Source organism: Protopterus annectens, chromosome 16.part0, assembly GCF_019279795.1.
Source record: "Protopterus annectens isolate FY-2018-M chromosome 16.part0, PAN1.0, whole genome shotgun sequence".
In the NCBI taxonomy this organism is placed as follows: Eukaryota; Metazoa; Chordata; order Ceratodontiformes; family Protopteridae; genus Protopterus; species Protopterus annectens.
Genome location: NC_056750.1, coordinates 121502443 through 121646621, shown reverse-complemented (window position 1 = coordinate 121646621; position 144179 = coordinate 121502443).

The window sequence follows — 144179 nt, the reverse complement described above, 5'->3', positions numbered from 1 at the left end:
GATGCATTTGGTGGAAACACTCTTGGACTTGATTCTTACTAACAATTACTTGGTCTTCAACAACAAATATTACCTTCAAACAACAGGCATTGCCATGGGCTCCCCCTGTGGTTGTACCTTTGCCAACAGTGTATTGGCACAATGGGAGAAACAATGCCTATTTGCAAACCAACATTATCTGGTGAATGTCTCTTGGTACACTAGGTACCAAGATGATGTTTTTCTTGTGGAATGGGCCGGGTGATCTTATCCCTGATTTCATAGACAGTATTTCCCGGTCAACGGACTTTTTGGAATTCACTTTTTCTAGTAATGACAGGGAAATAACCTTTTTAGATGTTAAACTTTTAAAGGATTTTATCCTTAACTGAGTGATTTCCACTATTTTTAGAAAACCTACTTTTTCCAACACATATTTACACTTCACTAGTTCTCACCCCACACACCAAAAGAAGAGCGTTGTCAAGGGACAGTTCGTTAGGGCAGCCAGGATGGTTTTTGAACATGAGGATTTTATAAGAGAATGCGAGAACATCTCTGGCATGTTCCTATTGAGGGGTTATCCCACTTCATTTATTGATAAGATTCAGCAAGAAGTAATCATTAAAAGGGAGTCTGGTCATTTCAAACCAATACTAAGAGAGGGCACAACAGTCACTATGATTAAGGAGAATGACAATGGAAATGCCTTCGGGAACATTTCGTTTTTGTTCACTTTTAGCATTGACTGGAAGGCCATCAAAAACATTTTCAATAAAAATTGGAAAGTTTTGATGGAGGACCAAGAACTTATCAAATGCCTAGGGGAAAGGCCTAGATTCACATACAGAAGAGGGCAAAACTTAAAAGATCTGTTGGAAAGAGTAAACTACAAGATAAATAAATCAACTAAGGGTATGAAAAAATGTGGTTGTTGCCCTTATTGTAGATTTATTTCAGTTGGGTCAAGGGTTAGCCTGGCAGGGACAGAATATAAAATCAATGGCAGCTTTAATTGTAATTCGAAAGGAGTGGTCTATGTGGCAACATGTAGACATTGTCCTGCTTTTTACATCGGAAAAACCGATAGGGCTTTTAAGAAAAGAATTTATGAACATGTCCATGCCATTAGTATCAATGACATGAACAATGCTTTGGCTAAACATGTTATTTCACATCCCGACCACTCCTTTTTGTTTTCAGTTATTCAGCAAATACAGCCATCCCTGAGAGGAGGGCCCTGGCAATTGCAACTTGAGGAGCAGGAGGTATTTTGGCAAATTAGGACTCTATCATACATATTCCCCGGACTTAATGAGGTAGTTTCCATCAAATGCATCTTGAAATTAAAGGCTCTGATGAGATAGAATGGAGTTGGGTTCATTTGTTGTTAAGGGAAGTTTGATTTAAGACGATGTGTCACCCTATTTTTCTTGAAACAGTTATTGAAAATAGGTCTCCATACAAATATTCCTTCATTTAGGTCAAAATAGTGTTTTTAAAAAACTTCTCACCCCCTTTTTTTTCATTCTCTGCCTTTTTTTCATTCTCTGCCTTTTGCCTTTTCTCTTTCCCCTCCGTATTTTTTCACATCAAAGAGGTCTTCAGAAGATGGGTAAAAGAGTTTTATTTGTAAATATATATTTAAATTCCCTAAAGAGGCTCCGCAAGGGCTACCTTTAATATATTTACACAAACATACAAAGAACATGGCTCATTGCACAATGGGCTTACAATATAATATAATTTATTAGATTTTAGTTATTTTCATAATTCTTACAAGTTTACCTGTTCACACATGGTGATGTTTCAAACATGGCATTATAAAGGGTTTTTATCTTCACTATCTGTGGGCTTAAATAAGCATGAGTGTCTTATTTAAACAAATTAATTTAAAAAGACCACAATGAGAAATAATGTTTTTAAGGTTGTCTTTTACGGTCGTTTTTCATGGTCATTATTATTTACTTAGTTATTTACACATTATTAATGCATTTATACGTATTTTTATAACTGTTTATGCAACAAGAATGGCTCAGCTAATATGGCAGGCCAGTTAATAATTTATTATTGTTTTAACAATTTGGCTAAATTGATTTTCTAATTGATTGGGATGGGTATATAAGAATGTGTGGTGTTTCATTTTAAAATTGTGATCTGATGAAGGTGGGGAGATTGCACTCTACCGAAAGCGCTTATCTTTAATAAACATTTTCGTGGTTTTACTGGAGTTGCAGAATTTGTGTTCCAGGTGTCCAGTTCTACTGGCTCGCTATTGCCACTTTTCACTTTCTTCTAAAACATAGCTGGTGTTATTTTGCACTGGATCACACACAACAATACCCTTGTTGTCATATGGTTGTCACCACACAGAAGTTCTTCTAAAACATTATTGATATAATTCTGCATAAGATCATATACACAATACCCTTATTATGATATGGTTGTGATCACACAGAAATCCGTCTAAAACATAACTGGTATCATTCTGCACAAGATTACATACAATACACTTGTTGTCATATGGTTTTATTTGTACAGAATTTCTTGTACAAAATTGGTATCATTTGGCACAAGATCACATACAACAGTATCCTTGCTAGTGTATGGTTATGACCATACAGAAGTTCTTATAAAAACAATTGGTATATTTGTGCACTTGATTGCCTGAACCAAAAAGAGCAGCCCTAGAGGACACATCTGCAGCATCATAACTACATTTGAGGGAATGATGAACAATTTGAGAGGACATTCCTAGCAAGGAAAGAGCAGACATTTTACCCTCAGGGTCTGGAAAATCAGAAATAAGCTGACAGGTTTGAGAAAGAACAGCCAATACATACCTAGATATAGGGGTCTGATAATTAAAAGCCCTAAAAGCTAGGGTAACAAAAGTGTAAACCTTTTTACCCAACTTTTCCATAGTTCTGCTGTCCTTGTCAGAAGGCAATAATTTGGATGAAGGAGCAATTCAGACAGCTTATCAGAGGCTACAGAGACCACATCACATTATTTATACATAAAGAAACAATCCTCAGGCACCCAATAAAACCTATCAGGCTTCTTGGGAGCAGGGGGCAGAGAATCAGGTGCATTAGAGGCATTGGAAAAAGTATCCAGCAAAGCAGCCAGAATAAGAGGAATAGCCACAGGTTTAGGGGATTCCAGCTGCAGCAAATCATAGTACCTCTTATGGAAATCAGAGACGTGAGCACAATCCTATTTAAAAAATTCTGTCATCCTAGAGACTGTGTCCTACAAAGGAAATTTCCTCAAAAGAACATCAGGACTATTAGATTCTTCCTCCTCCTCTGACTCATAGTGCAAAGGAGAAGGAATTAGAATAAGTCAAGGATTCATCATCAGAATCTGACTCCTCCACAGAAGAAACCTGTTCTCTAGGTCTTTTAAGGGGAGTAGAGAACCAAGGAGGAGCCCTTGAAATATTGTTGCCATTTTGACAAAACAAACCTGAATTGAAAAAGGAATGATTTAAAGAAGTGAAGTATTGTACAGATTTCAAAGACAGCTATTGACACTACAATATAAGTAGGATTGTATACATGCAAGGAAAAAAGTGAAATGCTTTACACTTTTAGTTAAAATAGCTTATTGTTAACTTTTTGCTTTATTAGAAAATTTAAAGAACTAGGAAATTATTTCTAATTTGTCTTTATAATGTTTACTAAAGTGATGTTAGTCACTGACTTGTTTAATGGATTGTGAGTCATGTGGAAGACGGACTACTGAATGTTATTTCTGTTTACCTATGTTTGCTGAATTTTTTTATTAGTACTGATTTAAAACAAAGGAAAGAAAGGGAAGAGAAATCTCTGTTTTTGTTCAAAGGAGGAGAGGCTTAAGAGTATTCTAACTCTCTAATATGCTCTAAACACTATTTGATTAATACTTACCTAAGGTAAGTCTTGATTACCATATGGGTACCTACACATTCATTCTAGACTTGATGTGATTACTCATTCTGGAAGCAGAAGGTGCCCTATGCAGGGTAGGAATTGTCAGGGTGACCATAGTTTATTCTTAGACTCTGTTTTGTAAATATATAAATATGTAAATGCACTGCACACTAGAATGTAGGGCGACTTGACTCAGAGTCAGGATACCACTCATAAGTCTTGTTTTTTCATAAGTGTAAGTTGAAGTTGGTGAGCTGAAGAGTGGGAAAGTAAAGGAAGACAGTACACCTACAGTAAATTCATATTTCATTGGTAATCACTCATTGTCTTCTACAGAGTCCTTTTAGTCAAATTATTTTAGTAATAACCTATTTGTTGTTGGCTTATTTAGTGTATGCTACTCTGTTGCATTTAATTTATCCGAAATTACATATCTGACATGTTTGGGATCTCTTAAGGGTAACTAAATATTGGATGTTTTCTAAGTCAACATAATAATTGTTTACCCTACTAACATGCCATCCTGATATATAAAATATGGTATGCATGCATTTGGTCGGCCGGTGGATGGTTGACCGTAAAATGTTCGAACGCATGTCTGTGAATTTGCATAAATGCCAACACAAAGTAAGCAAACTGCATAATACCCCCCCTTTTGACCCATGGTAGCGCTTGTGTAGGTGGTAGAGTTGTCGGGAATGTCGAATTCAGAATTTTTTACGACATTCTGACCATTCAACACCTAGACATTTGACATTTCAGTTTGGAAAAAATTACATTCGGCATTTGGTCATGCGACCAAATGCATGTATTCCTAAAATACTATAGAATAATAACCGAATAATATAGAATTTCATATCTCTTTTAAGAAAATTCTCCATACAATAATTTAACATATGGAGCTCAGTTGATATTGTTGGTTAAAGGTATGAGTGATAATCTAATAGCTCTATCTTTATCTGTTGGATTAGGAATGACTTTCATTCCATGTTTAATGGGAAATAAATATTTACTTGTATTTGATACTTTATAATTAATGTTTTATAGAAGCACTTTTTTAAAGCCTGACCAGAATTTTATCCTACTTATATTTAAAGAAGAAAGAACATTAAATTACACTCCCAAGTTTACACACATACAAATAACATTCAATGTTATCAGAGAATATGGTATAACTTCTATAATCAAAATAAAAAAAGAAGCAAAATGTTTCTTCCAACAATAACTTGAAATGGATTTAATATTAATTTCATTAAATACTAATGGCTTAAATAAAGCAAATAAAAGATCGAACTTACTAAAATATTTAAATCTAAATAATGCACAAGTAGCATTTCTCCAGGAAACACATTTTAAGACTAATGATAGCTTTATTTTGAACCCTAAGAACTATACAGTCTTAGCTCAATCCTCCTGTAGAACAAAGACAAAAGGAGTATCAATTCTCTGGAAGAAAAACATAATCACTCCAAAGGTTATTTATAAATATGAAGACAAAGAATGTCTACTAGCATTTGTTATAATTAAATTTAATAACAGAATATGGACCTTAGCTAATTTATATTGGTTCCCAGGAATTGGAGCAGGAATGGTTAAAAAACACCTAGATTTTATTTCCAACAATTATAAAGGAAATCTTATACTGGGAGGAGACTTTAAAGCTTCTGAAACCACCAAGAAGTCTTTTTGCATAGCAACTATTATAAAATCCTTAAAAAGATGGATTGATTCATTTAATTTAATATACACTTTTAAAGTAAAAGATGATAAATCCTTATTATTTTCCCATAAAGACCATAGATTTGGAACACAAACCAGAATAGACAAATTATTCATAGTTCAAGATTTCCAAACAAAAATCCTCAACTTCTCAATAGTTCCATGCCCCTTTTCAGATCATGACTCTCTGATAATGAAGCTCCAAATAGAGTTTAAACCTTTAATCCTCTCAACTAGAATTCCATCATATAGCACGAAAATTAAAGAATTCAGAACTACAATTATTTCTTGAAATTAATAATACAGCAGAAATCAGTAGAGTCATGGTTTGAGACTCTTTTAAAAGTGTATTTATTTGGTAAGACCCTTAGCTGGTACAAAAACAAAGCTAGAGAGTGGGAATCTGAATCATTAGACTTGCAAACCAGACTATTGACAGCAAAATCTAAAAAAAACAGAATTGTCCAGAAGTCAAAAAAGAAATAGAGGGATTAAATAAAAAATATAATGAAATTCTAACACACAAAACTTGTCTAGCCTTGGAAAAATTAAAAATAAACTTATTAGCCACCTCCCCCAGATATCTACATAACTCATCTACAAAAATTAAAATCCAATCTAAAGCAAATAACATTAGTAGTATATATCATGAAAAGAAAGGGGAAAAAATATCAGATATAGGAGACACCCTTGAAGCATTTTGGTTCCATTATATGGAACTCTTCAAAAAAGAAGATTTAGATACCAACCAAATAAATTTAGATACAAACCTTATCAATATAAAAAACATCCAGAAAACTTAAAACTAAACCTACAAAAACCTACATCCTACAAAGAAATTGTTGACAAGATAAAAGAAAGTAAATCTAGCTACTTTATGAATATAATATTCTGTATGATTATTGTTATTCTCCTTAAAGGTCTGCATCCAAAATCCCAGTATCTCCTTGTTTATTGAGCTTCCTCCCATTTTATCATTATTCCTTTCCACTTTCAATTATAGTTTTTTGCTTGTGCTATGTATAGGAGTCATAAATGTGCTGCTCTGAAATACCCCTTCAAATCGGGTACTTCCAAACTGCCATTTCCCATTGCAAGAATCAGCTTATTCCACTTGACTTTTGCCACCTTCCCCTCCCAGAGAAAGTCCTTCAGCTCTTTATTAATTGCTAGTCACAACTTCTCCTCAGATTGATAATGATATGCCTGACCGGTGTATAAAACTAAAGTGACTAAAAACAGTTAAACTGTTTGTACCTTACTATCCATATCCACATAAAAGAGCTTCCATTTTCTCAGTTTTTGTATTATCTTTTGTTTAGTCTCTTCCCACATATCCTTAGCTATCACACTGGAATAATTTTAATCCATACACCTAAATACTTTATTTTATCATGTTCCCATAAATATGGATATTGCTGAAACAATTTGTGTGTGGGTACATAATTTACTGCTATTGCTGTTTTATCTTCATTACTTTTGGATCCCAACAAGGTCTGAAACTGTCTCAAAATGTTCCACAGCACTGTGATGTCCCCTTCTGGTGTTGTCAGGTATGAAATAATATCATCTGCAAATACAGCCAGCTTTTCTTGACTATCATACCAATTATATATTTGAATTTCTGAGTCCCTTATTTTCATTGCCAATTGTTCTAAATATAATGCAAATTAAAAAGGGGAAAGAAGACACCCCTGCCTGCTTCCTCTGCTCAAGCAGAAATTATCAGAGAGGACCCTACCCACTTTAATTTTCACCTCCAATCCCTATATATCTTCCTAATCAACCTTGTAATTTTATCAGGAAATGCAAATGCTTCCATTGCCCTGCTCATAAAGTCCCCGCTTACTCTGTCAAATGCTTTCTCTTCATCAAGACCCACTAACAACTGTGGTATTTTCTTATATTCTGCTTCCCTCTGGATCATCAATGTTCTGTTAATGTTGCCAAATGCTTGCATCTCCTCCACAAAACCACATTGATGCATATCTATCAATTTTGTAATTGCCTTTGCCAATCTTTTAGCCATTATAGCCATAAACACTTTATAATCATGGTTTAGTATTGAAATGAAGCTGTATCTGATGGATTTTTACCATGTTTAAGTATTACAGCTGCCACTGCTGTCTTCTAGGATGTTGATACTTCTCCTCTTAAAATACTGTTAAACAAAACCTTCCGGATCTTTATCAGTTTTTCCCTCCTAGCTTCCATACTTCCACAGGAATACCATCTATTCCTTGGGACTTTCCTGTAGATTAGTTATGCATTACTGTTTTCATCTCCTCTCCTCCTATCCTGTTAGTAATTGAGCCTCATCTACCTTTAACCTTGGCAAATTTAATTCTTCCATAAACATTTCCATTTGTATCTTTTCTTGATTTCCATATTTCTCTGCTTTATACAGGCTTTCATAGAATTTCTGAAATATTTCTAATACTGCTACAGGATCTCTTATTACCTTTGTTGTTACAGGCTCCCTAAGCTTGCTGACAGCTCTTTCTACTTTCTGTTGCCTGAGCCATTGTGCTAAAAGTTTTTGTGCTCTATAGTTATTCACAAAAAAAAATCTTTCTAAACTTGTGCATGTTAACAAGATAATTGCTTATTTTCTGTTAGCACTCTGCAGTTGTTCCTCTTCTTGTTCTGTAAGATTCCACCTATTCTGCAATAGTTTAAAATTTGTCAGTCCCTCTACTTCAACTTTACTGGTCTCTACAGCTAATTACATCTGCTAAAAGCCTCTACTGACCATATAACTTTTGTAAGAAATACAATGCTCTACGAGATCCTTAATTTGTTAGTGAGAATTTATTCAAGTATCTGCTCCTTCAATCACCAGTTTTCTGCAACTGTTGTTACCATGCATTTTTCTAATTCTCATGTAATAATTTTATATGTTTTCTTAAATTTTGTATTTTATAATTTTTATAATTTTGCATATTATAATGTAATTTTATAATACTGTACTGTCTTGGAGCTTTTCTCCCCAGGACTCCATTGAAAATGGGCTCCTCATTGCCCAATGGACCATTCTAGCAAGCAAACTGCAAATAAATAAATAAAATACAAGTTCACCCTATTTTTAAACTCCATCTTGATTTTATCCCACGCCTTAGTTATATTTTCAGAAGAAATTTCTATCTTCTCTAATGGCTCCTGAATAATTTCGACTACGCATACCTTAAATTCCTCTCTTTTCAACAGATTGTTGGGAAAACACCAGTGTCTCATTTTTATTTCATTACCTTGTGTTTTTGTTTTAGTTATTATTGGTGCATGATCTGAAATTGTTATTGAGTGCATATCAAGACCTTCAATTTAATGCACATGTTCATGTGAAATGTAAATTCTGTCTAGCCTAGCCCAGTTTTGGGTCTATATCATGGCAAGGACATTAATCGAATAGCTTCAATATCGAAAATGCCATTGATCGAGGTGTGTATTGTTAGATCGCAGTACAGTGAAGATCTGAAAATTTGCCCTTTCCTCACTGTAGTGCGATCCCGGAGTTGGTATATATAATTAGTGGATGACTTCAATGAACTTCATTTTCCGTTTTTAAGCTGTTCAATTAACATCCTTTTTGATGCCATGATATAACCCCCAGTTTTTGTATCTTGGGGAATAATACGTAAATTCACTCCAAACTTCTATTACTAAAGCCATATCTTCCATGCCAAATATTTTCATAAATTTCTTCAAAAATCTAACTTCCTTTGTTCTACTTTGCCTTCTGGGCCCCCCAGTAAATCAAATTCCAGTCCCCATCTATAAATAATATTCCTTACTGAAAACTGATTATTTCTCCCAGAATTTTCTTAAGCTCCATTATTGCAGTCTTCGGTGAAATATAAATACATGTCATTGTAATCCTCCTCCCTTGCCAGTAGTCCCTTAATACTACAAATCCACCAGTATTATCTTTTTTTTTTATCCTCGGCTATCACTATTGGAGCTCCCCCTGCAATTAATATAAGTACTCCTCTTTTCCCTTTTCCCAGGTATTCCACTGAATGACCACTCTGAAAACCTTTCTCTATAAAATTTCCACATTCAGTCCTTTCCAAGTGTGTCTCCTGTAGCACAACTATTTGCATTCTACATTTTTATATAGTTCACTACTCTTTCTTTTTTATATACCTGTGAGAGCATTAACATTTAAAGACATTACAGAAATGCATTTATTTGTTAGAAAAAAGCCTCATAATATTCAATATTCTTTTTCATTTACTTGCTTTCTCTTAAAACTTGTTACTCGAGCAAGCTACAGGCCTTAATCCAGTCATCTCCCCCATGCAAGCATGAGACAAAGCACGCTAATTTTTCTTTTGTCATGCTCTTTAACCAGGTATTTCTTTTTTTCTCTTTTTTTTCTTTCTTTTTTTCATTGCAGTGCTTAAATTTCTTAAAACTGAACAAGGAAAGAGAGATGAAACAAGCAGCAGCACCTGTTTACAATAGCATCCTCATCACACTTAGAAATAACTGAGAAAACTTTAATTGATAGCTTGAAGGAAAGCCATACACCTTAAAAATAATACTATTAAGAAAAAAAATGCTTTTCTTACGGTTAATGTTCTTCCTTCTGCCTGGTGTACAATGAGTATCATTCTCTGCAAACACTCTGCTGTCTCTCACTTTTAGTATGTTGTCCTTCTGCCACTGTTTTGTCAGAGTCAACTCCTTCTGCTGATAGGATTGCATCTTTACTATTAAAGGTCTAGGTTGCTTTCTCAAAACCAGGCTTTGAACTTATACAAAATGTGCCCTTTCAACTAACAACTCCTGCTGTGGAATAGTAGTCCAGTTGCTTATCTGTGAGTAATAAAATTAACACAGTCTGTTCCTTCCAACTTCTCTGGTACAGCTGAAAATCTCATTTTTTCTATATGCTCTGTCCTTTAATTCTTTTATTTTTTTGAAATATCTCTTCTTGAGCAGTCTCATATTCAATCTTTTTTTCATTTCAACCTCTGATTTTTGCAGTCTTATTACCTCATCTGAATATCTGTTTAAAGCTTCTTCCATTTTCCCACCATTTTGTTGTTTGATTTGATATAGTGTTTTGTTTATTTTAACCAGGTATGTGTGTAATGGTCTTATATCTTCCTCTAGGTTACTGGAAGTAATGTCTGGAAGTTTCATTGCTTTTTGTTGAACAGTTGCAGAATTTTTTCCCAGTCAGTATTTTTTCCTCATCTTTTGTAGCTAATTTTCTTTCAGGTCCTCTGTATTTCTTTTTTTCCTGGCATCCAGGCAGTGCACTTACTAGCCAGTTACTGAAATGTGTCAATAAACACAAAAGTCTACTGGCTTTCTTTGATGAGTTTCTGTTATCACACTGGGAGAGCTAGAATTAAGCTGTTACTTAATGTGAAGCCATCTTAAAAGTCCATTCACTCTTCATCTTGTGCAAAGTGACATTGACACAGTAGTCCTTTACATTTGTTTTTAAAACAAAATCTATGTACATTACTTACCATAACAATGTATCTGGATGAGCAGGTCTGTCTTCGGTAACAGCAGGACTAATGTCATTAGGTGTTAGATAGTTCAACTTCTAAAATTTTTCCAGCTACTAAACATCTCTTCCCCCAGATTTCTAGCATATTGTGCAAAGTAAATAATGCATAAACTAGTACTCTAGACTTGGCAAACAAGATGGCTACTAAGATGGACCAGCATAGTATACTGAGAATTGTCAGTTTAAGTTCCAAATGAAAGCTAATATTAGCCTTTCACTTCTGTGATTTCAAAAGTGCTTAAACAGAGGATTTACTGCATGTGTGTGTGTGTGTGTGTGTGTGTGTGTGTGTGTGTGTGTGTGTGTGTGTGTGTGTGTGTGTGTGTGTGTGTGTCTATGTGTATGTAACTTGACTTTGATCACCATACTGGTGGTTTCCAGGCTGAAAAAATAAGGCTCTTAATAGAAACCTCAACACCAATCTGTCTAGTCGCTCTTGTTGATCCACTGTGGCATTGACACCATCACAGTGTGCTGAATGTCTTGGGGCCAAAGCCAAATGAGAACTAATATTATCTTTCACTTTTATGATTTAAACAGTGCATACATAGTGAATTTTATGTGTGTGTGTGTGTGCGTGTGTGTGTGTGTGTGTGTGTGTGTGTGTGTGTGTGTGTGTGTGTGTGTGTGTGTGTGTGTGTGTGGAGAATGTGACTTTGATCACCAGCTTGGGTTTTTATAGCTGAAAGAATGAAGCTTTTATGGGAAAGCTAACACATATATATCCAGAGGCTCTTGTTGGTTTAGTGATAGTGATACAAGCAGGATATGATGGAGGCCTTGAGTTCATGTCCCATTTAAGAGACCATAGTATCATTTCACTTTCATGATTAGGAAATGGGGGATAAGGGTGAAATAACTTTTTTTTGTCAGTATAAAATATAAATATAAATCCCAAGGAGGAGTATAACACTTAAGCCTTAATATAAATCTGAAACAGCAACAATGTACACTTGAATAACTAAGGCCTATTCAACTCATTACATCTGAGTGATGCCTCCAGGTGCATCTGCAGTTAACTCATACTGACATCTCTAGGTGTCAAATATTGTATGTTCATATTTACCTCAATTACTCCAAAACAATTCCATCTATATGTTTTTAAAAGATTTAATATTAAAGCTTACACACTGGCCTGAAAAAATTACATTGATTCTTACTTGCTTGCTTGCTGGAGCTTACTTGCTGTGGGATGGATTTGAAGTGTTCTTAAGACACTCAGTCTTGCTGGCTGGATTCTGCTAAAATTCAAAGTCTGGTTATATTTGCATTCACAGTCTGTTGCATACAGAAACTTGCAGAATATACACTGATGAGAGAATATACTTTGCAGCATCAACTTTAGAGAGCAGTAACAAATAACTTTTTATAATAAACCAAACGGAACCACGTTGCAGCTTAAAAGTACTGTTCCAACTTTACTTCTCATATAGTACAGATGATGTGAGAGATATAACATTTACCTTAGGACAAATGAGTCCCTACCATACCTCTAACATAACTGGATTTATACAGCTCTTTATATACAGTTTTAGTCCTTGGTATTCTATTTTGGAGAATTGCTTATCCTGTAGAAACAATACTAAGCTTCCCTGTTTAACAATGTCTTGTAAGAGACCAGCTTTTCTGACAGTGTGAATATCCTGTAACAGTGTCCTGATGTCCATGTAGAAAAACATATTTTTGAGGAAACAGTGTCATAAAAATATCCTGTTGTTTTACGAAACATATTGTGTCCATCCTGTTATTTTAGGAAACATATTGTGTCCATTTTTTATATGCAGAAAAACATGTCAGTGTTCTTTAAAAGCAGATTTTGCATTTTTGCTCTTGCATACATCCTGTTTTTAAGTCTGTAAAGGAAAAATGTCCATTCTTTAAAAGCAGATTTTGTATTTTTGTTCCTGCATACATCCTGTTTTTTAGTCTGTAAGGGAAAAATGTCCATTCAGCAGGTTCCTTATTTTCCAAGCCATGGTCATTTAGTATGACTGCTGATCACATATTACTAAACTCTGTTTCTGCATTTAAGCAAGCTTTTTCTTTCAGCATATTTACAACATAATTAATTTCAGACATATTCATAAAATCTAACAATTCCCTCTGTTTTTAAACATACTCAAAACATTTTATATAGAAAACACATTAAGAAACAAACCTTTAGTTTGATACAACAAATCAAAATGCAATTTTACATAGTTAATACAATGATATTAAAGTATTACTACCAAAACTGAATGTATTTAACAACTTTTTCTTTTGCAGACCATTTTGTGAAAATATTTTATGAGTTATGAGCTGTGTCTGCTTTAGTTTAACTTGATCAGTTTATTATTTTGCAATCATAGAATTTCATTTATGACTTAGAACTGTTTCATTAACTCTTTGCAACTGTTGAATTAACTATAAGAGATAATAACTATGTGCTACTGCAAGCATTTATACACTGCTGAAAACACACAATTTCAATGTCATTTTAACCATAACATTGTGGTTATGTCTTTGAACTGCCCATTAACATCTTGGTAAAGTACTGAACTGGGCTTAGATAATAAATATTTGAAAGCAATTATTTTACTGGGGTAAAACCAGTGATATTACAACATGTCAAATTACTTTTGAACTTATTACAATATATCCTGATCAGTATGTATTTACACAGACTATTTGCTATTTATGCATTTCAATCTAGTAGGTATCCTGGACCCATTGTTTTCTTTAAATATGTTTTTTTACACATATTCATTACTAGACATTAATTTTATTTGTACTGAATTTTTCTGCATTTGTACATACAAAGACTATCATTTGTACTGAAATTTTCTACATTTGCACATACAAATACTGTAAAGTACATTTAGTCTAATCTTACAAATTTAATAACATTAAAATTAAGCAAAATCTTGGAAAATGTTTATGTCTCTTTAGAAATATCTAGTGGAATTGATACCAAATTCATATGTCCTGTTATTTTAAACTACATACTCAACAATTATTAAAAATATTCATGCTTTTTATACCAACATTGTTTTGCCAAAAACATAATAAAAATAGTGACCATTCTTGCTATTAGAAACATTTATGCATTTTGCATATCCTTATTCTCTCTTGTATAGCTTTAATAAAGCAATTTTAAATCATCTCTTGTTTTTTAAACCATCTCTTGTATAGCTTTACAGTTTTACAGGTTGTAAATACAATTTAATTCTAAACAATACAATAATAACCATTATGATAGCTGTTAACAACTTGTAAAATATCTTATCCTGTCAGGTTTAATCCAGTTTACCAGTATTTCTAATATACTAATACCTGTTTTCCCCCCATAAAAGAGTACTGTCAAGAAGGAATGAGATATTTTTTCCTGTAGCTTTATTTTAGACCCTTGTTGTTTATTTTTTCTGTAGCTTTATTTCAGACCCTTGTTGTTTATTTTTTATGAAGCTTTATTTCAGACCCTTGTTGTTTATTTTTTCTGTAGCTTTATTTCAGACCCTTGTTGTTTATTTTTTCTGTAGCTTTATTTCAGACCCTTGTTGTTTATTTTTCCTGTAGCTTTATTTCAGACCCTTGTGCAGTACTGCTTATACAGTCAGTGTAAAACTGAGAAAGTACCCCTCCCCCTTATACAGTCAGTGTAAAACTGAGAAAGTACCCCTTCCCCTGTAGTACTTCAGCACTGTTTACCTGCCCTATGCTGTGGGAATAGAATGTATGTCAGCCCAACACTTTGGTTATACATTTATTTTATTAGGTTACTAAATAAAGCTTTTACTGTATATTACCTCTAGTAGGTATTTACACCCTCCTGCACAATTGATTTGAACTGTATATATACTATAGCCCATTTGCTGGCTGTACTTGATGCAACTGAGTTTTTTTTTGCCCTTTTAACATTTACTTGCAAACAGATTATCAGTGACATCTATGCACAATTGTGGCATTTTATGACAATTACTAAATAGTGTTGCTTGTAAACATTTTAACAAGTATGTTTTAATAATAATGATGCTTTAGAAAAACTCAAGCTACTTGCCTGGCAATCAGTCTTGTTGTTTATCTTATCTTTCCAGCATTTCCTGTAACTATTCATTCAGTCTAGGAAGGTCAGAGCTCACATTTCATACTCTGTAAACTATAGTTAATTCTTTTAGCATTTTTCCTTTAATGTGATTGTGATTTGCATAACTATGCATTTATACTACATTACAATTAGCTTACATGGATTTCAGTATTTTTTATTTATTTATCTATTTAACTATTTAACTGTCCTGCCATTAATTTTACAAAAACTGTTTGAATAATACCATCTGTGATTTTCTTTTTAAAATTCAGAACTTTAACTGTTTGGTGTTACTATATAATTATAAACAAATTGTAAAAAACAAAATAGATATTAGTTTAACCAACACATTTATATTTATATTATTTATATTTGCTGTTGTTTGTCTGTTATTCTTGTGTATTGTAACAGATGTACTCTAGATGAAAAGAACACACATGCGTGTCTGTCTTGTATATGTATATCTTTATACAAGCATGTCATGTCTTGCAACTTTAAATTTTTACTCATCTATTTTTATTTAATTTTATACACTAGAACAGTTTTGTTTACCTTTTGACTATGCTAATGAATGGCATTCATATGCTTTACTTTACCGTAGTACTGATAGATGTCTTGCTTTAACTGAATGAAAGTAAAACATTTAAGAATAATTTGTCCAGGCATCAGATCCTACCATCCTACCATGTATGTTTAACCATTTTCAAAACATAAACATATTATAAAATATATTTCTTTTGCACAGATTAGCTGTGTATGCATGAAGTTCCCAGTCTCTGTCAGTTCAGCTAATTTATTTCTTTTATCCTGCAACTGCTGTTGAATTTCCAGTAATGTTGCATGTTCTTTCTGACATTCTTTAGTAAGCTGTTCTGCTGAATTTGAAACTCCTATGCACTTTTGAAAAGATGTATGTATAACTTGTCTAAGCTTCCTGAACTCATTGTGTCTGTCTTTTAGAAGTTTACTACATTCCTTTGTAACAAAATGTACTAGGGGTTCTATCAGTAACTGATTTGACTCACATGTGGTGACAGGACATAACTGTTCAACATCAGAATGTAATGGAAACACTGTACCCTTAGTTAATTCTTTATGATGAACAGATCTGTCTTTACAGTCTATTTTTTTAGCAATATGATGCAATGTTATTTTATGGCATAATACACAAAATGCAGTTTTTGTTGAAGCACACACTAAACATTTGTCATTTTTCACATGGTTTTCTTTGAGATACCAGTCAAATATTGTAATACATTTGCATAATGCCTTACTATCAACCTGCCCTAATAAGGTTTTACATTTACTAATGTGCTGTGTATACCAACATAGCAATTTACTAAAGTTTGGTTTACTCCTGCATGAATTATAAATAATATCCATACTGTCTAATATACAAACTGTCTATGAATAAATTATCTTAAGAATATACAAACTGTTAACATCATCCACACTAAATATGTGACACAGAAAAAAGTCTTACCAGTTAGCAAGAAAACAGGTGATCAAGCTGTTATTGCAGATGGCTAGAAATTTTTCAGAGTCACTTGAGAAGCTGGTGAAGCACAACAGGCAGCGGACTACTGTCCTAGTGGACATTCACCTTTTCTTGAAGAATTTATGGCACTGCGAATTTCTTGAACTAGTCTCACTCCGGATTGTAGACGTCTAAAAAACTTTACTACTGCAAGCTGCATAAACTGGAATACTTCTGTTTAGGATTTACACATACGTACAAATATTAGTTACTGCAATTTGACTGAAGTGACCCTCTGCAGGGCTTACCATCACTCCTCCTGTGTTTGAATGCAGATTGTAGGTTCAAATGCAGGCTAGCTTGCCATTGAAAAAATTACATGGAGCTGCTTACTGCTTGGTGTGATGGATTTGAAGTGTTCTTAAGACACTCAGTCTTGCTGGCTGGATTCTGCTAAAATTCAAAGTCTGGTTATATTTGCATTCACAGTCTGTTGCATACAGAAACTTGCAGAATATACACTGATGAGAGAATATACTTTGCAGCATCAACTTTAGAGAGCAGTAACAAATAACTTTTATAATAAACCAAACGGAACCACGTTGCAGCTTAAAAGTACTGTTCCAACTTTACTTCTCATATAGTACAGATGATGTGAGAGATATAACATTTACCTTAGGACAAATGAGTCCCTACCATACCTCTAACATAACTGGATTTATACAGCTCTTTATATACAGTTTTAGTCCTTGGTATTCTATTTTGGAGAATTGCTTATCCTGTAGAAACAATACTAAGCTTCCTTGTTTAACAATGTCTTGTAAGAGACCAGCTTTTCTGACAGTGTGAATATCCTGTAACAGTGTCCTGATGTCCATGTAGAAAAACATATTTTTGAGGAAACACAGTGTCATAAACATATCCTGTTGTTTTAGGAAACATATTGTGTCCATCCTGTTATTTTAGGAAACATATTGTGTCCATTTTTTATATGCAGAAAAACATGTCAGTGTTCTTTAAAAGCAGATTTTGCATTTTTGCTCTTGCATACATCCTGTTTTTAAGTCTGTAAGGGAAAAATGTCCATTCTTTAAAAGCAGATTTTGTATTTTTGCTCTTGCATACATCCTGTTTTTTAACTCTGTAAGGGAAAAATGTCCATTCAGCAGGTTCCTTATTTTCCAAGCCATGGTCATTTAGTATGACTGCTGATCACATATTACTAAACTTTGTTTCTGCATTTAAGCAAGCTTTTTCTTTCAGCATATTTACAACATAATTAATTTCAGACTTATATTCATAAAATATAACAATTCCCTCTGTTTTTAAACATACTCAAAACATTTTATATAGAAAACACATTAAGGAACAAACCTTTAGTTTGATACAACAAATCAAAATACAATTTTACATAGTTAATACAATGATATTAAAGTATTACTACCAAAACTGAATGTATTTAACAACTTTTTCTTTTGCAGACCATTTTGTGAAAATATTTTATCAGTTATGAGCTGTGTCTGCTTTAGTATAACTTGATCAGTTTATTCTTTTGCAATCATAGAATTTCATTTATGACTTAGAACTGTTTCATTAACTCTTTGCAACTGTTGAATTAACTATAAGAGATAATAACTCAACTACATTAAAACTTTACCTCTGTCTAGTGCAGGTAAATATATATTAACTGCTGTTTTTATGACATTAATTTATATAGATATAATTTTCACATTTTTCTAAATATCTCAGCAACCAAGTAATACAGACAGAACTCCTTAGCCTCAGATTAACTCTCGCAGGTAGATGAATAAATGCTGCTGACAGTGTGTGCAAGTTGAGTGGCTGTTGAGATATTGTAAGTTGCTTAAAAAATATTACAAATGTAACAGTTATTCCCATGGATTCAGGAACAGACCATGCAAGAACAGCTTATTTTTGCACAGACTGTTCCCACGTAAGAAATAGAGCTGCTGCACATCCTACATATTAATGAGGGCATGCCACTCTATTCTTATACCTACATGACTATGGCTGAGTACAGGGGGCATTTAGAAGTTCTGCATGGAGACGTCTACATGCCCCCTGCACTCAGAAAGTGTCATACAGCACTTTCTGACATGGAAGCATGTCAGAAGAAGAGGCTACATAATAGTAGAGCCTTGCTCTGATATTATGCAGTAATTCAGTGTCAGTGAACACTGAAATGTAAACCGGAATATTTCAGTGTCTGCAGACACTGAAAAAAAAAATAAATAAAATTTACATATGCAAACAAGCCAGCTGCCTGCAACTCAACCACTGCCCCGAATGTCTGTACCCTTGCTCTACATGCATAGAAGCAGTAGGGCAAGAGCAAAAGAATAAAATATGAGAAATATTTTTTTTTCATAAAAAAAGAAAATTTAAGTGAAGTGCAGCTGGTTTGTGTGGCGCTCTGCAATGCATAGCCTGGCTAAATCCCTAATGACAGTCAAGTACTTACTTGACTGAAAGCATTCCATAGCTGCCGTAGTGTAGTGGTAGAGCTCTGGTTTAACAGGTAATGCATGCAGCATTCAAATCCCTCCTCTGTTCATCTTTTTTAATGTGTGGAAGCCTTTGTAAATAAATTTTAATGAATGGGAATGATAGATGTCAATCATATGCCTTAGGGCTGGGGATATGTGAGATATAAATGTAAAATGTTTTTTTTATTGTAAAAAAGTATATTTAAGCAATGTTTAGCTACTGCAAGCCCTGCTCATCTGGTTTAAGGATTTCTATGTGGATTTGCATAGAGCTAAGCATAGCTTAGCATTTTAAAAAGAGCCAATAATGAAAAAGTGCAGGAAAATGGCCTTATTTAAACTGCACAGGTGGGAATACAGCCATAACCATTTGGGAATCATCCCAGCAGGAGCATAATTTCTGGTGTCGGTGAGGGTGTGTGCTTCTGGGCGCAACTCTAGGGCATCCTGGAGTCCAGGGTCATAGTCAGGCTCCTTGTTAAAGCTCATGATGGTAGACTGCTGCAGGGTCAGTACCATGGCTCCCAGTACAAAGCAGAGGCCTGGAACCATCTAGAATGTGACCTTACAAGTGCCACTGGCATTCCCTGGACTGGTGAGCAGGTGTGTCACCATTTTGATGACCTAAAGCATAGGAGGGGTGAACTCTTGGCCCAGTGGATTGACGAGGCCAGAGTGCAGGAGGTCCCAGTTGTTTGTATGTATACTGTCTACGTATCTCTAACTAATTCTTTAAAAATTGTAACTGTGACTGTGTAGGTGTGCTTAATGTGTCTTCTCTCCCCATACAGCTGCTGCTGAGTTTTCACAGAATGTGGAGGCACATGCACAGCAATTGGCTCACCTGCGCCATGAGTTTGGTGAGTAGAGAATTATTCCTATCAGCAGCAATAAATCAGAAATAGTAATGGCAGTACTGTCTGTATATATATATATATATATATATATATATATATATATATATATATATATATATATAAAATCATGCTCTAAATGTTAGGAATAAATGCATGTGTCAGGCTGCCAGTGTTACAACTGAGTAGTGACAGCTACTATGCAATGCGGACTTTAGTAGCAAACAAGGTACAATATGCAGGAGAGGAATAGTAGAATATGTATGAGGTTGTCTGACTGAACCTGTCAAGAAAGTGCTGTGTCAGGGATACTGTAACACTTAGAAATGAGAAGCAGTCCTACTGTGCAGATCAATAAGGAATACTAACTGTGGATTTCTGAGTTATACACAAATATGTATGTCAAAAGTAATAAAGGTGAGTCCAAAAACTGGTGTGTGTCATTTCACTTGTACCTGAAAATCACAAATGCATATGTCCTGCAGCATGCATTAACAGATGTGAAGTGATTTAGCACTGCTTGTCTGCATAGTTTAGAATGTGCATCTCAAATAACTGAAAAAAGCAAGACTATTGGGTGGATTCACGAAGGCTTACACAGAGTTTAAGAGTAGTGTAAGCCTCCGTGTATGCCTCCCTATCCAGGAACAGCCTAAACCTCCGTGTAAGAGACAGCTAAAACGTCTCTTACACGGACTGGGCGTGGAAATGCTCAATACCTCATTTGCAGCTCAAAGATATGCAAATGAGGTATTTGAGCAATCCAGGAAGCCCAAACCAGTCCATGTAACGGACGTTTTAGCTGCAGAAATGTACTCAGCTGACAACTGAGTACATTTCTGCAAAATTGACAACAGAGCTATGTCAGCTCCAAATAAAGGTTGCATATGTGTCATCTAGCATGCCAATGGCCAAATATGTGGCCATTGGCATTAAAAAGTGTTGCAAAATTATTTAAAATAACTTTTTTTTTTCGGGGGATTTTGATGTTTAACTGCAGCGCACACCCGCGCAAATGGGGTGCGCTGCCTAAAAGTGAAAACCGAAGCTTATAAGCTCACAATTGTGGGTTTTATGTATTACATGGAATGACAATGCAGGGACCAGCAGACCAAAAACAATATGGCCACCGTGTAGTGGTTGCCAAGGGGGGGAAGCTCAGTGTAAGAGATGTAACTAAGCATTACTAGGCAATCCTATGTAAATGAGGGTTACAATACTGAATCACACTGCCACATAGCAAATGAGCACTTTTCGAGTAGTGTAAGAGTTACAGAAGGGGGAGGAATAGAGTAAGAGGTAGGTGACATCATGGGGGGGAATGATAGAAATAAATGTATCACATTGGAGGGCAGTGTAACGTGACAGATGACAGACAGACATCAGGGAGGGAGGTGTGTCCCAACAGAACACTAGGAAAGTCAAGAAATAGAGGGTGTACACTATCCCTACACTCAAACTTTCTTGATATACGTGCATGCGCACGTGTGTGCACGTGTAAGGCAGGCTCACCATGTGGGAGCATGTTGCAAACCTTTTAAACCGTTTGCGCGGGCGTGCACATAGGTAAGGCAATGTAAACATCAGGAAGCCTGTTGCCTGATGTATACAGCTGTGTGCGCGCGTTTTACCATGAATCAGCCAAGTCCAAACCATGTAAGTATGTGTGCGTGAGTTTAAGTCACTGTGAGCGTGCTTAGCTGGTGTGCACATTGCTCCCCCTGAGGAAACAGAGAGGAAAAAGGAAACAACCAGATTACAAGGAAGCTGTCAGAGAATACTGCTGGAGTTAATTGGTGATAACAATTGGAAGCAGGCAATTACACAGGCAGACTAGAAGCCCAACCCAGCACTTAAAACACTGCACACAGCAGTGCAGGGCGTTTCTCTCAAGAGATACTGCAAGAAAGGAGTAAGCTATCAGAATTGAAAACTGAAAAAGCTGAACTCAGAGCAGAAATGCTAGGGGCTGCCATAGCTGTTATAATCAGGCATAGGCGAATTGCTGAGGGTGGTGACAATGCAGATGCTGACAGACAACCCAGAGTGAGGAGAAGGAGAAGAGTATACAGGCCCAGGGTCACCTACCATGGGTTACATGAGCTGGAGATAGTAGAGTGCTACAGAGTGGACAGAGACCTTCTGCAGCAAATTGTTGAGCTGTGCAGGCCACGTCTCACATACAGAACCAACAGAGGGGAACCCATCCCAGTGGAAACCAAGGTATGTGTTGGCCTAAGAATACTAGCAACAGGTACCTTCCAGAGACCAACTGGTGATATGATGGGGATATCACAGGCATCAGCCTCCAGGGTACTGCACCAGTTCCTGGATGCCATGTCAGCACATGTCGGTGATCATGTATATTTCCCCAATGCCCGTGAGGTATTGGCCAGCAGTATGCGTCTCTTCCAGCAAGTAGCGGGATACCCTGAGGTACTGGGTGCAATAGACTGCACGCACATACGCATCAAAGCACCAGCCGGTGAGCGGGGTAGAGCCTATATTAACCGCAAGGGATTCCCCTCCATCAACTGCCAGGTCTTGTGTGATGCCCAGGGCATAATAACGAATGTGTGTGCTGGCTGCCCTGGGAGCTACCACGATTCCCACATCTGGCATCTGACGCAGCTGTACCAATCATTTGCCAGTGGGGACTTCCCACACGGACACCTAGTGGGGGATGCAGGTTATGCACTTGAGCCGTGGCTGATGACACCCATCAGAAATGCACACACACCTGAACAGGAAAGCCATAATGAGGCACACGCACAAACACGTAATGTCATAGAGCGTGTGTTTGGGCTGCTCAAGTCACGGTTCCAGTGTCTGGACACATCTGGTGGAGCCTTGCAGTACACACCAACTACATATACCCAAATGATCATGATATGTGCTATGCTACATAATATGATCCTGTGGAAACAGCTGCAGCAGGACCAGCATAGGGCTGGGCCAAACATACCCCCACCATTGCCTAGGCCAGCACAGGCAGAGGGTGACTCAGAGGAAGAACAACCTGACCTTGCCCCAGTAGGCAGAAGGAGGCATGCCCAGTATGCCCTGGCCTTGGAAAAGAGGCAATGCATAGCACATACACTGGCTCAGTAGGAACACTGGGACTGATACCCCCTCCGACTCACTCATATAGTAACAGGGACGCCTAACATGACACAACCTGCTTCCAAACATGTACACGGAGTGTAGTATGTGCATCCGACAGAGGCAGCCCTGCAGCACCACCTGAGGCATGAATGCCATGTGTTAAGTAATGTAACACCATGTACCATATGCACACCTGAGGACCCTGACTAACATCCACCCTCACCAATCATGAACCACAAAAACACAAACCCACCTTCATAGGTACCGCAAGGGATAGGAACCTAGATGTAATGCTACCCAATGCCAGAAGTATAAACAGCAAGATGCGTGCAGTGTAAACGCACACAGTATAGAGAATGTAGATATCAGTGCTGTAATAGAAAACTGGGTCAAAGCCCACATCAGCACCCTAACACTACCAGGTCACACCTCATACAGTGATGTACAGCTGCAAAACATGGAATAAGCTACAAAACGAGGGTGACTAGCAATAAATGTCATGGATAACCACACCCCCATGTTGGTACCACAACAAGAAGCAGCATGGATTAGCCATGGTCAAATACCAATGGCTAAAACTGCCTACCACTATATAGCTTGCTGCAGACCACTGTCCTAATAGCAGGAACTGCACCAGGCCTATGTTGGAATACATGAAGATATCAAGCCCCCCAAACCACATTATATTGCTTGACTCAAAATACCTACACATACACCATAGTTTCATAGTTTACTACTAGGCTATCTGCCCTAGTGCATTTATAAGCCTAGCCATAGTGATGTGGCTATTGCCACCCCTTATAGTGGTAATAAGTGTACAGAATAGATTCCGAATATTGTGCCTCTGACTTAGTGGTGACACATTATGACCCCTTTACTTAATCAAATCAATTGACTGTGCCTCTGTCTAGTAGTGACACAGGGAGGACCCCTGGGGTAAACCTACGATCTCACATCCACTTGTCCAGATTTCTCTTGAAGAGAGTCAGTGAGGGACTCTGTCTAACATGAACTGGGATTCTGTGCTAGAGTGTGAGAAGCCTCTGAGTTATGAGTCTGTCTCTCCAGCATGTCCTATACATGTATGTGCTGAGGTTCAAATCTTTAGCTCTCATGGTTCTGGTGGATTTGGATTGCTTGCAGTGGAGCATGTCCATCAAATCCTGATTGGACATGGTCTTGTATGTCAGGCATAGGTCACCTGTAAGTAGGCAGTATGCTACTGAATAGAGCTGGATTTTCTTTGGTCTGGAAGCATATGCCATGTGTTGTAGACCCTTGATCCTCTTGTTAAGGTACTTTTGGGGTCTCTCCAGCTGTTGCAAGTGCTGGGTGAGGTACATACCAAATGGGGCTTTGTATTCAATCATGGGCCTGATAAGGGAGAAGTATAGGGGTACAATGACCTCCTTTGATCTGGATGGAAAACCCTTCATGATAAGGTGGGCAAGATAGAAAGTCTTTCTAACCACTTTGGCAACATGGGTGTCAAACGAGAGGTCACTATCTACATGGGTCCCCAGGTGTCTGATTTTTTTTCTGTGCTCAGTGGGTTGCTGTCTATGTGTTAATTTATGGGTACTTTGTTCCTCCCAAAGGGGATGACTACACATCAGTTGCATTCAGTTTCAGGCCATGATTCCGGCACCAGCTATCTGTTTTTGTGAGGGCATTCTGTAGGATGTGTGCACCGGCTGATGTATTCACTATGGTGCCTAGGTTGCAGTCATCTGCAAACTGTGTCAGCCACAACCCTCCTATGTTTGCTTTCACATCTGAAAAGTAAATGCCAAATAAGAGGGGTCCCAGGACAGATCCCTGTGGGACACCACTTGTGACTGGCTTTGAATCTGACAAGGCACCTGCAATGTCGACTTTATGGGTTCTGTTTTTTAGCCATTTTGCAACCTATCCTGTGACATATGGATTTATATTTCAGCTGTTGAGCTTGTCTATGATGCCTGAGTGGGGTATTGTGTCAAAGGCCTTAGCCAAGTGCAGGTAGGCTGTGTGGACCGCTTAGCCCTCATCAATGGCCCTACTGACAGTTTCAAAATAGTCAACTAGGTTCAAAAGGCAGGATCTGCCCTTTACAAAGCTGAACTGTGTGGGATCAAGAGTCTGTAGGTCACCGATGTCTCTGTTTAAGAGCTCCATAATGACTCTTTCCATAGCTTTGCAGACAAGGTTGGTTAAGCTTGTGTGGTGGTAGTTCCCAGGGTCTGTGAAGGCATCTCCTTTGTGGAGTGGGACCACTGTTGCTGTACGCCAGTGTTCAGGTACATATCCTGTAGCAAGGCTAAGGTTAAATATCATTTTTACATACAGGTTTAGCTCCTCTTGGAGTTCACGTAGCACTCAACTGGGGATACCATCAGGTCCCATTGATGCTGTGTTTTTGCCTTTGCTGAGTGCGGCTCTCACATGGACATCTGAGATGACAGTGAGGTTACATTCAGCTGTGATAACTATCGTCATTTGGGGGTGAGGGAGGGAGAAAATTGCACTGAACCTGTCTGCAGGAATGTTGCCAATATCTGTCGGGTCACTGAAATTTATGTTGTTGTGTACCAACTCTGAGCATATCTGAGGGTTCCCACCCAGGTTTCTGACATAACTGAAGAAGGCATTGTGGTTATCTTTATTGTCTGTGGTGATTTTTGTCTCAAAGTTGACCTTGGATGTCTTTATGAGAGAATGTAGCTTTTTACTAGTGCTGATCACAGCTGCCTTCCCTTTAGGAGATTTTAGCTCTGTTTTGCATTAGTATCCTTCTTTTGTGATACAGTTCGTTTATGGCTGGGGTCCACCAGACAGGCCACTTTCCCTTGGTGGAGAGGGTCTTGGTTTTATTTGTGATTGCATGGTCCATGCTTTCTTGGAGATGTCCATAGAAAGCGTCTGTGAAGGAGTCACCATTGTGTGTTGTGGTTTCCACTGGCCCAGTGGGCTTAAAGGATACCATCTCAGTCTGAAGAAGTGTGAAGTCAGCTTTTGAGAAGTTTGTCACTATACTCTTTGTATTATACTAGCACCGACACATTTGTAGAAAATTTCCCAGAAGCCATCAAACAAAATGGACATGCAAAATGTAACACTTCCACAAGAGGGGTAAGCATACTGGATGTGATAATCAGAAATATGTGCACTGGATGTCAAGATGAGAAGTGTATCCCTCACTGGTAAGACCAGACCATAGAGTAATCACACTGTAGTTACACATCCCGACCCCAGTCCCTGGCCAGAATACCACAGTGAAACACATGTATAAAGCATAGCTTGCACCCCTACAAACCAATGTGGAATCCATGAAAGGCCCTGTGCAAGTCCAGAATATGGGACACACTGCAGAACATGTTATACAGGCATTCCATGAACACAGCCAAGAGTGCTTGGAGTCTGCAATCACAAATAACAACAAGACACAATGCCATACACCCAGGCATCTGGCATGCCTGTTCTCCAGCAATTACTAAACCATTGAAGAGAATGAGGAAGCTACCACATGATAGATCAAACATAAAAAGTGAAGTAATCAGTGATCACTAGTATGGCAATAAAATGTGTCCACACATACAATCCACTAAGGCCAGGCAAAACAAGTAGAATCTGTGAATCCAGAGGCAATGTGACACCTGTCCCAAGTACACACACAACAACAACTCGCCCCAATAAATACAAATATATGTGATAGATGCAACCAGGTAGCCAAACCGGAGTCTGATCACTCCCAAATCGGTACTGTCAAAAGTAGTCAGGAGGACAAGGTAACCACATACACCACAAACCCAGTCCCACATAGACCTACAATGACTGTAAACCAAACACAAAAACACAAAAACATTCCCAGAGGCCCTAATTACAAACACACAACACCAACACAAGCCTCCAAAGCAGACACCCAATAAAACAACCTCCAGACATAGCACATGTAACACATAGTACACAAAGCTGGTATGCCAAACAGTCACAGGACAGAAGGAGAAACAACATGCCTGATACAGTTGTAATAGGTGACTCCATAGTGAGACATGCTGCTGTTCCAGGGATGGCTTGCACCTGTTACCCATGGGTGTCTGGATATTGCCTAAGGCTTTTGCAACCTACAGAGATCCTTTTGTAGGCAAGGCCGAAAAGACTAACCCACCACCATAGAAAACAAAACTGGAAAGAAACAGAAGGGTAATGCTGATCAATGCCAGACGTGTAAACCTCAATATGCATGCTCCTGAGGCCCTCCCCAGTATGGAGAACATTGATGTCTGTCCACTGATGGAAACCTGCTGCAAGCCTCGTGACAGCACACCAGCACTACCAGGAAATACCACATATCATGTGTTATGGCCACAAAACATGGAACAAAACATAAAAGGAGGGTGAGTATCCATATTCAGCACAGACACCTATACGTCCAGTGAACTGACAATGCTTACGTCATTGCAGTCCACCCATGTGCAACTAACCATAGGCAAGACTGCTGTACAGTCTGTAGCATGCTACAGACCACACTCTCACACACAGGAACCCCACCCCGCTGTCCTGAAGACAGTGGACAGTATGAATGTACCACCAAATACAAAACAAGGTACACACAACTTACCACATAGGTGGTAAACCATTATGTATGGAAGGAGTAATCAGGGACCAAGTGACACAAGTGGACAGTAACCTGTTATGTGACAGTCACATTGCCAATTTGGCTAGGAAGACTGTCTTTATTGGACACTGTATCATGAAATGATTCACATCTACGTCAACAAAGGTCATTGTGCCCCTATACTGTTCCCTTATCAGACCATAATGTAGTACAATGCCTCATTTGGGATGTACATTACCTGGCACCAGTTAGAAAGACCTCAAAGGTACCTCACCAAGAGTTAGAAAGGGTCTCAAATATATGTCATATGCTGCCTGGCTGTAGACACCACAGCTGAATGCAGTCACATACTGCCTACACAGAGGCATTGTATGTCTGTTGTACAAGTCCATGTCCAACACAGAAGTAATGGACATGCTCCACCCCAGAAAACTCAAAGCCATCAGAGCTGTGTGAGTCAGAGATGTCAACCTCAACACATAATCAAATAGGATGTGCTGGAGGGACAGATACCTAACCCTGAGGCTCTCCACACCCTGGAACAGAATACCACTACATGTTAGGCAGAGCCCCTCACTGACACTCTTCAACAGGAAGTTTGCAAAATGGATGGATAATTGTAGATGTACACTGGGGGTCTTTACTGTGTCATGTCCAGACAGAGGCACAGCTAAGTAAATCATAAATGGCCATAATATTCACATAGCAGGTGGCAAAGCCACACACACTGTGGCTAGGCTTACAAATGCCCTAGGGTGGATAGCCTAGTATGAACCTATGAACCTATTATGATACAAATTGTACAGGACACTAAGGATAATCCCAAGGCTGCTGCAACTGATGGTAGGAAGTGTGTAGTGAATTCTCAGATATGCTCTGGATCACACAAATATTACAAACAACATACCAAACACACACACGTATTGCCAACATACATACTGACAGGTGCAGTGCAACCCCCCCCCCATAATGCAAAATATCTTTCCCAGCAGACTGCTGCCTCCCTGACATTATGTCAGCCTTACCACAGGATATGTACCCAAAGAGCAGTGTACAACAACAGTGGTCGTTCTCAAGAAAGGTGTCGCCTGAATGGATACTAAAAACAACCACCACAGAATCCTGAGAAGCTTGGTCTGCACAGCTATGGAAAGGATCAGCATGTACCGCAGACATAAAGATATTGGGGCTCTATTGACACCCGACCCTACCCAGTGTGGGTTTATTAAGTGCAGACCCTGCCCCTAAACATGTGTGACTCAGTTGAAACAATAATTGAGGTCACTGATGAGGGCAATGTGGTCCACACAGCGTAGCTGGACCTTGCAAAGCCTTCCATACAATACCCTACGTGTTCAATATAGATATGCTCACCAGCTTATATATACACCCCTATGTCACTAGAGGGGTTGCAAACCAGACCAACGACAGAACTGACATGGTCAGACATGCTGCAGCCATGTCAGACTACAAACCACATATAACAGGTATCCCACAAAGCTTGGTCCTGGGACCTTCCCGTCTGGTATATATGCCCCATAGGTACAGGCCAACATGTAAGGACTGTGCCTGAACATGTTTGCAGAGGACTACAAACCGCCCAACATATCTGACACTCCAGCTGACACAAGCATCCCACAAAAGGGCCAGATAGAAACAGACAACTGGTGCCATAGCCATGTCAGCAAGTTAAATGGAGAAAACTGTATAGTCAACCTCTGTGGATATACAGTAAGTGACCACCAATTACCACATAGGTGTTAACCCATTACATACTTAACATGTAATGACAGACCTGGGTACACAAGGTGATAGATATCCTGCATTGGACAAACATGTGGCTGTAGTGTTAACAGAAACAATCCATATACCAACCTAATCATGAAGGTTATGACATCTAGATAAGGGGAGGTCATTGTGGTTCTGCAGTTATCCTTCATCAGTGTTACAATTGACTACAACAGCCCCTGCTGTTGTAGTCAGCAGACACCTCCATCAACTGTAAAGTCCACAACAGTACCTCACCAGGAGTATCAAAGAGCTTGAACAGATGTAATGTGTTGCCTGATTAAACAGAGTGCAACTCCACACACTGCCATGCTGGCCACCCAGACGCAAGCTGTGCCTGATGTAGAAAGCCATGTCCAAGCTGGAATCAATGAACATGCTGCACCTTGTACAATCTGAATGGCAGTGAGCTATGCACATGAGGGACCTGAACCCCAGCACTGACATACATAGGACAAGCTGTACTGCATTATCCATAACACAGAAGCCACCCCACGCATGAGTAAACTACCAGTACAGGTTATCCATAGAGTCACTCGTTGATTCTCCTCAACAGGAATCTTAATGAGTGGATGGGAGATGGTAGGTTTACCCTGGGTATCACTGTTATGTCATGGGTAGACAGAGGCACAGTATACTAAACATGACATATGTCATGGCAAACTACACTTACAATGTGTTGAAGGACAAACACACTCTCTGACTAGCATTAGAAATGGCCTAGGGCACATCGGTAGTGTTTGCCAATGTACACCTATGTTGTGGAATACACTACTGATGTTGGACGAGGCTGTTGTAAGTAGTTAATATCTGAACATAATGCAACATGGTCAGATAGGTTCATAGGTTTATAGGTTTATACTAGGCTATCTGCCCTAAGGCATCTATAAGCCTAGCCCAGAGTTTTGTGGCTTACGCCAGCCCTTATATGAAAAAATACTGTGCCCATTAGTTTGTTGTGCCTCTGTCCAGCAGTGACACAGAGATGATTCCCGGGGTAAACCTACAATCTCCAATCCACAGGTCAAGATTACTCTTGAACAGAGCCAGCGAGGTGCTCTGCCTCACATGGACCGGGATTCTATTCCACAGCATAGGGAGTCTCTGAGTGATAAATCTATCCCTCCAGCACATCCTATTTATATCCGTGCTAAGGTTTAAGTCACTTGCTCTAGTGGTTCTGGTGGATTTGGATTCTTTGAGGTGGAGCATGTCCATTAATTCCTAGTTGGACATGGCCTTGTATATCAGGCACATGTCACCTCTGAGCAGACGGTATGCGACTGAATAGAGCTGGAGTTTCTTCAATCTGGCAGCATATGACAGATGTTGGAGTCCCTTTATCCTTTTGGTGAGGGACTTTTGGGGTCTCTCCAATTGCTGCAGATGTCGGGTGAGATACATCCCGAATGGGGCATTGTACTCGATCATTGGTCTGATAAGTGAAGAGTACAGGGGAACAATGACCTCACTAGATCTGGATGTGAATCCCTTCATGATCAGGTGGGCAATGTAGAAGGTCTTTCTAACCACTTTAGCAACGTGAGTATCAAAAGAAAGGCCACTGTCAACCTGGGTCCCCAGGTCCCTGATAACCTCTTCTGTGCTTAGAGGATTGCCACCTATATGGTAGCTAGGGGTTACCTTGCTTTTCCCGAAGGGTATGACTATACATTTTTTGGCATTTAACTTCAGGCCATGGCTCTGGCACCAGCTATCGGTTTCCGTGAGTCCCCTCTGAAGGATATCCGTGTCTGATGCACTTTCCACTATGGCGCACAGTTTGCAGTCATCTGCAAACTTTGTCAGCCAAAGTCCTCCCATGTTGGCCTGTACTTCTGAGAAGTAGATGCCGAACAATAGGGGGCCAAGGACCGAGCCCTGTGGGACACCACTTGTGACCGGCTTGGAGTCTGACATAACACCAACAACTCTAACCCTGTGGGTTCTGTCCTTAAGCCAGTTTGCAACCCATCTTGTGACATATGGGTTTACATTTAAGTTGGTAAGTTTTTCTACAATACCCGAGTGGGGTATTGTGTCAAAAGCCTTTGCAAGGTCAAGGTAGGCTGTATGGACTGCCTTTCCCTCATCAATGGCCTTGGTGACTGTTTCGAAGAAGTCGACCAAGTTCAAAAGGCATGATCTGCCCTTGACAAAGCCAAACTGGGACGGGTCCAATGACTGCATCTCCCCTATATCTTTGTTTATGAGCTCCATTATGATCCTCTCCATAGCTTTGTAGACTAGACTTGTTAAGCTTATGGGGCGGTAATTACCAGGGTCCGTAGAGGCACCGCCTTTGTGCAGATGTGCACAACTGGACCCTAACCAGGCTGTTGTGCTCACTATGGAAATGTAAAGCAGAGATAGGACTAAAGCCCAGGATACTGTCCACCACAGTGAAAGTACTGAACCACTACACTATACAGTACTACAGTGTTAGGTCAGTATGAACAGATGTTGACAATTGTATGCAAAGTATCCCATGCAAAGCCTGCAGGCACAGTATAATCCCTGTTGTGTTCACACAAAAAGCATTTGGACAGTAACTACACAACATGACACAGAACACACACCCATAAACAGGAAATATTTGTTGAAGTTCACACTCATCCACAAATGTGATGGGCTGCAGAGTTCAACATATGGAAAGCTCACGCTGGGCATGCTCACACACTTTGATAAATGAGACATCTTTCACACAACATGCTATGGGAAGGCTGAACTGGGCATGCTCACACACTTAGTCCAAATATCAGTTTAGCATTTTGCCACATATAGCTGGTATATGTACATGTTATTCCAGTAACCAACAACATTATAGCAATCTGACCAGTGCTCACACTTAAATGACTACAGAGGCATACATGATATAGTGGATTTCCCCCATATGCAAACATCTTCCACAGATACACAAGTTGTTCATACAAACAGGAAATGTTATGGCAATAAAGACCTGCAAACACTGCTATCAGCACCAAATAATGTGCATCTGACAGTTAAACATATGGGTGTAGAGGTCAACACTAGGCTGTTTGCCCTAGGGAATGACAGCTTATCCAGAGTGTGTGTGTGTGGGTGATTGTGGTTGGTCTGTGTGCAAGTCTGTGTGAGGGAAATGTTCCTTTTAGCAACTTGAAAAACACACCACAGGATGCTCATTCCCCTTTCGAAACACTGATGATGTCTGCACCCTATAAGTATATCAGCAGAAAGAAAATCTCCCAATAATCCGAATAGTGTGCTCCGCTAATGCATCTGTCTCTAGTGTTATAACATAATTAGGTAGGGGTTTGAATCCAGCAAATGGCAAGTGTGTATAAAGGTGGGTTAGTGTAAGTGTGTATGAAAAGAACATCCCTTTTGGCAACTGTGAAAACACACCACAGGATGCCCATTCCCCTTTCCAAACACTGATGATGTCAGCACCCTATAAGTATATCAGGAGAAAGAAAATCTCCCAGTAATCCAAATAGCGCGCTCCGCTAATGCGTCCGTCTCTAGTGTCATAACATAGTTAGGTAGAGATTTGAATCTAGCAAGTGGCAAGTGTGTGTGAAGGGGGGTTAGTGTGTGTGTATGAAAGAAACATCCCTTTTGGCAACTGTGAAAACACACCACAGGATGCTCATTCCCCTTTCGAAACACTGATGATGTCTGCACCCTATAAGTATATCAGGAGAAAGAAAATCGTCCAGTAATCCGAATAGCGCGCTCTGCTAATACATCCGTCTCTAGTGTCATAACATAGTTAGGTAGGGGTTTGAATCTAGCAAGTGTGTGTGAAAGGGGGTTAGTGTGTGTGTGTGTGTGTGTGTGTGTGTATGAAAAGAGCATCACTTTTGGCAACTGTGAAAACACACCACAGGATGCACATTCCCCTTTCTAAACACCGATGATGTCAGCACCCTATAAGTATATCAGGAGAAAAGAAATCTCCCAGTTATGCGAATAGCGCGCTCTGCTAATGTGTCCATTTCTAGTGTCATAACATAGTTAGGTAGAGGTTTGAATCCAGCAAGTGCATGTAAAGAGGAGTTAGTGTGGATGAAAGGAACATCCCTTTTGGCAACTGTGAAAACACACCACAGGATGCACATTCCCCTTTCTAAACACTGATGATGTCAGTACCCTATAAGTATATCAGGAGAAAAGAAATCTCCCAGTAATGCGGATAGCGCGCTCTGCTAATGCGTCTGTTTCTGGTGTCATAACATAGTTAGTTAGGTAGGGGTTTGAATCCAGCAAGTGTATATGAAGGGGGGTTAGTGTGTGTGTATGAAAGAAACATCCCTTTTGGCAACTGGGAAAACACACTACAGGATGCACATACCCCTTTCTAAACAATATCACAATTATTTATGGCTTTTGATTCCAGACATGTCACGTGTGTTTTGCTCACACAGAATGCCCATGTGTGTGGGTTGTTTCTCACAATAATGCATGACATCGATTAAACCAATTATGGCAATGCACACATGATGTATGTGTGTGCCAAATACACATATGTACCTGTGACCTTCAATAGTTACCATGTGTGATGCCTGCCACATGTGAATACATGGTATTTGCACTGGGTAACATTATGACTGTGGTCTTCTGTGCAGGTGCTGCATGTGGGATGTGTATATACAGTGTGAGATGTAGATGCTATCAACCTAGCAGTGAGGGATACACACCTGGTCTGGGGCATATAGTCTACATGTTGTTGATGAAGAGGTGCTGGATGTTTTCACCTCTTGTGGGAGTGGTAAGAAGTTGCTCCATAGCAATGCAGTGACTGCATGCTAAGAACCTTTCAGCTAGGGTGTTGTAGCTACAGTAATTCATCAGCATTCAGTAATATGTCACCATTCCTGGTGAGGGTATGATGCCAACCAAGGTCTGGGTTCTACCAGCCTGTGCCACTTGCTCAGTGAGCCCTTCCATGTTCCCTATCATGTATTCCAGTGAGGGACATCACACATCAGCTGTAGTGGCATGGACAATGACTGAGTCATGTGTCCATGCATCTGACTGACCTGTATGCTTGTGTTATGTGGTGGACCATAGTGCCCCATGAGCATATCACTGTGACCTTCACCTTGTCCAGCCTGGTGAGCATGACCTCACTGTACCGGACAATAAAAGTACCTAACACAACTGCAGCAGGAGTGTTGTATAGCTGTACAGACTGTGCTTGTTTGGCACACAGGATTTGTCTGCTATGTGTTATGCGTGCTGTGTTCAGGCCTAACGTATGCCTGTGTGCCAGCTGCAGAGGTGTCTGCCACTCAGGCAGGATGCCATTCTTAGGCTCCACGAATGGCCCGGTGTGTTCCCGTGCTTGTATTGCTGTCAATGTAGATCTACATCAGACTGGTATTGCAGTCACTGTAGTATTTCATGCCACCTGACAGGTTATGCCAGTACTGGGTTCAGAGTGCTTAGTCCACAGTTTAGCTATGTGTTTCCATCTCATACATGTGTTGTACATCCATGGGTAGGGAATAGGGTTGACTGTGTACATGTGGCAGCTGTGACATTACTACATGACTCACATATTCCACAACTGTACCATAGAGGTGACTGACAACTGACCTTTGCACATGCTACCATAGTATTGAGATTGCATTGGTGATTAACAGCACATAGGGCCAATGGTGAACAAGATACATAGGTTCATAGGTTCATACTAGGCTATCTGCCCTAGGGCATTTATAAACTTAGCCAGAATGTGTGTGGCTTTCACCATGCATTGTAAATCTATCTTGCTATGCCCTTTTCCAAGGTTAGTATACTGTGCCTCTGTCTAACAGTGACACATAAGTGATACCCAGGGTAAACCTACAATGTCCCATCCAGTCATTAATATTCCTCTTGAAGACAGTCACTGAGTGACTCTGCCTAACCTGTATTGGGATAATATTCCAGAGTGAAGGGAGCCTCTGAGTTATGAATGTGTCCCTCCAGCATGTCCTATGTATATCACTCCTGAGGTTCAAGTCTTTCCAGCATGTAGCTTGATGGGATTTGGATATTCTGAGGTGCAGCATGACCATTAAGTCCGTGTTTGACATGACTTTATATGTCAGGCACAGATTGCCTATGAAGAGGCAGTATGCCACTGAGTAGTGCTGCTGTTTCTTTAACCAGTCAGTATGTGGCATCTTTTTGAGCCCTTTGATCCTCTTGTTGAGATACTTTTGTGGTCTTTCCAGTTGCTGCAGGTGTCTGGTAAGGTGCATGCCGACAGGGGCATTGTAGTCAATTATGGGCATGATGAGGGATGAGTAAAGAGGCACAATGTCCTCCCCTGATCTACATGTGAATCCCTTCATGATGAGGTGGCCTATATAAAATGTTTTTCTAACTACTTTGGCCATGTGGTTGTCAAATGAGAGAATGCTATCAACTTGTGTACCCCAAGGTCCATAATTCCTTCATCTGTACTTAATGGATTAACACATATGTGGTACTTTGTGGTCACTTTGTTTTTGCCAAAGGGATGACTATACACTTTTGGCATTCAGCTTGAGGCCATGGCTGTGGCACAAGTCGTCTGTTTCTAAGAGGCTCTTTTGGAGGATGCGTGTGTTGGCTGGAGAGTTGATTATGGCGTCCAGTTTGCAGTCATCTGCGACTTGCTCAGCCACAGTCCTTCCATGTTGGCCTGTACCTCTGATAAATATATACTGAACAAGACAGATCCCAGGGCTGAGCCTTGTGGGACACCACTTGTAACTGGTTTTGAGGCTGACATGGCTCCAGCAATTCTAACCATGTGTGTTCTGCCCTTGAGCCACTGTGCAATATCTGTAGTGACATAGGGGTTAATATGTACACTGGTGAGCTTCCCTAGAAAGCACAAGTGGGGTATCGTATCAAAGGCTTATGCAAGGTCCAGGTAGGCTGTGTAGACCACCTTCCCCTTGACAGTGGCCTTGATGACTGTTTCAAAGAAATCAAACAGGTTTGAGAGGCAGGATCTGCCATTAACAAAGCCAAACTGTGTATGATGCAGTGTCTGTAGGTCCCCAATATCTATATTTATGAGGTTCATGATGATCCTTGCCATAGCTTTGCAGACCAAGCTATTCAGACTTATGGGGCGATAGTGTCCAGGATCCGTTAAGGCACCACCTAAATGTAGAGGGACCACTGTTGCTGTACGCCACTCTTTGGCCACATATCGTGTAGTAAGGCTGGGATTGAACAGTAGTGTTATGTCTGGGTGTAGCTCTTCTTGGAGTTCATGTAGGACACAGCCTGGGACACTGTCTGGTCCCATTGATGCAGTGTTTATTGCTTTGGAGAGGGCAGCTCTTACCTGAGCATCTGAGATGTCAGGGGGGCAGCACTCTGCTGGGAGAAATACTTGCCCTTTTGGTGTGGAGGGGGGAGAAGGTAGCAGTGAACCTGTCCACTAAGATGTTGGCAATGTCTGTGTGTTTGGTATTTCTTTTGACATCTTGGACTACCTCTGAGCATATCTGGGAATTGCCACCCAGGTTCCTAACATAACTACAGAAAGCCTTGTGATTATCCTCAGTGTCTTGTGGAATCTTCTCTCAAAGATGGCCTTAGACAATCTTATGAGTGCCTGTAGTTTTCTTCTAATACTCATCAGTGATGCCTTCACATTTTAGGAGTTTGTTGTATCATTTAGTAGCTTCATCCTTCTATTGTATAGTTTGTTTATGGCTGGTATCCACCACACAGGACGTCTGCCTTTGGAGGATTGGGTCTTGCTTTTATTTGGGATTGCATGATCCATGCATTCCTGAAGGTGTCCATAGAATGCCTCTATACAGGTATCTGCAGTCTGGTCCATATTTTCAACAGGCCTGGAGGCTTTGAAGGTTTCCACATCATTTATGAGGAGTGTGAACATGCTTTACATGAGTTGTTGACTGTATTCTTCTGTGCAGGGGGTGGCCTTGGGATGTGAATATCCAGTGAGATTAGTTTATGGTCTGATCTTACCAGTGAGGGATACACTTCTGGTCTGGAGCATAGAGTCCCCATGTTGGTGATGATCAGGTTCAGTATGTTTTCCCCTCTTGTGTGAGTGGTAACAAGTTGTTCCATAGCATTTTGGTATATAAATTCTAGTAATCTGTGGGCTAGGGTGTTGGAGCTACAGTCATGCTCCCAGTCTATGTTTGGGTAGTTTAACCCACCCAATATAATGGTGTATTGACAGATCTACATATTTCCAACTGTTTTCAGGAAGGCCAAGTGCGGTTCTTGTTTTTGTGAGGGTGGTCTGTAGCAGGCTATAACCTGGAAGGCAGTTTTACCCATTGTTACTTGCATATGGATAGTCTCTGATGTTTGGTGCTTTGCCACCAACCTGGAGGTGTGGGTATCTTGGATGAATATCAATACACCCCCTCCTTTTGTGGTTTTGTGCAAGTTTTGGGCCTGAAAAGCATGGTATGAGGTATAACTTGGTAGTGCTGGGGTGCTGTTGGTAGCCCTGAATCCGGTATCTGTTACTGCACAGATAGCGATGTTCTCCATGCTGAGGAATGTTTGAGTGTGTGCATCATCAGGTTTAGAGTCCTGCAGTGGCATATATGACTGCTCACGTGGACAGATGCCAGGTAAGTCATATGCAAAGTGTCACAGGCAACATACATGTGCACAGGAGAAACAGTGACATTCTGTCAAGTGAGACATGAACATACATATAGTAAGCTATGCAGATGTCACTAGGAGTCCACAGAAGCTGTGTAACTCTGCATGGCAGGTCAGATCAGTATTCCAGGGTAACTGCAAGGAAACATGCATGCAAACATAGCTACTGTAAGCAGGGCTGCATGTAGTCCATTGTACAACAAATAAGCTGTACCACTTTCAGTAGGTAGCACTGCAAATGCTCACCAGCTGACATATGAATACCTATGTCACCAAAGGTGATACTTACCAGACCACGGACAGAAATGACATGGCCAGACACACTGCATCCCACATGAACACATATCTCAAGCAACACAGACCTCACAAAGTCAGTGTTCTTAACAGGCACAGCCCATAAGGCCAAACACAATGTGTGACACACCTATAATAGGTGATGCCATAGTCAGACACACTGACGTCCCGCTCTCCAGACTGAGCAAGGTGAGGGTCACATTTAGCTACCTGTCGGGTGATAGAATGTGCCACATAACACAAGCACTCAGGTCACTCCACAGCAAGTACAAGTATGAGGCAGTCATTATCCATGCTGGTGTGAACAACCTGAGACGTACCTCCCTGGACCACATGGAAAGAGACACAGAGGAGCTCTTACGTCACCCTCTCAAACTCAGGAATCCCACACAGCCTTCATGATGACACAGGAGAGTATAGATTTCTCTGCAAACACGATCATACTGGGTGACTTCAACTACCCAAACATAGACTGTGAACATTACTCAAGCCACAATACCCAAGCTCTAGGGTTCCCATAGTTCAGAAACTCTTTAGCTATGGAACAAGTAGTCAACATTCCCACAAGAGGGGAAAATATACTAGACCTGATCATCACAAACATGAGTACAAAATGCTCAGCACTTGAAGTATATCCCTCATTGTTGCAATCGAACCATATACTAATCACACTGGAGTACTGGATCCCCCACATATGCAAACCTCAAACACATCTATGTGTGTGTGGGAAATGCCCCTATTAGCAACTGTGACAGTACACTACAGGATGCAGATTCCCCTTTTGAAACACTGATGATGTCAGCACTCTATAACTATATTACCTGACTTAAAACTCCCCATTAATTCGTATAGTGTTCTCTGCTAATGCGTTTGTTTTTAATGTCATAACATAGTTAGGTAGGGGTTTGAATCCTGCAAAGGAAATGTGTGTGAGTGGGGTTTGTGTGTGTGCATAATGCTGTGAGGGAAACGTGCGTTTTGGCAACTGGGAGAACACACTACAGGGTGCACATCCCTCTTCCTAAACACAGATGATGTCAGCACCCTCTAAGTACAGCATTAGAAAGGATTTCTCCCACTAATGCAAATAGTGCACTCTGCTAATGTATCTGTCTCTAGTGTCATAACACAGTTAGGTAGGGGTTTGAATCTTGCAAATGGAAAGTGTGTGAGTGGGGTTAGTGTTTGTGCACAATGCTGAGGGTGGGATGGGGCTACGCATTGCAGAGTGCACATTTCCCTTAACAAACAGTGATGTTGACAGCACCCTATACAAACAACATAATAACAGACAACTGCCAATACTCAGTATAGTGCTACATGCTACTGTAACATGCACATGTACCAGAACATACCTAGATAGTGTTTTGAAACCTGAATGTGGCAAGTGTGTGGATGTGGGATATTTCTGTGTGCATTTCCGTATGGAAAACATGTTGGATGTGGCAATCAGGGAACCACAGTACCTGATGCACATTACACTTTTAAACTAATGAGGTTGCCTGCACCCTGTGAGTACAGGTAGAGTGGAGGAAATCAGTAGTAATCCAAATAGTGCACTTTTCAAATGTGTACCTGTCATGTGTCGACAGCTACTCATGTATGGTAATAAATAATGGAAATGGCAGGTGAGCGTGTGCATGTGTGGGGGTAGCAGGGTGTGTGTAAATGCATGTGTGACAGAACAGATACATATAGCTGAATCTACAATACAGCACATGATGCACATTCCCATAGTCAATGGTAGCATGTGATGGTGTGCAGCTGGTACACTTTGGTAAGTAGTATGGGTGCAGATAACAATTCAGGACATTCATACAGTTACTGCAGCAGGAATGCTGGGATATACACACAATCATAGTGGAACAGTGAACAGTTACCAACATGTTACTACTTATACACATCTATGTAGTCACCCTGTGCATCAGCAACGTGTTTACCTTTTCCTGCACTGATGTTGTAGTATGCAGGAGGTGGCACAGTGTCATCATATGAACAGGTTGTGGGTTAGGTATGCCCAAGCCAGCCACTGGTACCACCAATTGACATGTGTGTGTATGTGTGTTTGTGAGGAGCAGCAGTACAGGGTGGACCAGTGTTGGTGCAGTGTGTGTGTGTATGTGTTTGCCCTAGGTGTTACATTTCTGCATGTGTGTAAGCACGCACACAGTCCCATATAATGGCTGCCATGTACAGGGTTTTGTGGACAGCCACAGACTGCACCTGTCAGATCATCCAGATCAGTGTCTGTGGGCACGGACACGGTACCTGTGCCTGGCAGGGGTGCTATGGACCGTATCCGGTACTAACCCAGACTGGGTACTGTCATCGGAAGCGGGTGTGTGTTGACTGGACACAGTTCCCTGTTGGGACTGTCCAGAGCCACGTGCACGTGGTCTCCTGGGGAGTCCTGATGACAGCACTAACCCAGCATTGCTGAGGCTGCTGCTGGCACTTGAGGTGCGTGAGTGGGCCCGTTGTCGTCCACGGCGACTGCCAGCTGGTGCTGTTGCCGGCATACGGCCACGTCGACGCTGCAAACGCACATCATCTCCCAGGCCCATGGACATCTGGTTGTGGAGCAGCTGTTGTATGTCCCCACAATGTCTGTCAATGGCATCTGTGAAATTACGAATAGCATTCGCAATGTCACGAATGCCATCTGTCATGGCTGTGCAACATGCTGTCAGGACCCTCAGACCCTGTCTGGTGTACCTTTCCATACGTGCGTGTGCCTGCATAACCGTCCAAAACATAGTGGAGGTTGACATACCTCCTTGGGCACATCGGCCAGAGGCAGTACGGCCATGGATGCCCCCACGAGAACCCATGGGCGACTGTCTGTGTAATCAGACACCTACAGCAACTGGAAAAACCCCAACAGTACCTCATCAAGAGGATCAAAGGGCTCAAACAGATGCCATATGCTGCCCGGTTAAAGAAAATCCAGCTGGACTCAGTGGCATACTGCCTGTTCAGAGGCAATCTGTGCCTGACGTATACAGCCATGTCCAAACCAGAAGTAATGGACATGCTGCACCTCAGGAAATCAAAATCCCATACAGCCACACGTTCAAGAGACCTGAACCTTAGCACTGAAATAAATAAGACATGCTGGAGGGACAGATTCATAACCCAGAGGCTCCCTTCACTCTGTAATGAACTCACAGTACAGGTTAGGCAGAGTCCCTCATTGACTCTCTTCCATAGGAATCTGGATGAGTGGATGGGAGATCATAGTTGTACCCTGGGTATCACTTCTATGTCACTGTTAGACAGAGGCACAGTATACTAACCTCGGAAAAGGGCATAGCAAAGTAAATTTTAATTGGGTGGCAAAAGACAAACACATTCTGGCTAGGCTTATCAATGCCCTAGGGCAAATAGCCTAGTATGAACCTATGAACCTATGTGTACTGCTATACTACTTCTGCCATATGTTGCATGTGTGTGTGTTGTGGGGGATGCGCAGGTAATGGCCAGATATTTCTGCACAGGCAACACTTTTGAAACACTCTGGGTGTTCATCCCAACATACTGTATGTGTGTTGCCATCCAACACTGTGATGTGGACACACATTACTCAGCCTGGATATACATATCCCAACAACACCACAAGCACAGTACACTACCTTGCTATGTATGTATGTAATTACACAGTTATTCACTAGTTAGGACTGTGATGCTATCCATGCAGCCCACTGGGCCAGTGGAAGCCACAACACACACTGCTGAGCACCACAGACATCCCACATAGTGCATGTAATGTGCACACACATATCTAACCCAGACCGTATGCACACCACTTATTTATCCTGTCCAGTGGACTACAGATACAGGCACATTGTATAACAATAGCAGGAGGCTACTGCAGCACAGAGCAGATTCACATGAAGGCAAGGCATCTGTGGTGAGCAGTGGTAAGATGCTTCACATTCACCAAATGCACAGATATTGGCAACATTGTTGCAAACAGTTTAGGTGCAGGTATCCCCCCCCCATTCTCCTACACAAGTGGAATTAGTTATCACAGATGAATGTAACCTCCCTATCATCTCACATGTCCAGGTGAGGGCCACCCTCAACATTGCAGAACACACAGCAATACTGTTACAAAATGGTATCCCTGGATGTGTGATACGTTCACCCCTAGAGGACATAGCACCACATTACAGACTGATATTAAAACCTGGCAATACTACAGGATATGTACCTGAACAGTGCCATACATACACAGTGGTCCCACACCAATGAGGAGGAACCTCTACTGACCCTGGGAACTACTGCATCATATGCATAACTGGCCTTGTGTTCTAAGCTATGGAAGTTTTAAGTATGGAAGACATGTACAGCAATATTACATATGTATATATATCAGGACTATGTACACACAACCTATCTCATGGACATACCTATAGATAGTGAACTATGATACATTTGGAGGTTTCACAGTAAACACAGTATTAACCTGCTACTTTGCATTACCTGTGTTTGTGTCAGCTGTTGCTGTGTCACTGGTGCTAATTGCTGTTTGCTGCTGCTGCTGCTGGTTTTGTTGCTGTGATGATGCATTGTTTTTTTTATCACTGCCTTTATTGCTTTTTTTCTTTCTTTCTTTCTTTCTCTCTCTCTCTTTCTCCGTCAGTTTGGTGCAATGAATGTATTGCATGTGTGGAGTGTTAGTACTGGATGCTTTTGTAGGTATCTGCATAGGTCCATGTGATGGCCTCTGCACCAATTGTAAGGCAGCATTTGCTAATTGCATGCAGCCAGTTGTGTACTGATTGTATGTCTCACTGTGATTTCAGGAAATTGCTATAAAAGGGTATGTGAGATAGGCGTTGCCCTTTCAGATTGTAAGGGCGTGGACCATGCTGGTATGCTGTCGACAGTGTTCTGTGAGTGTGAAGGTTAGTAAGTCTCTCATGATTCATGCTGTGTTGTAAATTCAGGTTGCTGCATTTCTCTCACCTGTTCCCTGTAGTGAGTGTGTATGCATACTGACACCTACAACTATATTTCCATATGTATTAATATATATATATATATATATATATATATATATATATATATATATATATATATATATATATATATGTGTGTGTGTGTGTACATATACATACTTTCATATATGTACATTAGCTTACATTATTAAGTACAAGCTAACAATTAGCAGGGCTGTTTCTGTTAACACTAAACTAGTATGGGAATCCAGTAATTAGGACAGTAAAAGTCTACCTGACATACTTTGGGTAGTACACATCCTATATTGCCTTTATCTTCATTCCTACTATTACATGTTCTACTTATTTTAGCACTATATTCCTGTATGAGAGTCATGGCTTAGTGGTAGGTCATACAGACTAGTGTTACAATGGTCCTGTGGTAGGGCCTAATAGTATGCTTTTATTTTGCTTTCAAATTGAGTACAGGGCCTATCAATCAAAGTGCTGAAGGCACCTTTAAGCAGTTAAAAGGGTTAGTAAGTCTCACATGAGTCAGGCTGTGTTGCAGATTCTGGTTGCTGCATTTATCTTCACTGTTTCCTGTAGTGAGTGTGTATGAATACTGACACCTACCACTATATTTCATATGTATTAATATATATATATATATATATATATATATATATATATATATATATATATATATATGTATGTGTACATATACATACTTTCATATATGTACATTACCTTACATTATTATGTATAAGCTAACAATTAGCAGGGCTGTTTCTGTTAACACTAAACTAGTATGGGAATCCAGTAATTCGGGCATTAAAAATCTACCTGACATGCTTTGGGTAGTACACATCCTATATTGCCTTTATATTCATTCCTACTATTACATGTTATATTTATTTTAGCACTATGCTCTTGTATGAGAGTCATGGCTTAGTGGTAGGTCATACAAACTAGTGTTACCGAGGTCCTGGGTTCGAGAGTGACAGTGGGAATTTATTTTTCTTTTAAAATGAGTACAGGACCTGTCAATCAAAAGTGCCAAAGGCACTTTTAAGCACTTAAAACCAGGTCTGAGCTCGTTTGCGCGGAGCTCACGCATGCGCACTGGCAGTGAGCTCCGCGCACACAAGCGCACACCCGCGCTATTTTCTTTGAAAGAAAAGAAAAAGGGGTGAAAGGAAAGTGGTGAAAAAGGGGTCAGAAAGAGGGTAAGACAGTATGGAAACAAGCTTGGGATTTGCAGGAAGGATGTAGGTGAGGCCCATAGCTGCCCATGTCTTTCTCAGCAACAGCTGTGCATTTGTATGTAATCTGGTGTGACATTTGAAACCTTCCACCCCTGAGAGAGGTGTCAGGACAACATTAATACCTGTTGTACAGCCAATTGGAATTAACAGTTTCAATGTCCAGTGGACATATGTGCAACATGTACAGCTATGTATGGGGCGTAATTTTTTTGTGGGTACAGAGTGCCCTTTTTTTTTTATCAGGTGAGAGTGGTATGTCAGGTGAAGGTAGTCGGTATAGCTGGGGAGGTAGGTTGGGTAGGTTAACAGACAAGACAGACAAGATGCATACAGAGGCGGTGTATGACACATGTGAGGGGGTTACACAATTGACGGGGACGGAGGTTGGGATATCCAGGGCACATGAGCCCACAGATGGCAACAGTGGAACTGATATCCCCACCCATAGGCAGTTGCCACTGTTCCTTCACAGCCCAGGACAGGGCTGTGCTGGGGGCTGTGCAGGTGGGACAACAGGCATGCCCATAAGCTGTGCCACCCGGGCCTCAAGCTGGCGTAGGGGCCCAAGAACACAGTCTTGAATCTCCCTTCGCACCACAGACTGGACACCTTGGAGGGTGAGTGGACGGGCTCCTCCAGCCACGCTTGCAGAGGGGGGACAGGCCCCATCCCCTGCAGTGCTTCCACCCGCAGGTGGCACAGGGCCACCGGAGGAGGGTCCGGCCTGGGCACTCGTGCCAGGTGCAATCGCCAGATGAGGTGGGAGAGGTGGGTCCGCTGGGACCTGCCTTCCCAAGCATTCTAGGTTTGTGAGTATGTTATGTTAGTTTGGGTTAGTAGCATATTATTCCATTCAAATTAGTTGTAACAGCATGCATTGGTATTCCCATTAAACAAACACCCAGATATTAATACCATTGAACAACAGGCATATCAATATCACATGCATTATTTGAACAGAAATACACAATCAAACAACATGCAGGGTTGATTAATGGCAACAGGCCATCAGGTTTGCAGGTATGAACAGGGCACATGCAACAACGGACATGCATATATTTTTGAAACAACAGGACAAATGTCCATGGTTAATGAAATGTTCACATTCCAATATTTTGTGAGTTTTTTAATTTGCAATTATAGGGTGGGGTGGAGAAAGAAAATGATGACACATTCATAAATTATACATTGATATACATTTGTAATAGAAACACAATTAACTTGTGGGTGATAGTTTCCAAATGATTTTTAATTGACTGTCATGCTAGACCTGTTACAGATACATCACTATCCTAGTTATTTTGAATTTGATCAGATACATCATCCTGCTACACTTTGATGACAGGGCAGGGGACAACTATGGATGTTTAGTATGTCAGACAATCATTCATTCTATCTGAAAATTGTTGACTGTCATCACCATATACAGATTTTGGCATTAAACATTCAAGATTCAAACACACTGAAATCAGTTTGGAATGTTAATTTTTAATTCCCACATGCATTTAGTTCTGTAGAACCACACTGAGGCTTATATATTCAGGAGTTATTACTAATTTATTTATTGATACATGACCCTTTCTGTCACTCTCACACATCCTGCTATTTCACAGTTCAGGTTGGTACTTCTAGACTTTGTTCACATATTAGACCTGTGGTGATTCAAACACTTTCCAGCAGCCTCACTTCTGTCATGATTCAGCATTTCAACAGGGGATATATCTCACATGTGATTAACTCAGCTTCTGAAGCTGTACTCTTGAGACTACTGCAGGTTATACTACATTTAATTAATGGTGGGACATCTGTATTACAGAACTATTTATATCTATCAATTATATTTCCAGTTTCACTTGCATACTGATGAACTTGTTGCAGCCATACCTGCAGACTTTCACTTGTTGCTTGCACATTCTATTACTTTTAATCAATACACTGCAGTGTTCTGCTATGTGCTACACTATAATATTTATTTACAAGTACTAGGTGGGGTTACTAACCTGCATGGTTGCGCAGCCGCACCAGCCTGCGGTCATGTGCCCTGCAATTCGCAGAGTGGACACCTGCAGCTATAATACAAAACAAGTAATATTGGAATACACATCTCCATGGTATCAGCTAGTTGAATTCCTTACATACATAAGTAAAATGTAACTTACTCAGTAGTGGGGCGTTGGGCATATCCCGGGCCTGCTGGATCCATTGGGTCAACTGGTCTTGTTTACGTCGCTTCAGGTCTGCATGGTGGTGACGGACCTGCTCACCGGTATGTGGAATCCCAGTAGCACTAGTGAGACCATGAGCCAACTGGTCCCATGCCTCCGCCCTGTATGCTCCCCATGAGACCTGGCCCTGCATGAGTTGGGCCTCATGATGGTGAACTAGGAGCCAGACCATGTATCTGGACTCCTCAATGCCCCACCGCTGTGCTCAAAAGCAACGTCCCTCCCCTACTCCGCTCATTCTGCCTGCAGGTCTATTCTACAATCATTTATGCTGTGTATTCCCACCTATGGGGCTTATATATGCCGATTTTCCCGCACATTTCTATGATTGGCCGTTTTGGAATTGCATCAACTTCACAGAAACTGCTTTATCATGCTCCATTTTGGATTACATCCTATATATATGCTATTTCTGCATTCCTAAGTACTACTGTCATGGCTTAGTGGTTTAGTACCTTGACTCTAGTGCATGGTATCTTGGGTTTGAATCTGACCACTGATTTTTAATTTTTATGACTGTCTAGAAATGAGTACAGGACCTGTCAATCAAACATGCCAAAGGCACTTTTAAGCACTTAAAACCAGGTCTGCGCTCGTTTGCGCGGAGCTCACGCATGCGCACCGGTGGTTAGCTTGTGGGCGCGGAGCGCACCTCCGCGAAAATGGTGTGCGCTGGGTTAAACCTTAATTGGCTAGTAACATGCATGTTAAGCTAAGCACAGCTAGTTGCACACAGTTTGAGCCTGTTAAACCAGTGCTTAGCTACGGGCAAGCAATTTGCAGCCTTTGAAACACTACTCAGCTACGGGCACTCTGTCTCACCTTGTTTGACAGCAGCTTAGCTATCAGTACATTTCTAAATATTTTTGTTATTGTATTACTTGAAAATATATGCTCCATTTCATTCCATTTTACAAAAGGAAATACTTTTACATTTTTACAATACTGTCAGGGGCCTTTTTAGTGCTTATTTACAAAAAAAAAAGGTTGTTGTGTGGTTCGAACCTTGCCTGCCTGCTCTTAAGCCAACAACTCTACCGCTATGCTATTACTTCTTGGCTTACTTTGCATATTTAGTTTTTATATCCTTTTCCACTGATTGCTAACTGCAGTTGCGCTAGTAGCACACCCGTGCACACGAGCGCATGCATTAGCAAACATTTACAGGGTTTTAAAAAAAATAAAACAGTTTTCATTTTCATTTTATAACATCTGTTCACTTTTTACATTGCTGGTCTGTGGGGGCATGTGTTGTGTAGTGTGTTTATTCACATTTCCATGGCCTCTCTCGTGGCTGTTTACTTTCTGCCATTCTAGACTTCCGGGGGCGTGTCCGCTTGCAGGGCTTAGCCTACGGACACGCCCCCTACTGTCTTACACGGACTGTGTAAGAGTTACAGTGTGATTCAGCATGCCTCATGCACCTCATGCATATGCATGACATGCTGACATCACACCGTTTAACTGCAGCCTCCGTGTAAGAGTTATAACTCTTACACGGAGGCTTCCTGAATTTGGCCCTATATATTTTCATCAGTAATATGTTGTACTGTGTTTCTGCCATTGCCCTGTGTTAACCTGTCAATTTCAGCTGTGTGTAGCTCTGAATATACAGAAAACTATACAAGGCTAACAGGTGCAGACTTAAAAAGTACAGTGTGTAGTCATGACTCTAAGTTGCAGTATGTAGTTGTAAACTGTTCAAATGTGTACTTCACCTAATCTGCACATAATTTGCAAACAGGAACAGCAAGGATTGTCATTCATGTTTTATTTTTACTGAAAATGAGAAACAAATAATAACACATTTGATAAGAAAAGTACTGTGCACAAAAGTATGTACTAGATAGAAATATCCCAATCAAAAGGCAACAGTTTCCCCAGTAGCTCAGTCTGATAAGGACTAGGCCTATAGTTCACTTTTGCACATACACACACACTCACACCACTGTTCAAATCCAGGGACTACTACTAACATGTATGTCCAGTTCTACAGCTGTAAACTGCAATCTGTATAGAAAAAATCATGTACTGTAGCAGATATTTTTCCCACAGGGCCTACAGGTAAAGAAATCTGTATGGAAACATTATGATGTGTATAACTATGAAAAGTGTACAAGTGTTCTGTTGAACAGCCCCAGTCTTACAAATAGATGCAAGCTAGCCATCCACACTGTGCAGTCTGATCCATACAAGATTCTCAAGTTTCCCCAGTTGGCAAGAAACCAGCACCCAGAGAATGCCACAGTAGAAGTATGGCAAAAGCACAACACACACTCTAGGGACTGCCACTAATATGTGTGTCCATTTCAACAGCTGTAAACTGAAATATGTCTAGAAACAGTAATCTAATGTACATGCTCATCCACACAGGGCCTACAGGTAAAGAAATCTGTACAGAAACACAATGATGGGTATAAGTATGAAAAGTGTACAAATCTTCTGTTGAGGAGCCCCAGGTTTACAAATAGATGCAAGCTAGCTATCCACACTGCGCAGTCTGGCCCATACAAGATTCTCAAGTGTTACGCTGTTCCATATAGTTTCCTCAGTTGGCAAGAAACCAGCACTCAGAGAATGTCACAGAAGTATGGCAAACACACAGCAGACACTGCAGGGACTGCCACTAATATGTCTGTCCATTTCAACAGCTGAAAACTGAAATATGTCTAGAAACAGCAATCTAATGTACACACAGTTCATCTGCACATGGCCTACAGGTAAAGAAATCTGTACATAAACACAATGATGTGTATAACTATGAAAAGTGTACACGTGTACTGTTGAGGAGCCCTACTCCCACTAGTAGATGCAGGCTAGCAATCCACACTATGCAGTCTGGCACATACAAGGCTCACAAGTATAATGCTGTCCTGGATACTCACCCCTCTTGGTAAGAAACCTGCACTTACATAACATAACATTACAAATATGCCAAAAGCACACCGATAGAACATCACCACAGGGAACACATTTGTTACTTGCACCATGAAGTGTGACAGTTGTGAGTCCCCTATAGTTACCTATGTAGAGTTCCTGTACCTTGCATCATAGTACTCCAGGAGCAGATATGTACAGGTGTTGGTTTGCTGTAGTAGCCCCATGGCCCAGGTATAAGGTAAGTGAAGTCAGAAATGTAGACTATTGAAAATTAATGTATTGAGTAATATCGTTGAAAGCACTTGTTAATTGAATCTGTTATCTTCCTCCACCACTCAACTGGCCCAATAATTCCCCATAATCCAACATGAGTATGTTCTTACAAAAACCTCTACTGTTGGGACTGTTGTTCCATTTTGTTTGTTGTATTTAAAACTGTGTACATACTAACATTCCTTGTTGAATAACCATTGTTGTTGCCTTCTTGACATACCTGTAACTGGCATGCTGTTGCAACTCTGAATGCCGTTCCATATCTGCACATGTTCTGTTTGCTATGCCACTGTTACAATTACACTGTTTTGGGTACATGGGAATACCCACACATGCTATATTAATTAATGTTGGAATGTGTTGTTCATGACTAACCAATATGGTTTGTTAATTTCCACTCCATAGCACATACGGGAAGGCCAATCCCAGTGGATCCACCTCTCCCACCCCACCTGGGACCCAACCAAGACCTCCCTCATCTGCTGGCCCTGCAACCCCCTCAGGTGGAACTGCTGCAGGGGACAGGGCTCATCCCCCCTGCAAGTGGGCGCAGTGAGGACATTGTCACCCAGCAAGAGATCTGTGATATGGTGTGCAGTGTCCTCCAGATGAAGCTGGATGATTGCCTGTACCATGTGGAGGGCAGACAGGCACAGCTTGAGGGGTAGGCAGCTCCTCCAGCTCAGCCCCAAGCACAGCCACCTTTGGGGCTGTGAAGGAGAATTGGTAACTTCCATCGGGTGGGAACATCAGTCCCACTACTGCCATCTGGGGGGGTTCATATGCCTCCGATTACCAACCACCCTCCCCATCAAGGTGTTCCCCCATGAGTCATATACCATCCCTTTCTGCTGTCTTCTTTGTCTTGTCTGTCTGCATATGCAAACTCTCCTACCAAACGTTCCTCACCACACTTACATACACTCCTTCCTCAACATCCCACTCTCACCTTACAAAAAAGGCCATTTGTCCCAAAAAAAAAACAAAAATCACATCCCATACATAGCTCTGCATTTTGCCCACACGCACAATCCCCTCACTCAATCTACCCCTCTAAATCTCAGTATTATGTGATGCCCACACCCCTCCTTGTGGGGTGTGAGGCTGTAAATTCCAAATTGGCCACCTTCTTAGCAGCTGCTGCTGCTGCAGAAAAAATGCAGAGCTATGATCCTTTCCTACACCCATCCTGCACATCCCTACCTGCCTGTCATCATGTTTTTCCCCTTGCTTGCCCCCATTTCATCATTTTTCTATTACCCTTTTTTCTTTTCTTTAATTAAGATTAGTGCAGGTTTAAGCACCCGTAAGCGGGCATAAGCGGAGCTAAGCTGGCGTAAGTTAACTTAAGTGTCGCTTAGTTCCACCTAGCTCACGCAAACCCGCTTATAACTGCTTATAACTGCTCTAACCACTCTATGCCATCCACAGAGTGTTCTGCCTAGCAACAAAATAACTGGCACTGTCAGAGCTTAAACCCAGGATCCTTTACACTACAGTCAGAAGCCCTACCACTATGCCATCTGGGATTTAGAAAGCAAATGAGTTTAATCACATATATTTTACAGTACACTCATTTAACAGTAGACTAACAGTCTGTACAATGGAAATGAGCTTTTGATATGGACAAATACACACTATATACGTATGGAGATGCATTTACATGGAAAATATATGAACACTAAAAATATGTGTTGACATATTACAGAAATACAGCTGGACATGAATAATTAAATATGTTGTATAAAAATAAACAGTGACATAACAACAAATAAACATGCAGAAATATAAAAATAAATACACATATGCAGTTAAATACATTTAAACTTACAATGACCAACATATATATATATATATATATATATATATATATATATATATATATATATATATATACTCAGAAGATGTAGTGCACTCATACCTCAGAACCACACCTGTAACACTCATACTGCAACCCAACTGGCCAAAGGTGTCCAAATGGGGAGACAATGACTGGCAACTGGGAAATCAATAGTAATCATAGCACTTAAAAGTCTACAATGTTCTCAGATTGACAGGGTTGCCTGCAGCACACATGTTTGGAAGGATTCTACTACTCACAATAAAAATTGATGACACCAATTACTGTCAGACACTCTCACAGCACCAATGGGACTGACCACAGACAGTATATAATTAATATGTGGAACAGACCACAAATATGACCAATGAACCCAGCCCATCTGAAACAAAATGGCCAGTCAAGAGGTAGCCTCACAGGCCCTTACTGCAACCAATCTACACCAACTGTGACAAGGGGGGGGAGACACATGAAAATAGGCACATATCTAAAATAATGGAATAAAGATGTTGACACAGTTGCTGCAGTAACACCCTCATCTCTGTCCTAACATATCATGACTGCAATACCACAAGCCTACAATAAAGCACTTCACAGTACACAGTGACTGAAATCCACACATCATCCCACTGATGTGTCAGAAATACATGACTTTTGTGTGGGCCAGGCAACAGCACACCCAACAAATATCTGGATATAACATCACATTATGGCAACACAACCAGCTCCGAAGCATGTTACCAAGTATTGTCCACAGTACAGGCAGGCTGACACAACAGTAAGCAGAGTCCTGGATGGAGAATCACATTTATATTTGCAAATAAAACAGGCACTACAGGGATGGAACAGTACGGCAAAACAGAAACCATTGTGATTCTGCATACACACAACCAATCCCAACAGAGTCACACTGGCATAGTGTGAAAACAGATGAACAGTACAGTACAAGGACCTTCTGGACAGAAATATCACAAGACGTATGCCACACACACACTAAGCCTGACTTACTTCAGGGACAGAGGCCCACAAACAGGGTCATATCTGCAATACTGCCATAAACTGACACAGCTGCAGGTGTGACAGGGTTTTGTAAAACATACATAGTCTGAGGGATATGAAGTCAGAAACACAAATTGATGATAAAATTTACTGACTGCAATCCCCAGAGTATGGTAGTGATTTAACAAATACAAGACATGTCTGACAAACACAACAAACATGAATGTACAACACCTGGCCATGCTTCAGATTGGTCTACTGTGGAGAGTTATGTCAATTACAGAACACTTTCAGGTTTTTAAATCATACATAAAAGCCATGTCCACAGAACCCTATTACACTAGCACCCATACAACTGTATAACAGTAATACTTACAGTCTGTCCCTTTGTGTGAAACACCCCCCCCCAGTTTGTTGGCCTGTTTCCACAGTGTACAATGTAACTGGTATTACAAAGGAACCTCGGTGATGCTGTTGTTCATACACCTACATGATGTCCTCCTCACAGGCAAGCAAAAGGGCCAATGCTCATAAGATATACTCAGTTATAGGAGTGTGCTGCTTGGCCATTGGCTATAGGACTAACACCACAGCTGTTCTGGATGCAATTAGCAAGTGGAGGACACTGGTGCACAAGCCATCAGCTGCTCTTGAGCATTACCTACAAAAGGCAGGATGCTGCCTATGCAAAACAGATGTGTCAGCTACATGTCACAGACAGAGAGAGAGAGAGCGAGAGAGAGATAAATAAAAACATATCAGAAGAATGCAACAGCAGGACACAGACATCTGCAAAAAAAAGGTATGTCAAACATGTAAGCTTGTAATGTCATGCACTAGGGGATTAAGTAGTAATGGGAAAATGTTAAGTACAACAAATATGTGTCAAACACACTTGCTGTCCTGAAATATTGCAGAACAGTACCTATGGGAATTTCAATTGGGTATGACTGCAGTGACATAGATCACAGCTCAGGGCCCAGAGGCACCCCAAGAAAGGATGGCCCACTCTTCTTTGCAGAATTGATTAAAACCAGCCATATTGGAGGGTTTCTGAGCATGAACTGCCTTGCCACAGCATCTCAATTGGATTCGAGTCCAGACTTTGATTAGACCACTCCATGACCATTTTACTTTTTTGTTTAAGCCATTCAGAGGTGGACCTGCTGGTGTGTTGTGGATCATTGTCCTGCTGCAGAACCCAAGTGCGCTTCAGCTTGGAGTCATGAACTGATGTCTGGACAGTCTCCTTAGGGACTTTTTGGTAGAGAGCAGAAGTCATGGTTCCATCATTCACAACAATTCATCCAGGTCCATAAGCAGCAAAGCAGCACTAGACCATCACATTACCACCCCCCATGTTTGACTGTTAGCATGATGTGTTATTTCTGAAATGTTGTGTTACATTTATGCCAGATGCAATGGGATGCACACCTCCCAAGAAGGTCAACATTTGTTTTGTCAGTCCACAGAATATATTCCCAACAATCCTTGGGATCATCAAGATGTTTTATGGCAAACATGAGATGAGCCTTTATGTTCTGTTTGGTCAGCAATGGTTTTTACCTTGGAACTCTGCCATGCATGCCATGTTTGTCCAGTCCCTTTCTCATGGTTGAGTCATGAACACTGACCTTAACTGAGGCAAGTGAGGTCTGCAGTTCTGTAGATGTTGTTCTGGGTTCTTTTGTGACCTTGTGGATGAGTTGTCGCTGCACTCTTGGGGTACTTGTTGTAGGCTGGCCACTCCTGGGAAGGTTCACCACTGTTCCATGTGCTCTCCATTTGCAGATAATGGCTCTCACCATGGTTTGCTGGAGTCCCAAAGCTTTACAAATGCCAATGTAACCTTTTCCAGACTGATAGATGACAATTATTTTGTTTCCCATATGTTACAGAATTTTTTTAGATTGCGGCATGATGTCTACCTTTTTTGGGGTCTTTTGGCCTGCTTCATTTTGCCTGACAGTTTCTATTGAAGTGATCTCTTGATTCAACAGGTCTGGCAGTAAACAGTCCTGGGTGTGGCTAGTGACATTGAACTCCGCTTTCCCTAAACTGTGATTAACCACAGTTGCTTCATGATTTAACAAGGATGGCAATTACATTTTCACATAGGATGATGTAGGTTTGGATACTTTTGTTTTCCTTAATAAATAACATAATCACTTAAAAACTGCAGTCTGTGTTTACATGGGTTATCTTTGTGTAATATTTAAATTTGTTTTCTGATCTCAGACATTTAAGTGTGACAAAAATGCAAATAAATAAGAAATCAGGAAGGGGATAAATACTTTGTCATTGCACTATACATACTGCAGTACTGTTGCAGATGTTCTTGTGTAATGGCATGTGATATACTGAGCTTGTAATATTCTAATATGCAGTGTAATGCAGAATGAAAATATGTGTGCCTCATATTTGTAGTCAGTTACTAGTAAAGTTGTATTGTGTCTGTCAAGTAATTGGCAACCTGTGCAGAATGGCATTGCCACATCACCCCCCACATCCCTTGGCTGTTCCTGTTACTGGTGTCCACATTGGATTATGTATCCCCAATACCTACTGTTTCCTGCATGTTGCTCCATCACAACAGCCACCTGCATATCCTCTGTCACCACATCTGGACACCTACTTGTTGCTCTACCACTTCACCTCTTTCCTGCCACTGTCATCCATAACATCCCATTCCCAATATTGTGAGCACTTCTCCACACAACATGTCCACAGCAGCAGTATCACAGTACTCACTGGCACTCTGTACAAACTGTTGGACATGGGGAGATGCTGTAACAGACATTTCCATAATCATGTCCACTCCTGTGACAAGTACAATTCTCAGCATGTGTAAGTGTGGAAAGCTGACCTGTGAGTCCTGTCTTGTCATCACTGCCAGTGTCTGCACCCTGTAGGATATTGCAGGTCCCTATACTTTGTTCTACGCCTTCCCGATCAGCCATAAGGTAGTCGTGTGACACATGTAATTGCTGATACCCTACTGCAATCCAACCTCCTGCCTGTACTGTCATCTGTGGCTATTTCCCACACATGTCATTACTCTGCAGTATCAATGCAAAGTGTGAAACCTCATGCCCCTTGCCAAGCTGTACTTCTGATGTACTCACCAGTCCTCTGACCTCCATCCCATCCAGACACATATAACCTGTCATACTGTGGCTGACCATCAGCACAACTCACAGTAGGGTATACCCACACCTCTCCAGTGTCTCACCATCCTGTTGCCCAATGTCAGTACAGATCACAATGTGATCTTCAAACATCACAGTAAATGGTAACCCCTGTCTGATGTTGTCTGTCAGCCTGTCCATCAGCACTGCAAGTCACAAAGGACTCACAGCTGAACCATTATGTACTCCAAACTGCAACATAAACATACCTGTCACTCCCATGGCAGACACCAGTGCTTTCACAGTACCATTTGACATCTCCTGTATCAATTATACAGATACCCTCAGTACTCTGAATGTTGCCATACAGCAGCACAACTCCTCTCTACTCACCCTGTCATATGCAGGCTGTAAGCCCACAGTGACACAATGCAAGACCATCTCACCTACTCTGTACATCTCCAGCAGCACTGTCAGAGGTAACAATGCATCTGTAGTGCACTTTCCTGACATTACACCATACTGCAGATCAATATTCACCACCTCCCATCTCAACATAGGTTCCAGTACTCTGTCCCACGCCTTGATGGTGTGATCGTGCAATGTCGGTTATCCACATACAAACACACCATAGGTACAGACATAGTGCTGCAGACAAGTGTAGCACACACATCACAGCTGTGGAACACCATCACTGTAGGTGAATATGCACAACACACACACCCCTCCAGTTATCATGGAGTGTGTACACACTATGTAATACAAGTCAGGAAAAAGCAATTGCACATGTCACCTGTGTATATACCTGCACACATCATACTTGAACACAGACAAATACTACCATCTCCATTACACAGTGTTTGCAAGCAAAGCTGGAGCACTAGTGGCATCCCATATGCAGGGAACATGGACAGTGTCACCCCTTCACAGAAACATGGATGCCAAATGTATGTGTGTGCAATGTACTGGCCCTCAGTGTGGGCAACATGATACATCAGGAGCAGGACAGCAATGCAGGTCCATACTTTGCCAACATGCATCAGGGGTACAAGCTGTATGGAAGTGGTGGGTGATGACTAACAATACTGATGTGCTGTTGTGTATCATACTGTCAAACCTTCTGAGGTCCTATGATGTGCTTCTCTTTTATGTCTTCCAGGAAGGATGTCCCGTATGCCAGACTTCAGTCCAGCAGAGACAGAGGAGGTACTACATGCTGTATTACAGCACTATGACATCCTGTTTTCTAGGAATTGCCACAATCTGTGGGAGCAGACTGGTCTGTGGGAACAACTTGTCTGCAGAGTAAACACCTTAGGCTACCATGGATGAAGCTATGATCAGGTCAGGCATCGTGCCACTCAGCTGATCTGACACTTCCATCAAAGGGCTACTGCAGTGGCCAGAGACCAACCTGCTACTGGTGGGGGTCCACCAACACAGCCTCCACTCACAGCTACAGAGAAGCTCTTCGCCAATCTTGGGGTAGCCCCCACATGACAACAACAGCATCAGAGTGTCATCACTGAAGTGGGTGGTACCCAGGAAGCAGGCGAGGAGTATCCAGGTAAGGCCGCAGTGCACATCAATTTAATACTTTATCACTATTACTGTCTACTGTAGAGTATCTAGGGTCATATGTCAGTATAACAGCATCTGTGGGTGGGGTTTCCTATTGCACAGATATGCACATCTATGGTGAGTGACAGCTAATTAGGTAGTATTGTAGCATGTACTGTACCTGTGCTGACATATATCAGTCATAGTAGTATCACTGCTAACTGTTATTCTTCTGACAGTATCTCTGTCCCTCACCTACATAAGTACCTCTGGTCTGCATGAGGGACAGCAGCCTTCGGCCGGTGAGTATGGTATTGCATTGTTTGGGATCACCACTACCACGGGCATGTTAGGGTTATGCATGTCACCATGCATGCAACTGTTACTCCCACTTGTTTCACCAATGTCAGCAAGTTAATTTGTGGTTGGGTTTACTGCATTGTATCACTGTGGTCATCACAGGAGCATATTAGCAGCTGATGTCATATATGTGTACCATAACTCATAAACTGTAATTGCAAGACATCTGGTATAAGACCGGCCATATGGGTTGAGGAAGGCCGTAATCTTGGGACATTTTAATAAGATATTTTATGCACTGCATCCAAATGGTGTACACACACCCATGACACTAATAGCCATTTGTGAGGTGCACACATGGCAGCAATAACACACATGTACACACCCTTGCAAACTGTCATGTGACCTAGAACCTGTGCAACTCACCTTTCAGACAAACAACCCTGTTAGGGAAACAACTGTGACACATAAGATATGCAGGAGACAATACACATATATGTGTACACAGTCTGACAATACTCCTGTGTTACGGCAAATGTGGATAACACCACAGCTGTACATGTTGTGGTGTATACACCTGTTCTCAACTACTGATACTCTGACATGACTGCAATTATCATTCAGCTGTACTACCAGGGTTATGCTACATGATGTTCATTGTCTGCTACATGAGGCATACTTGCATTCACCTTGCAAGGCAGGAAAGGGATTACCTTTGTGCAAGGGGTGAGGGCAGAATATGGTACACACACATTCCCACAGCCATGCACAAACAATGCACCACAGTGCAGACACTCATCTCAATGAGGTGTACATATCGCCAAACAGTGACACTGCATAGGGCTGGATAGCACTCAAAATGTGTAGGATACACATGACCCACAGTGGTCATCAAGGGTGACAGGGTTCTTAGTGGAACATTAGGGGAATTCCAGGACTCAGTAAGAGTACCACTGTGTACTACATGTGTGTACAATCCCATTATTCTCCACAACTGTGGTCAATGGTGTAGGTATGGAACATGGCATGTGTCTCACTCACTGAACAACAGGCAGGTTTGGCCTGATATCTCAGGGGATATACTGCAGGTCCAACAGTACCATGTGTGACAGTGTGTCATGGTGTCATGACACCTATGGTGCACCTGTAGTCCACTATAGCAACAGTTATGTTTGGCAGATGTAGGATAATGTGTATCAGTGGGGGAATGTCATCCCTATGCTGAAGCACGTTGAAGGCAGTGCTGTGTTTGTGGATGATGTTCATGGGCCTAATGTTTGCCGCTCTGCTAGGAGGATGGTAGTGCAATCAGTTGCACATACCAGTACGTGTGACCTACTCAGTCATCATGTATCCTCTACAAAGCTGTGGATGGAGAACACTTCATTTCCACAGAACAGTGACCCATACCATACAGCAACATCCATGAAAGACTGTCTCCTGCAGTGGAGTATGTAACTGCAGGAGTGTCGCAAACACAGTGTAAACTTACAGACATTACATGATCAGTGTGGTGCCATGCAGATGCACTTGCAGACATCATGCTTTAGTAATCCAACTGACTGATGCCTTCTGCAAGGGCAGATGTACACATTTGGCACAGTGCAGTTGTGCTATGCCCAGACAGACCATCCAAAGCACAATGACTGTTGTTAGGAATAGTGTGTGTGCTGTAACATTTTAATATTCTCAGGTCATGTAAAGTCATGCATCCATCATAATATCATCATAATTTGAATTGCAATGTTCTGTTCTTTCTGGTCACACTGAATTACTGTGATCTTATTGCTGCTGTGAAAAGTGTGTGTGTGTGTGTGTGTGTGTGTGTGTGTGTGTGTGTGTGTGTGTGTGTGTGTGTGTGTGTGTGTGTGTGTGTAAAATGATGTAAAGTTCTGAAGATGAATATATATAATCAGGACACAGTATACTGCAGGTATTATGTTACACATGTTCTTTTCCACACAGGTGGTCATGGTAGCTTCAGTCCCTCCCGCTCAGTATCTGATGGCAGTGTGTCCACAGATGCTGCTAAGGATGATGCTGATATACAGGCACAAGTGATGTTGACAGGGGCTGAATCTGTGCCATCGGTTGCCATCCCTCATGCATACACACTCTCACCACACACAGACACTATGCCCCCACATGTCCCAGCACCAGTGGCCACAGATGAAGGACAGTTGTCAGGTGGTGGCATGGAACAGGCAAATATGAAGACTATGGCAGGTGTAAGCATACACACTGGCCATGACGAGAGTGCTGGCGAGGTCCCACACAGGCCGGTGGGCAGGGGTGCTCACTGAAGGAATGCTGCTCATCCGGTCCCTGTCATAAGTGCCACAGCAAGTGTCACCAGGAGGATGTTCTGGGCTGTGATGGATGCACAGGCACATACTGAACTCAACACCAGACAGATACTCAGGGTGTTGCAGGCTGGCATTCCTGGTTTATTTGGTGACATACATGACCTTGTTGAGGCCACACACCATTTAACTGAGGTCATCGATAGGTGGAGGGGTGAGACTCTGTCAATCCTCGACCATGTCATGTCTGAACATGCACATGTGCCAGGAGATGGGCATCAACCTTGTGGATGTGGCTCAGCAGCAACATCAGTTGAGAGTCTATGGGGTCATGCACCTTCACACTCCCATAGTGGCAGTGACACCAGCACCACTGAAGGGGGTTTGCTGTCCACAGCACACCGCAGCAGGCCATGGGGACATGGCTCTGATCTGGTCCCATTAGGGATGCAGAGATAGCAGACATCAGTCATCATCAGGGAGCAGAACTGCCTCTGGCCTTGGGTGTGGTAGTGCCAGTGAGTCCCCTGGCAGTGGCAGTTTACGTGTTCATGGCCAGAGGCTGTGAACTGGACACCCTGCCTTGTACAATCCACAGCTGTCCAACATAGCCCTGTGTAGGGCAGCCACATGGTGTGATTGTGTGCATAGATACCCACACACAACTGTGCCTCACAGGAGAGTCACCTACACACACACACACACACACACACACACACACACACACACACACACACACACACACACACACACACACACACACACACACAGTAGTTAGTACTGGGATTAGAACTACTACCTATCTAGTTATGTGCACTACAGTATTATGCAGTTACAAGACGTGCCATGCAGCTCACTGAGTTTCTGAGGGAATCAATGTACTTCTAAGGTGGGTGCCATCAGACAGCACTGTATATTTGGGCAATGGCAAGTGTTGTTCTTTTGGGAAAGGTTGCAGGTATATGTCACCTGCAAACACACACACAACAGTAGATGCTGTCAGATTGCTTAGGCAATGGGACTTGGCTTCAGAGTGGGACATTGCAGTAGTACAGAGTGTGTGCAAGTGTCTGCTGCAGGATGACACTGTATACCTTTCAGTGTTTCTGTATCTGTGTATGACTGTGTATGTGTGTGTGTGTGTGTGTGTGTGTGTGTGTGTGTGTGTGTGTGTGTGTGTGTGTGTGTGTGTGTGTGTGTGAGTGTGTATCTCCCTCTCTCTCTCACTCACTGTTTTTGTATCTGTCTCCCTCTACCTGTGTCTGCCACTGTCTGAATGTTGAATTTGTATGTGTTGATCTATGAGTCTCTAAGTGTTTGAGCATGCCCATTTTGAACCTCCATACTGACTGTAAACGTGGGATGTGTTTTCAAACTTTGGCAACATGGCCAGTGTGACTCTGCAGAGTGAGTGTACACAGGGGCTGTAATTATCTAAGTGTTGGACCATGCCCAGTATGGGCCTCCATACTGACTTTAACTATAGAATGTGGTTTTGTAACTGTGAGGATATGGCTAGTGTGACCTTGCAGCCTGCATGCACACAGAGGCTGTAATCCTCTAAGTGTTGGAGCATGCCCAGTATGAGCCTCCATTGTAAATGTTAAAATAGGATGTGATTCTGTAACTGTGGAAACATGGCCAATGTGACCCTGCACATACCTGTCAATCGTGCAGCTTTTCAGCACATGTCCAGACTGTGCGCTCAGAGTTTTTATCCATTTCACATGAGAATGGTGTGTTCTGCAATATATCATTCAATCAGAAAAGGTAGCTATTTCTATATTACGATACACATTTCAGTTTTACACTTCATCTCCTTCAGAACATTCATGCTACTGGACAACCTGTTATTTTATCATCCTTCTACACTTGTAATGGGATCATTTCTTCAGTGTCCCTATTTGTGGAACTTTGTCTCACTTTTTTTCAAATCTAATTCACAAACGTTTTCAAATGTTTGTATAATGGGGTGGAGTGGTGGATTATAAGTGCTAGGTATGTTGAACTCATGTAAAGGGCCTGTATTGTTAGTGTTTCCAAATAAATATTGAAAATTTAATTTTCTGGTGTATTTCTTAAGGTCCATAACAACCGACGTGATGTTAAAATTAGTGTAGGGAACATATGTTTGCCCTTTTGATAGTAGATCTACAAGGTCTTGGGACAACGGGCAAGAAGAAAAATTATATACTTTAAAATCTTTGTTTTTATTAAGCAATATAATAGGTTTTACTGGCTCTGAAGAAATCTCTAAGTCGTCTAACAAATCAAAGGAGTCTTCAAAAGAGGCACTATTCGTATTTGATTCAAGTGTGTCAATGGAGGGGGACACTGGCTGACTAAGAAATTCACTAATTCCAGTTGCCTACTCTATTGAAGATTTTTAGACCTTGTGTTGAAGTTATGTGTTGTTCTTTGCTGTTTTGGTCTTGCCCCATTAAATCCTGGATTAGGAATACCATTAGGGGCAGCAGCAAAATTGCAATTATGCCTTTGATTGGAATTAAATCTATTCTTAGAATTATTCTGAAGTCTTTCACTTCTCCTAAGAGTAGGAAATTCTGTTTCGTCATTCAGAAGATTATTGTCAAACTCATCATTGTCAACAGTTTGGTCATTACAGAATGCACTTTTACAATTCATACATTCATTTGACACACAAGCATTACAAGCATTACAAGCAATATTAACAGTATTAACAGTAGATGGTCGTTGCCAAGCCTGGGCAGGGGAAGGTACAGGGTAAGCAGTACCTTCCTTGTATGCCTTGATGTCTCTCTCCAGTTTCTTGGACTTATTAGCTTGTAATTTAAGTAAATGTTTGTCAATACTTGATATGGATCTGGAATAATCAAACTTGTGTCTGAAAAACTCTGAGTGGCTAGTGACCTGCTTATCCAGGTCAAGTACAGTATCAGTTAATTCAGTCACAAAGATGGAATAATGCTTAATCATAAGATTAAGTAATTCTACACCTTGTTGCTCAAACAGTTGTATAAGCTCTTTGTGGAAAGGAGACTGATTCACCAGTCCAGTGGGATATTGCATTCTGCGTAGACCTTTTGGTATTATGTTAACATTTAGGCATTCTTTAAAGTAAGCAATTTCTAATTGTGTCTTTTTGAGTTTCAACAAGGAATTATCAAGAGACTTTAGATTACTTACAATATCAGAAGTATCTGCAATATCTTGAGTATAGTCTCTGTTTGCTGTACCAGAACGAGTTTGCTCTGTTAAATTACTTCCGAAGACAAAGCAGTCCTTAATAATAGCAGCAAGTTTAGGCGAGTTTCTGTTTGACACAGATGAATTATATTCACCATAAGAGTTACCAGTTAAATTATTAGTTTGAACTGCGCAAGGTTGGGAAACAGCATTTAAACGCTTTTGCGAAGCTGTATCCTTTTGTTTACTCACTTGTGCGGTGTTAGCTGGTGACCTTTGCCCTGGAGGCGGCGTGCTAACGTCGTCAACAGTAGTTGTAGTATTACTGTTAGAGCTGGAACCAGACTGTTCATTAGGAGAGTCATGAACGCAATTTGTGCTTTTCGCATTTGTAAAAGAAGATTTAACAGACATAAATTCTTTAAATAAACGTTGATTGGAGTCTACCTGATCCAATCGCTTACACAGTGCATCAATTTTACCCAAGAGAAGTCCAAAATTCGTCATATCAGAATCTGATGTAGTAGTTATAGTTGAAGGTTTAGCCAACACATTAGTTTCATTTAATTGAGAACCTGACATGTTCGAAAAATCAGGTGAGGACGGGTGGGACGCCATAAAACTGAGAAAACACGAAATCCACAAGAACAACCAAAAACTCAAAAACGAAATCCACGTCCAACCTGGAAACGAACTTTAATTGAAGCGCTTTTCGGCACACAATAGATAGCCATCTTCAGAATACAAAAAGGGAGTAACTTCAACATATTTTATATACAAAAAGGTGCCATAATTAATCAATTAAGCAGTTAAAAAATTAATTAAACTTTTTAAAGGCACAGATTTTAAAGACACAAATTTTTATCACTAGGGAATGATGCACTGTGAAAGCTAGATAAAATAGATAGAAGTACATAAAAGTACTGCAGGTAAACTCTAAAACTGTAACTTAATCAACTTTATAATTAACTAAACAAATCAATTATGAACTCTAATTTATTATTATAAATGGTGATAAAAATATATATAACAAGAAACAAAATAAAAATGATAAAAGAAGAGAAAAAAGTTACCAGTTTATAAAAAATACATATCAAAAAATGTGTAATAATGAAGTGCTAATATAATAAGATTATTTCATACAAAAAATTTAAACAACTTGTATCAATTTGAAAAGTACATTAAAGGTTAAATGACTTCTTAATTGTAAACTTCTATTTATTATATTTATTATATTGCCATTGTGTTGTTTATATAGAAAACAGATTTACTGTATTCAATGTATTATTTATATTAGTTATCTCACCAGACTTCTCAATTTTAACAGGACTCCTATTGATAAAGCTTCATTCAGGCCTGGGAAACTGCTAGCATTTAATTTTATTTCCTGCTGTGGTATTACTCACCTTGGGTACTACTGCTTACTGTGGTGATGGTAGTGTTGGCCACACATGTCCCAGTGTCTTATACAGTTGTCATTGGTATGCTGCAATCCCAGTACCCACACCAGTCCTTTACATGCATACTACAATACCATAGGTGTGGTAGGTGAACATAGTCATCCGTACAGTTATGGTTAGGTAAACACACTTACCTTGTGCCTGCAGCAGAGGTGAGGATAGTGCTTGAGGGCTACATATGTTGGATGCACACATTTCAGAGTCTATACAAGGTGGGTGACAGGTTGTGTGGTGTGTGTGCTATCTATTTTACTGTGTGTGGGTGTTGGAGAGAGGTGTCAGTCCCCTGACCCTTACAGTGCAAGTGTGTGTGTTATGTGTTGTCTCTTTGCCAATGCCTGGACATACTGGGCACGCCTCCTTCTGCCTACAAGTGCAGGCTCAGGGGGTTCCTCCTCCAGGTCCCTCTGTGCCTGGGGGGAGCTTGGCACTGGCGGGGCGCTGTATGGGCCTTCCCCATGCTGATTCTGCCGCAGCTGTTTCCACAGAATCATATTGTGTAGCATGACACTTACGATGAACATGTGGGCACATGCGGCCGGACCATACTGCAGGGCTCCACCTGATATTTCAAGACAGTGGAACCATGACTTTAGCATCCAAAACACAGTGTCTATTATGACCCTGGATTGTGCGTGTGCCACATTATGGCATTCTTCAGTGTCTGTGTGTGTGTGTGTGTGTGTGTGTGTGTGTGTGTGTGTGTGTGTGTGTGTGTGTGTGTGTGTGTGTGTGTGTGTGTGTGCACTTCGGATGGGTGTCATGATCAACATTTCCAGTGCATAGCCAGCATCCTCCACAAAATGGTCGTAGGGGATGTCCCCCATGGCAAATGCCTGATACAGTTGTGAGGCATGCCAGATGTGGGAGTTGTGATAGCTACCAGGTCTGCCAGCACACACATTGGTTATTATGCCCTGGGCACCACACATGACCTGGCAGTTGATGGAGGTATAGCCCCTGCGGTTTATGTAGACCCTACCCTGGTCACCAGGTGGTGCTCTGATATGGATGTGCGTGCAGTCTATGGCACCCAGTACCTCTGGGTAGTCTGCTACATGGTGGAAGAGACGCATATAGCTGGCTCTCTAATCATGGCTGCGAGGGAAATAAATGTGGTCAGCAGCATGCGGTAGCAAGGCATCCAGGAAGTGGTGGAGTATCCTGGATGCAGATGCCTGTGAGACCTCCTTCATGTCCTCAGTAGGTCTTTGGAAAGTACCTGTAGCTAGTATTCTTAAGGCTACACATACCTTGGTGTCAACTGGAATGGGTTCCCTTCTGTTGGTTCTGGATGTGAGGCGAGGCCAGCACAAATCAATGATTTGCTGTAGTAGGTCCCTGTCCACCCTGTAAGGCTCTATTTCCAGCTTATTTAGCCCCTTGTAGGTTATACTGGGTCTGAACAATCTCCTCCTCCACAGCCTGAGGTGGTTGTCAGCATTATCCTCTTCACCACCCTCAGCCTCTTTCACATATTGATGTATGAGAGCAATTGCAGCCCCTAACATTTTTCAAAGTTAAAATTCCCAACAAGTGCTTACCTATGGTGCTAAGTTTGTGAGAAAAACTTGTCTGTAGGTTGTTTTCAATACCATGTACTGCTGTTCTGTGAGTGTTGCCTGTGTAATTGGCTGCCTGTGATGAAATCCACCTGCCAGCTTCATACCTGATAGTTGTTTCCTGTTTTCTGGTAGTTCCTGTAGGTTTTTTTCCTATTTCCTCCCAGTTTAAGCTCTGCGGCACTGTGTGCAAACCCGTGGAGCCAGTGTAAATACTGCTAAGCAAGACTTTACCCTCCCCTGGCTGAGGACATGGCTTAAGTTTCTTCACTTCAAATTCCTATCACGCAAAAGCCCCTGACACCCATCCCCCTGATGAGCTAAGCTTTGCTCTGTGCCTCCTGTTTGCACGGAGTTCCAATGTGCTTACAGGAACCATGACACACACCCCTTTTCTGTTTGCTATTCCCTGTTCTTACATGGGAGTCCTCTTGCTCCTACACTGTTAGATGCAATGTTGGACTTAATAAGAATTCTGTGATTCAGGTACATTCTGGCACATTTGTCTCATTTACGTATCCCACTGAATATACTCATAGTTACTGCACTCCAGCACAGCCTTTCCCCTTAAGCCAGACTATAATGGCCAAATGTAGAATGTTTTATTTTATTTTATATATTTTTTTTGGGACCTGCCCATTTGTATGGCGCTGCACTATGCTTAAACAGCCGATATTGGCCTATAAAAAAAAATTATATTTTCATAATTATTAATTACTTTTTCATGCCAGTGGCCTTATATTTGGCCATTGGCATGTCTAATGACCTGACTACATGCTGTTTTAGGAGCTGTTATGAATCTGTTTTGTCATTTGCAGAAACATATTTGGCTACCAGCTGAATACATTTCTGCACTGACACTGTTCTTGCATGGAGCTTGCTGAATTGAAAGATCACCTAATTTGCATGGTTTTTACCAGCAAATGAGGTGATTTGCATGCTGCATGGTTTTCTGTGCAGGAACAGTGTAGGGCTGCTCGTGCACGTCAAACCAGCCCTTTCCTGAATCACTCTGAGCCATTTTTCCTTGCAGGAGCTCTTACACTTTTCCTGCATGGATAATTCAGTTTCGTGAATGCAGGAGATTGTGTTTACTGTGACTTATAAAATTTGGTTTAAGACCTAGAACCTAAAGAATACTACCACTATAAAAACAATTTGTGCTGAAGAGTTTGCCGTTTATACTTCTTTCATAACCCCCATGGTTCCATAGATATGAACATTTGTTTGAAATGTGACAGCATAATTTAATTCTTTTAAAAGGCTTAGGCTCCTCCCATTGGAAGTTACAGTGCAAATTTCCTGAGCTCCATTGGAGTGAATGAGTTAATCATTAGAAATAATTAGTCCAAGACTGATAGTTAGGAACAGCATAAGGATCTAGGCCCTTTGATGAAGCCCAAATGAAAAAAAAGTTCATATTTTTATTTATAAGAGCATCTTCACTACACTAGTAGAGTACATATGATCTCTGGCCATTTCAGGAAAAGGAGAAAACCAAGTGGTTATGTATAAGAAGTGGAGAACAATATGGGGCTTCCTAGAAGAATAGGACATCAGCATCCTGAAGTGCCAAAAGTAGAGATGTTTATCAAATTGATGAGGTCCAAGCAAGGGGAATCAGACTTGTTGAAGCAGAAATGGGGCTATGAAAATGACTCTATTTTTTTTTTCTGTTTGGCTTTCTAAGTAAACCTCAGAATCAGAGAAAATGGAGGAAAGTATAGATGTAGAGGAGTCCTCAGGCCATTTCTGGACAAGTGCATCCCTGCCAGGGAGGTTTGGGGGAAATCTTGTGCTTGGAAATGGTTGGAAAAACAAAAAGGTAGCAATAAAGCTTCCCCACTAATGGACTGGCTCCTACGCTATAGATGGCAAAGGTGTCACTCATGTAGTGTCAGACAATAATCAGACAGTCTGTCCTTCAGAGAGCTGGTTTCTACTGGAATGTGGTTTACAGTCATAGTGCTTGGTTGACATTGATTATGTCCATGCCCTAACACTGCCTCTGGACAAAGGGGACAGAAGTGGAATCCTCCTCAGTTGTTTGTGTACCATATCACTGCCATGTTGTCAGAGTAAATGGGGATCACACCCTGAGATTGGAAGTCCTGAAAGGCTTGGAATGTGAGAAGAATTATGATTATCTTAAGCATACTGATGTGTATACATGCTTCAGGAGTGCCCATCCAACATGCATAGACAACCAGTGGCAATGTCCCCTCGCTAAGGCAAAGGTGTCTGTGGTGATAGTTTCTAGAGAGGTAGAGACCAGGAAAGGGTTGCCTTGACTTAGGTTTTAAGTATATAACCATCACTTGAGGTTTGGATTTTTTTATGCGCAGATTCATGGGATCCAGACATGAGACAATTGCACCCTTAAAGTCAGTTGAAATATTCTTATATCTAATTACCTGATTTAAAGGGGTATTTTAGAGCTACAAAGTTAAGGCTCCTATACATAGCACAAGCAGAAAGCTATAATTCAAAGTAGGAAGGAATGATGACAAAACAAAGGAGAAGCTCAAGTTATTAAATGTTCTCAGTAAAACCTTGAGAAGGGAATCATTCTGTGACAATTAAACAGCCAAGACCATTGGCCTAAAAGTTCTGAGACACAGTAGATTTCTGACAAATTGTGACTGGCAATATGGGAAACACATTTCTGAAGAAGAGGAATTGTGGCTGTGAGTAAATTGGCCTTGTATGTAACTGTATTTTGACTGCAGCCATTGAGCAAATAAGATGGCTTCAGCTCTGACTTTGCAGTTGTTACCATTACTCCTAAGGACTGACTTAGTCAATCAGGGACTCCCCGATAAAAGCCATCCTGCTGAAGAAGGGTGCAACAAGGACACAGCTGTTAAAGCAGGAAAATGCTGTCACATTTTGCAACCTCTGATTGACTGCAACAAGAGATGAGCATTTGTTGAACATCATGCAGACTGAGGTGAGACCAAATGAAAATGTCTTGAACTGGTAATGACTGGTTATTACAATCATGTTTAGCTACACCTTAGAGTCCTTGTCTACCATCTAGACTCCCTGGATCTATATGTTGATGTAGGCATCCTGAACATCCAATTAGCACATCTAGTATGTTGCTGACAGTGGTAGAAGGATGTATTGTGCCATGAGAATCCAAAAGTTTCTTTGAAAGGAACTAGTTTATGCCATTCAGGCTATGAATGAGCCTAATTTCCTTTGTTTTCTTGTGTGCCAAGCAAGAACCTGGAATAGTAGCCTAACCCTTTCTTGGTATGGAGGGACCTCCTGGATGGCTTTTTTTTCCCACAGAAGGTTCAACACCAGTCTTCTTGTTGTACTTTTTAATATGGTAGGCTATTTAGCAAGAGTTGAGAACAAAAGTGGAGAGGGCATGAGGAAAGAGATTATATATCCTATGGAAATTACTCTTCTTATCCACATGTCCTGCCTAATTGCCAGCCATACAGGCAGGTGGAGGGACAGACAGCTTCAACTGTCTCCAGGTAAGAACAGTCAGGTAAGGCCTAGGGGCATTACCCTACTTGATTTTAACTACCCAGTGTTAAACTGGGGGAGCTATACTACCTATGCAGGATATGTACAAAAATTCTTAGATTATATAAACAAGAACTCATCAATGCTGTTAAGGAACATACTAAGGGACAGAATATACCTGATCTGTTCCTAATAAACTTAACATTTCTATATATCATCCCCAAGTTGTCCCCATTATTGGTCAAATCAGACCACAAAGAAGTATCCTTCTCCATCAAAATCTCCAAACTATCATAAGCAAATATCACAGAATTTAAGGACTTCAAAAGTACAAATCTACAATTCTATGATGAAGCCTCCAAATTCAAGTATAACAGAACCACCCAAAATGTCAATACTGCAAATAGTTATACAGACTGAATCTATTCACACCTAGACAAATGTATTAACTTGAGTTGGTCCTGGGACCAGTATTCCTAAGTGTGCTCATTAAAGGCATATCGGAAAGTGGGCCCACTATGAAATACCAAAACTACAATAAGAGCCACACGAAACCAAGTAGAGTAAAAAAGTAGGATCCGGACTGGCAGCAAAGAAAAAACTTTTAATTCAAATAATCCACAGCACAGTAGATAAAAACAATAATCCAAGTAAGTGCTTTCATTTGTTGCACTGACAAACTTCTTCTGACAATAAAAAACATCACTTACTTCTGTTAAAACCATTTGAAATTCCCTCCTTGCAGTGTTATTGGTCCATCTCATTGAAAATACATGATGTCAGCAAAATGACAACCCCCCCATCCTAAAGAAACAAGGCTGAAGCATATCTTAAAGACATAGTCATGTAAAATGATAGTAAATGTGCTTATATACCTCAATCAAATACATTTTAAAAACCATAAAACATGTTAGAAAGCAGGATAAACAACCTAGATACTAAAAATACATATAATACCTACATAAGTAGTTGTTAGAAGTTAAAATGAATACAGAATTGCATGTATAAATCAACCCATGATAAAAGTACATAGCAAGTACAAATAGCAATTTGTGCAAAGAAGCCAATAATAAATGAACAATGCAATAAATGTGCAAATAAGCCAAGAGTGAATAAGTAAAATCACTGTTGAGTATAAAACTAAAAATAGTTAAATACAGGTGGATTAAGAACTGGTAAGACCCATCACTGAGCCTAAAATGATGAGTTATAGCCACAATATACTAAACCCAAGCTTAACTAACAGTATATGTATGCATATGTTTATATATGTACATTAGATGTTATAACGTGTTATAAAGTATTGTCAACATTGTGAATAATAGTAATGGAATAAATCACCTTTCTAAGGATTTTAATTTTAATATGCTGTTAAGGGAAAGGGACTCATTCAAGCCTAGCCAGGAATGTGTGCACAGGCGAATTTGCCACCCCAATTCCATTTTTCCAAAATGAGCTGGCCATGCTCCCCCCATCATTGTTTTTTAAAATATCTAAAACAATGAATTTAAATTGGTGTGCAGGGTTTGAACAAATATGTTTTGCTAAGGCATTATTTTCAACTTTGTCTTTAATAGCTCTTGGATGTTCGCCCATCCTTTCTTTCAATTTCCTTTCTGTTTTTCGTACATAAAATAACACGTAGTGGGTACATATGGCACAATAAACAACCTTTTCTGAAAAACAACAACATTTCCCCATAATCTTTACATGTTGTCCATTTACAAAAAAACGAAAAACAAAAGTAGACCAGCAAGAGCAGACACAGATGTGGAAATAAATGAATCAGTCCTTTATTTAACAGACCGGTTTCGGCATAGATTGCCTTCCTCAGTGTAGGACAAACTGAAAATGTCCTGTTAACATATGCAATATATACATAATGCAGGCCAATAAATGAACAGACATCATGAATATTCATGAGACAATGATAATAAAAAATACATCAAGAGCCCTGAAACTTTTTCCATTCAAAACCAGGGACTGATATTCAAAAGTCTATGTAACAACCAAAGTTATTCATAAGACATGGATATTGTGGAATATATGAAACACCCTAAAACTTTATGTATGCACAGAGGGGACAAATACAGAAAACCAAAATGCTTAGTAGAAATATGTGAGCATATTTTCCTGAAATGAATACACCTAAAATAAACTAATACCAGTGAAAGATGTTATGATCCATGTAAAAATACAAAAATGTAAGTTACATATATAATATTAAACAAAAAAATGGTAAAGAATAATTTGAGAAAACTACTATAGAAAAATCAGTATAGCACCCAAAATTATTCATGAATAATAGATGTTGTGGAATACATAAGACGCCCCAAATTTTGTATATTCACAATGGGGATAAATACAAAAAACCAAAATAGCAAAAAATTGCTAAATTGGAATATATAACATATTTATCTAAGATGTATGCATCAGAAATAAACTGACACCAATGGTGAAATATTATGATCCATGTAGAAATACAAAAATGTAAATTGCAAAAATAAATATTCCTCATTATAATAATGACCAAAATAGCAAAAAAATGCTAAATTGGAATATATAACATATTTATCTAAGATGTGTGCATCAGAAATAAACTGACACCAATGGTGAAATATTTTGATCCATGTAGAAATACAAAAATATAAATTACAAAAATAAATATTCCTCATTATAATAATGACGAATGATGTGAAAAGATGGATCCACAAAACTGTCATACATAACATATGATCATCATGATAGTTGATAAAAGCCCATAAAATACAAACCATATCAAAGTATGAAGGATGAGGAACTACAGATATTCATATAATGAAATAGGACATAAGTAATCCATCTATGTTATAAGCTGAAAAACTCAATATAAAAACTCACTACAGGTGATCATTGAGACCAGGAGAAAAAAGACCCCCTAACGTAATTATCCAGTATTTCTCTTTATGGTCCAAAAGACCATGCCAACCCTGTTTGTGACTACGATCGCCTGTGATACGATCAATAATCATAAAGCTGAATTTGGCCTGTGGATGTTTAAGAGTATGTTGGTACAAAGCATTCATAGTTTTATGATTTTTAATATCACTGCGATGTTCATTCATTCTAGATCTAAGAGGCCTAGAAGTCTGGCCCACATAGAAAGCACTGCAGTAGCAGGTTGCTAGGTATACAACCCAATCACTACCACAGTTACCAAATGTTTTAATGTTATATATTTGGCTGGTATTGCGACTTGAAAATTCTTTAGATTTAACCATCAGAGAGCATGACCCACAATGGCCACAGGGAAAAGAACCAAATAACTCTTCCCCATGTAGTGTAAGTTGTTTGTGAGTGGTCCCCCCACTACCTATGTGTTTATAGTGGGATAAGTATGAACCCAAAGTTTTGCCCCTTTTATAAGCAAAATGACATTGTTGCCCCAAAATTGACCTCAATTGATCATTGGCAAGCAAGATATTCCAGTGTTTGTTAATGGTATTCCTTATCATATTGATGTTTCTGCCATAGGTAGTGATGAATCGAATCGGGGTTGTCAATGGAGTATTTTTCTCCATTTTGTATTCCAACAACTTATCCCGGTTGATCTGGTTGACCCGGCATCTGGCTAAATTTATATCCTTTTTGTCATAACCCCTGCTGGCAAATCTATTACATAAGTCCATACTAGCTGATTCATATTCAGCATCCTTGGAACTAAGGCGCTTGATGCGCATGAATTGTGACACAGGAATACTCCTGATAGTGTGGCGTGGGTGCATGCTAGAAGCATGTAACAAGGTGTTATATTGTGGGTATTTACGGAAAACCTTACTAGATAATGTAAGGTCCTGGTTTTTGGAGACTGTAACATCCAAAAAGTTGATCGTGTTCTGATCATATGATAACGAAAATTCCAGTCCCCATATATTACTATTGAGGTATTCAACAAATTCACGTAAATAATCCAAATCCGCACGCCACACTAACCAGCAGTCATCCAGATAACGTCGCCAGATGTCCATTTCAACCTGATAGATGTTGTGTGAATTGTCATAAATCATGTACTCCTCAAAATAAGCCATAAAAAGGTCAGCATAAATGGATGCTCCCATTGCTGTACCTTGCAATTGCCAATAACACTGGCCTTGAGAATACAACACATTTTTATTGAGTACATGTTCTGACAAACAGATGAGTAGAGTATTAAACCCTATTCATATCCCTATTCAATGTAACTTACATTTTTGTATTTTTACATGGATCATAACATCTTTCACTGGTATTAGTTTATTTTAGGTGTATTCATTTCAGGAAAATATGCTCACATATTTCTACTAAGCATTTTGGTTTTCTGTATTTGTCCCCTCTGTGCATACATAAAGTTTTAGGGTGTTTCATATATTCCACAATATCCATGTCTTATGAATAACTTTGGTTGTTACATAGACTTTTGAATATCAGTCCCTGGTTTTGAATGGAAAAAGTTTCAGGGCTCTTGATGTATTTTTTATTATCATTGTCTCATGAATATTCATGATGTCTGTTCACTTATTGGCCTGCATTATGTATATATTGCATACGTTAACAGGACATTTTCAGTTTGTCCTTCACTGAGGAAGGCAATCTATGCCGAAACCGGTCTGTTAAATAAAGGACTGATTCATTTATTTCCACATCTGTGTCTGCTCTTGCTGGTCTACTTTTGTTTTTCATGGATATGGTTTGGACCGTGCATTCCCCCGTGCATAGGACTTTGTTTGGTATGGTCCATTTACAAAAAAACCCACAAGCTTCTAAAATGAGGTTACAAATTTTACATCGACCACATTTGAACATGTAGCCTTGACGGTTGTTATTAAAAGTATTCTCAAAACATCTCTTAAGGTTGTAACCTTTATTGTACACAATAGGGGGATTTGTGTCTAATTTATTCCTAAGCAGAGAATCATTGAGAAGAAAAGCCCAATTTTTCTCTAAGATAGATGTAATAGCAGAGCTATCACAACTGAAGGTAGTAACAAAACTGCAGTTAAAATTCCACTTACTATTATTTTTGTTATTGGTAAAATCAATCTGATTATTCTCTGCATTAATGTGAGATGTTTGATATTCATTTTCATTGTTACTTGGAATAGGAATATTAGGGTTTATTTCTTGCACAATAATTTATTTTGCTAACAATGGTTTAAAGTGACCAGTGCTTCTCTTAGTGAGACCCTCCTGCATTACATCATCTACCAAGAAATTTGGAACTACCGAAAGCCCACAATCCTGAGACTCAGAATACCAAGACTCAGAATCCTGAGATTACGGAATCTAGAAACTGTGAATTGAGATTGCTGTAAAGTGCAGAGTGGGAACTTTGCCATTCTCTCCACTGTAGTGTGATCTCTGAGTTGCTATATTTAAGTTGCGGGTGGTGTGGGTGGCAGAGCTCCCCACATTGTGTTTCGAGATTCCATAATCTCGAGATTTTGAGTCTTGGTATTCTGACTCTTGGGATTGACTAAAAGTTGAGAGCAGGAGTGGAAGATAAGGAAGACTATGTTCTTTTCAGACAAATGCAAGGCACTGCACTTGGGTCTTGCCTAATGGGAGAAGGTATTACAAAATGATACATTAAGCATTCTATTGCAGAGGACCAGCATCAAAGAAAAACTTTCTCCCCTGTAAATATTGGCTTTTTCTACTATCAGGAAATATTTTACATTCCATTTAGCATTTGAATGCACCATTCAAACTCTTTTGTCTTTTCAATGAAGGCTAAAGCTAAAAATTTCACAACCACAATGAATGTATTCAAAAAAAATGCTAAAACAAAGTTTGTAACTGAAAAGAAGATGTACAAAACCAAACTGACATTGCTACACTAACACAATCAAAATCTGAAGACCCATTACCCTTACTATTTGCACTGACTGACTTTGTTGATTCCAGGAAGCACTTAATTCAGGGGAAGATTCTGCAGAATTTTTCCCCTTCAGGATAACAGTCATCAAGTATTGAAACAACTTATGATTCAATTGTGTCACCTATATTAAGAAACATAAGACATCTGATGCTGGATTCAATAAATCAGAGGATATTATTTAGTCATTTCATTTATATTATAAAAATCTTTTCTGAACCTTCAACACAAACCAATAAAATAGATTTATTAAAAAAATATTCCTTTCACTTAGACCTCTTCTCTTATGACATTGCAATTGAGTTAATAAAAGGAAACATGCAATATCATGCTGATGAAAAGGCCAAAGGGCCAGACTCTTCATCTTTAGAATTGTATAAGTATTTTGCAAATGATCTTTCTCAAAAATGTAAAACATCTTTCTAACTCTAATCATACTTCTGACTCCTTTTGTTCTAACCAAACTAATTATGATTAGCAAACTTAATAAAGGTGGCACAAATCTGACAAAATATTGACACATTGATCTACTTAGCTCATATTATACAATTATAGCAAAATATGTAGTAAAATTTTATTGACAAAATTTCTCCACTTTTGCACATCAGTTTGTTTTTATCCCAAGAAAGAAAATGTCTATTCCAATTCATAACCTATAAACAATTCAACTATCATTTTTCTAAACATAAACTCTGAGAAATCTAATTCTGATATAGCATTTTTTCTTTAGATTCCCATAAAATATTTGACTCTATAACCAGAGAATACTTATTTAAAATTATCCATCTTTTAAATCTTCTGTCAAATTTAGACACTTTGATAAAATTGTAGTTTTTTTCAAACAAAACATTACTTACACATAAACTTATTAGATTCAGTAATTAATGCTCAATATTCTGGGGTACATCAGGGCTGCCCACTCTCCCAACTCTTTTTTTGCTAGCAATAAATCTAATGCTATTAGCTATTGAACAAAATGAATTAATAAGACCTATCATAATTAAAATTACTTGATACAGCGTTTTGCTTATGCAGATGATATAATAATCCTTTTAACAGATATACTCTCTATATTTTATTAGTATTGTTACAACACATTGGTGAGTGTACTGATTAAAAGATTAATTATAACAAATCAAAACTGTTATATCCACAAATATACTGTTACCCACTTATTGTGGTTGTTGTGTCTTTCGGCTTTTTCCCGGTTAGGGGTCGCCACAGCGAAAGTCCGGTCTGCTAATGATTGGCAGTAGATTTTTATGTGCAGAGTTGCCAGCCCTGATGCAAAACCTTCAATGAAGGCACACCCATTCACGCATGTCTCCAGACATAAGACGCTCTAACTGAGAATCGAACGATAAAAAACTTAAAGTTCCTAGGATGTCATTTCTCCATTATTTCCTCTTATATAGCAGAAGAACAGTTAAAACTTATTTCACAAGCAATTAATTTGGTATGGCAGTTAAATCTATCAACAATGGCAGATACATTTTATTTTACAATATCAGAAATACATTAACTCAGTCGTCAAACTCTTTTAATGTGATACAGGGAGATAATATAGCAAATTAAATTTCCATGGCATTCTCTACTCTAGTCAAGTTGGCTGCCACCCAGCTTAAAGCTTGAAAAGGAAAACAACTTACAATTAGAACTAAGCAACTTTCTTGCTCGATAGTTTTCATCTTTGATTCTGGAGAAACTACCTAATTTAGCCAATGCTTCTAGCTTCTTCACTGTAAGAGTTGTAATAAGTAGATTTAGGAATATTATATAAAAATCTTCTTGCACCAGTTATTTGAGTGATCTAAAAATGCACTTCTAAGAAAGTATTAACAGAATTAATAAGACTCTCAGCAAACTCATGCAACATAATTGTTCACAAATATATTAAAATGGGATAAATGTCTTTCAGACATAATTTCTTTTAAAAATATAATAAAATCTGTGCATCATATGTATTTGAAATCTACTCATTTTGTCACAAAACTTTCAATTTTTTCTATCAGCTCATGTTTTTCTTTACTGAATGAAATGGGAGTGCTCTACATCATGTTGTACATATGTGGCCATGGTTAGATGTCTGGTGGTCCTGTCCAAGAAGTTATCAATGGTGTGAAAAAAGACTAGTGACTGAATCTATAATGAAAAGGTCAAGAGAGAGTGACTTTTCAGTATAGATTCCCTGTAAAACTGAAGGAAAATATACCCAAATTTCAAGCTGCATTATTATTGCCAGTCCTCTTACAAAGAGACTTATACTGGTAGTCGGAAATTAGCCATTAAAGGAAAATATTGGTTTAAGTCTAGAAAATGTACTTTCTCTTCAGTTTTGTTTAGTTCTTTTGAAATCTTTGATCTGGATTAAGTCATTATTATATGTCTATTATAAACATTTTTTTCTTTTTTTGTCCAGCATGAAGGAAGGTTGGTGTAAGGGATAAGGACCAAATTACTAGATTTATATAGTCTCACCTGTAAACTGTGCTTTGTCTGTAACATCCATCATAAAGTAATGTTCAATAAAAGAGATAATGAAAAATGCAAGGCATTGTGACCAGGCCAAGCAACCCTGGTGTGGAGTATAATTTTGGATGAATAAAATTATCTGCAGTGTTGATTATACTTGGATTGGACCATGAGGAGCAGAGTGAAAGGGCAATTGTAGCAGCCAATAGAATTACATGTTTTATCTTCATTATGTGGCTTAAAAGGGAGAACTATAGTAGCAGCATTGCCTTTCTTCTTCTACTATACTGTTACCTTTTATGCCACTGTGTGCAGTTCTAGAGGACATAGAAGAAGAAGGATGCTGGACTGCTGGAAAGAGTCCAGAGGAAAGCCACCAGAAGGATGCATGGGATAGAGGGAGACATGATTTGACAAGAAATAAGAAGAGCTAAGCAACTTGTTGCCTGAGAAAAACTGAGACAGAAAGACATCACAGTGCTGTACAAAATTATACCAGGGAGATATGAAGGGGGTTCCTGCACAGTATGGCAGAAGGAAGGAGGGAGCATAGGCAGCAAAAAGACAGTGATCACCAACTACTATTTGGATTTGCAAAAGTACCTTTTCAATAAGAGCATTGTCAACCCATGGACAGAACTATCACAATAATGGTCCAGAGTGAATTCACTGAACTGTTCAATACAGCATACAAAAGGTGGAGAAGAGATGACCAGAAATATAGTAAAACAAATAAAGTACAATGCTGAATGTACTTAAGAAGCAGACTAGATGGGATTATTATATTTGGATGACTTACTTACATCCTAAGCACTCAGTGAGTCGTGAGGGATTTGGGCACCCAGATTAATGGCAATCTGACTTCTAACTGCCATGTTGCTTCCGTGGTATGGAAAGCATTCTACATGGCCCACCTCCTAAGTAAGGGTATCTCATCCAGGGACAAGGAGGTCAAAACATCCCTGTATTCTTCCTTTATAAGGTCCATTATTGCGTACAATGCACCTTTCAGCATATACCTCGCAAAGCACATGCAACACCTGGAGAGACCACAGAGGTTCCTCACCAGGAGAATCCAGGGGCTTCAAACATCTACCATACACAGATAGGCTAAAAGCCCTATCCCTCTACTCAGTTTCATGCAGACTCCTCAGAGGTGATCTCTGTCTGGCATACAGAGCGATCATGGACCTCACCTTAATGGGACTGCTGCATATTCACAAGTCAAGTTTCACTTGAGTAACCCACACGCATGGCCTCAACCTGATCTGTGACATCAACAAGACTTGTTAGTGGGGCAGATTTGTGTCCCAGACACTCCCTCATCTATGGAATAGACTTCATCTCCACATCAAGAAGAGTACCTCTTTTCCCCTTTTTAAGCTCAACCTGGATAACTGGATGGGAAACAGAAAATATACCCTGGGGATTCCACCCATGTCCCTTCTGGACAGGGGCATTGGGTGCTGATTTGTCTAAACATGGGCTAAACTCTTGGCTAGGCTTATAAGGGCCTCAGGCCCAATAGCCTAGTAACCTCCTATGATCCTATTTGTCTCTCATCCACAAATGCAATGTAACGGCTAGGTTGGCATTCTTTTTAGGTAATAAAAACTCCTGATGAGCAAATTTCTCTCCAGCCACCCACAAGCTGTTTATGTTTCAGCTAATTGCAGTCCTGGAAATTAATGACAAACAGGGACATCCATTAGGATAACTGAAAAACCTCAAAAACTGTCTGTCTTACACAGATATTGCCGGAAAGCACACCAAGATACTTGGATGTGAATTAAGATAGACAAAGCAAGCTACTGCAAAGCTCACCAACAAGAACTGCTCAAAAATCTAAGATTTTCTAGAATGAAATTAAACAAATCTCATTAATTGAATTATCCCCCCAAAAAAAATCAACATGTGATTTCTCCTACAGACATGGCAAACATGCTTGCTAAATATTTGAAATCCCCTCTTCTACTCTTCCTCTTTGCACACTCTTTCTCCTCATTCTCATCTTCTTACATCTCTATCCCACAATTACATTTTAGAAATGTGTCCACCAGTGCAGTATAAAAGCTACTTACAACAAATACAAACTAACAGTTACACTTTTCTCAGTCTTTATGCCCCTCATTCCTTAAATGCTTTCAACAGACATTGCCTGTCCACTATCATTAATCTTTAACCCCTTTCAATATGTCTCTCTGGACTTGTACTGCTTCATTAGAAAGGTTATTAACAGTAATAATTCCATTAGCCAACACATTAAATCCTATCAATCTAGAATGCTTTTGCCCTATTGTAAACCTGTCTCCTCTATCCAAAACCTTTAGACAGAGGGATGCATACCTATGACCCAGATGACCTGAGTGTGATTAGCAGTAAAGGTCCTGGAGAAACTGGCCAAAGAAGATGTTATAATTTGCAGCTGCTGGAGCAACCACTGAGAGATAATGGATGGCAGACTAATTTGTTACAAGTCAGACACCCAGCGGAGACTTTGTACTCCAGCTAATCACCATGCAGAGCTAAGGACGAATACTTACTGTGCAGCATATGTGCTATAAGTCAATAGAGACACGTATCAAACCCAGCAGAGGCAGGATACCCAGCTACTCACCATGCAGAGCTAAGGATGAACACTTACTGCACAGCATGTGTATTATAAGTCAGTAGAGTCACGTACCAAACCCAGCAGAGGTTGGATACCCACATGCAGAGCCAAGGACGAACACTTACTGCACAGCATGTGTTCTATAAGTCAATAGAGTCACGTACCATACCAAGCAGAGGCTAGACACCCCCGCTACCCACCATGCAGAGCTAAGGATGAACACTTACTATGCAGCATGTGTGCTATAAGTCAATAGAGTCATGTATCAAACCCAGCAGAGGCTAGGTACCCAGTTACTCACCATGCAGAGCTAAGGATAAACACTTACTGCACAGCATGTGTTCTATAAGTCAATAGAGTCACGTAACATACCAAGCAGAGGCTTAACACCCCCTGCTACCCACCATGCAGAGCTAAGGATGAACACTTACTGTGCTGCATGTGTGCTATAAGTCAGTGGCATCACATATCAAACCCAGCAGAGGCTGGAGTCCCAACTACTCACCATGCAGAGCCAAGGATGAGCATTTACTGCACAGCACGTGTACTGTAAGTCAATGGAGTCATGCACCAAACCCAGCAGAAGCTGGATACCACAGCCACTCACCATGCAGAGCCAAGGATAAGCACTTACTGTGCAGCATGTGTTTTATATGTCAATAGAGTCATGTACCAACCCCAGCAGAAGCTGAATACCCCAGCTACTCACCATGAAGAGCCAAGGACAAATACCTACTAGGAAGTATGCGTGCCATAAGCAAGGTAGTCACACACCAAACTAATACATTATGGTATACGTCTACTGATTTATTTTATCCTACTATTATTTACCACTGTTTACATGTATTACATTTCATATTATTTGTTCTGTTGTCATTCTTACCCGAGTGTTAAGAGATATATTATTAAGTTTATGCATTTAGTGAAATGTAAATACATGCTACCTTCTACAATGACATCTTCTGATGTAATTGTATATAACTATTTAAGCAGTTAGGTTGTTCTGTCTGTTAAATTTGATAACCATTTCTAACTCAGAGACTTGTAAGTGCAAGTTCCAGAAAGCAAGACCAAATGTGTGAAAATGAGGAGTTAAACTTAGTAAGTCTGAGCATGGGATGTTTCAGAGTATTCCGATGTCTCTAAAGTTTTCTGAACTCAGAGTTAGTATATATACCTAGCTGGATGTAGGAGTACAGAATCCCACACTGGGGGTGCAGGAGGCTTGTCCCCTGCAGAAAACAACTTTAAAGGAGAATACTGATCGCCATCATCTTCTGTAGTTTCATAAGTTTCTGTTTTATCATAATTATGAAGCTCAGAATTACAGATCCATTAAATTATACACAGTTAATGAATTTTAGAATTTTCTCCCAGTGTTTTCATATCTGTGTATGTGTAATTAATTTAGAAAAAAACACTCAAATGCCTGTGTTCAAAATGTTGACAGCATAATGTCAACAGCACAAATGTTGACGTGCTGCACACATGCTGAAAAACAACCTTGGCACAAGTAAAATGCAAACGTGGGGGAGGGGGTTGTGTCCCTACACCCACTGCTAATTATGTATACTAACCTTGAGACCACACAACCCCAGGTAAGGGGCATATTCCCCAGGGTTGGGGATTGTCGGTCTTGCATACATGTCAACCATCTATCTTATTGTCAACCAAACTGTGTTGACAAAACAGATGTCAGATGTCAACATGTGAAAGTTTTACTTATTTCAAGAACTCATATTTATATAGATAGATAGATAGATAGATATAGACAGATACAGGTATATGCATATAGACGGATTTATTTTATAATCTCGAAACACTGAAATATTGAATTTCAGTATCTCAAGACCATAAAGCCAAACTCCCAAAACATCAAAACCCCAGAAGCGTGAAATTAAAAATTGCGACCTCTATACTAACCATACAGCACACACATACACATACATACACCTTCCTCCCCACACACAAACACACGAACCTACCCTACATACAAGCAGGGGGGCAAACCCCCCTGCACCCCCCTACTTAAATATACTGACTTCAAGGTCGCACTGCACAGACAAACACACGAAAACACCACTATACAAGCTACATTTCCCTCGCACACAGACATCACAGTAACAAAACACACTGACACACACTAAAGCCAGTACCCAAAACCCTTAAAACATAAACATTTACCTGAATCTCCAGCTATCCATTCACACAGCACAACACTAGAAGCATTAATTCAACATCTCCGAACTTTGAGATTTTGAATTTCGCTCTTCTGGTGTTTCGCTGTTATGGGTTTTCGGCTTTATGGTCTCAAGATACTGAAATACGATATTTCAATATTTCGGAATTATGAAGTGAATCCATATAGACAGATAGATAAAGATATATCTGTGTCTATCTATATGTTTGTGTGTGTGTGTGTGTGTGTGTGTGTGTGTGTGTGTGTGTGTGTGTGTGTGTGTGTGTGTGTATTTGTGTGTGTTTGTGTATGTGTGTGCATCAGATATCTGATCTGTAATTATGTACACTACTTTGACCTTATATGGTCGTAGGTTTATCCCGGGAATCATCTCTGTGTCACTGCTGGACAGAGGCACAACAAACTAATGGGCACAGTATTTTTTCATATAAGGGGTGGCGTAAGCCACAAAAATTTGGGCTAGGCTTATAAATGCCTTAGGGCAGATAGCCTAGTATAAACCTATGAACCTATGAACCTATGGTGATGAATATTCTCAGGAAACCACTGAAAATAAATTTCCAGTTGAACAGTGCTACTTAACATAGATAAATGAATGGATGCATGAATAAGTACTATCCTCCACTGAAAGATCTTTCAATAAAATGGGCCCCTGCCGAATGGAACTGCATCTTTTTTTAAACAAGAAACATCTTTATTGAATTATCACTTATGACATAGGCACTCATACATTAATATAAAGAAAAACAAAACACATTTTCTGTTGCAAGCATTACACATCACATATAATCTTCTGTAGTCATTGGCAGACATTACATTGCTTATTCAGTTCCTACTTTCCCTTAAATCTCATTCCTCCTGCAAAACATTTGTTGTATATATTGTTTCCATAATTCTCACTTTTTTATATGTAATTTGCTCCTACCCATTTCTAAAGATCCCACTCCCCGTTCTTTTATCTGTGTCACTATTTTCACTGCTTCTACTATGGTTGGTTTAGACTATGGTTCCATTGTCTAGTAAATGCTTTTTTAGCAACCACCAGAATTAAATTAAAAAAGGCCCTACGATGTCTAGGCAGTTCTGATTCTGTATCCCAGCTCAAAATTTTCATTTCCTTAGCTACACCAATTTGCTCACCGAGTATTTCTGACAGAGTAATTTTCAGGAAATTTTAAAAGTCTGCTAACTCATTAAACTAAAATATGCTCCCAATTAACTACCATAGCACAACTATTCATAGCACAACTACCGCCTTGTTAACCTTCACTGACTGTATAAACAGGAATCATAATAATAACTCCCTATCTTCTGCACTATTCATTGACCTATCAAAAGCCTTTGATATGGTTAACCATGACTTATTAATCAGTGAGCTAAAAGCCCAATTTCTTGACCCACAAACAATAAGTTGATTTACATCCTATCTAGAAAATAGGCAACAAGCAGTACTCTGGGACAACAATCTCTCCTCACCTATTCCCATAAACATTGGAGTCCCTCAATGCTCTTCTCTAGGCCCTCTTTTATTCTCCATTTTTACTAATAATCTCAACACTATTTTTCCTAAAGCCACCTGCATACAATACGCTGATGACTCAACTTTAATCTGTACAGCGAAGTTATCAACCTCTCTTCAGACCTTGACTCAAACAGTATTTAATACTGTAGAAACATGGTTTACCCACCACTGCCTCCTCCTAAATCCAAAAAAAAAACAAATTACTGCTTTTCTCTCCCACCCAAAAATCACCAGAAATCAACTTTACAATTACCTCCAACGATGGAACTACAATCACCCCAGATACTAACACACGTCCCCTGGGCATAACCATAGATAATAAACTTAGCTATGACAACCATATCAATAACACCATCCAAACTGTCAATAAAAACCTAGGCTCCCTGTATAGACTCAGACCCTACCTCACACCACTAGCGAGAACCTCTATTGCCCAAACTCACCTCATCTCTACCCTTTTCTATGCTTCTGCTATATACACCAACCTATCAAAATACAACATAAACAAACTGGAAACTAGCTATAACAACATAGCCAGATTTACCACAGGGAATCCTTTCAGAACCCACCACTGCCACAACTTCAAACAACTAGGATGGTCAGAGCTACAAAACCAACTATTGTATTATCAACTTGTTATCACACAGAAAATTCTTCATCACCCAAATAACTCCCCAATCCTCACTAACCTGATCACCCCTTATAAAAATCTTTCAACTCTTCGCTCTGCAAACAAACTACTAATTTCTAATGTCAAATCTAAGAATAAAGCGGGGGACTCACTATTTACCAATATTGTGGGCAAAATTTGGAATAACCTTCCTATTACACTCACATCTCTCTCATCAACATCTCTCTTCAAGAAACACCTAAAAGAACACCAGCAACTACTCTGGCTCTGTCCCTGTTCAAAACCAGACTGAACCATAGTTCCCGTTGCACTACCCCTATCTTCCCTGCTATGACCTCTTTGTAATTAAACTCCTCAGAAGTCACCTATATACTATCTGGTGCTTTGTTTGTTCTTTCTTCTTTCATCTATTTCCTTCAATCTTTCTTCTTTCTACCCCATATGACTCAATAACTCTGAACCCTTGTTTTCTCCTATACTTTTGCCAATTATAAAGTTTTCCTGTGCCTCTATACTTAGTTCTTAAACATAAGTCTTTTTTATATCTTTTCTCTATCCAAATATTAATCCTCTCATGTGTAGTAATTCATATAAATATGCTTTTTAAGTATTGAAATTTTAACTATTGTAGACTTGTTTTTATCTATTGTATTTTTAACTACTGTTTTTATGTAATTTTACTTAACTCAGAGCTTATCTCCCTGGGCCTCTACTGAAAAAGGATATGTATCCAGCTAGACTAGCCCAGTCAACAAACGTAAAATAAAATAAAAATAAAAAATAAATAAACTATTTCTTCCTCATCACACCTCCAACATTTGCAATCTACCTGTGGAAAAATTATTTGGAGTGTCCTTGGGGTATAAAAATACCCATGGAAACAATTCCAAGTAAAATTCCAAATCTTCTAGACTTTCTTACATATCTAGGAGCCATACATATATTCTCCCATTGTTTATTTGTGAATTGTTAATCCAGTCTCTCTTCCCAATCCTTTTTAACCTCCTCAGATTGTTTCCTAAAGTTATCATGCAATATTTTATATGCCCTACTAATTTTCCCTTTTTAACAGCAGCTTCTGTTCGAGATTCAACTAAAAGCACTACCAAGAGCAGGTCTTTAAACTAGGATTCCCCTGTCCCTTTCTTTGCCTATACTCTGATGTCAGTCCCAGATAGGGAAAGTGGTCTCTAGCCTGCAGTCCCAATGTCTTCTTGGACTCTTCCCATTGCATTACTTTTCCCTCTCTAGTTATTTGCTCCCACAATATTTGTTCCTTTTCCAGTTTTCTCCAGTAAATTCAATCCCCCTTTTGCCTATTCTCAGTATCCCTAATTGTAGTCATCCCTATCAGCAGAATCTCATTTCTCCTTTTCCATCTTGGCTTATTCATAGAATACTTTATGCTATTTTATGTTTATAATATTCTGTATGGCTGTTATAATTCTCCTTAAGGTTCTACACCCAAAATCCCACTCTCCCTTTGTTTCTTCAGCTGTCCCCTGTTTCACCATCATCCTTTTCCACTTTGAATTATAGATTTATGGTTCTGCTATTTTTAGGAGCCTTAAATGTCTAGCTCTGAAATACCCCTTCAGATCGAGTAATCGCATACCACCTTGTTCTATTGGAAGGATCAACTTATCCCACGTGACTCTTATCCTTTTCCCCCAGATAAAATCCTGCAACTTTTTATTAGTTGCTATCCACAACTTCTCCAGTGGTTGATAAAAATATGTATGATCTGTGTGTAAAACTAAAGGGACTAAAATCATTTTCACTGCTTGTATTTTATTCTCCATATCCATAAAACAGAGCATCCGGTTTCTTGTTTTTTTTTTTTTTTTTTTTTTTTTTTTTGTATTATCTTTTGTTTAGGCTCTTTCCACATATCTTTAGCTGTCATAACAAAATCCTTTTTAATCCATCCCCCTAAATACTCAATGAAATATGAGTATTGCTGAACCACTTTGTGTGTGGATTGATAGTTTACAGCTGTTGCCTTTGTTTTATCTTCATTAATTTTGTATCCCAAAATGACTTGAAACTGTCTCAGAATGCTCCGCAACACTGACGTTTCGTTTTCTGGTTTTATCAGGTATCATTTGCAGATAATGCTAACTTTTCCTGATTACCATACCAATTATATCTTTTAATTTCTGAGTCCCTTATTTTCTTTGCCAATGGTTCTAAATATAATACAAATAAAGGGGAAAGAGGACATTCATACCTGGTTCCTCTGCTCAAATAGAACTTGTCAGAGAGAAGTCTCCCAACTTTAATTTTCACTTCCAATCCCTCATATTTCCTCCTAATCAACCTTATTATTTTATCAGAGAGTACAAATGCTTCCATTGCCCTATTCATAAAATCCTAGCCTATTCTGTCAAATGCTTTCTCTGCATCAACACCCACCAACAACAGTGGTATTGTCTTACATTCTGCTTCTCTCTGAATCATCACTGTTCTGTCAATGTTGTCACATATTTGTCTCCCCTCGACAAAACCACATCAATCTATAGCTATCAATTTTGGCATAATCTTTGACATTATTTTAGCCATTATAGACATAAACACTTTATAATTATGGTTTGCAATCAAATGGACCTATATGAATCTGGATCTGCTAGGTCTATACCATCCTTAGGTATTACAGTCACCACAGCTTTCGTCAAGGATGTTAGTGCTTCTCCATCATTTAAAATGCTATTAAACAAAACCTTCCAGATCTTTATCACTCTTTTCTCTCCTAGCTTCCAAACTTCCTGAGGAATGACATCTGTTCAAGGAGACTTTCATGCAGATTGGTTATACATCACATTTTATCTCATCTCCTCCTATCCTGTTAGTAATCAAGCCTCATCTGCCTCTAGCCTTGGCATATTGAATTCTTCCATAAACATTTCCATGTATCTTATGAGAAATTAGAGAGTAACACACATTTGTTTTTAGACCAAACCTCTTAAATCTCCTTGAAGACATATCTCACTGCCCCTACCTCTGTGAACCGGGCCTAACAACTTAGAACCGACATTCATCTCTTCCTGCTTTTCCAAACACTTTAAGTGCACCAACGTCCCTTTCTTCTTTTTTCATTCACTTCTCCTTTGCTCTCCCATCTACAGTGGATATAAAAACTGTACACACCCCTGTTAAAATGCCAGTTTTTTGTGATATAAAAAATGAGGCCACAATAAATCATTTCAAAACTTTTCCCAGCTTTAATCTGACCTATAACCTGTACAATTCAATTGAAAAACAAACAAATTGTTATGGGAAAAATATAAACAATAAAAAACATACAATAAGATGGCTGCTTAAGTGTGCACACCCTTAAACTAATATTTTGTTGAAGCACCTTTTGATTTAATTTACAACATTCAGTCTTTTGGGTACACACCTGCCATCAATTAAAGAGACTTTGATTTACCCCAAATAAAGTTAAGCTGTCCTAGTAGGATTTTTCTGACATTTACTCAGTTGCCTGCTACTGCAAAACCCATGGTTTACAGAGAGCATAAGCATCAAAGGGATCTCATTGCTGAAAGGTATCAGTCAGGAGAAGGGTACAAAAAATGTCCAAAGCATTGGATATAGCATGGAACACAGTGAAAACAAATCAAAAAGTGGAGAAAATATAGAACAACAGTGAGGTTGTAAAGAACTGGACATCCCTCCAAAACTGATGAAAAGACAAGTAAAAAAATGGTCAGGGAGGCTGTCAAGAGACCTACAGCAACACTGAAGGAGCTGCAGGAATTTCTGGCAAGTACTGGCTGTGTACTACATGTGACAACAATCTCCCGTATTCTCCATATCTCTGGACTATTGGCTAGGTTTGCAAGATGGAAGCCTTTTCTACACAGAAAAACATCCAGGCCTGGCTAAATTTGTAAAACAATACAGCAAGTCTTCCAAAAGCATGTGGGAAAATGTGTTATGGTCTGCTGAGACCAAGGTTGAACTTTCTGGCCACAATTACTAAAACTATGTTTGGCGCAAAAAAAAACACTTTTCATCATCAAAAGAACACCACCCCCACAGTGAAGCATGGTGGTGGTAGTATCATGCTTTGGGGTTGCTTTTCTTCAGCTGTAACTGGGGCTTTAGTCAAGGTGGAAGGAATTATGAACAATTCCAAATACCATTCACTTTTGGCCCAAAACCTTCAGTCATCTGCTAGAAAGCTGAAGATGAAGAGGAATTTCACTTTTCAACATGACAATGACCCCAAGCATACATCCAAATTAACAAAAGAATGGCTTCACCAGAAAAAAAAATAAAGGTTTGGAAATCCCTAGCCAGAGTCCAGACCTAAAGCCAATAGAAAATCTGTGAGGTGACCTGAAGAGGGCTGTGTACAAGAGATGCCCTAGCAATATGACATATTGCAATATGACATATTTGGAGTACTTTTGCAAGGAAGAGCGGGCAAATGTTGCCAAGTCAAGATGTGCCATGCTGATAGACTCCTACCCAAGAAGACTGAATGCTGTAATTAAATCAAAAGTTGCTTCAACAAAGTATTAGTTTAAGGGTGTAAACACTTATGCAACCAGGTTATTGTACATTTTTTATTGTTTATATTTTCCCCTGACAGATTTCTTTTTTCAATTGAATTGTACAGTTTATAGGTCACACTAAAGGTGGGAAAAGTTTTGAAATGATTTATTCTGGTCTCATTTTTTATATCACAAAAAATAGTATTTTAACAGGGGTGTGCACACTTTTTATATCCACTGTAGCTTCATAATCCACTTTTTACTGGCCTGAGACTATCTCTTTTATTTATATGTTATTCATATATACACCTAATCTCCTAGAAACTTTAGTACTCATCCACTTTTACAAACTTTGATATATATGCTTAATGCAGTTGTTACTTTTATATTCTGCCTCATAGGTTCATAGGTTCATACTAGGCTATCTGCCCTAGGGCATTTATAAGCCTAGCCAGAGTGTGTGTGGCTTTCACCACCCCTTAGGATGAGAATACTATACCCATTAGTTTGCTGTGCCTCTGTCCAGCAGTGACACAGAGATGATTCCCGGGGTAAACCTATGATCTCCCATCCACTCGTCAAGATTTCTCTTGAACAGAGTCAGTGAGGGGCTCTGCCTCACATGGACTGGGATTCTGTTCCATAGTGTAGGGAGTCTCTGGGTGATGAATCTGTCCCTCCAGCACATCCTATTTATATCCGTGTTGAGGTTTAAGTCTCTTGCTCTCGTGGCTCTGGTGGATTTGGATTTTTTGAGGTGGAGCATGTCCATTAATTCTGGGTTGGACATGGCCTTGTATGTCAGGCACAGATCACCTCTGAGCAGACGGTATGCGACTGAATAGAGCTGGAGTTTCTTCAGTCGGGCATCGTATGACATATGTTTGAGCCCCTTTATCCTTTTGGTGAGGAACTTTTGGGGTCTTTCCAACTGCTGCAGGTGTCGGATAAGGTTCATTCCGAATGGGGCGTTGTACTCAATCATTGGTCTGATAAGTGAAGAGTACAGGGGTACAATGACCTCTCCTGATTTGGATGTGAATCCCTTCGTGATCAGGTGGGCAATGTAGAAGGTCTTCCTAACCACTTTGGCAATGTGAGTGTCAAAAGAGAGGTTACTGTCAACTTGGGTCCCCGGGTCCCTGATAACTTCTTCCTTGTTTAATGGATTACCACCTATGTGGTAATTAGGGGTTACCTTGTTTTTCCCAAAGGGTATGACTATACATTTTTTGGCATTTAGCTTAAGGCCATGGCTCTGGCACCAGTTATCCATTTCTATGAGACCTCTCTGGAGGATGTCTGTGTCTGATGGAGTGTCAATTATGGTGCCCAGTTTGCAGTCATCTGCAAATTTTGTCAGCCACAATCCCCCTATGTTTGCCTGCACTTCAGAAAAATAAATGCCGAACAAGCATCATCACTGTACCTTAGATACAAATCTTTAATGCTTTGGGCTGATGCAGTCCTAATGTATTTTAATATCTAAAACATCACTGCAACGTCTGTGTATAATAACTTAATGTTAATTTATACATTCTGCACTGAGAGAAGTTGTTTTTGCTTGTCCATGTCAGGACTGAAAAGAAGTCCAATAACATACCAACCCACCTAGCAGACAAATGCTACATAAATTAAATGATTAAATATATTCAGTAGCATTTATACTGCTAATACACTGTCACTATAACATTATTTTCTTGTCTTGGGCTTACAAATATGACAATCAGTAGGTTACAATCAAGCTAATTAGAGACATTTTGCAAGAAACTCAATTTGTTGCCAAAAACTACACATAGCGCATTAGAAACTGGATGTCAATAAAGCCAAAAATCAAAGAAAAAATATTGTCTCCTGTAAAATTAAGCTACATGGATGGGATTCTTCACACTGTACTTTATGACTTTATGATTTTACCTCCAAGAGTGACCAATATTACGGAAAGTAAAATTCCTGACCACAGCAACATTGATCAAAAATAGGGAGATAACAAATTACAATCATGTCGGCATCACCAAAATGAATGCTGGAAAACTGGGCACCAGCAAGGAGTCATACTAATATTTTACTGAATAAAGAATTAAATACTTTGACTATCATAATGTATTGTGAACTCTAACAGACATTACATTTGAGTAGGAATTTGCTAAATAATCATCCCTTTTGTGACATTCCCAAATAAATATCCAGTTAAATGTCAAGACTCACTCTTGCCTTAGATAACCAAGTCTGAATATGACATGTTGTAGAAAGAGTTCCTGGTTTATCTGTTTTCACCAAATGATCGCTTAATGATTCAGATGCAATATTAAACTTGAGAACTAATCAGAACAAAGACATTATTAGTTTTTTCCATGTTTGGGGTGCCATATCAATTGCTGCATGTTAACCTACAGTGTTTAAAAGAAAATGTCTAAAATACATCGTAATCACTCAAGCAAATGTTCAAATTGCAAGCTAAACTCAATAAACACAGGTTCAGATGTTCATCAGTTTGGAACCCACAACTCTTTTGATGGTTCACTTAAGATGTATGAGTTAGAACTTCCCATCTTGTACCTGCAGCAGCAACTTTGACCACAGATTTATATAAATGATTAAGGAACAGCAGCAGATGAAATTTAACTATGACATAATTATTCACCTGACAATATTGTGTATCCTGATTCTTTTGAGGGATAGGCATTGGGATATAATAATGGAAATGACTACAGATAATTCACTATGTAACAAGCTATCAGTTTTGGGAAAGATTCACAAAGGCTATATTGTATACTAAATTAAAAACAGCATAACTGCAGGAAATGTATTGGCATTAGCACAAAGTAAAAGCAGCTAACAAAAGAGAGAGTTTTCAACAGTAACTGAACCAGATGATCATGACAGCATGGGAAAAATCTCATGCAAATCTGAAAAGAGAATGAATTATGCAGAAGTAAAAAAAAGCCTAAAATCAGTGCTCAGATGTACAAAAGCCTTAATACACTGAAAATGGTCTTCAGTCACTATATCACTCACAAATGTTTTTTAAATGTGATTTATTTTTTCATTCTCATAACTGCAAAATGTAAAGCTTATATCATTCAGCACTGACATATAAAAACAAATAATTATATAACTAATATTTAATATATTATAAGCTATTCATTCGAAATAGGCATGATTATGAAAAGAGCAATTAATGGCAGAATAAAAATATTGTCTTTTATTGGATGGTGCAGTGGTGCAGCGGTAGCATTGTCACCTCACAGCAAAAGATTATCTAGTTTGATTCTCAGCTGGAGTGTCTTCTGAAGGGAGTCTGCATGTCCTCCTTGCATTCATATGGGTTTCCTCTAAGGTGCTCTGGTTTCCTCCCACATTTCAAAGACATGCATCTTGAGCTTTTCTCCCCAAGCCTCAGCTGAAAACTGGCTTCATTCCAAGTCAGAGTTTCCAGGTAAACAAATGTTAAATAAATACATAAATTGGGAATCTCTGATTTTGTGAATTATCTCTACTGTGGCTCAAAGATGCTTCCTGAAATGATTCAGTGATCCAGTCTTGGGCCCAAAAATCCATCCTGATGAGTGGGACTTCACTGATTCATAGGTAAGTACTAGGCAATTAGTCTACAGACCATAACATCTTTAGAACATAAACTATATTCAAAAATTCTCTCTAGCCTGGAGGAGGATAATACAAGACAGACCAGCGAAGAGTTTGAGACTACTTATCTAATTTTTTGCAGTGACCTTGAAGGTAGAGACATCCATGAACTTTGTAAAACAGAGCTCCTCTTTTGATATATGAAAATCTGAGAAGTAGAGACTGAATGAAAGAGGTCTCAGCACAGATCCCTTAGAAACTCCACTGGTCACCTCCATGATCTCAAAGTATGTATCCCCTACTTTTACTCTGTAAATCCTATCCAATGCCATTTGGCTGTCCACCTAAACATGTATGGATCAACTTGTGCATTCAGTGTATTTATTATATAAGAATGTTGTATGCTATTGAATGCCTTGGTGAGGTCAAGATGCACTGTGTGAACAGCTTGCCTGTAGTGTACAGCCTGAGTAACCCTCTCAGAGAAGTTCACTAGGCTTGTACTACTCTTAACAAAGCCAAGCTACTGGGTGCTGAGTCTGATAAGACTTTTCTCTCTCAAGTATTTTTATTGAAAAAAATAGCAATTCAAGTCAATGTATAATGAAACATACGATTCAAACAAATTAACCATACAACATGAAAAACTTCATAAAAATAAATTAAAGTAATATAAAACTGTTTACAAAGGTGTTTACTTAAACAAACAAAATTTATCCTTTCAGTGTATAATTCTTTTTCATACGTTACTACAGTCTATTTTCTCCAGTATCGCTATAACTTTAATTCAAGAGTTGTAATACAAAGTGATTCTATCAGTTTTCATCTTAATAGTGCATAATTCTATTTGAGAAACATTTGAATTGTTGAAATGAAGGAGAAGTCTCACTGTTCCAGTTAATAGTAATTATTTTGTGAGCTATGGCTAACAAAAGTCCATAAAAATCAATATTTTGATCTGGGAACACATTTACATATTGGGGTGTTAGAAATGTGTCATTAAAAGCAGTTTGCAAAGAAACCATTCTTTCCCAAAAAGGTGTTAAGCAATTTATATTCACAAAACATATGTTCCCAATCTGCTTTCAATTTTAATTTGCACCTCCAACATCCACTATCTTGTTTAAATGTTAATTCCATCTTTATGAGGAGTAATATAGCTTCTATGTACGAATTTCCAAGATAACAATTTCCATTGCAATGATAGTAAAAGTTTGACTTTGATGACTATTATTTATTTATTATTTTATTTTATTTATTTATTTATTTAACATTTGTTAACCGGGCTGGTCCAGCTGGATATATTTCCATTTTCAGCGGAAGCCTGGGGAGAAAAGCTCCAATTTCAACAACCACCATCACAGCAAAAAAGGTTTAAAATTGAATACACATTAGTCTAATAGATACAGCATACATCAACAGATCATTTTATAGCATGGAAGTCTAGGACAGTTCATAGACATTATTAGAGGTATCTTTAAAACCTAGGTAAAAATAGTTACACAGACAGTAACTTTCCTATGGTTAATTTACTAAACATATATCAGAAAAAATATTAGGGAAGAAAAAGAGGAGGTATAAAGCAAAAGGCAGGAAATACTACCAGCAGGGTACATTCTTAGCTAAGTAGAAAGGATAATAATTGTTGTCAAGTAGTAGAGATTATTTGAGTTGCCTCTAAAGTAGAGGGATAGACAGGAAGGAGAAGAGAAGAGTAGAATGGCAAGAAATGACAAGAGATACCTAGAGATTCAGTCTGGGAAATAACAAGGGCATAGCCAGTGATTTTTAAGATATTTCTTAAGATTTTGCTTAAATAGAGAAAGGGATGGAAGTGCAGTAAGGTCAGAGGGCAAGAGGTTCCAATGTTTTCCAACAGTATTTGAGAAAAGTGAGTCACCAACTAAGTTGTTAGACTTGGTGGTCCTAGCTAGAAGTTTATTGGAGGAGCGTAAGGAATCAAGGTTCTTGTAGGGTAATATAAGGTTGTTTAGTACTGGAGTATTGTTAGGTTGATAGAAGATTTTATGAGTGATGGTAAGTTGGGAAAGTAACAGAAGGTTTTTTAGTTCTAGCCAGTCTAGTTGATGAAGGTTAAGACAATGGCGAGTTCTGTATGGGTTTCCAGTGGCAAATCTAGCAATACTATTATAGGAGTTGGATAGTTTGGTAAGATTACTTTTTTTTAGATTAGTGTAAATGGGGGCTGCATACAATAGAGTTGAAATTAAATGGGAGTGTGCAATAGTCATTTTGGCAGTTGGAGTCAGGAAAGGTTTTATCCTATATAAGGAGCCCACTTTTTTATTAACAGATTTAATAGTGTTATTAATGTGAATGTCAAAGGTGAGGTTATTATCAATTGTAATACCTAATTGTTTGGTGGAAGTGTCTGGGGATATAAGGGTACCATTGCTAGATTGAATGGAGAAATCTATGGGGGTGGACTTGCTATTTGTTGTAAACAGTAGTAACTTGGTCTTTTTAGTGTTCAGAAGAAGGCACCTTTTATTTTTTTTATTATTTTCACTAGGGAGTGCATTATTTATTGATCTATAATAATCCTCAACATTTTCTTTATAATACAGTTTTTGTGCTTTTAACTAATTTTCATATTTTGGATAAGAACCCCTTTCCTATTACTGTTTGAGTTTCTATAATAATCATAAATTCTATAAATTTGGGAAATATATGTTTAATTGTTACATGCATTCACTCTAAATATTGTATTACTAGCCACATTTCTCTAATGATATCATACTTACTTATGACAAGTGCAATGGGAAGAATGTTTCTAGAATCCATTAACTGATGCTAATATATTAAACATTTTCCCTTAAGTACATTCATTTTAATAACATCAAGACTACTGATATTATTTTGGGTGCATGCAATAGAATAGAATAAAAATGGCCACACTTTAAAATCTAAATGTTTTTAACCAGTTTTTAAATGTATGTAATATATTCATTACAAATGTGGAACTTATATGTTTATTTTTATTCTCTAAAATATATTTCTTTACTATCCAATTAAAATTATTAGGTAATATTTTACTGAATTGAGACAACACTGAATGATCTGATTTTTAACCAAAAGTATACATGCATTTGGTTCCCTGTAGCAGAATATGATGAATTTAACCGTAATACTATTCTCTTAATATTAGATGATAAAGCATACATTTATATGTCTAGAAGACTAATTTCACCTGCTGTCCAATCATTTATGTGATAATTCACTGCTATTCTAGGTTTGTTGGGATACCATAAAAAGGTTAACATTAATTTAGTGGATTAATGTATATACTTTTTAGAAAGAGGAAGTGAAATAGAGTGCATAAAATATAATATTTTTGGAAAAATAAGTATTTTAATTAAAAACAGTCCATCTTCCATTGAAAAAATAATTGATTTAAGCCTTCCATGAGTTGTTTAATATTACTTAAAATGTAATGTTAGTGTAATTCATTTTTAATGTTTCATTCATGTCATTTGTTATTGTAATCTCCAGATATTTAATTTTATTTTCTATAACTATATACTTAGAGAACTTCCTATCTATGTCTTTCTTATTGCAACTTATAGGCAATATCTTGGTTTTATTGTCATTAAATTTAAGGACAGAAATTCTTTCAACAATTTCCGTTATATCAAATAAAGCTTATAATTAGTTACTATAATCTGTTAAAGTTAGTAGAATATCATCTGCAAATAGTTGAACTTCTGACTCGAAAAAGTTATTGAGGTGTATACCTTTAATATTTATATATATTCTAATACAAGTCGTAAAATGTTTTATGACCAATGCAAACAATGTGGAAAAAGGACACCCCTGTTTAGTACTCTTTATAACTATAATTGACCTAGATGTGCATGACCCAATCTTTAAATAAGCTAGGGAATTTTCATAAAACATTCATAATAACTTTATAAAATTTTATGAAAATCCGTATATTTCCAAGGTCAATAATAAATATCCCAATGCAATGAATCAAAAGCACTATTAATGACTAAGCTCACTAGGATCATACTTCCTTGTGTAATGTTAACATAATCAATTATTGTAAGTATTCTTTTAATATTATCATATGTTTCTATCTTTTATGAAGCAAGTTTGATCTTCATCTATCAAGAAACGCAAAAACAGTTTTATTTTGCTAGCATGTATTGCCATAGAAATCTTGTAATCGGCATTTAATAGAGATATTGGCCTATAAGATGGATGCTCTTTTACATCTGTACAGGTTTTAAAATTGTGTATATTAGTGTGTATTTACAAGATGAGGGACATTTTTTGGTTTCTTTAATTACTGTATACACTCTTAACAATAAGACTAAAGCTTCTCTAGGCATTACTATGTACATTTCAGGTAAACTACCAACTATTCCAGAATCTTTATTTAACTTCAGCTTATTAATTTGAGATTTAAGTTCAGACACTGAAATTGGTTTATCTATTCATTTTATTTCATCTACTATTAATTTATTTTAATATGTTTCTCAAAGAATGATTTTATTATATTTTGAGCTTATATTTTTGAACAATGTAAGTTAATTGAGTTAAAATATTTTAAAGGCACCTAGAATGCCTTCTAAGTCTGAAACCCTTTTATCTGATTAGATTTAATTATTTTTCTTTTGTTCAATTTTCTATCCTTCATTGCTTTCTAGGGTTCATAGGATAAGAAGTCAATTTAATCTTCTCTAAATTAAACATGGTTTTATGGTGTAATGTCTCTACATATTTTATTCACATAAAGTTCTTTTGATAAGTTCTTGTTACCTTTTTGTATATCTAATTTTAGCTTATCATTTTTTGATTGTAAATCTAATAATTCTTTACTCCATTATTTTTTCTTATTAATATACAAAGTTAAAACTTTGCCATATAAATATGACTTTAAGGAATCATATACACATATCTCTAATATATCCTCAGTTAGATTTACATTTATAAAGGATTGTATTTCTTTAATATAAAATTCCTTGAAATATTTTAACTTGCTAATGTATGATTGAATTCTTGTAATAGTAACTCTTTGTCTTGCATTCATTTTCAGATCAAATGTTATTGCATTATGATCAGATAAAGGGTATGTAACAAATTTGACTTCATCTAATTTTGCTGTTATATCTCCTGAAACATATACTCTATCTGTTCTAGATTGCGTACCATGGTGATGTGAATAATGCATGAAAAATAATTAATTTGTCTCAGATATGCATTTATATCTTTAATGTTAAATATATCAATAAAGTCTGACAGTGCCTTAGATGTCACTGGCTTCCTATGTTTATTGTTTGCATTGGTATCACTGCTATTAACTATAGAATTAAAATCACCAGCTAATATTTTACTCCCCTTAGAATGTTGTGCAATTTTTCAAAATGTTTCTTGACCACTTTAACTTCTAGCCCAGGAATCCAATAAAGATTAATCAAAGTGTAAATATTCCCATTTATTTTTAGACATACTAGAGAAAGAATCCCAGAACTATTATTATATGTATTTATTATTTCAGCATTAAAACAGAATTTTTTCCATAGAATCACTACACCTCTTTTTCTAATATATAATGTAAACTAACTAATCTTCTTCTTTTGGCTGCTCCCGTTAGGGGTCACCACAGCAGATAATCTGTTTCCATTTCTTTCTGTCTTCTGCATCCTGCTCTGTCACACCAACCACCTGCATGTCCTCTCTCACCACATCCATAAACCTTATCTTAGGCCTTCCTCTTTTCCTGTTACCTGGCAGCTTCATCCTTAGCATCTTTTTCTCAATATACTCAGCATCCCTCCTCAGCACATGTCCAAACCAATGTAATCTTACCTCTCTGGCTTTGCCTCCAAACCTTCTAACCTGAGCTGACCCTCTAATATACTTATTCCTAATCCTGTCCATCCTTGTCACACCCAGTGCAAATCGTAACATCTTCAGCTCTGCCACGTCAAGCTCTGACTCCTGCCTTTTTGTCAGTTCCACTGTCTCCAACCCATATAACATAGCTGGTCTCACTACCCTCTTGCAGACCTTCCATTTCACTCTTACTGGTAATTGTCTGTCACAAATCACTCCTGACACTCTTCCATACCCACTCCCACTCCACCCTGCCTGTACTCTCTTTTTCACCTCTGTTCCACACTCACCGTTACTCTGAATTGTTGATCCCAAGTATTTAAACTCATCCACTTTTGCCACCTCTGCTCCATGCATCCTCACCATTCATCTATCCTCCCTCTCATTCACACACATATATATTCTGTCTTAGTCCTGCTGACCTTCATTCCTCTTCTCTCTAAAGCATATCTCCACCTCTCCAGGGTCACCTCCACCTGTTCCCTACTCTCACTACAGATTACAATGTTATCTGTAAACATCATAGTTCACTGGGACTCCTGTCTAATCTTGTCTGTTAACATGTCTATCATCATTGCAAATAGGAAAGAGCTCAGAGCTGATCCTTGATGCAATCCCACCTCCACCTTAAATGCATCCATCACTCCCACCGCAGACCTTACCGCTGTCACACTACCCTCGTACATATCCTGTACTACTCTTACATACTTCTCTGACACTCCTGATTTTCTCATACAATACCACAACTCCTCTCTAGGCACCCTGTCATATGCTTTCTCTATGTCCACAAAGACACAATGTAACTCCTTCTGACCTTCTCTGTACTTCTCCATCAACACTCTCAGAGCAAACATTGCATCTGTAGTGCTCTTTCCTGGCATGAAACCATACTGCTGATCACTAATCATCACTTCCCTTCTTAACCTAGCTTCCACTACTCTTTCCCATAATTTCATGATGTGACTGATCAATTTAATCCCTCTGTAGTTACTACAGCTCTGCACATAACCCTTAGTCTTAAAAATCAGCACCAAAACATATTTTCTCCATTCCTCAGGCATCCTCTCACTTTCCAAGAACTAATATTGAATATTTTTTAGTATTAAGTCTATTTATGTCTTCTTGCAATAAATGTGTCTCTTGTAAAAAAAAACAACAATTTGAGCAAGTGATGCCCCACCAATGGACTAATAATTAGTGAACCTCAATCCTCACCATTGGCACCATTGGGGGATGTACATTGGGAGGATGACAGGTACCCACACAGTATTTCCATATGCAACTCTGTGCATCAAGTGCCATTTCCCTTAAGAGCACACAGAAACCACAGTCAGTCTAAGGCTGATTTCTCCCTTTTTTCCCCAGATCCCCATTAAGACTCCCCACTGGCATAGCTATAGAGTTGATATCTCAGCTAAGTAACTAAACCAAGACTTCCAGCACCCTCTCTGTCTAACCATTGCTTTGTGTCCCTGTCCAAGTAGCTGATACACACACACACACACACACACACACACACACACACACACACACACACACACACTCTTTGAGGTCTGATTTATACACACACACACACACACACACACACACACACACACACACACACACACACACACACACACACACACACACACACACTATAAGGTAGTTATCACTGCCACCAGAACCCCTTATCAGCTACTTTAAGGCCCTTAACAAAGGGTACTCAATCTTACTGTGTAATGTTACTATTAATACAAATGGTAGTTTGACCAAGGGCAAAGCAATTAGGAGTAGCCCATACAGTGTCAACAAACAAATATGCAAGTACTCCTAGAACTTAAATATCTCTAAACAGATCAGACACGATGAAAGGTTAATATATATTTAAGAATAAATAATAATAAAACAAGAAAATACTCAGTATATAATTACAGTAACATCAGAGTACAACATCACAGGAAATATTTAAAATAGCATTGCAAGACAGTCTAAAATAAATAAAGAAAAACATCTAAATTAAAATTTACTATATTCCTGACTATAAATAAGAAAATTACTATACACTAGCTAAATTACTTAAGATCAAGGCAGATATGGTGAATGAGTCTTTGTAGTTGCCAAGTCCAAGATAGAATACAAAATGCTCTCTCTCTCTCTCTCTCTCTCTCTCTCTCACTATCTATCTCAGAGTTCTTAAATTAATATTGCAAATATTACTGCTGGGATAGCTTGCAGGATGACATCATTTCTTGTCATCTGACTCTATCCCAGATAAAACCCCACTGCTGAAAGCTATCAGTATTTAGCATCCACCTGTGACAATGCATAGACAATGGCTTTTCCTCAGATCTTTGACAAATGGTGTAATTCGTAAAAACAATAAAATAGTTCCAAGACAATACAGAAAGCTCCTTATTTTTAGACATTGTGTCTCCTTGCTGCACTGAAACTGAAAGACAATATCTTTTTTATGGCCTAGACATAAAGTAATTTAATTTTAGATATTTTCTGAAGTTTTTCAAGTTAACCTCCTGTGTTTCAGTTTGCCTTTGTAAAATATATACAGTTAAACAGTTACAATAGTGCAGGTACATTTCTGTTCTATTCTAGTAGGGCATTCAAGCAGTTTTATATACCTATAACACACAGTCCTAATACATTTGTAACACAAATATCTTGTATACATCATGTTGATATTCATAAATGACATACAATTATTTACAAAATTCCAGATAGTTGGGCTGGCAGTATCTCCATTTGTGATAAACATTTTTAGATATTTGTTTAGACTTTCCCTTTTACAAACTATTATTTAAGCCATTAACATTCACAGAAATATACTTCATGCACAAATTGTTATTGGAAGCACTTTATATACATCTTCAGGATTGCATGGACCATGCTATCCCAAAACCAAGACTTCTTTCTCAAGCAAGAAGAAACCTGTCTGGTGGACCCCGGCCATAAGCAAACAATACAATAAAAGGAGGAGACTTATACAAAAAAAGGCCAAATCTCAAGTAGAAAAATCATCCCTGATCAGCTTTAGTAAGAAAATGAGGGCCCTCATCAAGTCAACTAAAGCCAATTTCAAAAAGAAAGTTGCCAAGGATACCAAGGATAACCATAAGGCCTTCTATGTCAACATCAAAAACCTAAATGGCAACACTCAGGTGTGTTCTGAACTAGTACAAAATGGAACAAAATACACTGACCCCACTGACATTGCCAACGTCTTGGCTGACCGGTTCAGTGCAAATCCCCCCCCCCCCCACCTACAGGGCCTATTACTATTCCAGGGAATTGTGTAACTCCAATTATTACTGATACATTGGTTAATAATGCTCTATCTAAAGCTAAAAACACTGCCTCCATGGGACCAGATGGTGTCCTGGGTTGTATCATACGCGAACTCCAAAATGAATTAACCCTGCATCTAAATACCCTGTTCAGTCTTAGCCTCTTGACAGGATATGTGCCCATTGAATGGCGCACAGCAACGGTGGTTCCACTGCACAATGGTGGGCCTACAACTGACTCTGGAAACTACTGACCAATAAGCCTGACCAGTCTGATCTATAAGGCAATGGAGTGAATCATTATGGAACTCATAAATGGAGAGATTGGGAACCTCCAAACACTTGACCCCACACAGTTCGGCTTTGTCAAGGGCAGATCATGCCTCCTGAACCTGGTGGACTTCTTTGAGACAGTTATTCAGACTATAGATAAGGGAAAGGAAGTACACACGGCTTACCTTGACCTTGCTAAAGCATTTGACACCATTCCCCATTTGGGTATTATTGATAAACTCACCAACCTGGGCATAAACCCTTACGTCACAAGATGGATCGCAAACTGTCTCTCAGACAGATCCCACAAAGTAAGAGTAGCAGGATCTATGTCTGAATCCAGACCAGTAATGAGTGGTGTACCTCATGGCTCTGTCCTGGGGCCCCTCCTGTTTGGCATATACTTCTCAGACGTACATACAAGCACTGAAGGGCTGTGGCTGACCAAGTTTGCAGATGACTGCAAGCTGGGTGCTATAATAGAGTCTCCGGCCAACATGGACATCCTCCAGAAGGGCCTTAATGAGACTGATGCATGGTGTCAAAGCCATGGTCTTAAGCTAAATGCTAAAAAATGCATAATAATCCCCTTTGGAAAAAAACAGAGTACCCGCGAACTACCACACAGGAGGTAACCCCCTGAAATCTGAAGAAGTAATAAGAGATCTAGGGACCCAAGTAGATAGTCAGCTTTCTTTTGATAACCATGTTGCCAAGGTGGTTAGAAAATCCTTCTATGTGACCCATCTGATCATGAAAGGGTTTGCATCAAGATCTAAGGATGTAGTGGTGTCCCTCTACTCTTCCCTCATTAGACCCATTATTGAGTAGAATGCACCAATTGGAATGTACCTGACTAGGCATCTTCAGCAGCTGGAGAGACCAAAGAGGTACCTCACTAAGAGGATTACTGGCCTCAAACAGTTGCCTTATGCAGCACAATTGAAAAAAACTAAGGCTTTTCTCTGTTGCATACCACCTTCTCAGAGGCAATCTCTGTCTAACATACAGAGCCATGTCCAACCCAGAACTGTTGAACATGCTCCATCTTAGCAAAACCAAATCTACTCGAGCTACGCACTCTAAGGATATAAACCTCAGCACAACAATGAATAGAACATGCTGGAGGGATAGATTCCCCTTGCAAAGGCTTCCCTTGTTATGGAACAAGGTCCCGATCTACATAAGACAGAGCCCCTCATGATCACTCTTCAAGAGGAACCTTGACAAGTGGATGGGTAGCAGAAATTTCACACCAGGGATTATAACAACAGCTCTACTAAATAGGGGCTAAGGGTACTAGCTGCTAGAACAAGGGCCTAGGGAACTAACCAAAGGGGCGGTGAATACCGCACAATGTTGCTGGGCTAATATATGCCTTTGGCCAGATAGGCCAGTACCTACCTATGAACCTATGAACCTAGTCATGCATAGCTATTATTGAAGAACAGGGATAAGTATATTACTGAAGAAACTTGCTTATATGTATCCTTAAAAACATTGCAGCTAATATTTGTAGACATCCATTTTAAAAATTTAAACTTTGAAACATTAAATCTTTAACTAATAAATAAACTATACAATCCCTGAGGTATAAAACCTACACTTGAATAGCATTTCTATTCAAGCATTCCCTCTAAAGTCTCCTTTCAGTCTAATTCTCCACTTTAGCTATCTACGTATTAATTTTATGTAGAAAGTTAGCTTTTAAATATTAATTATCATTTAGGTTATATATTAGTGAATGAAGTAATGTGTGTGTGTGTGTGTGTGTGTGTGTGTGTGTGTGTGTGTGTGTGTGTGTGTGTGTGTGCGTGCGTGCGTGCGTGTGTGTGTGTATGTGTGTAGTAGTAGTATATAGTTTTGTTCACTTCTATTCATATTTAAGTCTGATTTACTTCCTTTAACAAGTAAACATTTCTACTTCATATTAACTACCATTAGTAATGACTGTTTTTACAGCTTTTTGAATTACTAATGTGTATTTGTTATAGTGAATTGTATTCATATTCACAGCACAATGTGATTTGTTCCATTTGTAACAGCCACAACTATTTAAACGTCTTTATAAGCAGCATTTGTTTGCAATAGTGCAACATTAATAGTATGCTATTATGAGCAAAGTGTAATAAACTCAGTGTCAAGGAAATTTACCACAGATAAAGTACCCAAAATGAATTTGCAAACTTTGATCTGGAAATACTAGCTGCAATGTAAAAACTTAGCATTTATAGCACCTGCTTCAAAATACGTTATGTACAGCAGATCATACCTTAAAGCCTCTCTTTATTCCAAACCATCTTATTAATGTTCAGACCATTTATGTACTTCAGCTGCTGCTCTAAAACAGTTTATTAGCGTTTTATCCAATTTGCAGCTATCAACAATTATGCTCCAAGTAGTCTTATATCAGCTAATAAATTATTTAATTTAATACTTACATTAAAGGCTACTATAATCTGATGTCCCACTTCATCACGTATCTTGTTATTTAAGTTTTCTTTTCTTCCCCCTTCTTCCTTTCTCCTTTCTGCTCCATTTTCAATCACTGTAATCAGTGTACACTCCACTACTTCCAAACATATTGTAAGTTCTTGTGTCTTAAAATCAAAATTAGACCAGAATGAACTAGGCTGCATTATTTGCATTTAATCTAAGATCATTGTTCTTGTAGGGAATTTGCCTGCATTATAAGAAAATTTGTTATATCACAGGAAGCTTTTAGTGGCAGTAATTTTCTTACCGTGCTTTAGACCTTATGTACTGCTCATCTCCTTATGTTAAGCATTATATCAGCAGGGAAGGAGGATCCCTGGGTTCACAGACAGTGCACCCCCTGTTTACATGCCAGTTGTGTCCCATTACTTCACTAGGACTAACCCCTAACCATGTGATATAATTTTAGTGACCTGTGTATTGTCTCAGTGAGGAGTGATTCACATATCTGATGTATGGATGGTATGTGGGTACGCTATGAGGCAAGACTACATTCAAGATTTTATTTCACTACTGTATACTTATTTCTTTCTTTTTTTCTTAAACATACAGAAAAACTAATTTAAATGATGATGATCTTCCTTAAAAATAGTAGATATCACTTTAATATTTATAAAAATATGAATAAATAAATTAATTATAACCTTTCACCCTACTGCTTATGTCATTGTTGAGCCACCCCACGTATGTTTCAGTGAGCCACACATTCACAAACAGATTCAAACAACAGGAATATTTTAAAACTGTGTAAGAAGCATCAGGAGAATAAAAAAAAAATAAACTATTTTATAGCTTGCGATCTTGGTGGGAAGCCGAGTAACAAGAAAGTAAACAATTTAAAAGCTGCTCAAGCTCGAGAAAAGTTAATCAGTTCTTTCAATTATTGTAAGACTTCATCAGATAACTCAGTCCATAAATATATACATCCTTATATAACTCCTCACATTAAGTAATTAACCAATTAACCAATAAATCCTTTGCATCAATTAATGGAATGAATATATATATATATATATATATATATATATATATATATATATATATATATATATATATATATATATATATATATATATATATATATATATATATATATATATGGACAATAAATTTGAAAACATGATGTAAAAGCATACATTTAATAATTATTTAACAATAAATATCAAATTAATAAATATGTGTATATATAAATAGATAATAAATAAATATAAAAAGTATAATATATAAATGTATTTATAAAAAAAATATTTATTTATAAGAATTTAAGGCTCTCTAAATTGATAATGAATACCTAAGGGAGTGTTTGAGAAGGGGAATTGTCCCCAAAGAGTTGCGAGTGTTTAAATTCCACAACAACATTGATAATAGTTCTGTTTTCTACAATGACCTTGTGGAGATTTTCAACAGATGTGGGCTTGATTTAGTTAAAATTGTTATTAAATGTAATGAAACTAGAATGGATGAACTCACTGCTGACATAGAACATTTAAATAATTGTATTACTAATGATCTGTTGCATACTGTTGAAGTGGAGAGAAACAAATATTTTGCTATGATGGATAAGATAGATGAATCGTTTTCAGTTAACATTAATAGGAAAATTAAGAAACTGAACAGGGATATTTTAGAGTATAAAGAAAGGCAATGCTATCCTGCACCTAGGAAAAATAGTAAAAATATTAAGGGGTGGGAGAGGAAGGAAGTAAATGTTGAGTGTTTAGACATTGTTGACGAAGAAGAGATGGTCGATGCCACCAGTCAATTAGATCCTTTAGAGTATCCCCCTCCCTGGCATTCAGAAAGAATAATGAACCAGAGGGCCCCTCAATATTATTACCAACCTCAAAGGGGAGGAAGGGGAGGGGGACACCATGGGATGACAAAACAGCAATATTTCCATTAACATCAGAGTTATTAACTCAGGACCAAGTGGTAGAAATACCATTGGAAAACGATTATTATGTGAGGGTTGTTGATGAAATTACTAGTGAAAACAATATATTTACTTACAGGAACTACAATATTTTTACTATACTGGTATTAATCTAACTGTGGATCATTTTAATTTACTTTCTAAGGGTTTTGAATTTGTGCCATATAAAAAGTGTGACATCACTAGGCTGTTACTGGATTTAAAAATTTTCATTAGACAACTCAACTTGGAAGTTATGTTTCATAGACAAACCAAACTGGACACACAGGCCTGCTTAAAACGTAAAAGTGAATATAATCCACCTATACACCCTCGACTGAAGAATTTTGAGGCTATAGTGGAGAATGAATTAAGAAAGGTTGTAGGTAAATCTAAAAAATACAACCTAAATGCAAATGAGAGAAACGTTCTAAGTGAGCTACAAGAAAATTCACAGATTATTGTTATGAAACCTGACAATGGAGGGGGTATGGTACTTATGGACCAGGTAATTTATGAAGGGAAGATTAATTAAATCTTGGGAGACCATTCCACTTATATTAGGGTTTCTAAGAATGAGAGCCATGTGGCATACAAGAAAATAGACGTACCCCTAAATGATATGTTGTTGGAAGGATTATATGTTGTTGGAAGGATTAATTAATACAGAAACTTTCAGATTTTTACATGTTTCCCAACCAAGGATACCTACTATGTTTGGGATTCTGAAGGTCCATAAAAAAATGTTAAACTCACCTCTTAGACGCATATTGTCAGCTGAGGGCTCTAAAACTATGCCATTAACAAAATTCTTAGATGTGAAATTGAAAAAACTTTGGAATACGGTGAAAACAATCCTGAAGGATTTGTGGGAATTCCTTCAGGGTATAGATATGAATATGATTTATGACAATATCATTTTTGTAACAGTAGATACTAAAGATCTATTCACTGTTATTCCCCAAGAAGAGGGTTTAGTTTGGCTTGAAGCCTCTTTGGTGGATAAAACCATAATTTCCAACGATGACTTGCAGGTTATTTTAAATTTGATGGACATGATTTTGAAAAACAATTTCATTTACTATGGTGGCGAATATTTTCACCATGTAAGGGGGATAGCCATGGGCGCCAGTTGTGCACCAACCTATGCTAATATAATTTTAGCCTGGTGGGAAAAACAACACATCTTTAATTCTAGATTCTGTGATTGTTAGGTTTTATATAGGCACTTTTTGGATGATATTTATATTTTTTGGAATGTTTCCAAGGAGAAATTAGTAAAATTTTTGGAGTATCTTAATACCACCACATCTTTTTTACATTTTGCTAGTAATGTTTCCTTTGACAAGGTTGATCTTTTGGACATGAGTATTATAAAAATTAATGGTGGTATCAAGTCTAAAGTTTTCCGAAAGTAGACATTCTCCAATTCATATCTCCATTTTGAGAGCACCCACCCATTTCACAGAGAAAAAGCACTTTTAAAAGGCAATTGGGTAGGGCTAGTAGGCTCACCTTTCTAGATGAAGACTTTGATGAAGAATGTCTTTTTCTAAGAAAACATTTTTCTAGAAAGGGGCTACCAAGATGAATTATTGAAGGATTCTATTTTATATATTACAAGTCAATAGGCGACAAGATTTAGGCCCTTGTTGGGTAAAATTATTGAGTCTAACTCTAACAATGTTAAAGCTAAGGATGATAAGTTTCTTAGGGTATTTACCTTGGAATATAATAGTGATTGTCATTGGGTAATAGAGTTGGTTAAAAATGAATGGGACAGGTTTACCTCTCTTACTGATTTAAAGGTTATGCAACACAAGCTTTTAAATATTGTTTTTAAAAAAGGAATTAATTTAAAGGAATTAATGGAAAAAAGGAAATATCTTCAGAAGGCTAGGAGGATGGGTACCTACAAATGTGGGGCATGTGCACAGTGTAAACACATAACAAATACTGATAAGGTGCGTATTAAAAGTAGGAATAAATACTTTCATAGTACCTGTCATAGTAATTGTAACTCCAATGGTTTGGTCTGTTTGGTATCCTGTGAGGCATGTTGTGCTTTTTATATAGGGAAGACTGAAAGACACTTGAAAAGGCAGATTTATGAACACTTTTATGAAATAAGTAAAAATAATTACAAAAATGCCCTAAATAAATATACACAGGAGTGTGCCAAAGCAACTTTTTTGTTTTTTGTACTGGAGGCTGTTCCCAAAGATATTAGAGAAGGTTTGTGGGAAACCCGTCTTGAATATAGGGAGCTAAACTGGCAGGTATTTTTGGATGCAGGAAGGCACTCTGGTTAGAATGAAAGCATTTCACTTGCACCATTATTAAAACTAAGAGCAGCTAAATTATAAACATTTTTCTTGTTATCAGCCTCTAGAGGGTAGCATTGCACAGGTTTTCATATATATTTTTTTCTAACTATTATAAGGTGATTTTTCTTATAAATACATTTATATATTATACTTTTTCTATTTATTTATTATCTATTTATATATACACATATTTATTAATTTGATATTTATTGTTAAATAATTATTAAATGTGTGCTTTTATATCACGTTTTTTTAATTTATTGTCCCTATATATATATATATATATATATATATATATATATATATATATATTCATTCCATTAATTGATGCAAAGGATTTATTGGTTAATTACTTAACGTGAGGAGTTATATAATGATGTGTATTTTTGTGCACTGAGTTATCTGATGAAGTCTGAGGATGACAACCTATTGTGTGTTGTCAGCATTAATAAAACTTTGTGGTTTATTACTTCGTGGTTGGCAACTGCTTTTTCCAAACCAGTTTGGTTATTTGGTTGTTATTAGAGTTCCTTTTCCCCTTGGTTTTCCTCTCAGTTATTGTAAGCATATAAAGTCAAGCTAAATAGTTGTTTTTACATTCAGAACCCTCCCAACACATAAAATATGTTATTCAAGTTTTTTCTCCACAACATCATAGTCACAATTTCAAATACTTGCAATATCTTGTTTATAATTTGAATAAAATAATACAGAAACACGTTCCCAACATTTTCAGTCAAGCTACATACAAATACTATAAACATTTAATACTCATTTAAACACAGCCAGGTAGTCACCCAAGCACCACACACATACTATATATTTTTATTATTCAGTAATATATAATCAGTGTTTATAATTTAAGTAAAATAATACAGAAACACATTCCCAACATTTTCAGCTGAGCTACATGCAAATACTATAAACATTTAATACTCATTTAAACACAGCCAGGTAGTCACCCAAGCACCACACACATACTATATAGTTTTATTATTCAGTAATATATAATCAGTGTTTATAATTTAAGTAAAATAATACAGAAACATGTTCCCAACATTTTCAGTCAAGCTACATGCAAATACTATAAACATTTAATGCTCATTTAAACACAGCCAGGTAGTCACCCATGACCACACACGTACTATATATTTTTATTATTCAGTAATATATAATCAGTGTTTATAATTTAAGTAAAATAATACAGAAACACATTCTCAACATTTTCAGTCTAGCTACATGCAAATACTATAAACATTTAATACTCATTTAAACACAGCCAGGTAGTCACCCATGACCACACACGTACTATATATTTTTATTATTCAGTAATATATATAATCAGACTACTATAACTTTTTTAATCTATTAATTTCCTATACCAACTATAATTTACTATGCTAATCATCTAACCTACAGAACATATCACTTATTTAGGAAAAAAACTCATACTACTATAAAATCTTGTGAATTAAAAGTTTTCTTTATATATCTATCTATACTAAACTGTTTTTTATATACATTCGACTAAAATCAAAGTAAATTATAAGTACTATTTATAATGATATAAAATAATAACATAAAAAGATAGAACATTTTGCCTTTCTTGTACATTTAAGGATATGTGATTCCCTTTTTGTATGCATCTCGTGTATCATAGTATTGTGAATTGTTATGTGGTATCACACATATACAATTTCAAACCTCTTGAATTATAAGAAAAGTAACAAATAAAAAGTGCTACAGATTTATTTGTCATTTAGTTTCTTCTTTTTTTTTCTCTATGGTTTTACATCCATTCTTTTATACTTCTTTCTTCAGTGAACTGCTGGTCTATCCCATTCCCTCAGCTTGTTCTAAAATGTTATTTGATGGTAGATACGATATAGCTGATTCCAGGGTTTCAATGGTTTTAGTACAATCTGAGAGAAAAACTTTGAGTATAGCTAGAAATAGTAAATGTGCTTTCATTTGTCTCTTTTTCAGTTCTATCATCAAGTGGAGATATTCTTTTCTTTTTGAAACCACAGCTAAAGAATAATCATTGTCAAATCTTATACTGTCATTATTTTTTAATTAGTGAATTTGTCCAAGCAGATTTTAATACTAGTTCTTTGTCTTCACAAGAACAAATCTTACTATTATGGATCTTGGATTTGTATTTACCTTATTCATTGACAAAGGAACCAGTAATAACCTATGTGCTCTTTCAATGCCATATGAAAGGGACTCTGACAGATTTAATGTTTTTGGAAGCCAGTTAGTGGGACAATTAACCATGTTAGCCCCTCATATTTTCCAGTAATCCATAAATGCACACATTGTTTCTTCTAGAGATATTTTCAAGATCATCTATTTTACTTATTAAATAAGTGTTTTGTTTTAATGGGAATTCAGTGTTGAGTTCTTCTTCTGAATCTCTGCCTTCTATATCATTATGTGTCTCTTCTATACTAGAAATGTAATTTCTGCTGCATAATTACTTCATGTAGTTGTTCCATTTGCTTTTTGCATTTTTCTTTGAAATTGTTAAGGCTATTCTACATTTTATCCAGTTTTATCAATAAATTGTGTATCCTGGTAGGTGAATATCGGAATTCTTTCTTTGGTGACTGGCCTGAGTTATGCTTGGAGTAACTCATCTTGAATAACAGACAAACACCTTTCTACTTAAATTTGACAGGAATTTAAAATATTAGAAGTGTATAGTTCAGATATAAAGTTCCAAAAACTTGAAAAAATATCTTCAAAGATGAAAACTCTACGATATCAAAAACTTAAAAATACCTGTCAGAAATATATCTGAAATAGCAGAGCTGAGACACTGCGCTGTTATCCTGTCAACATCCTGGCCAGCCATGAGTTTGATAAGACTTTTAATATCATAGTTAATTTGATCAGTTCTGATACATTTCATGGCTTTGTCTATAAGACTTGTTAGACTGATAGGTCTGTAATTCCAGAGATCAATGGTGGGACCACCCTTGTGGTATGGAATCAGAACAACTGTGTGGAACACCTGTACGACAAATAAAGCCAGTCACTAGGCTCAGGTTAAAAAGGTTGATGAGTGGGCCCACCATTACTTGTTTGGGTTTATTTATTAGGTACATGAGTATGATGTGAAGCTCCATGAATGAGGTGCCCTTCATTTTGGAGAGAAGTTTCAGTACATCTTCTTTCATATAGGTTCATAGGTTCATAGAAGGTTACTAAGCTAACAACCCTAGAGCCCTTATGAGCCTAGCCATATTTATCCTGAATTGCCACAGTTGTTGGTGGTTAGGTGAGTGATATTCACAGAGGTATGGGTCTATGGTACTTAATGCCAACTTCTTCTGTTCAGGAGGAACATGGGTGTCATCCCAGGACTGAATTTGCAGTCACCCATCCATTGATCTAGGCTGCATTTGAAGAGGGTCAGGGAGGAGCTCTGTTTCACATGGATTGGAAGCTAGTTCCAGAGAAGGGGCAGGCTCTGGGAGATGTGTCCTGCATGACCTGCTCATGTCAGAGTCTAGGTTAAGATCCCTGGAGTGAGTGACCCTCATGCCATTTGAATTACAAATGTTTATCATTTCCATCAGGGCCAGGTCAGAGGCTTCCCTGTAAGCCAGGCACAGGTCACCCCTTAGCAACCTGTAGGAGACAGACTACAGTGACAGGTAATTTCTCAGTGAGAATCCTCTGTGGTCTCTCCAATTGTTGCAGGTGTCTAGTGATGTACATTCAAAAGGGAGCATTGTACTCAATTATTGGTCTGAAGAGAGTTGAGTATAATGGAATTATAACATCCTTAGATCTAGATGTGATGCCTTTACTTATATGACATGCCACATACAAGGATTTTCTTACTACTGTGGATATGTGATGGTCAAAGTTCAGATTGCTATCAACATGAGTACCCAGATCATGTACCACTGGGTCTACTGTTGGGGGTGCTGTCAATAATGTAATTAGCAGGGATATCAGCTTTTCCAAAGGGAATAATAATGCATTTTTACATTTTGCTTTAATCTGTGCTTTTGACAAAAAACATTTGTCTGCGTTAACCTTGCCTGGTGTATATTAACATCACTGGTGGACTCAATTGCTCCCAATTTGCAATCATCAATGAACCTGGTCAGCCACAGGCTGTCCAAGTTTACATGGACTTCTGAGAAATAAATTCCAAACAGTAAGGGGCACAACACAGATCTCTGTGGTATGCCACTGGTGACTGGTCTTTTGTCTGAGGTCACCCACTTTAACAATATGTGTCTTGTCAGTGAGCCAGTTGGCTATCCATCTGGTAATTCAGGGGTTAATTCCTAATTGGGAGAGTTTCTGTATAATACCTGAGTGGAAGATTGTGTCAAATGCCTTGATTAGATCAAGATAGGAGGTATGCACTGTCTTCCCCTTGTCCAGGGCCTTGCTAAATTTCTCCAAGAAGGCAACCATGTTTAACAGGTATTATCTCTCTTTAACAAATCCGAAGTGAGTAGTGTCCAGAGTTTGGTGTTTACCTATGTCCTTGTTAATAAGGTCCATAATGATTCTTTCCATGGACGTACAGATGAGGCTAGTCAAACTTATGGGGATTACTGTTGCTGCCCTCCATTCCACTGGAACATAGCCAGTTTGCAGGCTGTGGTTAAACAGGGTTCCAAGTGGGTCTGCTAGGCCATGCTTTAACATGTTCAAAAGGCAGCATGGGATGTTGTCTGGTCCCATTGATTCTGTTTTTTGGCCTTGGAGAGGGGTGATATGACCTGCTCTCTTGAGATAATAGGCTGAGAAATGGTGGCATGCATAGTTTGGGGATGACTAGAGGGGATAGCGGATAAAGTTTGCTCCAAATCTGTCAACTAGCAGGTCGGCTATTATGTCCAGTTGAGTATGGGTGGTGTCATCCACAACCAGTTTAGTGTATAGCTGGATATTACTTTTTAGATTTCAGACATAGTTAAAGAATGCCTTGTGATTATCTAAAGTCAGAATCAAACCAAGCACCTTTTGTCTTTGAGACAAAGACCTTAACCATTATACCAAATACAAAGTGTGGAGCCATTTTAAGCTTATTCAACTTCCCTCAAAAGTGAGACTCAAACTCTATACCTTGTGCTTGTGAGATAAGCACTTATCCATTATACCAGCCAGTTGTCTTTCCCTGCCAGCCAGTTGTCTTTCATGATGGTTGTTGGCATGATTCCATTTGGAATAAGTTGGCTAGGAATAGATGTCACTGGGGAAAAGTTGACACTAAACGTATTTGCCAGTATATTGGCAATGTCAACTGGATGAGAATATGTAGTACCTTTATGAATAAGCTCTTTTCAATGTTGAGTGCTATTTCCTTGACATAAGTAAAGAAGGATTTGCAGTTTTCTTTGGGACCTGTAGCTAGTCTGAGTTAATGAGATGCCTTTCTTTTCTGATTTCTTTTTTCCTTTAATCTAACTGTTTGATGTCCGCCTTAATTTGGGGATCTTTTGTTCTGCTTTATAGGTAAGGGCTTTCTTACTTTTATTGTATAGTTTATTAATGCTTGTGGACCACAATATTGGTTTTCTTCTAAACTTCCCCATTTTTCTGGATCTAGTTGAAACTGCCAAGTTAATACATTTATCCAGGTTTGAGTAGAACTTGGCAGCAAAACTCCTTGCAATATCAACATTTTGAATGACACAACTATATTTGAATTTGGAGACTTCATCATAGAATTGTAAGAGATTTATACATCTAAAATCCTTGGATTCTGTGATATTTGCTTCTGATGGTTTTAAGAGTTTGAGTTTACTTGTCTGGGGTCTGACTTGACAAGTAATGGCGACATCTTGGGGATGGTACATACAGATACTAAGTTTACTAGGACCAGGATAAGTATATTATGTCCCTTATTGGGTTCCTTAACACTCTGATCCTATGAGTTCTTGTTTATGTATAAGAATTTTTGTACATATCCTACATTGGTGGTATGGATCCCCCAGGGTCATCATTGGGTTACATCTGAGTACTCCCTGAGGTGATAGCTGTCATGGTGCATTACACCTGAGCTATGTCTACTAGCATGACTAACTTAACATTCACATTTTAACTCAATTGTTGAAAACCAGATTGAAAAGGTACCTGAATGTTGTCACTTACCTTCTCAATTTTGTTTTCACAGTGGAGTTAAAAGTGTTTTACAAAGACATTTTCAGAGAAAATCAACTTGCTGTGTACTCTGTATTTATGAAGAAACGCACAAGGCTCAAATCGTGACCTTAGTTAAATATTCTAATCAATCGTGACATCATAATTGTTATTAACAATTAATGATGATACAAATGTTGTGCCATCATTTTGTTTTATGACCCTTATAAATCAAACTTTGCTTAAAAATGAAAATAAGCTTGAGAACAAACATGAAAAAGCAGCAAACACATATGAGCAAGCAAGACCAAAGAAATGTATATATAATTATAAAACTCAATATCATTGTAACCATAAATATAACCAATTCATAAAAAATATATATATAAATGTAAACATATAAAGGCTCCAACCACAATGAGGGTGTTTTATAAGAATGACAACATGTCAAAATAATGCCAAAAAATGCATTTTTATCTGTTGAATGCATTTAATGGACAGTATTTCATTAAGACCTGGGACAATGTAAGAAGCTGTCCGGATTTGCCAAAAAAGCTTGTGTTGTTCTAGTTGCAACTGCCACGGACCCCCCTAATATGGGGTTGTACCTGTTGTATTACTGCAAATTGGAAATAATGGTCTGAATTCTGAGAAATATGTTTTGCCAAAGAATTGTTCAGGTCACTATTTGCAATAGCATAAAGATATATTAATGGCAGTACTAACTGCAATATGTTTACAGTATTGACAGGCGCCACACTTATTCATTCCTAATCTCCTATTTTTAGATGTAACCCTAGCTTGTTCTAAAAGGTTCTTTAGATTCTGACCCCATCTATAAGAAAACTTCGGTCTATCCCCAACTGATTTTATCAGTTGCTGATCATCCATGAGCACTTTCCAGTTTTTAAAAATGATGTTCTTGATAACTTGGAAATCGATGCAGTAAGTAAAAAGAAAGCTGATATTAAAATTACACATGGCGTTTTGATTATTATTGTTGTTAAACCCCATCATCATCCCCCATTAAGTAAAATATAAAATGAAAAACTCCTCCTTTTTTTAAGGATGACTTCCTGATGATTTTCTCTACAAAGGCGGATATCTAAAAGAAAAAAAAAAAAGAGTGAATATTTTTACACTCAGATACCTTCACCACACTTCTCTTCTGATGTAATGTAAGTAAGGGTTAGAAAATGTAGCTTTCCTAAAAATAGTTGACTTAAATCTATTAAATTGATAGTCCTTGCTGATTTTGACATCAAGAAAAGCTATTTCATCCCGGTTGATGGTGTGAGTAAACTCCAGGAACTGTGTCATTTCTGATACACTCATGATGAAATCTGAAATGAGTTTTAAAGGGCCTTTCCATAAGAAAAACATGTCATCTTGGTACCTGGTGTACCAAGTGACATTCTCTTGGTATAGCATATTCTGGAAAAGAAGCTCGTATTCCCAATATGCTAAAACACTATTGGCAAAGGTGCATCCACACGGTGAGCCCATGGCTATGCCGGTGGTTTGCAAATAATATGCTTTTGAAAACTAGAAAATTGTTGGAGAGTATGATATCCATAGTGTTTTCAAAAAGTACATCTGGTCATGGATGCTCCCCTCCCTCATAAAGTCCACTGTCCACTGGACCCCCCCCCCCCTGTGGGATGACACTATAAAGGTCCTTGATGTCAACAACTAGGAAAATTAGAGATGGATCGAATGTGATTTTACTAACATTTTCTAAAAAACTCCACGAGACCCTGCAAATTTGGACCTCTTGTTCTAACAGGGGCTTGAGAATACTGTCCACCAATTTCCTTCCATCAATTATTGGTCTGAAAGGGGATCTACTAAATTTTATGTATTTTGGGAGAGCCGCCAATATAGTGAGATATTGTAATAGATCATTATCTATTGTTCTGTTCCTAAAAATAGATCAACTAAGATATTCTTGATTTTACCATAAGCAATATTGAGCTCATTAATACTTGATGGTAAATAAGGACCTGAATTTAAATAATACAACATTTTGTTTTCATATATAAAGTTGTCCATCTCAACAGATAAAAATGCATTTTTTGGCATTATTTTGATATGTTGTCATTCTTATAAAACACCCTCATTGTGGTTGGAGCCTTTATATGTTTTTTATAATTATATATACATTTCTTTGGTCTTGCTTGCTCATATGTGCTTGCTGCTTTTTCATGTTTGTTCTCAAGCTTATTTTCATTTTTAAGCAAAGTTTGATTTATAAGGGTCATAAAACAAAATGATGGCACATTTGTATCATCATTACAGGCGGAATTTTCAAATTGATTTTTAAATTGAAATAATTATGATGTCACGATTGATTAGAATATTTAACTTTTCTACTCTGTATTTATGATTTACAGCAAACTGATTGTATGTGAGCAGCGTTCAGCCTTCCTATAACAGTAGAACATTAATGTTGTTAACCCCCTTCCTCAGCATAAAAGTCGACAAAAATGTACTCATTAAACTATCTAATGTTTAAACATTTCAAAAGTTCCAGGCATTTGAAAGCACTCACAGACCATGATGCATTAGTCTGCTGATATATTGCTACTGCTAAAGCCAACCAGATTCCTGTTGTACAAGCCACTATTTGCATAACACCTCTGCCCCTAGACCTCAGGATTCATTGTTCAAGATAAATAAATATCAGATACCATTGAAGCAACATTCACTTTCTCATTCAAGGAAGTACTTTTAAAGAAACTGCTGCAAGATCCAGTGACAAAGCAAGTTCATCTGAATCCACTGCTGAGCCTGTCTACAGATGCTGTTGATAGGCTGGAGGAGGAGGAGAGGAATGGCCCAGTGAGATAAATGTTATTGCTACTGTTTCACTAATTCTGGCATGGATCAACCAGGTGTTTTGGACAATACTTCTGGCTTTGTCATTAGTGTGCACATTTCAGATGAGAAGAAGGGCTTATTACCACATTTACACTAATTCCAGCATTGATCAGCCAGATATGTAGGGCAATATTTCTTATTTTGTTATTTGTGTGTAAATTCAGTTCTGATCCACCATATATTTTAGACAATACTTCTGGCTCTGTCATTGGTGTGTACAGTTTAGGTGAGAGGAAGGGCTCAGTGATATAAATGTTATTACTGCTTCTACACTAATTGTAGCATTGATAATCCAGATATACGGGGTGATATTTCTGAATGGGTCATTAATATGTACAGTTCAATTGACAGGAAGTGCTCTTTTACAACTATTGCAGCATTGATCCACCAGATATATAGGGCAATTGTTCTGACTGTGTCACTTCTGTGTACAGTTCAGGTTGAAGTGATATGCCAGTGATAGACATTAATGCTACTTTTACTGAATTTCTCAGGCCTTCACCTAACATGTGGCAATGATCAGTCTTACAGTACACCTACACCTGGAATGCAATTAATGTCTGCTCAATAGGTTATGTGTTCAAGAAAGAGCAGGTACTACTGACAGGCCTAAGAAGTCCTCCACAGTCCAGCCCAGTTCAAGAGCTGACAAGGATGAGGATGTGCCTCCTACTGTGCAGAGCAGTCCAGAGTATCTGAATTGAGAAGGAGAAGATCCACTTGATCTGAGTCAAAATATCTTCTCATCAGGCAGGGATATGATGGTGATTCAGCAGGGAATGCCTGTCAGATCTTCACTTAAAAGAGTATTCACTACAGCTCATACTGCCAATGGTCATAGAGCACCTTCTATAAACCATGCAAGGCATTCCTTTCCAAAGTGTGCCAAGTTACCCACTGGGGTACATCGAGCATGCCCACCATATAAGTACATTATGTGGGAAAAATGCTTCACAGGAACACACGTTGATGACTTTGTGGCTCTAATAAGCCCTGTAACCAACCTAGACTCAGATAACACAGAGATGGATTTCCTGAATTTGAGGATCACACAGGAGCTGTACTCCCTTATTGCCAATGAAACTAATCACTATCCTGCACATTGGCAGGCCGCAGCAAGCAAAGGTCATAGTTGGTGGAGTCCTGTGTTTCCTAGAGATATGCACAAATTTTTTTGCATTAAAATATACATGTCTATTGTACATGTTCTAGAGCACAGGCAGTACTGGAAGCACACTGTGTATATGGTCACATCCCAATGGATAAGTGTGTGACCTGAGGGGTTTGAAAAAATTCAGCAGTATTTACACTGCAGCAGCAACTGCTTGAGCCTATCACAGGGCTTGTTGGATCATGACAAGCTACACCATGTATGGCCCATAGTGGATGCTGTACTTCATGCATACAGAACACAGTACTATGTGTATCATGAGGTGACAGTGTATCATGCGGTGACAGTGTATCATGAGGTGACAGTATATCATGAGGTGACAGTATATCATGAGGTGACAGTGTATCATGAGGTGACAGTATATCATGAGGTGACAGTGTATCATGAGGTGACAGTAGATGAAGCCATGATTGGCTTCAGTGGATGTTTGATATTTAGACAGTTTATGCTCCATAAGCCTGAGAGGTATGGCATTAATGGGTACATACATGAATTCTAGGTGTACACTGGAAAGGAAGAGCAGAATACTGAGTCTGGCTGGCATACTGAGTAGTGGTTGACATAACGAGGGGTTTGATTGGCAGGAAGCATCATCTTTACTTTGATATCTTCTTTAACTCTGTCCCTCCGGTACAGTAATTGCTGAAAGATGGACTGCACTGCTGTGAATCATGTCCACCAACAGGTCAGAATGGCCTCTAACATTTAACAGGCAGACTATTGTTAAAGCACCTCGAGGGTACTATAAGCAGTTGCAGAGTGGCCCACATTTGGCTACTGAATGGAAGTACTGAATGCGAGTATTTCTGCTATCAACTAACATAAACCAAACCCTGTCAGTCTCCAAAACATGCAGGAGAAGGTTTGATGGAACAAAGGCATCCATACCATGTCAACCAATTGAAACATGTACAACAGTTACAAGAGTGGGGTGGATGGAACCGATCAGCTCAGGACACCATACCAAACCTCAAGGAAAGCCCACAAATGGTGGCTGTACATGTTCTGGTTCTTATGGAATTTTGCCATAGTGAATGCTTTCATTATATTCCATGAAAGTTACAGCCACAAGCGTCACACACTGAGCACATTATTCCTTTAATGAACCTTATCAAAAGAATAATACCACTGTGGGTAGGAGTGAATATTCGTATTGGGAAACAAAGTAATGCATATTATACATCTATATGTGTACTAATCCAATAAATCTGCCAAACATCACCAGTAACCTATTTTAATTTATTCCCTGTGCAAGGAGCTTCTACTTCATGACAGTGATATTGCTTCAAGAGCAGGAGGTGTGTGGCCATTCCTGAATTCACTGAACTGCCAGCCTTGCCTCCACAAGTGACAAACACTGCAATTTGAGCTTCCCCACATCTAGCGCAAAGGCACACTGTATTGCAAGTAGAGACTTGCTTTGGAGTGGACTCCTGCAGTTGTTGGAAGAGAATTGTTCCATCTACCCTGAGCCTGACATTTTTGTGTTGCACATTGGAGGGAATTGATGTCATCACTCATCCACTTAGAGAGTTGAGGTTTCAAATCAAGGTGATTTTTTGAACACAAGTAGTCACAGTGGCCTTGTTGTCATTTTGTGTAGTCTGACAGCTTTCTTTGCCAGCAATGGAGAAAATCAAACATTCATCTGGCAGCACAGAAGGCCAGATGGTTACAGAATGGGTTCATACATGGCTTGATTTTGGTGAATACCTCTGCTAGAAAAGACGGCAAGATGATAAGTGAGGTATCCATTTCAAGTCATTATCAAAATGTACAACTTCATGTAACAACATGAAATGTGAGAATCACACATGCAGATATTACATACCTCTCAACCCGGAAACATCAAAAATCTGGACAAAGGCCCATGAAAAATAGGTACAAATCTGTGTGCTGATTAGCATAAAATTTGCATACATGATTGTGTAACCCCACCCACTCCAGTGGAATTGTGGAAAATCAAATTTCAAACACAAACTGAGAACAGACAACCAAAGTATGGTCTCAAAGTCCCCCTACAATCATTCCAATGTCCCATTACTTGGCTATTTCACGCCATTTACCATAAATACTATAATGTGCATACTGCTTTACTTCACAATGATTATCTGGATTTCATTTAAAACTTGTATTTTACATTTTATAGCACAAACACTAATAAATATCTGATAAACAAAGCAATACAATCTCACAATGAAAATAGACTTAGCATTAAAACTTCTCTGCCCTTGAAACTCACATTCATTGAAACAGCATTGAAACCCACATTCAAAGAAAATGCATCTGGCCAGTGGTGGATACAGATTACCTTTGGGTTGTTTTCAAATCATAGGCCCCTTGCACATGAAACATACATGTGTTCTTTGATACACCTTCCTGACTGTGTTAAATTATATTCCTTGTATAATACAGCACACTTGTTAGAGCATGTTTCAAACTTATTGTTTTGAACATTCTGCCAGTAAGCAATGAAACAAAATGCATGAACCAATAATGACAAACCTTCCCAATTCAGAACATTGACATCATAAAAGTCTACTCAAACTTCTACAATCCACCAGTATCAGTAAATATGTACAATCTCTGAAGAAGTAAAAATCATTTAAATCATTTAAATAATTCCACATTAAAGAGATCTGTAACTAATCAAGAGGTTGCTGCTAGCAAATAAATTTATATTTCATTGTTTCATCTACAAGTAAAGTGCTTGCCCTTGAAGAATAAATTGCCTATATTACATTAAAAAATGATAAGCTTTTAATATTTCAATAGAGAATGGATTGCAAACTGATAACAAGTTCACAGTTACTAGGTACCTCTGCCAAAGGTGGACATTCTCAGGACTGCAACATCTACCCCCTTTAAAAGTACGACATAGTACAGTATCAGCAATCCAGCTACATACTGGGGGAGTAGAACCCACAGTCGTCTGCAGCAATGCAGCAAAAGCAAGTATACTACCTGTAGTGCTACTAACAATGAACGTAGACTCTGTGTAAGCATCATTAAACTTCTCTTTCCCTGAAGAACTGTGCAGCAGAAGAAATCAGGAAAAAGCCAAAATGTATTGGGGGGGGGGTCCAAAACTGTAGACACATTTTAAACACTGATTGTATAACCTTAGAAAATTGCTACTTGCTAGAATAAAATGTGTTTCATGAAATATAGGAAGACTGAAACTTAAATGGCTATCATTACTTAGTCAATTCAGTTCTCACTGATTTGCCAGAAAACCACACATTTTATTTTTATTTAACATTTGTTTACTGGGAAAGTCCAACTTGGAACTAAGCCAATTTTCAGCAGATGCACAAAAAGGAACACTCCAGATGCATGTCTTTGTATTATGGGAGGAAACCAGAGTACCCAGAGGAAACCCACACAAACACAAGGAGGACATGCAGACTCTGCACAGAAGACACTTCAGCCAAGAATTGAACCAGAGAACATCTGGCTGTGAGGTGACACCACTGCACCATACAAATTTTAAGAGTAACGTACCAACAGCATGAACATTGCAATTCAAATTACACACACTTACTTCTAGTATATACAGCAGTGCGATCAGATTCAGAAAGGAACATCACAGTTATTCAAAACTTGTGCACGACCAGAAAGAATAGAAGGGTTCCATTCTGTATATCAAGCGTTCCAAACATTGAGCCCTCAGCCAAAGCTGGTAGGCTGCTCACGAAGCTGACATCATTGTGCAAGCCTCTGCAAGTGATGACATCCGTGGAAAAATGTAATCAATAATAAAAAGTCGGGAATAAAGAGGGCCACTCGGGAATTTGTGGCATCCCATTATTTGGACCTCAAACCCAGTAAATGCTGAGGAATTTGGTATGGTTGAGAGGTATGATTACAGTTTGTTTACTTGCTGGATTATAAAAATTAACATCTTTGCCACATTTCTGTTAATATGTGTACCACACAAGTTGTGCACTGAAAGTCTCAGTCTGTTACAGCTGATGAGATATTATGCTTTAATTATATTATTGGAAATATGATATCATAATAATATTATAATATAAATATACCTCTTTGGTATCTACTTCTCTGAAGTACAGGCTAACAAAGAATGTCTTTGGCTAACAAAGTTTGCAGATGACTGCAAACTAGGAGCCATAATCAAAACTCCTAACGATGTAGACATCCTACAAAAGGGCCTCACTGAGACAGATGCCTGGTGTCAAAGCCATGGCCTCAAGCTCAATGCCAAAAACTGCATTGTCATCCCTTTTGGTAAAAACTCTGTACCCATGAACTACCACATAGGCAGTAGTCTACTTAACACTGAAAGTGTGATAAGAGACCTTGGGACACAGGTGGACAGTAGTCTCTCCTTTGATAATTACATCGCCACAGTTGTCAGGAAATCCTTCTACATGGCACACATCACAAAAGGTTTTTCATCCAGGATAAAATAGGTCATTGTTCCCCTTTACTCATCACTCATTAGACCCATTATAGAGTACAAAGCCCATTTTGGTATGTACTTCACAAGACATCTACAACTACTGGAAAGGCCACAGAAATACCTCACAAAGAGGATTACTGGCCTCAAACAGATGCCCTACGCAGACCATCTCAAAATCCTCCAGCTTTACTCTGTCTTATATCGCCTACTCAGAGGCGATCTCTGCCTAACATACAAAGCTATGTCAAACCCAGAGCATGGACATGCTCCATGTAAAGAAATCCCAATCTCTCTGAGCTACACGCTCTAGGGGCCTAAACCCTGTCACCCCAATAAACAGAACATTCCTGTCCCAGAGACTTCCCATACTCTGGAACAAGCTACCTATCTCTATCAAACAAAGCTACTCATTAGCACTCTTCAAGAAAAGTCTTGATGATTAGATGGGAGATAGGAAATTCACCCAGGGGATCACTTCTGTGGCTCTGCTTGACAGGGGCACAGGAAAATAATTTTCTTGGCTGGCAAAAGCCAGGGTACCATTTGGCTAGGCTTATATAGGCCTTAGGGCCAATAGCATAGTACCTACCTATGAACCTATGAATCATATTTCTGATAATATCTCAGCAAAGAAGCATCACACAGTACTGGTTAAAGTATCATTTTAAAGCTGAATTGCACACAAGCAAATTGATTACAAATTTTATAGGTCTGCACAGTATGTTCATCAAGATATTGTGATTTGTTTTGTGAAAAAGGTAAAAACAAATGCATAACATCTGAATTCCTTGACAAATATTTAACAATGACTTAGATACACACTATCAACATTTTGATTGTTGGAAAGATATGTGCCTGGTGAACAACTTTCACATTTACATGTTTAGTCTATCTTGTATGATTAAAGAGTTATGAACATTTGTTTTCTGCATGGTATTAGAAATGGATTCTCTGAAAATGACTCAGAGTGTACCATTATTCCTAAGATAGAAGTAAGCCATCGCAATTTTCTATGCTGCTCTGGAGTGAATGAGTTAAAATCATCTATGATAAAGCCCTAGGTCTTGCTGACTGTTCCACTCTGGAGACAATTGAGGCCATCTGTCCCTCCACCAGCCTGCATGGTTAACCATTGGGCATGACAAGTGGATAAGGACAGTGTCCTTTCAGAGGGATATAAAATCTCTTTCATTACCCCTCCCCACTCACATTCTCTGTCCTTGCTAATCATCCTACCATATTGAAAAAAGTACAGCAAGAAGAATGATGTTGAAACTTCTAGGAAAACAAACATCAAGGAGGTCCCACCAGATGAAGGAAGGCTTTGGTTACTACTCCATGTTCTGTTTTGGTACCTAAGTAAGCAAAGAAAATTAGGCCCATTATCAACTTGAATTGTCTAAACCAGTTCCTTCAAAAGAAACTTTAAGATGCTCATGATGCAATTAATCCTTCCAGCTCTCAGTAAGGGAATGGATGTGCTAATTTGACTTCCAAGATGTTTACCTCCATGTAAAAATTCCTAAGGAGTCTAGGTATTAACCAGGGATTCCAGAGGATAGCCAAGCTTTGGGGTAAGAACAGGTCATTACCAGTTCAGAACTTTTTTTTCATGTAGTCTCCCCACAGCTGTTCAGCAAATACACCATTACTACTGCAGTTGCATCAACCGGTGGTTTCAAACAATGAAGGTATTTTCCTCCCTTGATGACTGTCTCCATGTTGCACCATGTTTGACTAGACTGACTTGTGTATGGGAGTCCCTCACTGACTATTTCAGTCCTTATTATAATGGTGAAAACTACAAAGTCACAGCTGAAGCCCACTCAGCCGCTCATGTTCATAAGCTGCAGTCTAGATACAACTGCATGCAAGGCCCACTTACCCACAGGTAGGATACCTCCTCTTTAGAAACTTGTTTGACAGATTGTCGCTTCACAATCTATCAGAAATATAGTTTTCCTGAGATTCTTAGGGCTAATATAACTGGCTGTTCCCATGGTACCCTTCTGAAGATCTTACATAGGAGTATTTAAATAGACTTAAGGATACAATTGTCTGATGTTTTGAATTCAGTGAGTGCACATATAAAAATGTTCAAAGCTTGCAAAGCATATCTCAGCTGATGGCTGTATACTCTAAACCTAACTCGAGGCTGCTCTTTCCAGGTCCCTACCCCTCTAGTGACTGCCAATGCAGATCCTCTGCCTTAGGGAGGGGGCATTATCATAGCCAATCAATCCATGATGTACAGGCACTACTGAAGTGAGGGTACAAATCAGTATACTGAATGTGATGGTAATCCTACTTACATTATAAGCCTTTCATGACTCTCTGCTGTATATTTGATACTTATTCACACTTACAACATGGAAGTGGTATTGTACACCAACAATCAAGGAGGATCCCACTTCTATCCCATTTGCTCAGAGACAAAGTGAAGGTATGGGAGTGAGCAACAACACCCAACCACTTTCTGACTGTAAACCATATTTCTAAAAATCCACCTGTCTGATGGACAGGCTCTCTGATTGTCTTCTAATGCTACATGAGTGGCACCCGACAACATATATCATAGAAGATATTCCACGACTGACAGAATCTTCCCTACAACATTTGTGCCTCTCCAACTATTGCCAAGTACAACAAAGCTTTTCCACAAGTCCATCCTTGGAGAGCTGCGCTTAGAACCCAACAAAACCAACTAATCCAGAAATGGGCCAAGGACTCCTCTACATCTTTATTTTCCTCCATTTTCCCTTATTCTGAAGTTTGCATAGACAGGCAAGCATCAAAAATCCAGAGTAATTCTAATGGCCACATTTTGTCCCCAGCAAGCCTGATTCTCCTAGCTCAAGCCTCATCTGTTGGACATACATCTCTACCATTGATCCAGCAGGATACTACTGTCCCATTCTTCCAGGAAGTTCCATATAGATTTCCACTCCTTATGTATAACCACTTGGTTTCTCCATTTCCACTAATGGCCAAAGATCCTATCTACAGTTGCACTGTAGTACACATTCTCTTGCAATAAAAGAAATTGACTCATTTTTTCTATTGGGGTTTCATCAAAGGACCTAGATCCTTACGTTACTCTTATACTGCCAGTCTCAGACTAGTTCTCTCAAATGTTTTATATAGACTTTGCTTATTCAAGTCTAACTTATATATTTCAAATTTACATCAGGGGTCAAGTGCTGTGTTCATTCAAGGGATTTATAGTTATACTTTATGCTGAAAAATATAATTCCCCATGTCACGCTGCCAGCCTAGCTATCTGGAATTTTGTAAATAATTCTGTCATTTGTGAATATTGATATGATTTATACAGAACTATATGTTATGTACTGAGCTTCAAGAATGTAACCACAGCATACCCTGCTGGAACATAGAAGATTAGCCTGCAAAACCTAAGAATAGTTGAGGTTAAGTGATTGCATAGCTGGGCCATAAACAAAAGATGTTATCTCAATGCAGAAGCAGACACAATGTCTAGGGCTGAAAATGTTTCTATTGTCTGGAAAGAAAAGTAATTACTGGGTTTAAAATATAAAGTGCTTTATTGCTTTATGACTTCCTAGCAGCTACACAGTTTTGAGCAAACATCTGAGAGATATGTATTTCTCATAGAGAGATGTTAAATTCTGTTAAGTTTCTGTTTAGCCTGGGAACTGAATTCAGGTGACAGAGTGATGCCATCCAAGGGCATCTTGTATTTTGTCTTCGACCTAGCAAGAATATCCACTCATCATCACATCTGCACTTGCCTGTCTGTAAGTAAGATTTAGAGCATAGTATCTCTTTTAGAGATAGATAGGAATATAGTAAAGATTAGTTTAGATGTTTTCTATATTTATGTTAGACTGTCCTGCAATGTTGTTTTAAACTATTTCCTGTGATTTTGAACTCTGAAGTTACTGTGTTGATTTTCTGAGTATTGTCATGTTCTTTTATTTATTATTAAATATAGTTAAACCTATCTTTGTGGCTAATATTTGTGAGATGTTTAAGCTCTTAGGGTACTTGCAAATGTATTTGTTGACACTATATAGGCCCCTCCTAAATAGCCTTGCAAGTCTTGGTCAAAACTACCATTTGGATTAATGCTAACATTATACAGTAGGATTGGACACCCTTTGCAAGGACCTTATAGTAGTGTATAAAGAGTTGGCTGGTGGCAGCTGAAACTACCTTATACTCTGGGCAAAGGGGGCATAGCTAGTAAACCTGTGCCAGCCTTTCCCAGGTGTGTGTGTGTGCATATGTTTCTATATCACTCAAATCTTAAAGTGTGTGTTTGTGTGTCAGCTACTTGGGTAGGGACATGAAGCACTGGTTGGACATATAGGGTGCTGGAGGTCTTATCATGGCCACTCAGCTGAGATCTCAACCTTATATCTGTGCCAGTAGAGAGTCTTATTGGGGACCTGGAGAAAGAGGGAGAAACCATCCCCAGACTGATTGTAATCTCTGTGTGCTCTGAAGGGAAATTGTACTTAACTGTGTGTGTACTTGTCATCCTCCCAATGTGCCCATCCCTCACTGGTGTTAGTGGTGAGGACTGAGGCTCATTGATTACTTGGCCAGTGCTGGGGTGTCACATAATAATTGGTGGCAGTGGTGGGATATCCACATCACATATTAATTCGGTGGCAGTGGTGAGATGGCCACATCGCACATATTAATTGACTTGCAGTGGTGTGGATACTGAATTCCTGTAGCCTGTTTACAGTGGTCACTGAAGACGTTTATAATCTCAATCAGCCACACAGTGAACATTCAAAGTTTCACATCACAATTGTTTTATTTATTTATTTATTTTTTTGTTAGCTTAGTTAGTCATGGAGAACAGGCAAGTGTGTCAGCAAAGGAGTATGGCAAGCTGACAAGAAGCCACATGGCTGAGATGTGCCAGGCTAAAGGACTGGTGCATGCCAACCAGACTAAAGCAGAAATGATTGCAGCTTTAGTCACAGCTGCATCACAGGATACCAGCCAGGAGGAAAATCAGACTGGCCTTGGGAATGTACAAATCTCAGAAAATGGACAGCTCAACCTTTCAACAGAGGACTTAAGAATCCATCTGGAGTTAAAGAGACTTGAGTTGGAGGCCAAGTGTTTGGAAAGTGAAGCAGTAGAGAGAGACATCTAGAGACTGAGGAAAATGGGAAACTGCAACATCTGAAGGATGAGGAAAATGAGAAACTGCAATGCCTATGGAAGCTGAGGAGAATGAGAGGCAGAGGCAACATGAAAAGGAGATGCTGACCCTTTGCCAGAGTCATGGAGGTAATGGGGAAGGGAGTAACCAAACCCCAGAAGCAACAAAGGTCAGTGAGCTTCTTCCACAATTTACAGAGGGGGATAATTTTGATAGTTTCACTCATATGTTTGAAAGGGTATATTCCTTCATCAGCCATAGAAAATTGTTTGGTATGAAATCGATATACTTATTTGCTACTACAAATCCTGATTTTAACCAGATTCTCTCATGAACTAGCTTCCATTTTGATGTATATTTTGTATTTAGCCATAATGATATTGTTTTAATAACAGATGAATGCAAATATACTTCTATGCCTGGTAAACCTATGCCACCCATATCCCAATCATCTAGATGATATTTCATAGCTATCCTTGTTTTTTTTTTTTGGATACCATAGGAATCTTACCATTAAATCATTTAATTGTTTTAGGTGCGATTTAGCTAGTGGCAAAGAACAAGCTTGTATAACATCAAGAATTTTTGGAAATATGATCATTTTAATTATATAGAGCCTTTCTTCCATTGAAAAGAAGAACTTATTCCATCTTTGTATTAGATTTTTTATATTATTTAAGATCTCTTTATAATTTGTTTCAATTGTAGTATCTAGAGTGTTAGTTATTATAATTCCCAAGTATTTAATTGTATTATCGGTGGGGATATATTTATGGTATTTTTTATTAGTATTTATAAGCAATACATTTGTTTTGTTCTCATTAAATTTAAGACTTGAAAAGTTTTGAAAGTTTTGAATTGAGTCCCATAATGCTTTTAAAGAGCTATTATTATTCTTTAAGGTAATTAAAATATCATCAGCAAAAAGTTGAATTTTAAGCTCTAGGCTGTTGTCTAATTGTATTCCTTCAATATTTGTATCCATACGTATATTATTTGCTAAGGGTTCAATGACTAGTGCAAACAATAATGGAGAAAGAGGACAGCTTTGTTTTGTGCCCTTTGTTATTTTAATAGATTTAGACAGACAAGATCCCAGTTCTATATAAGCCAATGATTTTTCATATAATGATTTTATTAACAAGGTGAAGCTGCTTGAGAACCCATATTCTTCTAAAACTAACCATAAATAATCCCAGTTCACTGAATAAAATGTGTTATTTATGTCTAAACTAATAACATTTATTTTATTTTTTGTGACTTTATATAATCAATTAAGGAAAGAATTCTTTTGATGTTGTCATAAGTGTTCCTATCTTTTATAAAACCTGTTTGATCCTCCTCTATCAAAAATGGTAGTAATTGTTTTATTCGAGCAGCATGTATTGCCATAAAAAAATTATAATCTATATTAAGAAATGAAATGGGTCTGTATGATGAACATTCACTGGGATCTTTACTTTTGTTTCAGAATTGGTGATATTAATGTGTATTTACAAGAAGGAGGGATGTCTTTACCATTTTTAATTGATGTAAAGATGTTCAATAACAACAGCAAAGCCTCATTAGATAGTAATTTAAACATTTCTGGGGTGATATTATCTATACTTGGAGCTTTGTTTAATTTTAGCTTATTTACTTCAGCTTTAAGTTCTGTCATTGTTATTTGCTTATCTATTAGTTGTATCTGCTCCTCTAATAACCTAACTTTAACATTGTTTTTAAGAAAATATTTCAATACCGAATGTGTTTCTATTTTCTCATTTTGATTATTAAGTTTATAAAAGAATAGCCTAAATGCTTCTAGTATTCCTTTTAAATCAGACACTTTCTTGTTGGTTTCTATATTATGTATTTCCTTGATTTAATTTGTTTTAATTATCTTTTTAGTCCTATTTGCTATTCTTCATTGGTTTTTAGGGTTCATTGAATAGTAACATAGTTTAATTGTTTCTAAGTTGATCATTGTTTTCTGGTGTACCGTCTCTGAGTATTTTTTATTAGTATCTTCCAGTTCTTTTATTAAGTTGGTGTTTCCATTTTGAATAACAAGCTTTAAATTATCCACTTTTGACTGTAATTCCATTAATTCCTTATTCCACTATTTTGTTTATTTTTATATCATCCCACCGCTCTTCCATATAGGTATGCCTTCAGTGCATCCCATATATATATTTCAGATACATCTTTCGTAAGATTCATATCTACGAATGCTTGTCTCTTTAATATAAAATTCCTTAAAATCTTTGAGATTTGTTATGTAGGATGGTATTCTTGTTACTGATATCCTTCTCTTGAAACATAAGTCTATCTCAAACGTTATGGTGTCATGGTCCAAAAATGGACATGAAATTGTCTTGACTTTATTTAATTTAGAGGTTAAATCTTTTGTTATGTGCACTCTATCTATTCTAGAGTATGTCATATGTCTATGGGAAAAATGTGTAAAGAATAGTGAATCTGGGACAGCATACTCATTTATGTCAACTATATTAAAAGTTTCAACAAACTCAGATAACAACTTTGTTAAAGGTGATCTCTTACGTGTAGTTTTAGTATTTGTGTCAGTTTTTTTATAATGCAATTGAAATCTCCAGCTATGATTAAATTGCCTTTGGCATATTATACAATGTCATCTAAGTGTTGTTTGGCCACTCTAACTCCTAGTCCTGGTATCCAATAAATATTCACCAATATATATACCATTTCATTGATAGATATTGTTACTAGACAAAACATTCCTGAGTTGTCATGAAACGTGTTTATTATTTTAGGCATTAAAGTAGTGTTTTTCCACAAAATTGCTACTCCCCTTTGCTTTTGACTGTAGGTGGAACTTACTAGGACTGTATAATTTTTATTATTTATTTTATTTATGTCTTCCTGTGTAAGGTGTGTTTCCTGTAAAAATACTAGTTGTGCTTCACATAGCGTTAAATATCTATAAAGGCTTCCCCTTTTGCAGCTATTATTTAAACCATTTACATTAATAGATATACATTTTGCAATTGGATTTATATTAGCTTTGCTTTTATCCATATTCATATACTCGGAACAATGTGTAGATGTGTGTACATGAAGAAAATGACTTGTTCTTTCTTCTTTCAACAGTATTACAATAGATTATAGACACCCAATAAAAGTACATTAGAAGATCATAACTGAAAACATTATAAGATAAACAACCACCAAACCCCCCCATGAGAAAAAACATCTCATCCTTGAATGATCTAACCATTCAAGCGATCCCTCTAGATCTGCATTTCAGCATCCTCCCCCAGCCGTGCCACATGGTAGTTTTATAATGAAAAGTATCTTATATATCTATTAAGTATACATGTATTTGTATTTACATATTACTTAAATACAGTCTTTATCTATTTTTAATATTTTATAAAACACTAAGGCAACACAACTATACCTAGATTTAATACTTAACTATTTGGCTTTGTTTAAATTGTAAAGAAAAATTTCTTATTTTAATATATCTTTTGTATAGCAATAACGGTTATGCATCTCAAAAGTAATATGCTTGCTGTTATATCTCCCTTATAGTGTGAGTGGCATTCACAGGTATCAAACTTTTGTAATGGTCTATATAAAAGAATTTTAAGCATTATATGCATCAGTTAACTATACTACAACTTAATTAAATCATGAAGTGTCCATAACAATTAATATAATATTCCCCTTTTATTGTCATATATCAGTAATCTTATAGTTTTCATTTAATTCAAAAAGTCATATTTTAGTGGTATGAATGTTATTAATTTGTTTTTGTCATTGGTATTATATAGTTTAAGACTATATTTCCAGGCAGTTCCAATATATTCTTAGTGCCACTGGCATATTTCACCACTAGTGTACCACATAAGTCATATGTCAAATAGCAACTCATAATCCTTATGATATTACAGGATTTATCTACAGTGTTATAATTGTAAGGTTGGAAAATGTAACAAGCAAAGTAAACTTTAAACATGCTATAACACAAATTGTTTGGTACTTATTACTGTCAACCTTTCTACATACATGGGAAAGGATAACCTTATATGACCACCGACCCAACCCTTCTAAATACATGGGAAAGGATAACCTAATATGACCACCGACCCAACCCTTCTACATATACGGAGAAGGATAACCTTATATGACCACCGACCCAACCCTTCTACATACATGGGAAATGATAACCTTATATGACCACCGACCCAACCTTTCTACGTACATGGGAAAGGATAACCTTATATGACCACCGACTCAACCCTTCTACATACACGGGAAAAGGATAACCTTATATGACCACCAACCCAACCCTTCTACATACATGGGAAAGGATAACCTTATATGACCACCGACCCAACCCTTCTACATACACGGGAAAGGATAACCTTATATGACCACCGACCCAACCCTTCTACATACACAGGAAAGGATAACTTTATATGACCACCGACCCAACCCTTCTACATACACGGAAAAGGATAACCTTATATGACCACCGACCCAACCCTTCTACATACACGGGAAGGGATAACCTTATATGATCACCGACCCAACCTTTCTACATACATGGGAAAGGATAACCTTATATGACCACAGACCCAACCCTTCTACATACATGGGAAAGGATAACATTATATGACCATTGACCCAACCCTTCTACATACACGGGAAAGGATAACCTTATATGACCACCGACCCAACCCTTCTACATACACGGGAAGGGATAACCTTATATGACCACCGACCCAACTCTTCGACATACATGGGAAAGGATAACCTTATATGAGCACTGAACCCACCCTTCTATATACATGGGAAAGGATAACCTTATATGACCACCGACCCAACCCTTCTACATACATGGGAAAGGGTGACGTTATATGACCACCGACCCAACCCTTCTACATACATGGGAAAGGATGACCTTATATGACCATCCACCCAACTCTTCTACATACACGGGAAAGGATAACATTATATGACCACCGACCCAACCCTTCTATATAGGGAAAGGATAACCTTATATGACCACCGACCCAACCCTTCTACATACATGGGAAAGGATAACCTTATATGACACCCGACCAAACCCTTCTACATACACGGGAAAGGATAACCTAATATGACCACCGACCCAACCCTTCTACATACACGGGAAAGGATAACCTTATATGACCACCGACCCAACCCTTCTACATACACGGGAAAGGATAACCTTATATGACCACCGACCCAACCCTTATACATACACGGGAAAGGATAACCTTATATGACCACCGACCCAACCCTTCTACATACATGGGAAAGGATAACCTTCTATGATGACCGACCCAACCCTTCTATATACACGGGAAAGGATAACCTTATATGACCTCCGACTCAACCCTTCTACATACATGGGAAAGGATAACCTTATATGACCTCCGACCCAACCCTTCTACTTACATGGGAAAGGATAGCCTTCTATGACCACCGACCCAACCCTTCTACATACACGGGAAACGATAACCTTATATGACCACCGACCCAACCCTTCTATATACATGGGAAAGGATAACCTTATATGACCACCGACCCAACCCTTCTACATACATGGGAAAGGATAACCGTATATGACCTCCGACCCAAACCTTCTACATACATGGGAAAGGATAACCTTATATGACCACCGACCCAACCCTTCTACATACATGGGAAAGGATAACCTTATATGACCACCGACCCAACCCTTCTACATACATGGGAAAGGATAACCTTATATGACCACCGACCCAACCCTTCTACATACATGGGAAAGGATAACCTTCTACACCATTATACTAGGTGACTTCAATTACCCAAATATAGACTGGGAACACTACTCAAGCCCAAACACTCTGGCCCAAAAGTTCCTGGAATTCATAAACTCAAATGCCATGGAACAACTAGTCACCATCCCCACAAGAGGAGACAACATACTTGATCTCATCATCACGAACATGGGAGCACAATGTTCATCACCTGAAGTATACCCCTCACTGGTGAGATCAGATCACAAGCTAATCTTGCTGGAGGTCCTCATCCCACCCCCACCTGAAACAAAAAAAAACACAGTAAAGAACTTCTCAAAAGCTGACTTCACACTTCTAAAGACTAGTGTGGTCTCCTTTAAGGCCCCCGAGCCTGCGGTAAACACTACGCCAGCCGCTGAATCACTTACAAATGCCTTCTACCAGCACCTGCAGGACTGCATGGATCAGGCAATCCCAAACAAAACAAAGACTCTTTGTACCAAAGGCAGGCATCCAGTCTGGTGGACCCCAGCCATAAACAAACTCTACAACAAAAGGAGGAAGCTACTACAAGATAGAGCTAAATCCTTAAGAGGTAAGACACCTTTGATCATTATAAGTAAAAAGCTAAGAGCTCTCATAAAATCATCCAAAGCAAATTTTGAGAAAAAAATAGCTAAGGACTCAAAAGACAATCATAAGGCCTTCTTTAGCTATGTTAGAAACCTGGGAGGATGCTCCCAGATATGCTCAGAATTAGTTCAAAACGATGTGAAGATTACTGATCCTACAGACATTGCCAACATACTGGCTGACAGGTTCAGTGCAAACTTCACCCCCCGCCCCAAAAGGAGATATATCTATACCAAATGATAGTAGCCCCCCAAACATCTCTAATGCCCAGGTGAAAACTGCTCTCTCCAAGGCAAAAAACACTGCATCCATGGGACCTGATGGTGTCCCCAGATGTGTACTCCACGAACTCAACGAGGAATTAAACCCACAGTTAGGACAGCTGTTTAATCTCAGTCTCACCTCTGGATACGTACCCAGGGAGTGGCGCACAGCGACTGTGGTCCCACTTCACAAAGGCGGTGCCTCCACCGACCCTGGAAATTACCGCCCCATTAGCTTGACAAGCCTTATCTGCAAAGCCATGGAAAGGATCATAATGGATCTCATAAATAAAGACATAGGGAATTTGCAGACTCTGGATCAAACCCAGTTTGGCTTTGTCAAAGGCAGATCATGCCTTCTAAACTTGGTTGACTTCTTTGAACGGTCACCAAGGCCATTGATGAGGGTAAGGCAGTCCATACAGCCTACCTGGACCTAGCAAAGGCCTTGATACAATACCCCACTGGGTATCATTGAAAACTCATCAGCCTAAAGGTAAACCCATACGTCACAAGATGGGTTGCAAACTGGCTGAGTGACAGAACCCACAGGGTCAGAGTTGCTTGCGCCATGTCAGACTCAATGCCTGTCACAAGTGGTGTCCCACAGGGCTCAGTCCTGGGCCCACTCTTGTTCGGCATCTACTTCTCCGAAGTACAAGCAAACACAGGAGGGTTATGGCTGACCAAGTTTGCAGATGACTGCAAACTGGGCGCCATAGTCAAAAACACATCTGACACAGATATCCTTCAGAAGGGCCTCACAGAAACGGATAACTGGTGCCAGAGCCATGGCCTAAAGTTAAATGCCAAAAAATGCATAGTCATACCCTTCGGGAAAATCAAGGTTACCCCTAGCTACCATATAAGAGGCAATCCACTGAGCACAGAAGAAGTTATCAGGGACCTGGGGACCCAGGTTGACAGTAACCTTTCATTCAACACTCATGTTGCTAAAATAGTTAGGAAGACCTTCTACATTGCCCACCTGCTCATGAAGGGATTCACATCTAGATCAAGGGAGGTCATAGTCTCCCTGTACTCATCACTCATCAGACCAATGATTGAGTACAATGCCCCATTCGGAATGTATCTGACCCGACACTTGCAGCAGCTGGAGAGGCCCCAAAAGTTCCTCACCAAAAGGATAAAAGGTCTCAAAGATATGTCTTATGCTGCCCGGCTGAAAGAACTCCAGCTCTATTCAGTCACTTACCGCCTGCTCAGAGGTGACCTGTGCCTGACATACAAGGCCATGTCAAACCCAGATTTGATGAACATGCTTCACCTCAAAAAATCGAAATCTCTTAGAGCCACAAGGGCAGGAGACCTAAACCTAGACACAGCTATTAATAGGACGTGCTGGAGGGATAGATTAATCACCCAAAGACTCCCTATGCTGTGGAACAAAATCCCAGTATATGTGAGGCAGAGCACCTCGTTGGCTTTGTTCAAGAGGAATCTTGACCAATGGATGGGAGATCGCAGATATACCCCAGGGATTACCTCAGTGTCTCTGCTCGACAGAGGCACTGCAAAATAATGGGTATAGTTCCCCATACTAAAGGGGTGGCATAAGCCACATAACTATGGGCTAGGCTTGTAAATGCCCTCGGGCAGATAGCCTAGTATAAACCTATGAACCTATGAACCTATATGACCACCGACCCAACCCTTTTACATACACAGGGAAGGATAACCTTATATGACCACCGACCCAACCCTTCTACGTACATGGGAAAGGATAACCTTATATGACCACCGACCCAACCCTTCTACATACACGGGGAAGGATAACCTTATATGACCACCGATCCAACCCTTCTACATACACGGGAAAGGATAACCTTATATGACCACCGACCCAACCCTTCTACATACACGGGAAAGGATAACCTTATATGTCCACCGACCCAACCCTTCTACATACACGGGGAAGGATAACCTTGTATGACCTCCGACCCAACCCTTCTACATACACGGGAAAGGATAACCTTGTATGACCTCCGACCCAACCCTTCTGCATACACGGGAAAGGATAACCTTATATGACCACTGACCCAACCCTTCTACATACACGGGAAAGGATAACCTTATATGACCACCGACCCAACCCTTCTACATACACGGGAAAGGCTAACCTTATATGACCACCGACCCAACCCTTCTACATACACGGGGAAGGATAACCTTATATGACCACCGACCTAACCCTTCTACATACACGGGAAAGGATAACCTTATATGACCACCGACCCAACCCTTCTACATACACGGGGAAGGATAACCTTGTATGACCTCCGACCCAACCCTTCTACATACATGGGAAAGGATAACCTTATATGACCACCGACCCAACCCTTCTACATACACGGGAAAGGATAACCTTATATGACCACCGACCCAACCCTTCTACATACACGGGAAAGGATAACCTTATATGACTACCGACCCAACCCTTCTACATACACAGGAAAGGATAACCTTATATGACCACCGACCCAACCCTTCTACATACACGGGAAAGGATAACCTTATATGACCACCGACCCAACCCTTTTACATACACAGGAAAGGATAACCTTATATGACTACCGACCCAAACCTTCTACATACATGGGAAAGGATAACCTTATATGACCTCCGATCCAACCCTTCTACATACACGGGAAAGGATAACCTTATACGACCACCGACCCAACCCTTCTATATACACGGGAAAGGATAACCTTATATGACCACTGACCCAACCCTTCTACATACATGGGAAAGGATAACCTTATATGACCACCGACCCAACCCTTCTACATACACGGGAAAGGATAACCTTATATGACCACTGACCCAACCCTTCTACATACATGGGAAAGGATAACCTTGTATGACCTCCGACCTTTTTTCTTCTTTTTTCTCTTCATCTTTCTTGTCTCCATTTTTAATAAATATTTATTTCTATTGTGGCTTCTTTGAATTTAGTGAGGGTACTCAATATCATATTATAGATAATATAGAGCATTCAAACTGAGAACATGCCCGATATAGAGACATATTCTCAACTCAAATGGTCCACACCATATATTTATAACATTGCAGTCAGAAATATACTAATGAATAAGCAATAACCAGCAGCTTTGCAGCATGTGCATGTCTCTAACAAGTGCATACCTATAAGATGTTAAAAAGAATATCAACAAATGCATATAGCCTGGTATTTACTTTCATGGACAGAAATTAGACCTGTTATTTATATGCATATCATGTACCAACAGCAATATATTAGTAAATGCCCATTCAATTCATATTTTAATACTTGTCATATTTAAAAAAAAACATGACATATATAGATACTATAAAAGTGATTAATATGAGATATAGCTGACAATGGCTTTAGCATTTGTGATGATATATAATATATATTCAGTATTATAAGTAAAAGTATATTGCATGTCTATTTGTAATATTAGGTTCAAGGCTGATCAATTTAGACATACAAGACAATCTCTTTAGCCTTGGTCATATAATGGGAGTTACTGTCTCTCTACACAACCATTCATTTTCAGTGAGGATGTTCAATATTAGTATAACTTGCCTTTAATAAAAGCATACTTATAATTCAGCAGTTCTTTTCTATGTATATATAACAATATCATAAGCAAGTCTATGAGATTTTTTCCTGCTCATTACTGCTTAATGACTGTGCTACTTGACCAATTTAATATTTGCAGAGTATCTTAACAATTAAACAGCAACTCCTTTTTACCTTTAAAATGCCTAATAACAATTAGCTACATTCATGAACCATAATTGTCTTACTGTCCTTAAGGTTGAGTACACTAGCTGCAATGTGTTTACAAATATGTTATATTGGTTCATAGGTTCATAGTTTCATACTAGGCTATCTGCCCTAGGGCATTTATAAGCCTAGCCAGAGTGTGTTTGGCTTTCGCCACCCATTTTAAATTAATTTTGTTAAGCCCTTTTTCGAGGTTAGTATACTGTGCCTCTGTCTAACAGTGACACAGAAGTGATAGATGGGGTAAACCTACGATCTCCCATCCACTCATCAAGATTCCTCTTGAAGAGAGTCAATGATGGGCTCTGCCTAACCAGGACTGGGATTTTATTCCAGAGTGAAGGGAGCCTCTGGGTTATGAATCTGTCCCTCCAACATGTCCTATTTTCAGTCCTAAGGTTCAAGTCTCTCGAGCGCGTAGCTCGATGGGATTTGGATTTTCTGAGGTGCAGCATGTCCATTAATTCCGGGTTGGACATGGCTTTATACATCAGGCACAGATTGCCTCTGAGCAGGCGGTATGCCACTGAGTAGAGCTAGAGTTTCTTTAACCGGGCAGCATATGGCATCTGTTTGAGCCCTTTGATCCTCTTGGTGAGGTACTTTTGGGGTCTTTCCAGTTGCTGCAGGTGTCTGGTAAGGTACATCCCAAAAGGGGCATTGCACTCAATTATGGGCCTGATGAGGGATGAGTAAAGAGGCACGATGACCTCCCCTGATCTAGATGTGAATCCCTTCATGATTAGGTGGGCTATATAAAATGTTTTTCTAACCACTTTGGCCACGTGGTTGTCAAATGAGAGATTGCTATCAACTTGTGTCCTCAAGTCCCTAATGACTTCTTCTGTACTTAATGGATTACCACCTATGTGGTAATTTGTGGGCACATTGTTTTTGCCAAAGGGGATGACTATACACTTTTTGGCATTTAGTTTGAGGCCATGGCTCTGGCACCAGTTGTCTGTTTCTATGAGGCCCTTTTGGAGGATGCTTGTGTCGGCTGGAGAGTCGATTATGGTGCCCAGGTTGCAGTCATCTGTGAACTTGGTCAGCCACAGTCCTTCCGTGTTGGCCTGTACCTCCGAGAAATATATACCGAACAAGAGAGGTCCCAAGACTGAGCCTTGTGGGATGCCATTTGTAACTGGTTTGGAGTCTGACATGGCTCCAGCAATTCTAACCATGTGGGTTCTGTCCTTGAGCCAGTTTGCAACCCATCTAGTGACATAGGGGTTTATATTTAAGCTGGTGAGCTTATCTATAATGCCTGAGTGGGGTATTGTATCAAAGGCTTTTGCGAGGTCCAGGTAGGCTGTGTGGACCACCTTCCCCTCGTCAATGGCCTTGGTGACTGTTTCAAAGAAATTGACCAGGATTAAAAGACAGGATCTGCCCTTAACAAAACAAAAACTGGGTAGGATCCAGTGTCTGTAGGTCCCCAATATCTTTATTTATGAGGTCCATGATGATCCTTTCTATAGCTTTGCAGACCAAGCTAGTCAGGCTTACGGGGCGATAGTTTCCAGGATCTGTTGACGCACCAACTTTGTGGAGAGGGACCACTGTTGCTGTATGCCACTCTTTGGGTACATATCCTGTAGTAAGGCTGAGATTGAACAGTAGTTTTATGTTTGGGTTTAGCTCTTCTTGGAGTTCATGTAGGATGCAGCCTGGGACACCGTCTGGTCCCATTGATGCTGTGTTTTTTGCTTTGGAGAGGGCGGCTCTTACCTGAGCATCTGAGATGTCAGGGGGGCAGCACTCTGCTGGGATAGATATTTGCCCTTTTGGTGGGGAGGGGGGAGAAGTTTGCACTGAACCTGTCAGCTAGGATGTTGGCAATGTCTGTGGGTTTGGTGTATTTTTGTCTTTTTGGACTAATTCTGAGCATATCTGGGAATTCCCACCCAGGTTCCTAACATAACTAAAGAAAGCCTTGTGATTATCCTTAGTGTCCTGTGCAATTTTTCTCTCGAAGCTGGCCTTAGACGATTTTATGAGTGCCCGTAGTTTTTTGCTAATACTGATCAGAGATGCCTTCCCTTTTTGGGATTTTGCTCTATCATGTAGTAGCTTCCTCCTTCTATTGTATAGTTTGTTTATGGCTGGGGTCCACCAGACAGGACGTATGCCTTTGGAGGATTGGGTCTTGGTTTTATTTGGGATTGCATGATCCATGCATTCCTGGAGGTGTTCATAGAATGTGTTTATAAAGGATTCTGCAGTCTGGGCCATATTTTCCACAGGCCTGGGGACTTTGAAGGATTCCACCTCGGTTTTGAGGAGTGTGAAATTTGCTTTAGAGAAGTTTTTCACTGTGGTTTTCTGGGCAGGGGGTGGGGTCAGGATTTGAATATCCAGTGAGATTAGTTTATGGTCTGATCTTACCAGTGAGGGATACACTTCTGGTCTGGAGCATAGTGTCCCCATGATGGTGATGATCAAGTCCAGTATGTTTTCCCCTCTTGTGGGAGTTGTAACCAGTTGTTCCATAGCATTTGAGTTTATAAATTTTAGGAACCTTTGGGCTAGGGTGTTGGAGCTAGAGTAATGCTCCCAGTCTATGTTTGGGTAGTTGAAGTCGCCCAATATAATGGTGTTTGGAGAGACCTTCATATTTTCCAGTATTCTCAGGAAGGCCGAGTGGGGTTCCTGGGTTTGGGAGGGTGGTCTGTAGCAGGCTATAAACTGGAAGGCAGTTTTACCCACTGTTAGTTGCACATGGATATAGTTCCAGTCAAGGACTTAAATATATTAAATTTTCATAAAATTAAGTTAAATTACAGTAATTTACTTGGCTGATGTTATCAGAAAAGATTGTAGTAAAGTCTGTATGTGTTAACTGTTCATACAGTTTCTTCCAAGTGATATACTTCTTTTTAAGCCATGTGTGCTGTTTACGTGTACAATTCAAAATGAATAACACATGTTACAATATAATAAAACATCATGCATGTGTTGATACCTTCTAAATTTGTTAGGTACTTCAGTATACTTTTAATATTTGTTAAACTGTAAAAGCACTTTGCCATCTCATAAATAGTGTGCTTGTTACTTTAAGTAGCTTAAGAGCTTAAACCAGAACCATACTGCTTTGTTTCAGTGCCGACATCACTCAGACTGTTTACTTTTGTTTTGTGCTGTTCGTACATTTGTAGAGGATTTAACACACACTTGTGGATTCTAACTGAAGAACCTCCACTCTAGGGATGGTAAAATAAGAGTTCCCAGCTCGTGGCCATGGCAGGAAGCCAAAAACAAAGTAAGTGAAGCTTTTAGACCTTTTTAAACTGAACACGAGCTCATTAAACTGCTATTAGTTTTCTTAACATTAAGGGCAGATATACAAGCCAAACAGTTGTTTGTTAGTCAAAAAGGCACTTTTAGCATCAAAGAATACATAACTACTTTTCAAGGCACTTTTTGGACATATTATTATGTGAATTAAATGCAACAGTTTAGATATTTCATGCAGCTTAGTGTAAATAATATAAAAAGAATCATGTTCATTTAAGCACACCACATTAATATGTCAGTGTAAATGCATCATATTCTATACTAGCAGTAAAAGGCAAGTAATTTATAAATGAATTATCTAAATATCATTTAGAGTTAGAGAAATCATGACTGTAAGAAATTACACTGTAATAAAGAAAGATATGTTACCTTGCTTTCTTTAGGGTTGTTTCCTTTAGTTATAAAATGTCCTGTGTATCCTGTATTTATATTGCTTCAAAGACTGACACATATGTAGAGCATGAATGCTTTTAAATAAGAACTTTTTTACCTTACAGAGCAAATAGAAAACAATAACGTGTGCCCTTTTCATGTGTCGCTGTGCTTCTTCTTTTTCTTGTCAGCAGTGCTTCATTCATTTTTTTCTGCATGTCTCTTTATCTCAAATGAGCTCCAATCCATTTCTTCCACTTTATCCAAGGTTTTATTAGCTGAAAGATAAGAGACTGTTGCTTGTAGAGTGTCAAAAGTTTTAGGACCTTCAGTAAAAAATATTTTTATTCTTGCAGAGAACAGCAGGTGCACTTTAAGTTGCCTTTTTTTCAATTCCTTTATCAAAGAGAGACATTCTTTTCTTGCAGTTATAACTCCAACAGAATAATCATTATCAAATCTGATTATGTTGTCTTTGTATTTAACTGGAAAAGTTGACCATGCTGTCTTTAAAATAAGTTCCTTGTTCTGTGATGAAAAAAACTTTACAGTTATTGATCTCGGGTGATTTTTTGATTTGATGGTTGATGAAGCAGCTTTTAAGGATCTATGGGCTCTTTCAATTCCATAAGAAAAGGCTTCAGGCAATTTTAAAACTTCTGGTAACCAGGTAGTAAGGAAAGTCACCATGTTATCTCCCTCTGTTTTCTCTGGCAGCCCATAGATATGAAGGTTATTTCATCTGGACCTGTTCTCTAGATCCTCTATTTTATTTTGTAATGAAGCATTTTGTTTTGATAAAAATGTAGCTGAAGATGTTGTCCTGAGAGTCTGCCCTCAGTATCATTTAGGGATCTCTCTATGTCAGCTATTTG